This window comes from Nelumbo lutea, chromosome 5 (genome assembly GCF_056320005.1).
Source record: "Nelumbo lutea isolate HS-2025 chromosome 5, American lotus-T2T, whole genome shotgun sequence".
Classification (NCBI taxonomy): domain Eukaryota; kingdom Viridiplantae; phylum Streptophyta; class Magnoliopsida; order Proteales; family Nelumbonaceae; genus Nelumbo; species Nelumbo lutea.
In genome coordinates this window covers 15,990,132-16,134,310 of record NC_142688.1, presented here as the reverse complement: position 1 = coordinate 16,134,310, position 144,179 = coordinate 15,990,132, and the positions used below count along the sequence as shown (strand labels likewise).

Genomic DNA, 144,179 nt, shown 5'->3' with positions numbered 1-144,179 from the left:
AGATTATTCAATTACAATCTAAGCTGCCTATTAATGAGAGTGGTCAATTTCCCATTATCTAAATAAATTTTTATTATCTTTTGTATCTCAATGCTAATTTTTATTAATTTTTTAGAAAATATTTTTTATTAATTTTTATTGGTTTATTATTATTCGTGTATTATTTTAGCTAAAATTATAAAAAAAAAAATCATCTTATAACAATTCTGTAAACCACCTCTGTGTTTTGACCCTAACAAAGGCTTTCCCTGTAGTTTTGAGGAAAAAAAAGTGAAAATACCTCATTTCCCTTGGCTCTTTCGTAATAAACACATTAAAGTTACCCAAATACCCTTATCATTGTTAATGCATTATCATACATAATTTAAAGTTTTAACTTTATCCTCCACTAATCTATTTTGCTAGACAACTTTCAAAGAATAATGGCTGAAGTGAAGTAAATAAATGCACTACATCAACAATCAACATTTTTTATTTGGAATGCTAACTAAAGGAAGGTATTTGCACCTTTTCACAAAACAATATGAGAGGTTTTTGTTAAGGCCAAAACACTAGGGAGTTTCATAGGATTTTTAGAAAACCCAAAGAGGTTTTTATAAATTTTCTTATTTTTAAATGAAATTTAAATTGATTTTAAAATAATTAAACTATGTTTAAAACTAATATTTTTAATTAATTTTCAAATTAGTAAAAAATGAATTTATTTAAGTATATTAAGATTTTATTAAATTTAAATTCCTTATGAAATGTAATTAACTATATAAAGTTTTATTTTTAGTTTAATTATAAAATTAATTGTTTGATAATTTTGTATTAGTTTTAAATTAATTTTAAATTGATATTCATTTTTAATTTATCTTAATCCTTTTATTGGAAAAGCTACATGGAAAATGTTGCCAGAGAAAAGAGATTTAGACCGTCGTCGTTATAATCCTTTTTCAGTTATTCAATCCATAACGAAAGGGGGTTTAGACTGTTGTTGTTCTTGGAAAAGATGAATGATTATTGTCAATGGTCTCAAAAATATTAAAAAGGGTAATTTTGGTATTTTAAAAATTTAAGTCACACCTGTTGTCACGTGACACAGATAACTAATGGACTATAGTGGGTACTAAATTGACAATTTTCAGGAGTTCAGGTATTGTAATAGCACATTTTGAAGTTTAAATACTAAGGTGAGACTAACCCGGTACAAAGTAAAAGGTATTAAGCCCATCATAGCCCATAATATATTAATTAATTATACATAAAATAAAACCTATGCTGCCGGGAAGATATAATATCTGAAGGGTGAAGGGCTTTTATCAATCAAACCCCCTAAATGAATTTTGATATATACCACCTGATTGACTCATTTTTATGATACTAATTGATTGGTCATAAGGTTTTTTTTTTTTTTTGGTATCATAATCAATCTATTAAATAAATACTAATATATACATATTTTATGCTCATATTATATAAAACTTAATTAATGACATAGACCCAAAACCTAACCCAGATTTTCATAAAGATTTGAGGTTATCATATCAAGAATGTGATCGCCCATGTTAACAAGGAAAGAATATAGTGGAAGGCCACTCACAAGGACCAGTATTTGTAATCCTTTGGTAAGTTAAATACTTACCATCGTATGATTATTCCCCATGAGGGCTGAGACAGAGATTTAATTACCCAGGACTATATGCGGATCGATGGCCAACTAGCTATCTCATTCACATTCATCAAGTGGGAGTGGGACAAATTTGGATGGCACATTCTTCAAAGTTGTAGATAAGAATCAAAATGCAATTAGCTTCAATTTAGGGGTCATAAGTCACAGGCTTGATCCATCACCCCATTGAAAGATTGTCGTCTTCTAATACGGCATTGGGTTGGTTAATCTTGACCTGGTTTGGGGCTTGACCAAGCCTTTAGTTGGGTGTTATCCAACCTAACACACCATCGCCATCATTGTTAACTCAGACTGAGCCCAGACGCACCCAAACAAAATTCTTTTTTATGCAGTGAATTTAATTATTTAACCATGAAATTCTGAAGGATTAGACCATTGATTAGTGATGGTGTACACTGTTCATTTAAACTCGCCTGACTCAAATACACAACAACCTGTGCTTCTAGAATCTAGTGCTCTATTTGCACCTATTTAAACTCATCCGTCCTACGCTACGATGGGTATAGACTAAGTGTCTAGTAGTGGTCAGAGCACTCCAAACACTGCGGCCCAAATTTCACGTAATTCTGAGTTTCCGATGTGATTGTGGTGGTGGACACTGGACAGGCCAGGCCGTCCTTGGAAACCCACCCATAATCCCCGGTTAGTAGGATTCTCACTCATTTGTGCTCCTGTTCCTGTTGGGCGTAGGGTGGTGGATTGAACAGCCCATGAAGGCCCAAACCGAAAATATTTATTTATTTATTTTATTTATTTATTTTATTATTATTATTATTATTATTATTATTATTATTATTATTATTATTATTATTATTATTGTTGTTTTGAAGGGGTTGAGGGTTTCCACTCATTAGTTGTGACTTGTGGGGAGTGTGAATATGTCAAATTGTAAATATGATGCAGGCCCTGGACCACTACGGCGCCACGTAGTAGAAGTTTGATATCCAGTTTAATAACTTTAAATTTGTGGATTACTGATAATGTATGCGGGGTTGTTTTATAATAGACCAGAATATATTCATCCCACAGTAAAAATCACCAAATTTTATTTTATTTTACTTTTTTTATTGAGCAATACATCATCTAGACTCAGGGGTATTGGTACAACAGGCCAATAAATAAGTCCACTAATTTATACTACCTTACAAAATGGAAAAGATAAGAAAAATTTAAGCATCCAGTAAAATAAACAAAAAAAGCAACTGTGGGGATAATTAAATTCCAAAATGTTTGGACCTTAGAGACTCCAAACGGGTCAAGAACGGGCTCGGTCAGCCTTTAGATAAACCTGGATCTACCGGAAATCCTATAAATATTAAATTAAGATGGTGATCGCCTGGTCAGTCTAATTGCTGAAAAAAAATTATTAAAACAGACAAGAAAGAATGATAAAAGGGCTATCTTTATAGTTAATAAGTTAAACTCTATTAGAATTAAACTAGTAGAGTCTGTTTTTTAGAGCAATTGCCTAACTGGATTCAACACTTAAAAGCAAACCACTCATATTGGCATGTAGGTAAGCAATGATTTTGATACACGCAGCTCATCATGTATATGTTTGGCATCAATGCTGCACTTGCAGCACTGCTGACGTGTGGTTTGGGATATTGTTTTCTCTAAAAATGGTTACTGCTAGGTAGAATATTTTCTGGAGCAACAATAATCTTTTCTGTTTGGTATCATTGCTCATGAAACGTTTTCAGCACTGGTACCCATTATTCAGTGCCACATCACTGTCTTGTTAGTAACAACCAAGGTTCAAAACATCGATATGCCTGATGCACCGGTATGGGCGTATCAGGCGAACCTATAACTCCTTTTGGTGGTTCTTTTTTTTTTTCATCAATTGGTTCAGGGGAGCCGATTTAGGTCTTCGGCACATCCTGAACCTGTTAGACCACCGATACACCCACTGTAGGTGGGTATTGGTGGGGTGCCGAAACAATACGTATCGACAAATACGTGTCGATACTTTGAACCTTGATAATAACGAATTGAAGCTCCAGGAAACGCTAAATTTGGCATTGCTCCACCAAGCCATGGTTTCTTGATTTCCAAGGCATGGCTTGAAAACACCATTTTTTATGGAAAAACGGTTTCAAACAAATGCCCGCTTCCTGAAGCACCATTTTTCCCGATGTGATGTCATTGCTCCAGGAAAGGAAATGGCAACAATGCCAAATAGCCCCCATGTTGTTTGGAAGGAAAAGGTCGTTGGTTTTGATAGTGTACTTGTAGCTTTCTAAGATTATGCTCACACCCGCCTCACAATACTTGCAGTTGTACAATCAATAACTGAATTAAAAGTTGAGAGAATAACGGTTCAGCCCAAGGTCAGAATATTTAGGCCGAGAGTACAGTTGGAATGGGTGTCACTTCCAATTTGATGCTAATTCACATAGGAGTATTAATGTATAAAGTATGAGTTTTTAATATTTTGATTATTTATAATTTTACATGGAATTTAGAAATCTGCATTGACCTGTCTTTATTTTTCCTATTATTAACATGATCTGACACCGCACATCTAATGTATGATAGTTTTCGCTTTTATAGTGGATTTCAGTTTCACGATAAGATGTCGGTGTTGAAACACATTTTGTTAACAGTTGATCTCAACTCCGAACGGAATGCAACCCAATAAATAGATTTAAACTCTAAAACCAAATATGTAAGAGAATGAGACCAGAAGAATTGGGATCCGTTATTAGAGTTCAAATTGGAAACATCTCAATAACAGTATAAATGACGGTAGATGTTTTGGAGTGAGGACATGAGGTGCGCTTTGCGAGTGATTAATCAGCGTATCTCTTGCGCTCCTTTAGACTCGGGTAGAGTCGTAGAGAGAAGGTGAATTCTGGACCGAAGGGGCATCAAAAAGCTGGTGAACGTCTTATCTTGTTGTCCTTGGGAAAGGACGGTGACGCCTGACGGTGGAAAATAACTTTGTTGTCCTGTTCCTGTACACTAAAGTATAACTACTCAGGCAACGCCAAAACAAGAAAATATCTTATTGAACTTTTTGGTGTCAGTGAGGCAACCTCCCCCGTCTCCCTTCCAACTCCAATGATAGGCGACGGGATTTGCAGTTGCAGAAGAGATCTGATGCAACTAAAAATTCTGAACACAGTTGAAGGCACGAGCATGACATTCACATTCAGCCGCACCCGCACAGTGGGAGAATTTCCCATTGATAAATGATTAGACTCTCTCTCTCTCTCTCTGGTTTATGATGCAGTGATGATAGAGCATATATGGGACAGGACAGAGAGACATTAATTACGGGCGGTTTGTTAAGTCTTTTAAAAAGATTTTCTAGTAATTTTCACAGTAAAAGATGGATTAAGCTTTTACAAATAAAAATAATGCAAAAGTTCTGTTTGAAGCTTTTCAAAAAATTGTCTCTTTTGGGTTTTTGCATCTTCTCAGTATATTGGCAATTAAATATATCGCAATTCGCAAACCAAATAAAAAAAACCTAATTCTACAGTAGGGAAAGGGAGAGCCCCTGCTGTGACTCTCTGATGAAAGTCAAAAAACGGAATCTCATATTAAATCAGAAACTGATTTTTGCTTCTTTTTTTTTTAAATAGTAGTGGGTGAAAAGAGTATACAATTTTATATGGATAAATTGATATAGTTTTTACAGCGATTGTGGATGTAAAGCTTTGAAGCTGATGAAACTTTACAACGATTATTAACGTAAAACTCCACTTTATTCAAATACATTGCATCCAAATGCATTTTATATGATAATAATTACACCCTAATTTACATTTCATCAAATGACATTTGACATATGCAGCCTTAATACAACACATCATTACTCGTTACCCTCGCTTTTTTTGGGAAGTGGGCACGGAGAGACGGAATGAAAAGACATGCCAAACGAGGCCTACATTTACATTAGATTCACTAATCTCGACTCTCGAGCTCATCATTACACATTACCCTCGCTTTTTTTGGGAAGTGGGCACGGAGAGAGGACCCCACAAAGGTCTTCACTCTTGGCTAGGCGCTAGCTCTCGAGAAGAGAGTGGCATGGGATATCTCTATCATTAATTAAAAAGGAGATGCCTTTTCGGTTGAGTCACACTAAAATATGGATGCCGCTCCTTGGTCGTGTTTTCCCACCGGCCACCGGTATTCAGTCACACCTCACAACATGGCACACGTGATTGATCCATCGTGCTTACCACCGGCTGGTGGCTCTTCTCTTCACTCCACCTGCTCCTTCCATGCCATAAGTTAAAGATGGAAGAGCCAAATTCAAAGTTACAAGCTAATGCTCTCTGTTTTATATACCAGCAGAGGCAGACGGATTCCACTAGCTTCTTTCTTTTTCTCCATGCCACACTGACTTTCCCCCCTCCAACTTCATCCCATTGGAAACAACAGTCGTCGCCATTCCAATTTCCATTCATCTATCATCAGTTCATCACATCTTCATCTGCATGCTCAACTTGCCAACACCCAAAACAACCTCACATATCAATAGTTAATGAAAGGTACATCAATACATTTAGATTAATTATAAATTAACATCACAAACCAAAAAATTATTATGTACATTTCCTCCGCCAAAACCTAACCTAGTTTCCGTGCCAAACAAATTACAAAGAAAATAAACTAAGGCGACAAGGCCGTGCCTAGAGCAAGAGTTTTTTTTTAAACCCCCAAAAAAAAGAAACAGACTTTTAAAATAATTAAAACCATGTAGTTTTATATTCTAAGGCCGACCGTCAAACAGGCGGCCTGGTCGACGACGACTCGGCACCTTCCGGTTTCCCGCCGAGACAATCGAACGGCGTCTTCACCGACGTAAAGAATGCCTTCGGAGTGGTTGCTGCTTCTCCGTCCGCTCCTGCCTTAGCCGACCTAGTCGAGAATGTTCTCGTGAAGAATGGTGGCGTCATCGAGAACACCCACCGGTCCGATTTTGCCGAGCGGTCCATCCCTCCTACTAACTGACTGGTGGTATTGTTATTGTTGTAACTCTTCCCTCGGCTGCTCCCTTCTCCTCCGCTCCGATATCCCCTTCTCGTGCTCCCCTCTGTCGGAAACGCTACACAGCTCGTCGTGCGGTTCAACCTCCCTTTCATTATCTGCTTCCTCACCTCTTCCGGCAGCCGCAGAGTGAACCGGTCGCAGTTCTCTCCCGGTTGCACGAGCGAATGCCCAGTCGAATGCGACCGCGGGAATTTCCCCGTGTATCGTGGTCTTCTCGATGATTTCGCTCTTGGAGGCCGGTTCTGAATCGGGACTTGACATGGACTTATGACATCGGGCGCCGCCTGCTGCTCTGTGTTCTGTTCCTCGATTACGTGGAGAGAACCGCCTTGACTTTGATCTTCTCTGACCTCCGGTCTCGGGTTCTCCACATCCGACTCTCCGTTGGTATCATCAGGCACTTGTTCCAAGGCGGCGGCGTCTTCTCCCGATCCCGGCACGAGGTTAGCTCGGCAGACGGGGCAGGTGGTGTGAGAAGACAACCAAGCGTCGATACACTCGGGATGAAAGACGTGGTCGCACTTGGGGAGTAACCGAAGCGTCTCGTCGTCCTCGAACTCGTTCAAGCATACGGCGCATTCCAGTGCTCCCTTCCCTAATTGAAGCCCCTTGACGACGGAGTACATGAAGGTGGGGAAAGTCTCGATCACGGCGGGGTCAAGCCCCCGAGCAGCCCTTCGGGACCGTCCAACCATGTTCGCCGGCCGGATGCTGCCACCGTTGCGGTCTTCGGCACACTGGCGTATGTAAATAGAGAAGAAACCCATGAAAAAAAATGCGCTTATGAGAACGATAATGATGATGGCCATGGAGGGGTTAAAATTCCTGTACGCCTGTTGATCATTCTCACTGCTGGGCTGCGCAGATACCAATGGAACCGACAGCGAGAGTAGTAGAAGGAGAAAGTGGAGGTGAGAGATTCCATGGGCCGCTGATTGATTGGAAACAAGCAGGTGGAGGAACCGGCGGCGGCCGTGAGTGGTGGTGTCGTCTTTCTTCGTCATTAGCATATAATAATAAAAGTGATTACTCACAAGTGGAACTGCAACTGCTGCTCCTGCTCATACCCCAAATTCTCTTTTATATATATGCATCTTCTTTCTCCTTTTGCTTAAAAATGAAATAGAAGAAAAAAAAAAAAAAACGGCAATAGCTTTTGAGTATTTATGTCTTGGATATTCAGGCGCCGAAGAGGGGAAGACGGCCTGATTTATCAATTCTCAGGGCTATATAAAGCGTGGATCGGATCGAAATTCGGGAGATAACAGAAGAAAAAGGTTGATTGCCAGAAGCGTGGGGTTCAAGCAAGCAACGCTTGACTTCTCTCTGTCGCTACTCCTTCGCTCGCTGCTGCCCCTTTCCCTGTGTTTTCTCAGTTCTTAATATTCTCACATTGCTGCCAAGTGCCAAAGACAATTGTATTCGAGACTTTCCAGTGGCTCTCCATCTTCGCGTTTGGATGATGTCAGCATCCATTCGTTGTGGTTTTCTTTCACGGTCGCCGTCTAGAGGTGGCGGACTGATCGAATGTATTCCTGGTCTACCCCTACGAATCTCTTTTCTATATCGACGGTTGCTGATATGTTTTCAACGGTGCCAGCTATAACGTGGGTTTTCTACTGACTAGTCTCTCTAGTCTGCTTCTAGAATCTGATTCTTCTTGACAAATTAGCAACGTTAACCAAATTAAAACCCCTAAAAACTTAAAAAGGGCTGTTCCTACCATTTGAACCATACGTTCATAACCGGACTACAGAAAAATGTACAAGTCAGGATGACTGACCCAAATATCTATTCGGGTTAGCTGAACGTTTAGACTGTTTAGCGGACTGTCGAATTAATGATGAGGTTCTACTTAGTAATAAATTTATGGGCCCTAATGTGAAAGGCGCAGGCCTCTGGCGTGAAACTTTATCATTCGTTTCACAGCCCGTTGAATAGCTTAAATCTTTCTCCCCAAATATGAGGAGGTTGTGACTTGTGAGTTCTGGCCACGTAGAGGGCAATTAACCTACACCATCCATCAAGGGGACATCTGTTTATGTACGATTCCTTGGTCCATATCCTCATTATATTCACGTACTTAAAATGAAAAACAAATAAGGGCCCTTTTGATTCATAGGAATAGGGTCTGCATTTTGGAATGGATTCCAACTGTTTAAATTGGATGGAATCAAAATCTGTTCCCATTCCTGATGGAATGATATCCTACTACTATTTAAGGAAATGGCCTTTCTTTTGCAACTAAACACAGCCAAAATATCTAAAGAATTTGAGAGATTTTAAGAAAAAATGGAGAAAATTCAGGTTAGGGTTGAATTTGCTGGATTAGGAATTCAAAACCTTGCATTGGGTTGGGATTGTCCTCAATCCAACCTAACCTTGGCTGACCTGCACCCCTACACATAGAAAGCTCTTTCTCTCTTTCTCGATATACTTTTGCTATGTAGCCATGAGCCATGGCCTTCGGTCCATTGATATAACCCCACCACAACATCATTTCATCTAATTTAAGATGGCATTGTAGTATTGTAAATTTAAGATGGGGTTACAGTATGGAATACATCAAAAGGCTTTGATTTCACAATTTCATCTCCTATTTCCAGGGATGTATATTATTGACATCTCGACTACTGCTACTGCTGGGTCATCCACAAATTCTATCGGAGGAAGGGTACCGAACGTGGATTAACCACTTTCGCACCAGAGGTTGACATAGTATATATTCTCTACGGTGATCTGATCGTTAATGACATCGCCCCGACGGCTACGGCATCTTGAAGCTGCTAACTTTATTGGATAGCCAAGCGATGGGAGTGGGACCCTGTTTTAGAAGTGGTTGCGATTCTAATGCTCTATCATTTTACCGCCTACGTGTGTGGCTCTATCATTTTACCGGCAGACGAAAGAGTTGGTTCTACGTCTCATAAGTAATAAGTAGACAGAGACGTCATTTAATTGCCAAGTGGCTACATCTGCTTCCACCTATAATATGTAAGTAATTAACTCCATTGTGGGGCCCAAGCTTCTAGAAGTGGTTCGGCTAGGATCTAGATATTGATTGCAAAGTTTCCAAGTGGGATTATGTGGAATTTGCTGCCTTCAAAAACCTCTCCAAAATTAAAATTAGATTGCCGCTGCAGCCTGCCCGCCTTTTGTGAATACGTTTTATACCAACTCCCGAACCAAATAAAAAGCTCTATATAAATTCAGCACAACTACAGTCTACAGCAATAAATAAATCTTTATTATATAATGTGGATACTTGTTTCACCTTCACAACATAAAAGTTCATTATAATATTTTATAGTGTCAATGCTTAAAAAGGTAATTATTTAAATATTTAAATTTTAAATCGAATAATGAATTAAGATATTTAAGATATAGTAAAAATATCAAAATATAATATTATTATTACACACATGGCGTGTGCTTTACGCTAGTGGTGGATAATATCATTCTGAATTAATGGGGTTTCGTAGATTTTAATGATTCAAATGGTTCTGTCTAGGTGTAACCATGGGCTGTGTGGGTGACCCTTGAAGTATTGAGTCCTAATTTGAATTATCCCTGAATTCAAAATCTAAGGCCTAAAGTCCAAGATTTCAAGGCTTGGATAAAAATAATCACCCATAGTTCTAGTTATTGAAATCGGCATTAAAGGGGAGGGGAAATGTCTATTGGGTTTGGGGGGTATTCATGACAGTGGCGTTGCATCATTATTGTTGTGTTTTGGATTTATCAATATAATACAAATTTATGAAAAATATGTATTGCCAAAAGCATTAAAACTGTATTTCGTTGCAATGCAAATAAATTTGTACTGCTGTAAAACTATAACAGTGCAAATGATTTGAATGTATAAAGAATAAGCTACCTTAAAAAAAAAAAAAAAAAAAGAAAAAAGAAAAAACCTAGACTGACACTAAAATAGGGGGATGCAACCAGGTTGTAACAGAGACGATGATCGAGGGAACCCACTGAGTGAGACAGAAGCTTTTGCTTATTCGGTCTAGAGGTCAAGGTTTTTTTTGGGCTTTTAGATGGAAAGGAACACGTATGGACTATGGACATGGCTTGTTCTCGAAATTGACGCGTTGAGAATAGTCAACAGTCAACATCTTTAAGGGTTACTGTTATAATAACATCATAGCGAATTGGCACTATAATAGGTCATTGTAAAGAAAATATGAATGGTTTTCAATATCATCATTGAATTCATCCATGGCGTGGCTTATGAGGCAGGCCACCTATTAGCCAAAAGGACTATCCAATGTGATAACTGATATGAATTGGTATGATATTTGTTCAGTATTTGGCTCATCTAATTAATTTCAGTTGATTGCTCCTAAAGGAATTGGTATGATATTTGTTCAGTATCCCCCTCCTTTCTTTATCTTTTCCTTCAAACCAAACATGACCTAAAGGAATTGATTCCTGAAAAATTTTATATTTTCAAAAATTTCATTTAACCGTGGTTGTACATATGTTAAATCAGTTCTGCAATCTGCTCGCAGACTATAAAGTCTAATAATAGAAGATGACTGTACGCCCAAGCTTGAATAAGCATGGCCCACTCAAACAAAACCTCAATCCAGCTCATCAGGTGGGTTAAACTTAGATTGGGCCTGCATTAATAAATTTGGGCTTGGCCTCAGTCTGGATCATGCCTGAACCTGAGATTTGCACCCCTAATTGAGGGTAGCCAACATCTTGAGGATGTTATTATTTACTTATTTTAATTAACACTTAGGGTTGTTTACGGGTCGGGTTGGGTCGGTTTATTGTAGTTTTTCCAAACGATTCGACCTGGTTGGGTTACCTGACATAGAAACCGAAACCGATTCAGTGTTAAACAAAACCGACCTAGTCGGTTTGGGTTGGTTTCGGTTCTGAGTTAATCCCTGTGATAAAATCTTGCTAATTTTAAAAACACTTATAAATTGAACATCATTTCAGCCATCTCTTGTGATAAAATTTAAATGAAAAGTTAATCACAAAAGTTGTTCATTAATCACTATTCACTAATCCAAAATTTCTTGCAACCATTCAAAAACTAGGTGACCTAATGGGCTTTGGAACTTCATGTTTGAACTAGGAATTAAGTCGGTTCAGTTCGGATCGGTTTCGGTTTTTACAACCGAAACCGACCCGTACTGATAAAAATCCGACCGACTCAAGTTAAATCGGTCCGGATTGATCGGTTTGGTCGGGTTGGGCCTTCTTATGAACAGCCCTATTAACACCGTAGTCAATTAGCACTGTAATAGTTGACTGTAAAAAAATAGATGAAACACTTGAATATCATCATCACTAAATTCATCATTTGCGTGGCTAATGGCCTAATGACGCAGATGGACCAGCTGTCATCTTGAAAAGGCTTTAGCTGTTATCAATGCAATATATGAGTTGGTATAACACAGTTGCTGAGTGTTTTTATGTACAAGGACCTTCCTAAAAGAAACAGAAAATAAATACATTTTACAAAAAGAAACATTATCTTTATTTTTTGTAATCTCAACCGAATCAATTGAGACTTGAGAGGCAGTAAAACTATATTCCGAACCAATCAACTTATATTATAGTGGCAGTTACCAATCAAATTAATTAAGCAAAATTTAAGAGTCAAATTGTTCTCCAATCTCCAGATTTGTGATTGAGACCGTATCATGACGTGGTAACTAACAATGGTTTATCTGTTATCCCGTTGCCACTTTCATATTAACGATAATGGACGTTGTGGGAAAAGAATCTTTAGAATAGAATAGAATCACAGATTAAGGCTGTAGACATTGTGTACAAATCACTATCTTCAATACTGATAACTAGGATTAGTTAATTAATTAATAATTAGCTGCGTTTATATATATATATATATATATATAGTTTTCTTAAGAACATGATCGAGTAGATGAAGCATGCACCATAACATTGATCTTGAAGCAATTAATTTGTCCTTATTCCCTTTTATATTTCACCACATATCTTGGCCATATATGTACAACTTCATCCTTTGTTCTTTCTAACTTTGTATATGAAAGTAAAGAATTAATTGAAGACTAAAGAAGCCGGCCTATAGAGATATTAGTTAGACTTATATTAAAATCAAACTTTAACCAAATCTAATAATAGAGCTCAAACCTGAACTATTTAATTTGAATTCGATTCAATTATAGCCCTAATCTTAATTGCTTGGCGTTGTTTCATGGAAGATGAATATATAGTCTCAGATCGATGCAGGCTTTCATTTGTCAGCAAATTGCCACTAATTAATATATCCGAATAGGAAGCGCAAAATCGAAAAATTAATTAATCGGGCCACAGCCTAAAATTAAGAGGAAGATCCTCTAGCGACTTAGACTATTGCAGCTGCAGCCATGCACTTTCTGGAACCAACAATATATAGCAGAAAATTTTCTACTGAGTCTAGCAGTGCATGGTCCAACTGCAACTGCGCATAATATTTTACTTTAATTATATAGTAGATGAGGAGACAAAAGCTTTGCAGTTTCTACATTATTCAGCAATACAACCAACTATATATGCCTATGGCTTCAATTTTTTATGCTGACAACAATTAAAATAGTTCACATATTTTCCCATAATATTATAAATATTGTACCAATCACATCAGCCTAATTCATTTTCGGGCCACAAAATATTGGGACAATGATGGTTCAGCCCATTAAGTAAAGTTGGGGTGGGTGCCAGTTTGGAATTGATACCAATTTACGGGCGGGCATTGATATATAGAGCGGGGTTTTCAACATTTTGAATGTTTATAACTCTGCAGTGGAAATAAAAAATCTGCATTGAGCCTTTCCATACTTCTTCGTAAAAGATTCCAAGTCTTGAGAGGATCATGTCTTCCATCAAATTTAAAAGTGGAATGGTTTTAGCCCTGGGTTCCAATGGGTGGTGTAATTGATTTTTAGCCTTATTTTTTAAAAGAGTACAAATACAAATGTATAGAGTTCTATTTTATATATTTATATTGAACATATTTGTATTTGTATTCTTTTTAGGAGGCATTCTTCTTTTTTTGGATTTTGAGAGGGGGGAGGGGGTGGGGAATTAGTCAATGGGATTTTGATTCCCATTGACTAAGAAATCTATATTCATTTTTCAGATTTTTGTGGGGATCAAGAAAATTTTATTTTTCTGGGCAATTGATACCTATCTCCTAGGAGGGTAAATAACTTTTCCATCTAGGAGAAAGTTGTCAACACTTGAATGGGACAAAAATGTCTCTTTTAATAATGATTTTTTATGGTAAAACGGTCATTATCTTATTTACATAAAAAATAAAAAATATAAATAAATACACTTGTTCAAATTAAATATTTCTCAAAAAACACTTACCCAAATAAATAAATTACTGAAAAGTAAATGACGCTTGGAACTGTTCAGATTGGAAAAAGTATAAATATAAATATAAATATATATATATATATATATATATATAATAAATACAAAATGTAAAATTTTCCACTCTTACGTATTTGTATTTTTAATCCTTCCAAACTGATCCGTGAGAAAACATTATGACATATTAAATGAGTAACCTGTTTATGAGAAATGAATGAGAGAGTTATAATTAACAGGTCCTTACTTCTAACAATTTATGATATATTAAATGAGTAATGTGAATCAGATGAATTTTTTGTGTAGTAGTGCCAGTACTGCCCGCATTGATTGCCCTATATCCAATGATAGCTCTTAGCTTGTTAGTTGTTACATTACATGTAGCAAATTAGGGCTACGGAGGAATTATGTTGTCAGACGGGACCGGACAGTTCAACTGTGGATCAGGTGATGCAGTGACGTATTTGAGTCTGACTGACCGATAGTTTTCACGGTCAAAATAAGTTAAATAATAACCCCATTTCTTGATTTCCCTTCCCGTATCCAAGAGGTGGACCGAGCCAAATATCCAGTTATTAGTTATCTATGTTTGGTTCGTTAATATATTATGAGTCTCGAGCTCGAATTTGATTTGAGTTCATCTTGGTTTGAGCTTGACTATATGCTCTAAACGTTTTATAAAAGTTAAAAATTAGGTTCGTAAATCTCACGATCTGAGTTTAATTTGATCCAATTAATAAAAGAGCTTGTATATTAAATTCAGGCTCAGCTCGAAATTTAGGTTTTAGAGCAATCGAATCAAGTTTTTTACGAACTAGTGAATCAAGCTTTTCGTAAGTCAAACTCGATTAATTCGTAAAAAACTTGGTTTGTGGTCACCTTAATCCTGAATGAGTTAATAAAGATACTTCATTTAGAATATTAAACCAAAACCAGTTGGCACAAGATTCCCTTATCTTCAACTTTAGATAGGGCCCGATGCATGCATGGAAATGGGAATTATAAAAAAATCCCAACCACTGCCATAAAGTGGCCCTCACCTTCTATGATATCAGGTGTAAAAATGGATGACATGGAATTCAAATTTCACTTTTATAATTGAACATGAATATTAACCATTGGATTTAAATTCATCATGTATGAAACCTAAAAGCCAAGATACAAGTTATAGAAACAGATGCCGTAACGCTATAATACATAAATTTATTGAGGTGGTAGTGATCGTTAGCCGCAGAGGGCTTTGCAAAGCCTGGTCAACGGCCTACAACGGGCAGTTGGCTTTCCGGGCATTGAGAATAACTTCTCAGTTCCACGGTTGCACCTTTACACAGCGAAACTAGCATTACCGTGCATTTTAGTACAACCTTACTTGTTTTTGCTACTATCCACCAAACAGACTCTGAAAGACAACCAGACGAGGAGAGAAAAAGAAGGAACTTACTGTAACTGAAGTTGGTGAGGCAGCCACAAGGGACGTAATCGTAGATGACGAGTTTCTCCTCGGAACCCCAGTAGAACCCTCGTATGCGCACCAGATTGGGATGGCACAATTTAGCTATAAGCTTGACCTGATTCTCGAAATCTCTGTATCTCTCTATACCACTCTCACCGATCCTTCGCACCGCCAGCGTGACATTCCCCGGGATTTGCAGGATTTGTCATGTGAGATTATTGAACGAGAGGTCAAGCGTGACATTCCCCGGGATTTGCTATCCAAATTCCGGTGGAATCCTTCCGACGAGCCTATTGTACGAGAGGTTCAAGTAACGGAGGCTGACTCCACCAAAATCTGGCGGCAACGACCCGTTAAGGGGAGAATGGCAAAAAGGGAGAGGTTTCGCATGAAGCACCGCCGCTGTTGAGAGTTGCAGCAGTGGTGGTAGAAAACAAGGGCGATGGAAGGGGTCAATGACAAAAGAAGAAGAAGAAGTAGAGGAAGAAGAAGAAGAAGAAAATAAGGAGAAGAAGAACAGAAAAGAACAAGAAGCCGAAGAAGATGAGAGAAGAGGAAGAGATCGGATTTAGAGGGGTGTCGCCGCTGCCTCTGCTTTTGGGTTCGAACCAAGAAGAAGATGAACAATGTTAGGAAAGGGTAAAATTAGTATTTTGAAAAAAAAAAAAATCATCTCTTTAACATTTTCCGCCTCGGTCATTAACAAAAGAAAATATTTATTAGTTTTATAAAAAATAAAGGAAAGATTTTTGTTAAAATAAAATTATATAAGAGATTTTTATATTATGAGAAAACCAACTTCAGGGGAGGTTTTTGTATTTTACCCCAACATTAATTCAATTCATGTTGCGATATAATTGGGATTCGGAGACACTATAGCATATAGGGCTTCTAGAAATCCGACATCGCCTTGAATGGGGGACTTCACCTAATTAAGTTCATTCCACGAAGTGAATGTTCAAAGTACATGGCGATTATGGTAGTCTTGTTATTGGATCAGAATTGACTTTTAATTTTGGTTAAAGTAGAGACTTGCTTGGAAGTTGTTTGAATTTGAATTTGAATTTGGAATTTAACTTGGAACTTGGAAGGAGGAAATCCCCCAAGGCCACTACGCCACTACTACAGGATCAGTCAGCGAATGATTTAACGAGTATGCGTACGTGAGAACGAATGAACGACCACCACCACCACATTCGTTCTTTTTCTTCTTCAAAGCCACCAGAGCCAAACTACATTTTGGTCGTCATCAGAAATGAAATTACTCCACCACCAATTTGGATTATTCTACATGTTTTTCAAGTCAATAATACCTTGATGGCTTGAATAACCCCCCACCATCCCGACTCTGGGAGGCTTTCAAAAGATTAAACGTCGTTTCCTCAGTTTACCACGCCGTATTTGATTTGGATTTTGAATTATAGCCTTTTATTTTTCCCCTTGGCAATTAATTGAAAGGCTTCTGATCGACTTCTCACATGACATGCGATGCCACTTGCGAAGAAGGTTTTGACCTAGAAATCCTCTCCACCCTAAAGGTAGACTGAGCTATAAAAACCCCTTCATCATAAGGTTAGGCTTCCGCTGCATCTTTAACAAAACATGAGAGGATAACAAGGCCCAGAAAGAGCCCAGCCCATGTGCACTTTTGCCGTCCTCTACAACTAGAGCATTAACGTGGGTTTGTGGCTCGTTGGTTCGTTAGCTGGTTCGTTTCAGTATTGATGCCAAATCGATTTCCATAACTACTGATATATAAAAAAACAACTTCTGAAGATAATTAAAGCTTTCAATATCTATTTATTTATCTATTTATATATATATATATATATATTTACTAAATTAATGTTATATCCTGTCAGATGGCCTCTTTGTGTTCCATTAACTCAAGGGAAAACTCTAGAGAAGGTGCAAGGTTCTCTCTAAAAATCTATGGAACTGTCATCTAGCATGGCAATCTTCTCATTTTTTTTTTTTCAAATATATAGGAATAGATCATAACAGAATAGGAAACAAGGTCAATCACGTATTAAATTCATGTCTATCCAGTCACATCTAAAACCGGTGGAGTGATAAATGGCTCTTCTGACATAGCATTGTGGTTTTAGGGAAATCGAAAATGATAACCTGCTAAACAAGGAGATCGCCCAGCACGTTAGACAGATCACCAGCTGAACTCAAGCTATATCGGCACAAGCAAATCACCTCTTACGCCGACCCGACCTAATGTTTTGTCAGGCCATTCACAGTTCGGCCTGCCGAGATAGTGCCTCATCAATAATCATCTGACTGTTTTGACATACTACATGTCATTAAATCATTGAAATAATCATCGGTGAAATTAGTGAAGAGATTTAATTTTAACACTTCATTAAAATTTTAACATATTTAATTTTAGGTTTACAATGGTGAATTTGAGCCTGATTCGTTAATTTTGACACATCGTTGAATGACGCTTTTGTATTTTCTGGGGTGAAGAGCCTTTTCGTCCCTAGTAGTACTCTCTGATATCTCTAGTGCTAGCCGCCTTAAATGAGTATATGTAAGTAACGAACAAGATCAGAACAACCATCACCTTGGACAAAATTGAGCCAATGTAGATTGCACCCGTAGCTGACCTCAAAGATACCTCAAATTCATGGGTGGCCAAGTATAGGAGAGAGAAGGTTTTGTTGAGTCGCTTTGCTTTGAGAGACATCTACTTCACATTCAATGCAATCTCTGGGCAATATATTAGTTTTGGCCCAATTAACCTGATTCCAGCAAAGTGCAAAGACAGGATCTTAGAAGAGATGGTATAGAGAAGAACTTATTGAGGAGAAGATACGAAGGTGTTTTTCAGTCAGACCTTCACTATGGGAAGCGTTTTCTATTTCCCTCATTTTACTTTGTTTCAATTGTTGTTTTATCAAGTTTGGAAATATAAATCAAAGCCTACATTTTGATTTTTCTTTTTCGTTACAAGCATTTTAGAATGAAATGGAGAACCAGCTTCTCTCATACATTTGAGATAATAATTTTCTTTCTTATAGATGATTCCATGCTTGGTTCATGTTGAAATGGCCCAAACAGAAAGTGGTAACACTGCTTGGATTTCATGTAACTTGATTCCCCATCGATCGGGTGAAGAAGACGAATTAAAATCGCTCGTTATAGGGTACCCATTTACTATGTCCACCTTTTTTTTAACTATACCCATTCTTACAAAGTTACCTTATCCGTTTCTTTTCTTTTTTTTTTTTTTTTTAGGGCAAAATTATATTTCATTCAACTATGTCATTTTATGAATATTAGTGGTTACAGTACCAAGCAAGAAAGCACAGAAACATTGTATGACAATTGTTGCTACCAAATGTGGAGTCGAGGGTAGATGAGGGACTTAATCTTGTTCTTAAGCTCGTATCAGTCCTCAATACCGTAGCCGGTGCCATAGTGATACTTGTACTACTTCTTGGGGTCCCTCATTGGGTTCCTCTTCAACTTACCTGGTCATTTCATGAATTCCTCATTCCCTACTTGCATCAATATGTGCACTCGGGATAAGTTTAGTGGCGTGTACTTATTAAAGAAAAGGGCCAGCGACTTCTTCTCTCCACCTTTGTTGGTGGGACTATCATCATGGCCATCCCTTTCCTTCCTCTTCTTGTCATTGGGCCCTCAGTTGGCCTCGGCTTCTAATTCTTGGAGGTGTTTGTTGGCTTCTACCTCTTCGATAGTGATGTACTTCTGAATCTTCTTCAAGAACTCAGCTTTAGTCTTGGGTGGAGTCTTGGAAAAGGACTAACTGAGGGGTCCGGTTCCTTGATCTTGAGTTCTTCCTGGTTGAACCTCATCATATATACCCGAAGGCTCTCCTCGTGCTTCTGTTTGATAGATATCAGGGAGATGATGATTTTTTGACACCGTCAACTGCTTATAAAGTGACATAGGAAGAGGTCTGCCCCAAGAGGCAATAGAGTGTGGAGGTAGTGTAGAAAACCATTGGTGCACTGCTCCCTTGAATGTGGCTTCGAAGGCTTGGCACATGAGGGCACCAAAGTATCTATGTAGGATCATGAGGGCCTGAAAGCTTTCCAAGTGATCCTCGGGGTCTATACTCTTGCCATAGGTCTCCAATGATAGGGCCTTGAAATTTGGTGGGAGGGGCTTGGAGAGGATGGAATCTACGAACGCCTCCATTCGGCTAGATGAGGCAACAAAACTAGTAGAGGCGTCACCTCGGCCCTCCTTTACTTGCCGAAGTTGATCTTAAATGGCGCCAATCTGCACTTGAATATCTTTGAGGTGCTGGTTGATGTATGGCATCGTTGCTTCGGCCTGGTCTTGGTTCTTCTTATGTAGGATGGGTCGGCCCTGTTCTTGGTTCTTCTTATGTAGGATGGGTCGGCCCTATTCCTGAAGTGTTCGGATGCCGACACGTCCTGAGCCTTGTATGCACAGCGATCATTAAGGAGGTCACAAAGGTCAGAAATTGGTGGGGGAGAGGCATGGTGCCGGCCTCCCGCCCTTGAAGTGGGACTATAGAGGCTCAAGCTCCCGCCGTTGTCCCGGTTGGTTGTCGCACGATGGTGTTGATGGCCGAGGTTCTCGTGCTCGACGTGGGACCCCACAGGGTCAGCCCCTTAACTGGGGAGTCGAGGATTCTTGGAATGGGGTTTGCCAGTCCATCGTTAGATCGACTAATACTGTCTGACTCCGAGGGGTCAACTCTCTCTGGGCCGCCCAAGTGTTGGCTTAGCGGGGTACTTGCAAATTGCCTGTTGTGTTGTCCATGGCTTTTGACGGGGCGGCACCCTGTGGTTGGCTTCCTATCGGATGCCCTATGTTGTCGAATCACTGGGCTAGGTTGTCCAGCCTATTTAGGACTAGCTCGAACTATTCAATCATGACCAAGTTCCAGACGTAAGGGACGAGGTCTTGCTTGTCAACCATTTTAGGGACACTAGTTGATTAAATTATGTTTTTTTCTTAAGGGGAAGTTTTGAAAACATTCCCACTGACGGTGCCAATTGTTGCTACCAAATGTGGAGTCGAGGGCAACAACATAATTTCTAGCACATGAGGTCGACTGGTCCAACTTGTTGAGAGAAAGAAAGAAGATGTTAGAGGCCCTGGGAGTTATCCTAGGGGTGAAGACTCCGATGGTCAAGTTAGCAAAGGGCTGCGTGGGGTCGGACCAAGCAAGAGAGGAGACTTAGACCTTGAGTTCCAGAGAGTGTTTACCTTAATGTGGGAGCCCATTTTTATAGTTGGAGTTGCTTGTGAGGAGGAGTAATTGGGAGCAAGTGGTGACGGTTGGCAGTGGTTGGTGATGGGTGGTTAGGATGCACCTAGTCGATGCCACGTGTCAGGATCCATAGGATTGCCAAGATGCATCCGGCCAGTGCCATGTGTCAAGATCTATATGTTGGCTAGATACCCCTACATCAACAACAAAAAAGTGGTAACAGTACGAAGCAAGAAAGCACAGATACAAATCCCTAGAAAGAACAAAATATTCACAGTGGATAAAGGAGAAAAGGAAGAAACTTTTGCAATAGACATTAGATGAGGTAGAAGCACCAACAAAAGAAATAAATGAGCACATCTCCAACCACCAAAATAAAGGGATAAAGACAGTAGCGATTCACCATGACTTTAACCATTCGAAACCATAACCGCCAGAACTGGAACTAACTAGAACTTAATAGTCTAGAACCATAACCGCTGGAATTGTTATTGCCGAAACTAGAACTTTAACCACCCGAAAATTTTAACCACTAGGATTGTTATTACTGGAAGTGGAACCAATTGGAACTTTAACCACCTAGAACTAAAATTGCCAGAACCGATATCGCCGAAACGAGAACCAATGGGAATGTTAACCACTCAAAAATCTAATCGCTAAAACTATTATCGTCAAAACTGTAACAACCCAGAACTGTAAGTGTCGGTGAATAAAAGAGGGAAACAGTCACTGGCAGTGAAATCCAAAGTAGCGATTAAGGCCACCACCCAACACTCTGCCTCCTATATTGAATCCTTGCATAAAAGAACAAAAGAAAAAAAAAAAAAAACAAGCAAATAAAGGAGAACAAAAGAGAGTTGAGGATTGGACCAAGTTAATCAAGAGAAGAGAGAAGAGTGAGGAAAAGGAAGAAAGGAAGAAGAAAACAGAGAAGAAAGGGGGAGAGTAGGAAGAAAAGAAAGGAGATAGGGGTAACTCCCCGAGGGGAACCACCCCAAAAGCAACCAAAGTCAGAAGAGGAATGACAAAAAGTGAATGAGGAGAAGAAACCCGAAGAAAACCCCAAAATGAAGACTCTCTCAGAGAAGAGCGAGAGGAAACCTCTAGAAACACAAAGAGGGATTGCTTCTATATGTGCAGATGCATATATAATATATGTTTGTTACCCTACCCGTTTTGGTGAAATGTGTTGTGCACTTATTAAATGGGTACTCATTTTAAGATTTACACCTTAAATGGGTTTTTGGTACCCAATTAATTTATTATGTTGCTTAATAAAACTTATAATTATTATAATTTATTTAAATTTATTAAATATTTATTAAACGGTAATTTAATTTATTACTGTACCTATTTATGATACCTTAAATGGGTATACAATACCCATTAAATCTTAATTTACTTTGTTAGGTTGCTTAAAATTTAAAATGCTTTTTTTTTTTTTTTGTTGGTGAATTATATTTATTAGTTAACCAAGTAATGAATAGTAACTTTCATATGGGTGCCCCTCATATTACTTTATAGTTTTGTTAAATAGGAATGCTAATAGATTCTATTAATTAAAGGATGGTAAGTATAAAAAACATTATTTTTTATTTTTCTTAATTAACAGGAATTCAATAATTTTTTAGTTTTGTTAATCATAAGAAATAGTAACTTTGTTACTAACATCAATTCAACAATTTTGATAATTATAAAAAATTTAGTAATATTTCTAATTAACGGTAATTCACAACCGTTGATAGACACTATTTATCAATACCCTCTCAAGCCTATATATTTTTGAAACTCCAAAAAAATAGTTCAAAGCCCATTTCTTGCTTTCTCTCTTCCCCAACAGTCTTTATCATATATAGCAAAAAAGCATTATTTCTTATACGTGCAACCTTCATGAATGATACATTAAAAGCACTTTGTTACAAGCTCTTGACAAGAGGGAAAAAGGAGAAAAAGAAGAAAGGAGGGAGAGTGGCCAAACTATGATAATTTGGTTACTCTGTTGAGTTTGGTTGACAAATAGGAAGAAGAGGAGGAAATAATATGATCTTTTTGTATCCATTCGAATGGATAATATTTGTTCCAAATGAATATTTGGCGCACATGAGATATGTTGAGACAGTTGTTGGGAGCAGATTTGGTTTCATGCATCTCGAGATGAGTAGAGAGCCTAACACAAAAATGGAATTGTTTGAATGTTGAGATTAAGGAAATCTCTAAGCAGATAAGTGTCCGCATATTGCCTATTAACAACTTTCGCTATAACGGTGTCCGTATTGTCTCTCCCTGAAGAAAGTAAAGGTAGGGCTGGAAGAAAATTAGTATAAGAGAGAGAATGGAGGAATAAAATATATATGTTAAGTTCTAAGTCCACTAATAGAAGTGGGAGAGATGAGATAGGAGAGGTAGGAATTGAATGAATTGAGTAAAAACTTGGATATAGAGCGAAAGAGGGGGAAGGATCAGGAAATTGCTGATTTGGTCCGAAGTCCACTAATTGGGTGGGTTTGTTTACAAATGATCAAATTGAAATTAACCTAATTTGGTCGGATTGAAAAATTGCTGAATCAAAATCAATTAAAAATATTAGATGCAAAAAATTATTAAAAACAATATATAAAATATAATTAATTATTAATTATTTAAAAATTAAATTATAAAATAATTATCTACTTTTATATATTTCTGATATTTAACTTTCATTTAATAAAATCTGCATCGCACGGGTCCCTGCTAATTAAAAATTAAAAGTTTAAAACTAAACATAGGTGAGAGGTCAATAGTGAGAATTGGTTGAATTGTTGAAGCCTTGAAGGACGTTACCTATCTTATATTTTAGGAGTCCAGATCACCTGCCCACGAGAACTCTGCCCACACCTACCCACAATATACTATCCCCTGTGAATTGGGAACATCTCCCCCTTGTATAATACTATACAGAGGATGAGATATTCTTCATGTGTGGCTCCGATAAACCTGGGCAGGAGATCCAGACTCATATTTTAGATTGGGTGTTGGGTGGCTGAGTACTAAGTGCACACGTAAACCACATCGCAAACATTTGTAGAGATAAGATGGACAGTTGAATTTGGATCGCTGAGAATGAAACAGAGTGCATTGAGAGCGAGGACTTGAGAGGAAGCTGATGAGGCAGTAGGGAGTAGGGACCATCCAAACACTTGGATCCGTCTGTTTCGATTAGTCCAACTAGTAGTTGGATATTCTTCTCTGTATGCATACTAACATATCATTTGGTCGTCTTCCTAGCTAGCTAGCTAGTTCCTACAACAGCGCCATATATCTGCTATGCATGGCTATTGCCTATTGGGAATTTGGGATAGACATGCATGGGTTATGTAATTGAAAATTGTCTGCCCGGCTTTACAGCAAGATCAATAGCGCGCAGCTTCTCTAGTCCTTCCCCGTAAACACTTAGTACTAATCAAAACTTAATTTGAGGCACAAACAAACTTTGTCCATCTCTCCCGCACCCTGTCTCACGATACACCTACTAAAAGTAAAGTACCAGATTTTTTATTTTTTTTTTGTCTTGTTCTGCCGTTTTAGAGACATCTCTACCTCTCTCTAATTGGTTTAGGCTGTCATTTCCCGAAAAATCCCAAGTTTAGTTAACTAGTGCCTCTCACTCTCCGTTTTAATGTGGTAGCGATCGAGCTGATGCTGTCCATCTAATTAAACAAGTACTGGCAAGGGGCAATACCAAGTAAATGGGACAGTGAACTATAAGGAGGAATAATAAAAGTTGTGACACTGGATTCAAATCCTGGTCTTTGCTAATATATGAAAGATACATATACATCGTGCAAATAAAAGAAATACAAATTTTAAATGTATTTCCCTAAAACGGGCCCATCTTGCAAAGTCATTAAGCATATATTTCCCCAAAACACATGCTATTCATCTTGTGAACCAACCAATTCTTTGTGGAACAATGTCTTCAACAACTGAAACTATCCTCAAGGGAACACTTGTCAAATGTGTTCCCATAACCCCTAAAAAGAGCATTTGGACCAGCCCACCACCTAACTCATTATATATGTTTCTTCATTTACATCTTTAGAAACAATCACAGAAAGAGAAATTACCAAAAAAAAAAAAGCTTCTCTGCACTCCTTGTCAACTCAATGCATCAGCAAAGCTGCTTGTTGATATCTGCACTTGGACAAAATCCATTCTTACTTGCGTAGCTAAATGCTTCACCTCCCTTATTATGAATCTGTCATGACATGTGCTTTAGCTATCAATTTGAAACCAGTCTACTACCATTCTGAGATTGCCTTCCATCTCAATATCCTTATAGTTGAATGAATGCTTCGTGTATGTGTGTGAATTTTATTCTCTTTCTTTTCAGCTTCTATAGCCAATATATTTTTGTGAAGAAAAAACATGTAGAAGAAAGTTACTTTTCCAATAAATGGAAAATATATGTAAAGAACATATTGGCAAGCATACCTCATATTGAGCCTAGTAAGATTCAACAACTTTTTTGTAGTTCTCCACTGCACTAGGAGGAACTGTATGGAAAACGTTTTCCTACAAAGAGAAAAGCTCAATTTATAATGGCCCACATGCAGCCACCATATAATAGCAGACAGGCAGAAGGAAGAAAATGTAGAATACACATAAATAGAGAGAATCCAATTGATGGAGCGCGATCCGGCCGGTCTTAGCTGTCCATGACCTTGCTTCTGAACGGGGTAGCGGGGAACCTAAAACGGAAGAGATGGGGAAACTTCAGGGGGAATTCGGTGTAGAGGCTCCGAAGCTCAAGTTAGAATCCTTCAAAAGCAAGGTAATACCAGATAGCGCAAAGTTTGCATACCTTGTTTGTTGGGGGGCAAGGGGCTCTTATAATCACTTCGTGCACTCGCCCTGAGGCCCTTGTCAGGTCAGGTATGATTACCCTTGTGCTTGTCAATTCGACCGTCGTCCTTTCTGCTGGGACAGAACCGTCACTGCCTAACCGTCTTTCTAACTGGAGATGGCGGTGTCAGTGGCGGTGGCAGGTGGCCGTTTAGAGTGCGGCCGCCAAACGTCAGATCCCAAGTCAGTCAGGCGCGGCGCCCTCGGGCACGGACTTCCTTAGTGTCAGGCATGGTACGACTTGTTTGGTTTGGTGCCTAGAAGGTGATGCGAAGTGCTGAGTGAGGCGAAGTCTTGAGCTCGGAGGTATCTATAGGGCATGCTAGTTCAACGAGGTGTATCCCGAACTGTTACAAGGTGGCCAGTTCGGCGAGGTATATCCCGAGCTGTTACAAGGTGGATCAGTTCGGCGAAGTGTATCCCGAGCTGTTACAAGGTGGATCAGTTCGGCGAAGTGTATCCCGAGCTGTTACAAAGTGGGTCAGTTCGGCGAAGTGTATCCCGAGCTATTACAAAGTTGGCCAGTTCGGCAAAGTGTATACCGAGCTATTACAAAGTGGGTCAGTTCGGCGAAGTGTATCCCAAGCTGTTGCTTCTACCACATGTTAGGTCGGGCCAAATCTTCCTTCATCACTAATAACAACCACTATAGGATTCAATATATAATAAAAAAAAATGTTAAAAGACCTTGTCCCATACTTATGAAAACTGATGTTCCTATGACATTTCCTCAGTATGCAAATCAGATATCCTATCAGGAGTCACTGGTGCTTCAGCTTGAACGAATGGTTAAGGGAACTATTATATTTCAAAAATCTTACTGCATATCCCTAAACTAGAAGTTGGAGATAATCCTACTTCAAGTCTTGAATCTCTCTTTGATGCTATCTTGCCAATTCAGAGAAGAACGAAGAGCAGAAGAAACTCTATCCAGTGATGTTCCCATGCTCATGAGAGTCCATGCTTTCATGACCTTGTCCCATACACCATGAACCACAATAACCATATTGCCAATAACAGAACAGCTAACAGACGAACAGAAAACCCTGACCATGCACTAAACACAAAGCCATCTCCACCAAAGAACGAAGCCACTACACAACCTCCATGAACAGAGGAAACTGCCATCAGAGAAAAACACAAACAACACGTTCCAAGCAACGAAAAAAAAACAGAACCCATAACAAAGAAACAACTAAAAACTCTGAGAAGAGCAAAGAGGAGAATGAGTATGCATTCCAAAGAGAAGGAAACCACCAAAAAATAGAGCTTAGAATTGAGAATAACAAACAAAATTTAGAAGAAAACCCTAATCAATAGTTTTCATTAAAATAAAAAATTAAAATTTTAAAAAATAAAACATATACAACCTCTCTTTGCTAACACCAAGCCTTATTTTATTTTGTCTATGGAGTGAGCAAAATATCATAAACCATCCCCTTCTGAGCAATTTGTACTATTACAAAATGTGGACAATCATCTCTGAGCAAAATCTCATAAAACCACAAACATGGATGCCAAAATTGAGGAATCTAGTCTGCTACAAGCCCAAACTGCAATGGGTGTTTCAATGCTAACCGCTGCAAAGTGTGACCACGTGGGAAACAGGAATGCGTGGAAAACAAAGAAAAGGAGGATACGTGTTGCACATGCGGTGGCCGGATAATGCAATAGAAAGACTTCATACGTATAAAGTGTAACCACGTGGGAATCTACAGTAAGATTCCGTTTTGCATAGGGTCGCCCCTTTCGCCCCTTTCGCTTTAATATATATATATATATATATATATATATAAGATTTGCCTAATAGGGCATTAATTCTTCAGAGCTTGTACAAGTGGGAGTGGGAGATATATCTTCTTTCAGTGATCTAAGGCTGCATGTCTTTGGTTTGATACAACTGTGATCTAAGTTTGTACGTACAAGTGGGAGTGGGAGACAGAAACTTCTTTATGTTCCATGGGCCGGGGGTAGCCCAACCCGTTCCCAGAGCCTCCACAAACTGGACCGGCCAGAGACCATAATTAATTACAAATTGAGCGGTTGAGCCAGCTATGGTATTGGCACCTTCAAGAAAGAAACTTAACGTTGATGAGAAGTTAAAATGAATTTCAAACTTATTGTTTGTTAACAAAACAAATCCCAACCAATGGGACCAGTGTCATACATGAAGGAGAGGCTATCTCATATAAGGGTGTCAATTTGGATGGACCAATAAGACATATTGGATTGGATCGATCTATCTGGTCCAAACTATTTATTAGATTGGACTGGACTTTATCTATCTGTAATAAATTTATATATATTGGATTTAGTTGGATTAAGCCAATATCTAGTCCATTGATATAAGATAAGAATTTAGATATCAATTAATGAATCAGGTTTGGATTAAAATCAATCTAAATTAAAATGAATTTGAATAGATTGAACAGCCCAGACATTGAATTGGACTACTGGTCTAAAATATTTATTGAATTGGATTGGACATGATCCATTTATATCTAGTAAACTCACATTGGACTAGATCGGTTTGGACCAAATCCAATCCAATTGACACCCTTAGTTTCATATAAACCAAAGTAACAGTACTGTGGCCATTAGCTCTAGTGGACGGGCCAGAGACTGATCATTGAGCTACAGCTAACGTTAATCGAAATTTAATTACTAGTTATGTTACCCTACCATGCTTGATTAACCAAGATGCCTAGTTTCTATATGTACTGGTCAGAAGAACTTGGAAAATATTTCAACTTAATACTAACCAACCGGCTAGCTAATTAAACAAAAACCATTTAAATAAACCATTCCAAATGTGATCAAACCAAAGCCAGAGAGGGTCTAGCTCCCTATTATACGTAGCCATTGATCGCACACATAAACTCTGAAAATAGCTTAGCTAATTAAGGAAGGGGAATAGCATTAAAAACAAAAGAAAACTCATTGAAGACCATCAGAGACGGCCTCACTGCTACCACTGAGAAGAATAGAATATCCGCAATTGCGACCTAGCATTAAAGAAAAAACTCAAAGTATGACTACTGCAGTACTGTGCCCAGCACAAATAGAGAAATACTAAAACTAGCTAAGACCGCGGCGCACCATGGCATAAGCTGTCCCTATCCCCCACCCGCACTCTCATCCCACAATAACTTGTCTCACCATGGCATGAGCTGAAACCCAAAACAAGGGCTTCCTTTCCCTTCCCCACATATAAAAGGTACCCAAAAGTGCAGATTAGTTTTATATTAAAACTATGTGCAGTGGATAACTGAATCATCAACGAAGTATTGTTCTTTCTTTCATATGATAAATTGGTTTGGGGCTCAAAATGGCCCCACACATGCATGTTCCTCTTCCTATGCATACGTATGATCTATTAATTAATTAATTTGAGTTCCGATCTAAAACCCTTATCATGTAGCCAAAATTAAACCTTAATTTTGAGACAGCTCTAATATTAATATATAAAATGAAACTTTCAATGTCCAGTTTACTTATCAAGAATACTGATAAAAATATGCATGCATGGGGCATGGTTATTGATGCAGACCGAAGAATTGCACAAGTCATGCATGCATCCATCAGAACAGGTCCCACCTACTTGGTGGATGGCTCTGATTGGCTCATAAAAAAGAAATTGGGATACCCGAATTTGATTAATTCTATATATTCATTTTACATCTGGGAGTGGATCATACCAAAACGTAGACCCTAATTTCCTCATTTCTTAATTTTTTATTATTATTTAGTAGGACCTGTATTTAATTACTCCATCTTTTTCTTAGCGTAAGGGAATTTAATATAAAATTAAGTAACATCTCTACTAGCATGTAATAAATTATTCCCCCAAGAAAAAAGAAAAGTAAACTGACACACACTATATATAGTGGGAGAAGCCAGACCATAAAAGAGAAAAGAAATCGCGGCCTAGCTCGTTTATGTTATATTGATAGCTAAATCCTTCATCTATTTTATTTATTCCTGCAAAGACTACACTATATAGTTTTTCTTCATTTTGCCTCCATGTCCATCCAACGATTTCCAGCTGTGTAAGTGTTTCTCTGTCCAAGTTCCAAAATTTCTGGTGGAAATTCTTCCATCCTGGAAAGGCTAAGAGATTCTTTTCTTTTCATGGTTGCTGAAACAGTTGTGACATTAATTCTTCTAGTGCCCTGCATGTAAACTCCCGCCACCCAGCAGAAGAAAAAGAAAAGAAAACAGATTGGGGAACAATGATTAGAAGGGTATTAGTACTTTGGTATACATTCTTTGACTGTACGGTTTTTGGATTCAAACCGAATCTTTCATTCTTTCTCAGGTGTAAACCACCATCTTTCTTCTAGCTATTATACTCTTAGCATGCATAGCATATATTATAGAGTGTAAAAATCCATTCCGACATCATTTGATTAATTATTTTTATATATTTTGACCGTAAGGACAAATTCTCCTTCTCCATAAGAAAATTCATTCTTTTGTGAGTGCGCCCAGGACTGCAAAACAATACCCCTTAACAAGGGACTGTTTCAGAATTCAGATATTCTCTCCTCCATCGGGTTTCTCACTCATCAATCATTTCTGATCCAGGAAAGAGCAAAACCCCTTCAGTCCTGTGGGTTTTTGAGCTAGCATGAAGCATGCGCTAGTTGACTGTAACTGTATACCTATTTGGTTTCTCTTTCTAGGAGCATTAACCACTCCAAAAGACTTAGACTTACTTGTCTTTTCAATATTTATTTGAAATTGCCTATTAAATAAACAAATGTAATGTCTGTATATAGAGCTTTAATAAAAAAAAAATTAACGAATAGAAATAGTCGTTAAGAATTTATAATATGACTGGACTCTCACCATCTATATAATACCTTAATCCGTCACCAGTTTCCACACCAGAAGCCACCTTTCCCTCTAAAGAACAAGCGCCAGCAACAGACTGATCCCTACAACTGCACCATGTCGCATCGAACAAGCGATGGTGGTGGTGTCACCAACATTGTCAACGGTGTCATCGTGGTCAACTGTGAGAAACAAGTTAGATCATGGAGGCTTCTTCGCTCCTTTCTGGAGCTCCTCATCCCCAGCTGCAACTGCACCACTTACCTAGAACAACAGAGAGAAGAGGACGTCGAAGCAAGACAAGGGAAGTATATGACCAACAACTACTATAATTCACGAAGAAACTGCAATTCCACCATCATCAAAACCACCGTTACGGGTACAATCTATGGGCACCGCCGTGGGAAAGTTAGCTTTTGCGTCCAAGCAAACCCAGAGACCGCTCCCATCATCCTCCTGGAGCTTGCTGTTTCCACTGCCCTCCTTGCAAAAGAAATGGAGAGTGGGCTTGTCCGAATCACACTTGAGTGCAACCTCAACTCTGGGACGAGTAACCTTCGCTCTTCAGCTCTTTTGTCAGTCCCACTGTGGACCATGTACTGCAATGGGAGAAAGGTGGGCTTTGCAGTCAGGCGCCGACCTACGCAGGCTGATATGGACATTCTGTGGCAATTGCGGTCTGTGCTCGTGGGCACCGGCATTATTAGTGGGAAGGAAGAACTCGATGGTGACAATGAGCTTATTTATCTACGAGCCAAATTTAACCGTGTTACTGGATCATCCAACTCCGAATCCTTCCATTTCATCAACCCTGATCTGGACATTGATCAAGACCTCAGTATTTTCTTCCTCCGCACTCAATGACTTCCGAGGTGCCTGTTACCTTTTTGAGTCCATACCATCTGTTCAAAAAGAAAAAATAAATGGTTGTGCGTTAGGGATGTATAATAACAAATAATAACGCCCCATGTCAACCATAAAATGTATATGACCTACGTACAACAATTCAATCTTTCACTCCCCTAACACAGCCAACAAAGTTCAACTAATCCATAAAAATGGATTTAGTTCTATTTTACATGGAAGTCAAGGAATGTATATTTTCAAGAAAATGTTGAGTCCCCATTTCTTTTTTAGGAAGTTACTTATGTTGGTAAGTATTTTCCCAGGAAACGCCTATCTGGGTAAGTGTATTTATCCACATTCTTTTATTTCCTATAAATAAGATAATGACCGTTTTAGCCATAAAAATACATTATTAAGGGAAAACTCATTTTTTTGGATTTTGAGAAAGGGAAAGTTGGTCAATAGGATTTTGGTTTCCATTGACCAAAAAATCCATGTTCTTTTTTTTAGATTTATGTAGGGATTAGGGAAATTTTATTTTCTTGAGACAAAAATACTTCTTTCATTAATGGAATTTTAGGGCTAAAACAGTCGGTCTTGTTTACCTGGGAAATAAAAGAACATAGGCAAATGCACTTATTCAGGTAACACTTACCTGGACTAGTAACTGCAAAGCGAATGGAGCCTAAAAAGGACAATTTTGTCCTGTCCAATTGTTGGCAACTTTCCCCCAAGTTGGAAACTTACCCACTTAGGCCTCACTCATTTGTAAGTGAATATGTATGGGAAAGTTGGTCAAACTTTTTCCCATTGGCCAACTATTCCATTTTTTTTCATTAAGCAATGAGCCCCATAGAAAAGTTACCTTTACTTTCCTGGGTAAACTCACTCATCTCCTAGGTGGATAAGTAACTTTTCTAGCTGGGAGAAATTTTTACAAAGTTATTTACATATAAATCTTGAAAATCAAAAGAACATGGGTAAGTGCATTTGCCCAAGTAAATGTTACCTAAGTAAATGTTGGGTTAGTGCACTTACCCAGGTAAATGTTACCTAGGTAAATGTTGGGTTAGTGCACTTACCCAGGTAAGCTGCACTCTTACAAACGAATAAGGCCTTAGCGTTAACTTTCCCCCCAAGTGGGTAAGTGATACCTAGGGACCTAGATCCCCTAATAAATCTAGAAAAAAACTACGTGTATCTTGGTTAATGGGAACCAAGATCCCATTGACCAACTTTCCCCCTCTCAAAATCCAAAAAACCGAACCTGGTGGGAGTGTCTTGAGCCACTCTATATTGCTCATAATAATAAATAAGGTAAATTATGAACTACCACATATACTCAGGGGGTAGTGACATTTATTACATTTAGTCCTCCAAACTTTGTTTTGCAAAAAAAAAAAAAACCTCATTGAACTTATGGATTTCAGTACTTTTGCTAATGTGATTATAAAATTTCTACTCAAGATTTGATGAACTGAGAAAAAAGCTATCAAAATGATGAAATGGGCATGCTAGAGCACAAAATCTCTTTTGGATAGGGTTATTGTGCTTCCAAACCCTTGCCAATTAAGAAATAAAGTTCATCATGAGTGTTTGAAGGCACTAGGGTTGCAACTTAGGTGGAGCCCTGGGCCTGGGTCCAAAATTTCAGGATATATATATATATATATGTGTGTGTGTGTGTGTGTGTGTGTGTGTGTGTGTGTAAATACATATTTGCATGTATAAATGCATATATGCATATTTTTTAATAAATTGTACATATATGCATACATGCACGCATATACAAACATGTATATCAGTTTTTAATGTTGGCTAATTGACCCACTTAAGCCCAGCACTGGCCTGAGACCAACCAGACTGCATCAAATTTTAGTGTAGGCAAGAGTTGGATTGAATAACTCTGACTTGACCTCAGATTCAAGCTGAACCAGAGCTTTAGGGCCCAATTCTTAGGGTTGGGCCTGGGTTGAGCTAAAATCCAGCTCAGCCCGCCTGACTTGCACCCGTATAAGGCACAATAACTCAGCCCAAAAGAGGTATTATGCTTATCATGTTCATTTTTTCATCATTCATTTTGATAGCTTTTGCTCTAATCCATCGAAACTCAAATATGCAATTTGTAATTTTTTCTTTATAACTTACCAAATATATAAATGAATAATATCTATTTCTATTTATGTAGTAGGGGCGTAAATGAGCCCAGCCACGAGCTATTTAGGCTTGGCTCACAATAATCGAGTTCAAGTTGGGCTTGACTCAAGTTGAATAATTGGTCGAGCCGAGTTTGAGTTTTGCAATACCTGGCTCAAGTGGCTCGTGACTCGATTTAAGCCAAGCTCAAATAACTTGTGAGTATCAACTTGAATCGAGTTTGAGCCTAATACATAAAACTTGATTGAGCTTAAGTCAAGTTTTGAATTTGAATCAAGCTCAAGCTCTATCAATTGATACTCATTACACCCTTAATGTATATCACTACTCAGATACCAAAACCCAATTAGGGGAATATCTTGTTTTCTTGTATTATGCAGTTTCTTCTCCGACCTAATCCTTTCAGCCCAGATTTGACTTCAAAGTATTCCTTATATATATCCTTTGTAAACTTTAGAAATAAGTTTGGGATGATATAAATCTATAACTACCGACAAAATCGATGTTAAGTTTCTAATTAATTCTTGTTAGGGAAAATCTATGCTGCAAGAATGATATGATACCCGAAGGACTTTAAGCAATCAAAACCCTCGAGTGAGTTTTGATAAAAATCACCAGCAGATTGGTCATCACTTTTATGATACTGATGGATTGGTTATAAGTTTTTCTTGTATGATGTCTTTCTAGTATCATAATGAAACCCTTATTGTTGTAATATGCTTTTTTGAAAAATTAATTCAATTAACAATCATGATATTCTATCTTATCCAACTTGGCAACAAGATACAAATTTAATCATCATTTTCGGAAGAGGTCACAAAAATTAGAATATCACCATCACAACAGTTTACAGTCTTATGCCAAAATGGCAATTACGTGGACTTGGCTACTTGCATTTCCTTGACCGATATTGTTAAAAGAGATCAGAAAATGCAAATTCATTCTCAAGGAAACAAAGCATGACAAGCCATATGGAGTTTATTTTATTTCAGTTTTAGCCAAGATGGCTGTTGTGTATCTGTTCTTTTTGGGAGGGAGATTGATTTAAAGTTATATTTGGTTTGAAGGAAAAGGTAAGAAGGAAGGGAAAGGTAGGGAACCCTATATAAGGTTTGTAAAAGTTTCCCTACTTTTCTCTTCCTTTTCCTATTTTTTCCTTCAAACCAAACACAGCCTAAAGGTTATATTATCCAAAGAGATGTATTCTATTCCTGATGTTGAATGAAACACGCATGCCTCAGGCAAATTTTTCTAAATAATTAAGTAGAATGAGCAGAACTCTCCTGATGATCCAAACATTTCATTTTTTTTTTTTTAATTCAATTATTTGTCTGAGATAGATATATTTGCACAAGTTGCAACTAAACACCTTCCATAGTCCATAGCATTAAGGTCCCATATTCCCAGTATATTTGATTTAACGCTGTTCACCAGTCTCCATAGCATTGCCAACCTCCTAATTAATTAATTAGGAGGAATTAATTAGTTGATGAAGAACGGAGACGCATTAATAGGACAAAACAAATTGGCATTTGTTTCTCTGGAAACCATTATTTCTACAAGTACATTAATATCTGGAGCTAGGAACCATATTATCCTTTTTCTATTATAACTGTAAAACAAGCCAAGCCGAGCTGGGCCAGGGGTTGAGGCCCGCAGGTATCAATCCCCTGGCCAGTACGGCCCATGGCCCATTCAAACCTGACATGACCCACACTAAACCATCATCTATATACTGACCAAAGCATTGCAATTCACATAATTATTGAAATACTAATTTGACATTCAATCATTCTAGATAAAAAAAAGGGATGTAAATCCAAGGCCTAAAATGCAATAATAAAGAGCTAGGGTTGTTCATCACTTCCTCTTTCTTTCTGATTTTATGTTTCTTCTTTTCGGATGGTGGGGGTGGGGTTGTATTGTGTTTCACATTTTTTTTGTTGGTTAAAGGTTGACGGCACTAACGGCTTTTCGCAAATTGAAAATTTACATAAAATTTACATAAAATATCTGTACTAATGCTATTCAATTCAAAAGAGTTGAGATGAAGCAAAATGAGGTGTTAATACGTTATTTAATTGATTATTATTAGTGTCCCTTGTATCTGTTTATTTGCTGCGGTACAAAGTGTGAGCCGGGAATCAATACATTACACCCGACAAGAAAGACAGCCAAGCTGCTTTTTGTTGGTGCACTCTAGCTCCCTTTTGAATGGATGAGCTGTGGTTGATTCCTCTTGTCTTCTGCCTCCAAAATACGATACACAACAGTTATAAAACACTCGGTTCGGTTCTGTACTCTAATTTTATATACAAGGCTAAATTATCTAAATTATGGATAGGTATCTTGTATTTTGGGGGTAGTGACAAATAAATACCTTAAACTCTCAATGAAACTCTTACATGGAGAGCCAATAACGGATTCAAAATTTTCGATGATAACATTTTTTGGTGATGATTTTATTTTATAGAATGATCTCAAAAATATACGAAATAAATATTTTTGACATTATATAATATTTAACTAATGAAATACTAACCCAAGTGTCTATTTTTAACATTTTAGGATACTCAAATATTAAAATTGAAAGTCAAAGGTACCTATCTGTCACAATCCCAAAATACAGGCTACCTATATATAATTTATCTAACACATTCTATCAGCAGTCATCTTGTCCATCTCATCTTGAGATTTACAAGATGCAAATCACATAACATTAGATAGTTGCAAAATAATGTGGGAATTTAAATTTGGGCAATACCGGTTGTCTTAATTTAGTCGTCTGCTGCTGCTGCTTCTTGTTTTTGTTCTTCTTGTTTTTAATTGTCAGTCACCACATTAAACCCATATCCTATACATCCTCCTCGATTGATTTACAGGACACCCCTGAATGAGTTCCAAAAAAGTAATATCCATGGTAACATATGTGCATTTGGTGGCTGGATCATAACATCGGTATCCTTTCTGATGTAATGCATATCCCAAAAATAAACACCTATTTGCACATGGATCAAGTTTTGTGCGTTGATTTTTATGTAGATGTACAAATTCCAAACAACAAAAAATTCGAGGTGGAATCATCAACCTAGATGGCAGAGAGACATGTGACGAAAGAGCTTGTAATGGTATCTTAAAATTTAAAACTCGTGATGGCATTCAGTTAAGGAGGTGCACAGCAGTAGCAACAACATCAACCCAATGTCGGTTAGGTTTCGAGTATGTGTCGATTCTTTCTCTCAACAATGCCATTTTGCTGAGGAGTCTATGGACATGAAGTAATCCATGAATCCGGAAATAATCTCGAAACCGTTGATTCATATATTCCCCACCATTATCAAACCTGAGAACCTGAATTTTAGCGGAGAATTGAGTCTTAATCTTCATATGAAAAGATTGAAATACAGTCAACACTTCATCTTTATGTTTTAGCAGATACAACCATGTCATGCGAGTACAGTCATCACCAAAATTACAAACCAACGAAAACCAGATACCGTAGTTACCGAGGATGTTCCCCACACATCAGAGTGAATTAAAGCAAATGGAACTTTACTTTTATTCATACTTAAATGATAGATAGTTCTATGACTCTTGGCTAAAATGCAAGTGTTACATTGAAAATCACAATGCTGCATATTTGAAAATAAATTCGAAAATAAATGTTTCATGTAACCAAATGATAAATGTCCCAACCGGCGATGCCAAATCCAAATCTATTGTTCTTTGGTGTTACTTTGATGATGTGCATGATGTGCTTGACCCATACTAAGATCATCCATGTAGTAGAGCCCCCCTCCCCTAGTACCACACCCAATTATCTCATTGGTGAGAATATCCTGAAGAAGACAAAAGGTAGGATAGATGAATACAACACAATTTAGATCAGTAGAAATTTGGCTAACAGATAGTAATTTATGGGAGAGAGAGGGAACAAGTAAAGTGTTATTTAAAGATATTGCAGGTGACAAGGTCACAGTGTCTGCTCCTGTGACTGGAGATATAACCCCATTGGCGTTAGCAATTGTAGTTCGTCTTAGTGGTGAAGATTTTGAAAAATTAGTAGCATCATAGGTCATGTGGTCGGTAGCCCCTAAGTCAAGTATCCAAGCATTGCTATCAACAGCTTATGGGGAAGATTGTTACCTGAATTTGAGAGGAGTACATCTCCTTGTGATAATTCAACAGGTGGTGTGAATGAGAGTTGGGGCTCTGCTGTAACCTGAATTTGAGAGGAGTACATCTCCTTGTGATAATTCAACAGGTGGTGTGAATGAGAGTTGGGGCTCTGCTGTAACCATTGCAACCTTACCAACAGTTTCAGCCTTGTCTTGACGTTTTCGAGCTTGGAGTTCATGCCACCAGTCGGGATAGCCATGTAGTTTGAAGCAATTCTCCCGGGTATGCTTTGAATTACCACAATGAGAACACTTAGTTCCATCAGAAGATGTTCGTGATTTAGAGGACATACCAGAATTTTCGTTGCTCAAAAAGAGAGAGCCTTTTGATAATGAAGTAGATTGTCCAGTTTTAACACTTTTGGAGGCCAAAACAACCCTTGGAGTTTCAGTATATGTTACCGGTGATCATGACCTTTTGCTGAATAGGAAAAGGATGCATTTGTAGTATGCTTGTTCAACAGTAGGAAAAGGATGCATTTGTAGTACATCTGCTCGAATTGTGTCAAGTCTGTCATTAAGGCCATCCAAAAAAATATACACTCTCTCTTCTTGAAGAAGATTATTAGAACGTTGAATATCAGCAGCACACTCCATTGGATTTGGACGACAAAAATCAATTTCAGGCCACAAACCTTTGAGATCATTATAATATTTTTCAAGAGATCCTCCAGATTGTCGCAAGCGGGTCACACGACGTCGGAGATCGTATACTTGCGAGGTATCACTGCCATCAAAGTAAGTAGTAGCAATAGAATCCCACACCATCTTTGCTATAGGAAATCGAATAAAGTTACTAATCAAGGATACGTCCATGGAGTTAATCAACCAGCCCTTGACAATAGCGTTGTCTGTGCACCATTTCCGAAAGGTTGGGTCAGTCTGAGGAGGTTGGGGAAGATCGCCATTAATATATCCCAATTTGTCTTTGCCTGAGATATACATCTCAACGACTTGGGACCAAAGAACATAGTTGGTGCCGTCCAACTTAATGCCAATTTGAGCAATGGGAGTCTCTGTAGTCGGGGTCTATCTGTTCAGGATTTCAGCCATTTTGGTAGTTAATTCGGTGAGGGTAGGGTTGGATTGTTGTTCCCCAGAAGGATCTAAGGTTTCTAAATCTGACATGGTTGGCAAAAAAAAAGGTAGATGGGTTTGTCAAGGATCGATAGGCTTTGATACTATGACAACTTATGTAGAAGAAATATATTATTTTTTCTTGTCAAGGATCGATAGGCCTCTATTTGTGATATAGGCCCTATTCTACTTTTGGCTATACACAAACTATGGCTATGATAAGAATTGACCCTTGAATCAAGGGATTTACATCAATCAAGAGATTTACATCCTATAATTTCTCTAGGTTGACATCTCACGCCAATATTTACATGAATCAAAATGCACTTTACATATTTGTATTTACGCTCTATTTGTGAGAGATCCGATCGGATCGGGTTCAAGATTTGTATTTATCAGATTAGATTTAGATGTATCTTTATAATCCGTTTGAGTAAATTTTACATAATGTAGGAATATAAACGCTAATTACAAACAAAAAATGCAAACCTAAACTTAGTAAACTAAATAAAAAATTCGTATCCAATTCAGATTTCCACTACAAACAAATAGCTAGAGCCAAATTGCTGTTACAAATTACAATACATGCAGCTAAAACATATCACGTCTCTGAAACCTACTGGTCTTGTCAGAAAAATGGTATTTGGAATAAATAAGATCAATTAAGTTCAAAGGTGGAAGGTTTGCAAGCACTCGTACACGTAATGAGGGCTTGGTTAGACTAGTTGGTATGAATAGTATCCCTCCTTTGTCAATGTTACCAAAGATACGAAGATATATGGATGTCTAAATTGGTTCAAACAACACAATGGTTCGTTATTAAGAGAGAAGATGAAGAAGAAAAATCAGTAATAAAGAGTCTACACTCTACAGGCTTGACACTAGAGAAATGAGATAATAATAATAATAATAATAATATGATGACAACAAACTATCAAGGGCAGCGTTGAATGGCCGATAGTCCCTGTTCCAGTACAGTGTGGCTCAATCTCACCCTAACCAAAGTTGAAAGTTGAAAGTTCAAACCAAACATCCCCATCAAGGCCTTGACAATTCCAACAGCATACGTAGCACGTTTTCCTCCTCTACCTGTTAAGTAGATAACGCCTTACCGCAAGCAACACATCGTCGTTCTGTGCCCTTGTTTATCAATTTCCACAGACTTCATTGTTGTTGTGGGGTAGATAAATAAATTATCACAATCAAGTGGCCCACAATCCCACCCAATAATACAAATAAGGATAAATCTCTTTAATTCATTGTTTAGATATTGTTTTACGCTATCCTTGAGTTTTTTAATAATTGATATACCGTTAAATATTAAAAAAATGAAATATCGAATTTATTCTCTATTATTCATCAAAATTTCAAAATAAAACCCAATTAACTGTATAAACCGGTTCATTAGCAAATTCCATGTTAAATCCCGTGTAGATGCCACCGTTGCTGTTCTTCAACACCGTCCGTTCTTTACAAAAATTTGTATAGACCTCGGCTCTCACCTTTGGAGAGTGAGCCTCATACTGGGCTGGTGAGGCTGTCATGCATGACCCCCGAAAAACTAGAAATAAGCTCTCTAGAATCTCCACAGATAAATACATAAAGAATTCAAAAGCGAAAACCAGTAAAGAGATTTGGATTAGAGTTCTCGCTGTTTTCTTCTAATGTCACCCATTTGGCCAAGCTCTCACGCTTCTCTTGGAAGCATTTCTCATGCTCTCCATTTCAAACAGATTTTGTTGCAGCCCCATAAAATGTTACGGAGGAGAAACAGAGGAAGAAAACCAGGATCACATAGATATGGATTCACAGACTAAGAATTCTCTTTGAAACAGAGTACGAAACGGTTTCTTCTTCACCTTCGCTTTCACTTTCCTTCTCAAACTTAATGGGTAAAGGTGGCTGCCGTTGCCGTTTCCGGCAACGGCAGCAACCCCTCTGCTCGTTTTTCCATACATCTATCATGAAAACTGGTATGACGGTTTTTGGTCATGTATCATTTTTTTTTTTTGTTAACTATCTCGTCATCTCGTCTGCTCCCAGGTGGCCGATGACTCCGAGACTGAAGTGGAGCTCCCTAGTGTAGTGCAACCCGGCTGCTCCCTACAAGAGATGATCTACTCATCTTTGTAGACAGTGGGACTGAGGAACCCATCCTCCCTGCAGGAGATGATCGGCTCATCTTTGTAAATGGCGGGAACTGGTTGTCTGCAAGAACTGAATCAGAGAACCCGGGGTGGCCTATCCGACGGGGACACTCCGATGGCTAAGTCAACACTTAATAGTGAGCTGAAAATGATATTAGAGAACGAGAGAGCTAGAGTGCAAAGATCACCCTTCATTTCCATCCAATCACCCATTCGCCCCTGGGGGGTGAGGCCTTTATATATTGGAGTCATCGTGAATTTGGTGGAGCAGTTCCTGGATTCCCACTATGATGGGACCTGTTTTCGTGTTAGGTGGGGATGATGCCACCAACCGGTAATGTTGCCCATTCCCGCCTGAATCGGGGAGTGGGTGAGCTAATATAGCCGTTACAAGTCACAATCCCGTAAAATGCGGGGTACGGTGGTGAGCTCCTCGGGGTTGTCATGCGGTGGTCGAGTTGATTGGGAAGCGAGCTGCTCGTAGGGTGCCAGGCTGCTTGGTGGCAAGCTGCTTGGTGACGAGCTGTCTAGTTGTCACGAGGTGCCATTTGTCATAATGTTGTTGGAGGGCCAAATCCACCCTCATCATTTGCCCCCCACTCCCGAGTTGAAAGTAACTTGGCGAAGGGAGTAAATTTATCCTTTTGACCCATAATTCAATGAGCTCGTAAGCGCTGATTCAGTTTCTTAAGCTCTAGGAGCTACTTGGAAGCGAGCTGCTCGTAAGGTGCTGAGGTCTCTGCCAGTTCGGTACTGTAGCCCTTAGTCTCTGGGGGCAATTTACAGTCCACTCTTGTTGATTTTGTCTATGCCGAAGAGGTGATTGTGTCTTAAGTGCCCATGCCAAGGAGGCGACTGGGACTAGCTCACCCATGCTGGGTCTTAAGTGTCCATGCCAAGGAGGCGACTGGGACTTGCTCACCCATGCCGAAGAGGCGACTGGGTCTTAAGTGTCCATAGCAAGGAGGCGACTAGGACTTGTCACCCATGCCGAAGAGTCGATTGAGTCTTAAGTGCCCAAGCCAAGGAGGCGACTAGGACTAGCTCGCCGATGCCGAAGAGGCAACTGGGCCTTAAGTGCCCATATCGAGGAGGCGACTGGGACTAGCTTGCCCATGCCGAAGAGGCGACTGGGTTTTAGCTCACCCATGCCGAAGATGCGACTGAATCATAAGTGCCCATGCCGAGGAGGCAACTGGGACTAGCTCACCCATGCTGAAGAGGAGATTGGATCTTAAGTGCCCATGCCGAGGAGGCGACCGGGACAAGCTCGCCCATGCCGAAGAGGCGATTGGGGCTTAGGTGTCCATGCCAAGGAGGTGACTGGGACTTAGTTCACCCATGCCGAAGAGGCGACTAGGTCCTAGGTGCCCATGCCGAAGAGGCGACTAGGACTTAGCTCGCCCATGGCGAAGAGGCGACTGGGTTTTAGGTGATGAGGAAGTCTTTTATCAATTCGTCGGTTCACGCCTGGGCCAGGCCGCCAGGTCGGCGCCCGCGCCAGGTCGACACATTTGCCAGGCTGCCAGGCCGCACGCCGGCCACGCCAGGCCGCTGGGTGGGTGCCTTAGAGCTATGATTGTGCTGCATTAGCCTCGTAATGCCGGTCACCCACTCCTACTAGAAGCTATTAGGAGCTCAACCTTCGGGGGTGGCACTACTAACTTTAGGTCGCCAACTCACATGGGAGCCTTGGAAGGCTCAACCAGCAAGGGCGTCCATGTAGTCTGTTGGCCGCCAACTCCCGTGGAAGCCATGGAGAGTTCATCTTTGTAGAGGGGACATCGCGAAGAGGACTGATGAGGTTTTATCCGAATTGAAAGTAAAATTGGTAGAGCTGCTTAGTCTGTTAGCTCCCTACATAATCTTTGAGTTCATAAAAAATGGAAACTATAAAGCGAGAGCTTCAGTTTCTAAAAAATGAGGACTTAGCTTTCTAAGAGAAGAGAACTTAGATTTTTGTAGGATGAGAACTTAGCTTTTTGTAGCACTTCCCACAGATGGCACCAAATGATGTAACGTTTTCTGGTCATGTATCATTTTTTTTTGGCTAAGTAACTCTTCATCTCATTTGTTCCCAGGTGGTCGATGACTCTGAGGATGAAGTGGAGCTCCCTAGTGTAGTGCAACCCAGTTGCCCCCTACAAGAGATGATCTGCTTATCTTTGTAGACGGTGGGAACTGAGGAACCCATCCTCCCTACAGGAGATGATCGACTCATCTTTGTAGACGGCAGGAACTGGTTGCTTGCAAGAACTGAATCAGAGAACCCAGGGTGGCTTACCCGGCGGGGACACTCCGATGGCTAAGTCAAAACTTAATAGTGAGCTAAAAATGATATTAGAGAATGAGTGAGCTAGAGAGCAGAGATAACCTTTCATTTCCATCCATTCACCCCTGGGGGGCAAGGCCTTTATATACTGGAGTCCTCGTGGGTTTGGTGGAGCAGTTCTTGGATTCCCACTATGATGGGACCTGTTTTCGTGTTAGGAGGGGATAATGCAACCAACCGGTAAGGTTGCCCATTCCCGCCTGAATCGGGGAGTGGGTGAGCTAATATAGCCGTTACAAGTCACAATCCCGTAAAATGTGGAGTACGGTGGTGAGCTCCTTGAGGTTGTCATGCGATGGTCGAGCTGACTGGGAAGCGAGCTGCCCGTAAGGTGCTAGGCTGCCTAGTGGCGAGCTGCCTGGTATAGTGCTGAGCTGCTTGTAAGTGGCGAGCTACCTGTGGCGAGCTGTCTAGTTGTCACGAGGTGCTAGGTGTCATAATGTCATTGGAGGGCCAAATCCGCCCTCATCAAAAACCATTTGCTGGAGTGCGGTCCATGACCATGTTTCAAATCCATGAAGAATCTACAAGTTCTACTCGATAAGATACTAGAAAGAACAGATCGGTACACTCTTTGGTCTCTGGTCTCTGTTTAGCCTCGATGATGAACGAAAGGCTGAGAGCAAAGAACCTCTGTTCTCTCTCCCCTGTTTCGTCCATAGTCATATTCTCATTAAATAAGGAAAAAACGTATATATTCAAATCACAAATGTTCTTCCACTGCTGTGATTGATCGGCGTCAATAAAGCAAAGTTTTACGATGCATATCCTCGGGTGCTTCATGCATTCACGAATTCCGGTGTTGAATTTGTCGTCGGACTCGAAACATAATAAAAGCTTCATTTTCCTTGGGAGGCTCATCTTCCCACCAAACTTTTTCCGTTCGAAAGTTATAGCGGCTATGGTTGTCTGCAACAATAAAATCAAAATCACTACCACCACTACTGCAACTTCCAACAACAGCAATGAACTATAAGAATATTTTATGAATTTTAAAATAATTAATACTCACGTAATGTCATATGTGAATGGAGTAGAACAGAAAATTAACAGTAAAAGGGGATTTTGACAATTATTAAAAAAAATTAAGAGTAGATTAAGACAATATATAAACAATAAAGTTACAGTTCAATTTCGTGAATTGTAAGGATAATTTAAGCATTGTAACACTTGGTACTGTTCACGAAATTGATCCCAAAACTCACTACGAACAGTAAAGATATAATAATAATAATAATAATAATAATAATAATAATAATAATAATAATAATAACAACTCACAAGCGTTGTGCACAAACTGCGTAATATCATATGTATATTGACTTGAGCTGAGCCCAGCCCCGGCAGCAGGTTGCACCCTATATTCAAATAACTATTTTGCATTTCCAATGATTGCACCTAACCGTCACCTGACCTCTAAGGCTGGTAGTTGGGAAGAATGAGGAAAAACGACCAGAAACCCGTAGCGCTCTATCTTCTATCTGTCTCTCTCTTTCCATGGTCCATACTCCATAGACTCCATCTCTTCAGAAATGCAACTCTAGTAATGCCCTCATTAACTCGATTTCTCAATAACCCCCCAAGCCTTTCCACTCCCCGCTGCTTATCCTTCTGCAATACTACATGGGATCAAACAAATTTCCCGCCTTCTTTGGTTTGAATATCCACCTTTATCCCGCATCTCTAAATCCTGTTCGTGAAAACCTCATCCAGAAACATGATTCCGGCACCCCAAAACACCGTTCCATGTCTTCAGTTTTTGCTTCCTTGCGCAGCCTTTTGTCAGGGAGTATGTAATGCTTAATTCTTCTTTCTTCTATTTCTATCTTCATCCCTTCTTTTCTCTCAACTCTGAAGATGCTTAAGATGTGCAGAGAAACCTGATGGTGGGAAGCGGACGGAAGAGGAGGACAAAGTGTACAATTGGTTATATGCCTTGGCTCAGTCGGATAAGGACTTGGTCTTCGAATATGTTAAATCGACTGAAAGAGGTGGGTCTATCGTCTTGGATCTAACTTTTTGATATTCTGGGTTTTGGTGGATTGGTGAAGGGGATGCATTCACAGAGGAATTTTATTTCTTGTAAGCTTTTACTCGTCTCCAAACTGATATTAGAAAATAGAAACTAGAAACATACATTCCTTCAAATTAAGCCCAACCGGTATTCACTCAGGCTTCTTCCTCATGCCCATTTTCAGTAAACCTGCTGGTCACTTGTCAATTTTGAAAAGTAAGTCGATTAGCATGTTCACAGTTTCATCAAGAAAGGTTAACACTTGAGAGCAGAGTTGGAAAAACTTGGAAAAGAAAGTAACCATGAATTAAGTATATTGGCCTTATAGTGTTAAATCTCAGTCTAAGCTATCACTTCCCTTCTCCCCATAACTGGGTTCAGTTTGCACATTGCCTTTTTTATGGAACATATTACCTCTGTAGTTATAATTCAAACTCAAAATTGCTTGGCCTTGAGTTTTGCACCATTGAAGCTAAATCTAGGATGATGCACCCATTGCTATCTATTGCATCACTGTTTCCTTTGGAAGACAATCTGCCGTGTGATACATGCTTAATTTACAAAAAGTCGCAAATCTGTCGGTGTTTCTTTTTTCCTTACTGCAATTTTCTGTTACTCTGATTTACTCCTTGTGCAGGCTTGAGCTTCAAGGAAGCTGAGAGAAGACTAAGGGAAAATGGTCCAAATGTACCTGTCGATTATACCTTTTCAAGATGGTGGCAGCTCCTGTGGAACGCCTTCTTTCATCCTTTTAATATCATTTTGATTGTCTTATCATTTCTCTCATACGTGTCAAGCGATTATCCCAATGGATGTATCATGCTCATGTTGGTTTTCATCAGCGTAGCACTTCGATTTTTCCAGGTAATTGTTAAAATTTCCTATTAGAGAATTTCAATTTCCAACTTACATTCGGACCTACAATCCTATCAACCAGACCATGAATATCTAATCTTGGAATAAATCAGCCTGATGCATGTGATTATTCAATTCCTTGCTTGTTATGTTCTTCCAGACAGATGCATGCTACGCTTCCCTCTTTACCTAGCGTGTATTCTATTGTTTCTGGTTTTTTCTCCTACGTTTCAGGAGTTCAGCAGTTCAAAAGCAGCCATGAAGCTTTCGGAGTACTTGAGATGCCCTGTTAAAGTTCAGAGATGTGCCGGCAGAATTGTTCAGACCGAATTGATTGTACAAATTGATCAAAAAGATGTAGTTCCTGGTGACATCATCAATTTTGGACCAGGGGATCTCTTCCCTGGTGATGTGAGGCTACTAACGTCGAAAGATTTGGTTGTAAGGTAGGCTGGCTTCTGGAACACTTGTTGAATTTACAAATGAGGATTACTGAATTCTTTCACGCTATTCTTCCCCTTTTCTCCACAGCCAATCATAGAACGCATGACCACCATCCTGCTTCTTGAACAGTCAGTCTTCATTAACAGGGGAGTCAGGGACGATGGAGAAAGTAGCAGACATCAAAGAATATCCGACTACTCCACTGCTAGAGTTGAGAAATATTTGCTTCATGGCAAGTATACTTTAGTACATTTTCTTTAAAAATTCCTTACAATAGCCTTAACATGGAAAGTAGGTAATGGAAATTCCACCAAACCTCCAACTTTGGATCCATACGGTTACCAAAACCAATTATTTTCTCTTAATAAATAATAACTAAGCTCCTTCTCTTAAGGTTCAGTTTGGAAAGAGTACAAATACAAATATTTAGTGTAAAACCTTACATTTTGTATGTATTCCTACTGTACATATTTGTATTTGTACTCCTTCCAAACTGAGCCTAAGGTAGTTTGTGAGATGTCATCTCTCTTAGGTCCTGTTTGATTTGCAGGAATAGGGGTCTGGAACCGGATCCCATTCCCATTCCTGGTGAAATGGCATTCCCCCATTTTAGAGAATGGTCATTCCCTCTCCTTCCCTTGGGAATGAAATCCTATTCTAGTTTATTCTAATTCCCATTCTGGTTCCTGTCTGAACCAAAGACTGTTCCAATTTGGACTTTGAAGGATTATGATTACCATAAGTCATTTATAGACAATAGTCACTATTATTACTTGATTGAGTACTTTATGTTTCATATATTGCTTCAACTATCTGAGTTCTGATTCCATATTGCAGGGTACAAGTGTTGTATCTGGTTGTGGGACTGGTCTAGTTGTTTCCACTGGATCCAAAACTTACATGAGTACCATATTTTCAACCATTGGGAAAGGAAAACCAGAAAATGTCTTTGAGAAAGGTGTTCGGCGTGTATCATATGTGCTTATCTGCATTATGCTAGTCATAGTCACTATTATAATCCTCTCAGAATACTTCGCATCTCATGACTTAAGTGAGAGTATCATATTTGGGATCTCCGTTGCATGTGCACTAACTCCACAGATGCTTCCTCTTGTTGTAAATACAAGTCTTGCAAAAGGAGCACTTGCCATGGCCAGAGATAGATGCATTGTCAAAAGCTTAGCTGCAATTCAGAATATGGGAACAATGTAAGAAAAATACTCAGAATTACCAAAGACACATCTCTATTTGTATGATTTCTAATCAGTTGAGTTGGGCATGTTTCATTATTACAAGCAGTAGTTGCATTGAAGTAATGAGTCATTTCTTATTTATTTATTTTTTATTTTGAAAAAACGTTAACCAGATTTCATTAAAACAGCATGAAGTACATGAGCAGATGTACTGCACAGAAGAAAGAAAACCCAAACAGCTAAAGAGAAAAATTGCAAGGGGGGAAGCCTATTGCTGTACAGATTTTCTAGTCTTGCTCCTATTTTAGCTAAACCATCTGCAATATGATTCAACTCCCTCGGTATCCACAGCAAGCTTGCGTTTATATTTTCCAATGAGTCTCTTGCATCAGCCAGATAATGACTCAACCTCCAAGGGCCCCCCTCCTTGTCCTTCAGCCATTTGATAGTATTAGCAGAGTCTCCTACAATGGATAAGTTCTGAATGCCTAATCTTTTTATTATTCTAGTTCCAGTGAGAGCAGCCATAACTTCAGCCTTTGTTGAGTCCGCATAACCGATTGGGCCACTGAAAACCCAATAGATATTACCCAGATCATCCCTCAAAATACCCCCTTATCCCAGCTACACCAGGATTGCCTGCAGCACTTCCATCAAAGTTGAAAGTCATCTCTCCTTCATTATGATGTATCTATAGTCACTGGATTGGTTGAGGGTAGATTGGAAGAAACAAGATCATTTGGATATTTCTGTTAAGGTCATTGAGAGAGAATCCTTGGAACAGTTCGGAATTTTTTTTTGATGAATGAATGGTATTTTATTAAATAGAGATAGAAATAGTACAAGCATGAAGCACCCTAAGAGGAGACACTAGGTTTTACCTCCGTTCCAAACCCAACTCTTTTCAGATTGCAGTTACAAATTAGACAAAAACAGAGAATCCCTTGAAGCCCCTTGTTTAGCTAAAGAATCTGCCGAAGCATTTGCCGATCTACTAACTAACCCACTGAAAGCTAACTGACATGGTTCTCGTAAGCCATTTGACTTTTTTGATGATGTCCCTATATCCCCAAACAACAGTTTCTAGGTTCGACATCGATCCCACTATCACCTTAGAGTCTCCTTCAACTATCAAATTAGTCACTCCAAGTTGGTTGGAAATCTGTAGTCCTTGTACCACAGCTAATATATCAGCCCTTGTAGAGTCTCCATAACCCACTAGACCTGAGAATAAGGACAAAATGTCGCCATCCTTATTCCTCAAGATCCCTCCTATACCTGAAGGTCTTGGATTGCCTTGACTACTCCATTCAAAGTTAAACTTTACAACTCCTTCTAGAGGGGGTAACCAACTTGATTGTGTTCTATTTTTCTTGGATGATGTGGAAGCCACTGCTGCCCAACTCCTTCGAAGGTCATCACTAGGGTAATCCGCAAAGAGATCAGTAGTTTTTAGCCAAAGGATTGCCCTTGTTAGTATACAATCCTTTATTTCAGCAATGCTTCTCTCCTTCTCTTGGAAAACTCTGATATTTCTTTCCTCCCAAATGGTCCATAAGAGGGCAGCCCTAATACATTTCCACATTACTTTCCCTCTCTTTGTTGGCCAACCAAAAAAAGACGGATCAAAAAGCAGATTTACTTCAGGAGGCAGGTTCCACCTGTACCCAAACAACATAAAATCCCAATTCCAAATATTTACTGTAAAAGAGCAAGAAATCAGTAGGTGATAACAGTCCTCATTCTGCACTTTACATAAAATGAACCAATTGGGGGATAAGCATGAATAAGGTCTCTTTTTTTGTATATTGTCCACAGTATTAATTTTACCATAATACACTTCCCAACAAAAACCAACAATTTTAGGTGGAACTAGCCTTGACCAGACTTCTTTAATTGGGAACAACAAAGGGGAAGGAGTAGAGCAAAGGGACTTAAAGAAGAACAAGAGAAGGAGCCACTCGAGGTTAAAGACCAAATTCTTCTATCTGGTTTAGGAGGGTCCAAACAAACAAAATCAAGTAAAAGTAAGAGCTCAGAGGCAAAAACTGATTCCTCATCCCTCAACCCTCTACGGAACCCAAAATCCCAATTAAGAGACAATTGGAGAATGGGGGGAGAAAGAAACCTCGAAACAGGCTCCCTTTTATAGAGGGAAATAGAAAAACAGGGAGGGATAGAGGTCTTTTAATGGTTGGTTGCCCACCCAAACATCTTCCCCAAAAAGCACAGAATTACCATTGCAGACATCATACCTTACGAACTTGAGAAAATTTGGGAGGATGCCAAAAATCGCCTTCCATGGTGTAGTGAGTGTGGCCCATTGTGATACCCTGACATCCCAACTAGATTCAGAACAACCATGGATACTAGCCACCACCTCATGTCACAATTTCTCTCTTTCCAGAGGCCACCTCCATAACCACTTGCCCAAAAGAGCTTCATTCTTATTTACTAGGTTCCCTAACCCTAAGGCCCCTTGTTCCTTGCTTCGACTCACCACCTCCCATCTAATCAAATGATCATTTTTCTCTACACCTGATTCCCACAAAAAAATCCCTCATCAACTTTTCTATCTTCTTGGCTTCCCTAATAGGTATCCTAAAAATAGACAAAAAGTAGGTGGTTAAGTTTGCGAGTGTGGCCCTAATCAAAGTTATTCTACCTCCCCAGAGAGATATAGTTCTTTTTTCCAGGTCACTAGCATTTTTTCAAACTTCTCTACCACCGGGATCCAAAACCTACTTTTCTTTGGATTTGCACCTAAGGGAAGTCCTAGATAGGTCAAGGGCCAAGCAGAAATAGGGCATTTTAAGCAGGCATCAATAGACTCCAACTCGCTTCCCTCCACATTTAGCTCCACCACACAGCTCTTCTCAAGATTTATTTTCAGGTTTGAGACATTCTCAAAGAGGGTTATTAGATTTCTCAAATTCCTTGCCCTCAACAAATCACATCCCTCACAAAAAATTATGACATCATCTGCAAACTGAAGGTGGGTAACCGAAACTTGATTTCTTCCTAATCTCCATCCTCTTATAAATCCAACCATATTTGCTATTGAAAAAGTCTACTAAAAACATCAACAACCAATGTGAAAAGGAAAGGGGGCAATGGATCACCTTGTCTCAAGCCCCTACAGCTTGAAATTAGCAATCCAGAAACTACATTGAAAGGAGATATCTGAGATTAGTTCTTCAAGAGATCTGATTTTGTTGTCAAATACACACCTGTTTCTTTCCTCCCAAATTCCCCACAGTATTGCGTGTAAACACCATTTGCCAGTATACTTTACCTCTTCTGCTCAGGCCTGAACCATGCCACTGATGGAGAAACTCCTGAATATACTTTGGAAAGACCCAACTGTATCCAGTCAGGTTTAAGAAATGGCTCCAGATCTTTTGAGAGAAATTGCAATGAATAAGTAGATGATCAGCTGATTCACCTTCTCTTAGGCATAACGCACAGGCATGAGGAGAAATAAAGGATCTTCCCAAATTCTTTTCTGAAGGTCACAAGTATTTATTCTCTGTAGGCACGCTTCCCAAACAAAGAAGCAGACTCTTAATGGAATACGACTGCTCCAGATCTTCTTGAATGGGAAAGTGGAACTATGTTCACCTGCAATTATAACCTTGAACATAGATTTGGAAGAGAAATCACCATTTGGGTGGAGGGTCCACACTCGGGTGTCAATGGAATGAGGGGAAGTGTATACTTCTTTAATGGTATGAAAGAGGTCCAAGAGGTCTGAAATCTCTATGTCCCTTAGGGGTCTTCTAAGGTTCAGGTTCAAGTTGTTATCGGCAGGAATATTTGGGACACAAGAGGGGACTGCCGAAACCTCTCAATCTCAAGCAATCCAAGATACAATCCTAGTCAACTTTGTCATAGGCCTTTTCAAGGTCTAATATGACTAGTATCCCCGGCTTCCCAAGAGCCTTTCTATCTTCTACACATTCATTTGCAATTAAAATACTATTAATCAGATCTCCTAGAACTTCAAGTTTTCTTGCCAGAACTTTCGCCAAAATTTTGTAAACACACCCTACCAAACTTATTGGTCTAAAGTCCTTAACTTCGAAAATTCCCCCTTTCTTTGGAAATAAACACAGAAAGGTTGAGCTTAAGCCTTTGTTTACAATGGCAGAGGAGTAAAACTCCCTAAAAAACTTTAGCAGGTCTTCTTTAACAATTTCCCAACATGTTTGAAAGAAGAATAATGGGAATCCATCTGGGCCAGGTGCCTATCTCCATCCGTGCTGAAGATTGCCTCTTTGATTTCTATCACTTCAAAGCTTCCTTCCATGCAGGCTTTTTTATCTAATGACAGGGTCAATCCTTCCCATCTGCTCAATCTGAATCTGCACTGGCTTTCTAGGCTCTTAAAGAAGGAGAGGAAGGCTTCTGTGATTTCTTCAGGATTTTCCACTTCACTCTTATTTTGGAAATAAAGTTTTTCCTACGTTTTCCCGATGCATAAACGTGGAAAAACCTGGAATTGTTGTCTCCTTCTTTCAGCCATCTCACTCTTGATCTCTGCCTCCAATAAATTTCCTCTTTTCTGACTACCTTTTCCCAAGATTTCCTCAGCTCAGTTCTTCTTCTGCCTAAATCATCTAAAGTGCCATTTTTCTCTTTTACATCTAATTCATCCAATTCCGTGAGCATCTTCCTTTTCTCATCTTTAAGGCTCTATACTGTTCTTTTCCCTAAGATTTGGAGATGAAGCTGGAAAAATTTCTCAGGCTTCTTGTTAGAGCTCTACCATTGGAGTGTTCTTGGCTGAACCTTATTACATTGAAGTCTCCTGCTACACACCAAGGAATTCCTTCATCCTCATGTGAAGAGTCTAATTCCTCCCAGAATCTCTCTCTCTCTTAGGGGGAATTGGGACCATACACCCCTGTTAGAATCCAATTGAACCCTTCTTTTGTATTGATGAATAAGACTGAGACTGAGAAATCTCCTTTATCAATTTCCAACCCTAAGATCTCATCTTCCTTCCAAGCTATAATAATGCCTCCTGAAGAGCCTACTGCAAGAACAGATACCCATTTCCTTCCCCTTACCCCCCAAATAGCTTTTATAAGTTTCCTGTTTACTACCTCTTTCTTTGATTCCTACAAAATAATTATATCTGGGTTTTGTCTTTTTAGAGTTTCCTTCACTAGAGTCCTTTTAAGTTGGCCTCCCAATCCCCTGACGTTCCAGCTTAGGATTTTCATTGAGATTCTCTTGTGGAAATTCCCTTATTCAGTCTATTCTCCCCTGAGTTCCAATCCATTAAACCCCATTGCAGCCTTTCGAGTTCCCTTTTAGGTCTCTTTTTTTCCTCTTTTTTCCTGTGTTCCCTTGTTTTTGGAATGATCTTTCTCTCTTGGCCCCTGTTTTTCTCTAATTTGCCCCCTTCTTTAAATCCCTAGTGAACTAATTATTTTTGTTGTTTTTAGATCCTTTGAAGCCATTCTTCCAATGCTATTTGGCACAGTTGTTTTAGAAAGGTCAGAAACTTGAGGGTTAAGAGAACCTGAAGCAAACGGGGTGGGAAAGGTCCTGGGAGACAAAAGGCTGGCGTGGCGAGAGTTGGGAGGGTAGGCTGGTGATTCTCTTCCTTGTCTATGAACGAGGCTATCCGAGTCTAAGAATTTCCCATACTCTGGATTGATCAGTTGGGTTTGTTCTAGAATCTCCACACTTCCCAAATTTCCTTCCCTGCAAAAAGCTTCTGGGCCCTTTCTAAAGCTTTCTCTTGAGGATTTGCTTCACTTACTATTGCATACGGGCTGTCATCGTCCCCTAAATCGTCTTCTTCGTAGCCAGACGAGCCATCAGAACTGGTTGAAGGGGTTGGAGCTCTGAAAGCATTTCCTTTTTGCTGACCCGAGCTAGGGGGTCTCAGGCATTGGTTGCCTGGAGAAAGAGGGAGTCTCCTGGGGGCTCAAGAGGAAAAGGTCCATGTGCAAAGGAGAGTTACGAACCTCTAAGGGATGGCCCAAAACTTTAAACCTGCTGGGGTTCGGGTTTTGGAGCCTGGATCTTGGGTGGGGGGTTCTTCGAAACATTGGATGCCTTTTAGAGGGATGTCGAGACTCGTCAAAATCTGTCTTCTTTTTGAACACCTGCTCCTCTCTAGCCTTTAAGGGGAAAATTCCCACCTAAGTTTCTGCTCTGAGTCCTGCCACCGACTTAACTTCCTTCTTCGTCTCCAGAGAGAGGTAGAAGACACTGTCAAGGAGGGGTATTGATCTGGGAATAGCATGGATGCCCCGTTTCTTACTTCGATTTTGGCAAAGCTCAAGTTGGTGTGGTTCAACGATTCAGGATCTAAATCCTCCATGCCACCGCATAAATCTCCTATTAAAGAGAAAGTCTCCTTCGTCCAAAGGTGGAAAGGGAGACCTCTTATCCTTACCCAACCATTGAATCTCAGGGAATCTAGGGCTGCATTTACCATCGGCCACCACCTTTCTAAATTTACCCAATCGTCATAAACCGGAACTGAATCATGTTTCACCCTAGCCCGAACTAGCTCTTCTGAAGGGGCGAAACCAACTGCTTTTTTGTCTTCAAACGGGAAAAGGTCCAACAAGGCATCAGAGTGCAAGTTTGCAAACATGCCTAGTTCTACTTCTTTCCAGCTTAAGGGAGGAATGGGGCTTAGTGCAGACAAACGCAAATCTCCAGTTTCCGAAGGGTTCGTCATATGATGGACGACGGGGGGGAAGAGGTTCAGCGGGAGGTGGTACCAGGAGTCGGTCTATTGGTGCAAAAGTAGTTTAAGAACTATAAGAAAGTCCTCCAACCTCCAATGGCTGGTTCTTCAGGAATACAAATGCTTCTTGGCCTTTCTGATTTTTCCCAGCTACTTAGACGAATAAATCTACCCCAACTGTTTTCTTTGAGCTGTAAACAGAGGACTCTTCCTTTGGACACTCTCTTGCGGTCTGTAATGTGTCGTCCATGCTTTTCCACGATTTCTTGGATGAATGTCCTAGTCCATTGGAGATCCTCCTGTAGCAGAAGGATTCGTGACCAAGCTCCCCTTCCACTTTCTGTCACTACAACCTCGTCTTCTTGATTGCCACTTCTTCTTTCTAGTTCAAAGGTTTTTGAGCTGACTGCTATGAACCGCTTTGCCATCTCAGTTTTTTCTAGTTCTGATTCTCCTCTTATTCTTTCTGGGTTTGTCGTCGAGCCAGTCTCCGGTGTTAACAGTCGCTGGTGTTACATTTTCCCTTTCTTCTACACTCTTTACCTTTCTTCAATTTTCTTTTCTTCCTTGTCTCTGCATTACATAATACATACCACTATGACAAATGCCCCCATTTCTTAATTTCCTGCAACAACGCTATTGGATATTCATTTATATACTTGTGTTTTTTACTTGCTTTCCATGTTCCAGGGATATTCTATGCATTGATAAGACAGGAACCCTTACTATGGATCGTGCAATCATGGTTCACTATCTTGACTGCTGGTGCCTACCCAAGGAGAAGGTTCTGTGTTTTGCATTTCTTAACTCTTACTTTAAAACTGAGCTGAAGAATCCAGTGGATGATGCAATTTTAGCATATGCTTACACAAATGGACACAAGTTTGAGCCATCCAAGTGGAAAAAGATAGATGAGATCCCCTTCGATTTCATACGCAGAAGGGCATCTGTCATAATAGAAACAGATACAAAAGCAAATGACAGAAATGACCATGGTCCTAACAGGTTTATGGTAACGAAAGGAGCACTAGAAGAAGTGATAAAGATCTGTTCTTCAGTTCAGCTTATCGACAAAGGTGAAACATTGCCTCTCTCCCCAGAAGAGAATCAGAGAATCTTAAATATTGGGGAAGAACTAGGCAATGATGGTTTACGAGTTTTAGGAGTAGCAATTAGAAGGATAAGACAGGTACATTTCTATCTTCATCTTTTTATTTCTACATAGTAGACGCATATTTCTCAATATTTTAATTTTATATGTAGAAATGTCTCTAAGACAAATCAAAGCATGTTTCTAAATGTCTGATTAAGCATATGTTTCAGCTTCACCAACAGAAATAACTTAACTCCATGGAAAGGAATCTAAAAATAATGTATACATATATGACATAATACAATACTTTATGAATTTGCTCTATATAACTTTCTACTGAATGATCATTCTGTGAATTTGAATAATAGGTGGAACCTGCAACTGATTGACATTTAAGACCAACCAATATCCTCATAAAATTAGGATATTTAAAACTAAAAAAAGAACCTCTAAGAAAGATGTGGGAGAAGTCAGCTTATCCTGTTTGTTTCAAACGTTCAATAAGATCATGGGAAAACTATTAAGATGATATCAAAGTAAGGCTGGAATAAAGAGATGCCCCAATTAATGTACTCAAATGACATTTTGAGAAAGAGAGAGTGAGCATGCAATATGGATATAAACATAAAGTAGAGTATTTTTTTTTTCTTTTGATTGTTTGTAGAGGAAAAAAAATTTGTCAGTATCTTATAGCATTTTTTACTAAAAGAAAGCACAGAATTAAGTTCCTTTAAAAATAGTCTATTTTGGATAAGAAAGGGGTCCAAACAAATGGATTGGCATGATGAATAGGGGTGATCATTTGTAGCCTGGCCTGGCCCAAAAATATTTATATCTATAATATATATATATAAATTTAATATAAATTTTATACATACATTGCATGTCATATATTGTATGTATTTAATGTTTTACATTTAAAGCCTTGGGCCGGGAACCAGACCCAGACCAAAGTTGGGCTTATATTTCAGGCCCGAGCTGTAGCCCTTATCGTAGGTGCTAAGCCTGGCCCAGTCTGTGATCATCCATTGATGAACATATGATGCAGCAGTAACTATTGTAAGACTACACAAGTGAGAAACAAGAATTTCCAGTTACAAACGAGTACAAAAGAAGATTTTAGTGTTTGTTGTTTGATGATCAGTGTATGTTTTTTAATGACCACAGTAATTCTAATTGATGAGACTAGAGAAGTCACAAATGCAATGTTGGAACTATGGAGTAGTTTAGAATTAACAGGATATATTAAGATGAAACACATAAATTGCAATTTTAGTAAAAAAAAGGAATAGAATTTTGATTTATTCACATCTATTATCAGGAGATAAGGAGAGGAAGGAATGAAGACAATGTTTCAATAGAAATATGAGTTGCAGGATGAACTAGGGATGTGATTCTGGTTTACAGTGTAGCCAAGGCATGCTAAAACTAGAAGAAGAAAATTCCATATCAGACAGGACATGTCTTATAGGATAAAACGTTGCACAACTAATAAATATACAGCCACAGAATAAGTTTATCCAAGATGAGAATGTTGAGACAGATTGAGTGGCAATGATGTAATGGATAAACTAGAAAGTGCATTCATGGAAAGCCAAGAGTAACCCCAATAATGACAAGATGAAGTTGACTGAGGTGGCTTAGTAATTTGTATTAAAGAAGCATCAATTACCACTCCAGTGGAGTGATTTCGTGCAAGCTAAAAGCTGCTAAAGTAGAAGGGGAAGACAAGAAGGGTATTTAACAGTAGCAACAAATATTTGAGGACATGTGCTCTCCTAAAGGAAATGACCGAGACAAGTGGGATGGTGGAGTAAAGTCCATTTGCCCAGTCTCAAATAATTGGGGTAAGGTTTAGTTGATCCAAGTTTCATTGGATCTTCTATAGCTAAGACTCGCATGAGGCAATTGGATTGTAGTTGGTACCATGTCCTTTAGTTGAATGACTGGCAGATTAAGAACCACTGAAAGGACATCAAGAATCATCTATAACACATAAATAAAAACACAAAATTTTCACTTTGTGCTGGTTAAGGACCACCACATGTAAATCAGTAATCATCTATAATGCATACAAATAAATGCACAATTTTTCATATGATTGTTTTCTTTTCTCCAATCTGATGAAATTTTGAGATATGCGAAGGTTTACTAGCTTTAGATAGCACCTTAGCCTTGGGAAATTCCACATATGCTAAAATTCAATATATAACTTGTGCATAAAAAGGATTGATTTGGTTCTGGAATAAGAACTTGCATACTTGGTGACAAAAAAAAATATTCATATGGAAAAAATAAGCCATTGACAGCTTCCATGCACTAATAATGCCACTTTCTCCAATAACTCTTAGTTTAGCAATCCTATCACTGCATTTGGACCTTTCACCCAACTATGGATTCTTAAATTACTTGACAAAATAGGATTAATCATTCTCTTTGATAACAAATATCTACCATTTGATCAAGAAACATAAAATAAGATGCTATTTACTAGTGAAAATATCATCATCATCATCAAAGCCTTATCTATATGGGGTTGGATACTTGAACCCTGTTATGCCATTCTATTCTGTTGAATGTCATACCCATTGTTAAACTATGAACACTTGAATCATTTCTTATTACCTCAACCCACGTCCTTTTTGGTCTGTCCCTAGCCTTTCCAACCCCTTCAACTTGTAACTGATAATTTTTTCGTAAGGTACTGTAGGTGGTCTTCTATGCACATGATCAGACCAACTAACTTTACTTTCTCTCATTTTATCACATATTGGAGCTACTCCTAGGTTCCTTTGAATGACTTCATTACTAGTGAAAATATCCCAACATCAGATCTCTTCACCTCTTCTTTTTTGTGCTGTTAGGGAATTGCTTTCCATATTCCACATAGAGAGTTTGATGGTTCGGAGTTGTACTTGAATAAGATGAGAATGTTAGGTTTCTAGTGCTCATTGTTGTCAAGGCATCGCCTAGGCACCATTAGCTGGGCGCCTCACCCAGACGACTTGACTTATAGCAATTAGGCGCCTGTCCAGGTGACTAGGCACCTGCCAAGCGACAAAAATGAGAAGGCAGGCACCTTATTATAATATCATTTATATTGTTACATCTTATTAACATGTGTTAATACATTCTATTATATACTGCATATACCATTTGAGAAAGGATTAGCTGAACCACAATGGCTATTCAGTGCGCTGTGGAACCAATGATAACCCTCCATGCCAGTAATAAAATAAATGGGACCCACAACCATTTAATTTCTCACGATGGGCCCCATGTATTTTACCACTGGCATGGAGCATTACCATTGGTTCAACAGCCTGCTGAAAATCTATCATGTTCAGCTAATCCGTATCTTTATCATTTATACTTTGTTTTTTCTATACTTCCCCCCCCCCCCCCCCCTTGTTTTATCATATCAAGTTAATAGCCTTCTTTAGTTTCTAATTGATATGAAATTGCTCTATTAAATGCTTACTATAATGGTATTTGTTTTGAAAATAATGAAACTAATATTATTTAAAAAAATTATCTTTTAGATTGATGATTAACTGCATTTTGAGAGGAAATTTAATGATACTAATAAAAAGGATTGCTAATTTTCAATTAATATGCTTGCAAAATTCTTATCGCCTTAGAATTGCCTAGATGCCTTGACAACTATGCTAGTGCTACTCCTCTTTGAGGCCCATTTATTTCAAATTTTCTTTTACCATTTTCTAACTATTGACAATGCTTGATTTCATTAGTAGAAGCAAAACCCCTTATGTGTAAAAAGCAATGAAAGGTATCAAAGATGGCTGAATTAAAATATAAAGAAATAAATAAAATATCATGGGGAGAAAAGATCATTCAACCCCAATTACAAACAACATTAGCATGTCATAAAGTACCTCCCTCTTTTCCCATCAAGACAAATAACTAGGAACATAGAAACAGATTAAGCAAGACCCAGCTCTGAAATTTTTCTTCTCACATGTAAAAGAGAACAAAACCAGATTGATTGCTAGCTACTGTTCCACCAAAACAGCACCTTGATCATGCAAGATTTCTTGAAATCAAATCTTCTTCAATCCATGGTTTTGATACCATTCAATCTTAAGGCAGGGAAAACAATGAAACTAAAAACAACTTGAAGGAATTATAGAATAATAAAGAAATCTAATGTGGTTCAGATCGATAGCCTACATCCATAGGAAGAGAGGGGAAAATATGCACTATGAGATAGAAATATATCAGCCTACCTCTCTACAACCTCACAACCAATATATCCACTCTTCTCATTCCAATATCCATAGTTATACAATGGCTTATATGATCCAAGTCCTAAATTTTACCTAGAATTACAACAAAGCCCCTCTATCTCTCTCTTAGTTAAACAAAGATCATCATAAATTTAATAACACATTAACACTACATTAAAGCTCATTTTCTTCCAACAACCACCTCTCTAGCTAAGCTGGAAAGTCAAATTGGCAAACCAGAAATTCATTGGACGGAAAATAAATGGGAAGAGCATATAGATGTCTTACAGACACAAGATCATCTTGATACAAAGAAAAAATTATGATTAAAAATCCAACTTTTGTCCACTTAATTTCCTTTATGCCATTGCAATGATACATGTCAATTATGTGATCAATCCTTTCTGGGTAATAAACAAGCAATATGTGTGTAAAAGTATTCCATTGAAACAACTCAATTCATTGTTTGAAAAATCTGCTTCTAAATCTATGAATGTTAAGTAAATGTCTTCAACTTCTTACCGAAACAAGGACTTAATTGGTGCTTATTCATGTTATTAACTTACTTCAATATTTCAGGAATGTAATGGCTTCCATGTAATGAACAATGAGAAAGTTGAAGCAGACATGGTATTCCTTGGCCTTATAACATTTTTTGATCCACCAAAGGATTCAGCAAAGCAAGCTCTATGGCAGCTGGCTGAGAAGGGAGTAAAGGCAAAGGTATTGACTGGTGACTCGCTCTCCCTAGCAATTAAGGTCTGCAAAGAGGTTGGCATCAGAACCACCCATGTGATAACTGGACCTGATCTTGAGGTCCTTGACCAAGACACCTTCCATGACACAGTTAAAAGAGCAACAGTTTTGGCCCGCCTCACCCCAACACAGAAGCTCCGTGTAGTCCAGTCGTTGCAGACAGCTGGGAAACACATTGTCGGGTTCTTGGGAGATGGAATAAATGACTCCCTAGCATTAGATGCTGCAGATGTTGGAATATCAGTTGACTCAGCAGCATCTGTAGCAAAGGATTTTGCTGACATCATCCTACTAGAGAAAGACCTCAATGTCCTTGTTGCAGGTGTTGATCGGGGCCGAGTCACTTATGGGAACACCATGAAGTACATAAAAATGTCAGCAATCGCCAATGTAGGCAGTGTTATATCACTTCTTATTGCAACTGTCTTACTACCATTTGAGCCATTAGCACCCAGGCAGCTCCTTACACAGAACTTTTTATACAGTGTGGGTCAGATTGCAATCCCATGGGACAAGATGGAAGAAGAGTATGTGAAGCTCCCCCAAAGATGGTCACCTAAAGGTTTACCGATATTCATGTTGTGGAATGGACCTGTGTGCTCTGTTTGTGATGCTGCCAACCTTTTGTTCCTTTGTTTATATTATGATGCCTCTAGTTCCTCAAAAAGAAGTCTCTTTCACTCTGCTTGGTTTGTTGAGGGTCTCCTCATGCAGACTCTCATTATCCACTTGATCCGTACTGAAAAAATTCCATTCATCCAAGAAGTAGCATCATGGCCTGTGATCTGTTCCAGCATTGTGATTTCTGCTGTTGGGATTGCAATTCCATTCACCCCAATTGGAAAAGTCATGGGACTGACAAACCTGCCATTATCATTCTTTGGATTCCTGATCGTCCTTTTTCTTGGATATTTCTCCCTTGGCCAGGTGGTGAAGAAAGCTTACATTATAGTTTTCAAAGAATGGCTTTAGATGATTGACAACAAACTGATAACAGAAGAATATTTGCACTGGACAAAATCATGGAATCAAATCCCGAACTAGATCTTTCTTGTGTACATATATCAAGAATGAAAGTTAACATGACCCTCAAAACTCAGATGGTAGTTAACATTTTTCTGGATATTCTGCTCCTAGAGATTAGTTGAATAACTTACAATTTTCAAAATTATTTTTCCTATATGATGAGCTATTGGGAAGAAACAGAGCCACAGATAATCTCTTTTATTCTATGTTGATGAGGCAACTTATTTGTCACATGTCACAATTCACAATATGTGGCACAAATAAAAAGAAGCACATGCCATTGCGAGTAACTCAAAACTGTTTGATACTTTTTTCTTTGATGAAGCACCTGCATGAAATAATTTATATGTTCATACATGGCAAATAGACCTAATATAAGAAAGGCATGGTGATAAAATAAATGGAGTAAATAGATAAAGAAAATGAAATAATGGCACATAATGGTAAAATCTTGGGCTGACAAGCATGAGAATGAAGGATCAAGTCTGAGAGCAGCCAGTTTGTGCCAAAAAAAATGCCAAGGTTAGGTCAGTATCCAGTCTACCCCTCCCAAAACTCCAGAGGGCTGAGGCCATCACTGGATAATGGTTCTTAAATGGTTGATCACTAACAAAAGTATAAGGAAAGAAAAAGCATAGGACACCTAATAGGTGAGCTTCTTCTCCTTTCCTCTTTTCATCCTTGTTAGAGAACAGATACTACTAGGCTAGACACTTACACTTACCTAAATGGAGATAGTTATTCTTCATATTCCATTCAAAATCCCAATGCTTCCTGTCGTTCTTGAGGGTCCAATATGCCCATCCAAAGGAGGCTTTATTATAAACCTTTAACTGAGTCCTCCCAAAGTCTTGATAATCCAGCTGGGAACCACCTGTTACATTCCACTCGTTCACCCATTCCCCTGAATCCAATCCAGTTTACACATCATGACAACTATATTTCAAAACTTGAAGACAACCTACAAATTGGGGAAACTCATATGCTATCATATTAAAAGTGAGGCTTCTTTGAGAGGACTTAGATCTATATCTTGTCTTACCAATAAAGACAAGTGAACCATTTGCACTGTCTAGGGCCTGTAGTTGAGCTTGCCTGCTCTTGTATATGAACTGGGTGCAGCACTCATATTAACGAAAAAAGTGTCAAAGAGGTTGTAGTAGTGCAAATCCACCACGATTTTTGAAAAGCTAATATTGGTTTGATAAAGCTCAAATGGATCTGCATTGCCAATTCTCTGGCAAATTATTACATAAGCTGTGGATGAATACTTCCGTACAATTTGGTAACCCTTTGAATAGTACGAAACTAAGAGATCCAGTGGAACAGTAGAGGCAGACGGTTCATTCAAAAACTCAATGCCCAACAAGGCAGGATATTTGGCATACCTGCAAAGAAGTGAAACAAGTCACATAAGCCTGAGCTTTATAAAATAAGATACAATACGAGGTAGTAAATAAAGTAGATTAGCTTTTGAAGCAACAGAGAGCCGGTTCATTTAAAAAGACAACGTAGAGCTTTGCTTGGATGAGTATGGAACAACTAACACATTAATAGATTCTTTTCCTTTTTAATGGAACAAGCCCACAGTTTCCCTACAATCCAACTTTTCTCTGTGAACTTCTCTTTAAAAATTATTGTGAAAAATATATTATTTCCTTTTTAGGTTCTGATATGGGTCAAGTCATTACTCAGAAAATGATGAAAGATGTATACAAAAGTAGGAAGCTACAGACTATGAAAAAAAGTACAGGGACGTCCAAAACTGGTTTCATTAATGTGGAAATTCACGGAATAATGACTGCCACTGACACTGACAGTGATAGGTGGATGGATGTGAATGTGTGTGCATTCGTGTGTGTGAGAGAGAGAGAGAGAGAAAGAGAGAGAAAGAGAGAGAGAGAGGTAAATGAAGACAAACACAGAACCAGTGATATCAATGTGGAAGCAGCATTCAGATTTTATGACAGTACCAACATTTGGATAGAATTTCCACACTTCTCTACATATCTCAAGGTCTATGCTAGTGGGTCATCTACTAACTGGTACATACAAATGCAAGTTGGTATGCACATAGGGCACATTTTGAATTGAAACTAGATAAGAGTTCAGCTTTACTAAAATGATTCTGAGCATCCACAAACAAGTTATTCTTCTGTTTCCAATTAACATACACCATATAGAAGAGCATTTACATTGTGAATACAACCATCCTGTTTGGCGGGTTTTTAGGCTAGGAAACTTTTATGTGATCAAATTGATTGACCAATCCATGACAAAACCATCATAAATGGAGTACACAAAAAACTAATTTTCTTGCAATATGAAAGTGAATTTCACACAGGTTTTGTACAAGCCTGGAATACCTAGAAGCCAGAAAATCTGACATCCAGGCTTTGTGAGATGTATCCTGGAGATGTAGGCCAGTCTGTTGAGCCATCTTTACTGGAACTATGCTCCATCCCATTTTGGGACCCAGGAGCTGCATGAAGGTCAATTATGCACTTTATATTATAGACCCTGCATCACAGATTTGTGAATCTGGGTCAACCAATTCCCAAAAAATTGGAGCATGAATTCAAAGATTAAACTATACAAGAAAAGGTAAAAGAAAGACCTACTGTGCCCATGAGAATGCATTATCAAGAGCTGCCAAGGTTCCTCCAATAAAAGGGGCAGGTGGATTAGGATCCAGAGCAATCCACCAGCCAACAGGATTCCTCACAGTATTTATTCCATGTCTGGACAGAAATCTAAAATCTTCTGGTGTGACAAAACTGTTTCTATGCCTCTGCAGTCACAAAAACACATGAAAAAATGAAATGGCAGAAGAATCGGACTTTCTTATGTCAACCTAATACAATCTGACAGTCAGAAACAACCAGAAAAGATGGAAGAAGAACAAGAACAAGAAGATGTGGAAGAAGAAATGTGTTGATTAGACAAAATTTTAAGTTCTTCCCTTATTGGTTCAGATTTTGAAGTCTTTGAGGGTTCAATACAGCAGTTAGCAATGTTTGTGTTGATTAAACCCTAACAAATAAGAAAATCATAAAAGGAAATTAGTTTATAAACACAAAAAATGAATATTTTTGTTTAATAATGTCTATTTTATAATTATAATATAAAAAAATAACAATATAAAAGTATTTTATAAGACAGTATACAAAACTTCTTGGCAACTGGGCGAGGTGAGCCTCCAAGGGCGCCTTGTCGCCTAGGCATCACCTTGACAACGAAGGCACTATATTAACATAAATGACTAAATGAAAGGCTCAAGCCCCCTATACAAAATCACAATGGTTTTCGAAGAACAATATATACAACTATACACCATTTAGGGACAATGATAATGATGTTTTTCTGGTCATTACAGAAGCTGCAAAAATTCAACCAAAACCCCCCCAAATGCGGAGGTCCAAAGGCTGATTATTTTACCCATAACAGCTTAAGCACATTTTTCCTATAAGTATTCTCTTGCAATGGAAGAACAATAATATTGAAATAAGATTAACATTCAATTGTTAACCATTTTCTTTACTTGAAGATATGTGATAAAAAATGTCTGAGCCCAAAAACATTACCTATACATAACATTTATAACTAGATTTAAGTAGCAATGTCAGGAACGCTGCAATTTCAGAGAAAATGCATTTATATAGTTCAGATTTATCAGTCACGATTGGTACCAAAAAAAAAATAAATAAATAAAATAAGGGGATGTATGGTTACCTTGAGAACATCTTTGGCTTTTTCATGTCCATACCCATTAGCAAGCTGGTAATCTCCATGCAAGTTATTGGCTACAATGATCATTTCAAATGTGGCCATGTTATTACCCCATCCTGGCTCCCCTGGATAGTCAGCTGCAAGTTGATTTGCTAATGTAGCTTAAAAATTGAAGTATAAGGTGACACATTTATCATTTAAAAATTAAATAAAGTGGTGATTCAAAAGTTTTAGAAACCAAGGCACCTCTCTGGTGGCTTAGGTAAGGTCTAACAATTTCATGGTTGTAAAGCAATACACCTACAGGTGGTTGACTCATCCTTAAGTCCACCCAACAAATGAGATCTACAACAATAAGTTGACCCAATCTACAACAATAATAACTATCAGAAATAATCCGGAAGAAAGTCCAAAAGGTTCACCAACATCGTCAAAACCTCATTATTTGGGACTACTTTGTTAAACTTGTTCTGCCATCTGAAATGTTGGATAGTTGAACTCATTAAATTAGGATTTGGGTGCAGAGGCCTTGCAACCTAACCTTTATAAAGAAAAACTACCATCTTAGTGGGATCTACTTAGAGGGGTCCATATTGGGGGCGCCATGCAGATTCTGCCATGAAGGTGGGATGTGTGCATAAATCTAGCATTCCCAATTAGGGTTTGGCATCTTAGCAGGACTACAGGGCCCATGAATGACTGATAGACTCCAGCCACACCATCACACTGCATTTGCAACTGCCCCATGGCAGGACACCATGCAGATTCCACCATGAAGGTGGGATTTGTGCAACTGTTGATAAAGGTTATGCACGTAAATCTAGTACTTCCAATTAGAGTTTGGCATCTTATCAGGACTTCAGGACCCACAGATGACTGATGGATTCCAATCACACCACCACACTGCATGCGCCCCATGGCCATGTGCAATACTGTGTAATTTGAACAAGTTCTATGGAACCCCTATGAACTGTAAGTTTAAATGGCTATGCAAATCACACCTGGACATAGTTCCCACTTGAATGTCTAATGTGAACACTATTATTGTTGTCACTGTTCCTTTCAATGTAAAATGTTTCTCTTGCAGAAGTTACTGCAGATGTTGCCAATACAGAGTCGCCTTCACTATTACATGTTAGAAACTGACCACCAACAGATCGCAAATGAAATCCTGTGTCGGATACTCTCCATAACTGCAATAAAAGAAATTGTCAGGACAAATAATATAGGAAAGAAATAACTTCTAGATATCCACATCAATGTTGTCAGAATCAAACTGGACCAGGCAGTCAGACCATTAGAACTGGGACTAGCAGCCAAAACGGTTTCTATGTTGCCTGTTTATTAGAAATGTCAACATGATCAAATCTTTTTTTTTATTATTATTGAATTAAGCAGAAGTTCACTACACACAACAGGGGGTAGTGCATCCCCAAAAGTCAGCAAAACAGATAAGCAGCAGAGGAGGCAGAGAAGGTAAATTAAAAGCTAAGGAATCCGAAGAAGAAACTTGAGCCTCATGAGCCAGCCAATCTGCCGCCTGGTTTGCCTCTTGGAATACATGCCGGTATGTTAGACCTCTGTCAAACAATTCCCTCGCCCAAATGCAGCTTGAAATAATGCTTCTCAGATATACCATATATGCTTTAATATATATTATAACTTATAATACTTATTGTATTTAAGCTCATTTTTATGTAAAATAGTTTTAAGGAGTTAATCTGTTATTATTTCCCATTTTTCAATTTTTCTTTTTTGCATGATTGTATTTGAGCAAGTAGAATAGTCAAACCAGATGGTCACATCATTTGAACCAGTGACCCAGTGATCAAAACAGTTTTTTGTTTGATCCAAGTGCAACAACATTGATCCACATCAATACTTGGTTAAAATCGTTTTATGTTTCTATAAACAAATAGCAAAAGAAAATGCACTTTTTTTAGTCAATCAACAAAAGATACTTTCTAAGAAGAGAAGATTCATGTTCATGCTTCATGGACTAAAAAAGAAATGTTGCAAATACACTGTCAATTTTAAGTGTTAGAATTAACAGGACTGATACTAAGACTGGTTGCAAACCTATTTGGACTAAAAAAGGTTGGTAGAACCATCCAATTCTGGAATAGTGCATTGTGATATTCTTGTTTTTCCTCCCCCTCCCCGCGCCCCCCAGGCTTTCATGCCAAATCTTTAGTTCTTTAGTTTGCATTAGTTCCCTATTGTGAAGAAATGGCGCATTTATCATGTGTTAGGCTTCTAGCAGCACCATAAACCATTTAACTTCGCAATTATTTGGAATATATTAGATGTTCTCCTATTTAATTTAGACACGTTAGAGTTTCCATACTATTATGGAAAGCTTAAATATTCATATAATGCATACAACCAATTATGAAGGAGCATGCATGTTAGTCCAAAATGTTCTAAACCAACAAGATTAAACCACCAAAAGCTCACATAGAAAACCACAAACCTTTTGCAAACAACAAATTTTGAACTTCACTGCTGGTATCTTTAAAAGAAATATGCTTCCAGAAACTACAAACAGCGAATGGAACTGCAAATTTGAGGGCATGATTCAAACATCTCTGACATTTTTCAATATCCCAATATCTTCCCTCATTGATAATATTTCTCCATTTCCGAGGGGGAATGAAATATGATACTTGAAACCATAAAAGTAATCAGGGTTTTACCTCTCCCCTTTCATTGAAAAACAAGTGTGGCATCCTAAACCATCCAGTATCTTTCTGCCAAATCCTCTTCCCATTCCATCACTGCCAAACCTGAAGCTAATGCTTCTCTAGGAGAATCCTTTGGTTCTCAAATGTGCCTTCTAGAGTGAATTCCTTTGTTTGGGAATTGACTGGGGGAAAAAGCACTTCTGAATTTCTTTAGAGTGGATAAAGTCTTAATTATCCCCCCATGTGTACATTATCAGGAAGAAAAGACAGGCATTCATCTGCTCCTATATTGTTCAATGGCTAAAAGACTTCGATGTGTCTTCTTGAATCTTGTTTGTCAAGAATCGATGACATCATGCATTGTCATTGACATGGTTAAGAAGTGGAAGGGTCATTAATTAGGACCTAGAGAGAATATCTTTTGGAAGGTCATCATTCATGATAGGTGTATCATTAAAAATCAAAAGATGAAGACAGTTTAATAGTATAGCTATAATACCCCCAGGTTTTATGGATTAGATGTTGAGCAATCAAGGAACAAATCATCATCATCCAAGCCTTGTCCCAACTATATGAGATGAGATATAGTTATGAAACCTTAAATCATTTCTTACTACTTGAACCTATGTCAGCCCTAGCTCTTGTATCCCATTCAACATGAAACAGATCACTTCTTTCTACCGGTGCTGTAGATGGTCTTCTCTATACATGACCAAACCATCTTAGTCTACAGATCACTCCCGGGTTCCTTGAATGAGTTAATTTCTGATCCTGTCCTTTTAGTTTTGTCACTCATTCATCTCAACATTTGCATTTGTGTCACACTTGCTCTTTGGACGCTCAGATGATTGGATGGCATTTAGTGAAGGGTAAATTTATAACTTAGTTTATTCAAGGAAACTTGATAAGCTCCAAGAAGCATTAATAAATAAGGAAAGTAGTGAATGATGGAGCAAGTTGAAGGCTACAAAGGAACCAGGCAAGGGTTATAAGGTTATTGAACAAACCAGAACAAAGGAGTCAGCTGCTGCAAGTTGAATTCTTAAAAGATAAAAAAAAGGAAATAAATGAAGGATCCAGGTTGTTACATAAGATTTGTCAACTCATTCTTTAACAGAAGAAATTTGGACAAATAAGCTTCATGTCAATGCCATTTAAGCAGGATAAGACAGATTATTATGGGCAGCCCAGTAGCCCAGTGAATGAGGCTCTCGCCAATGCAGCAGGGTCTGGGGTGGGACAGATGTATGCAGCCTTACCCCTGCACATACAGAGAGGTTGTTTCCAAGATTTGAACCCTTGTCACCCAGGCCGCAACAGAGCAACCAAATCATTGTGCCAAGGCCCACCCTCATAAGACAGATTATTATGATAACAAAAAAAAAAGAGATGAATTTGACAAAGAGGAAAATGCCTATTATCCTTGCATGAACCAAGCAACAGTGAAATCATTCTGAGATTGAGACATTCGACCAACATTAGTAAAGCCTGTTCAATTGACCTTTAGATGAATTTATGTTTCATATATTAATATCAAAAAAATCTGCCAACCCCATATAGTAGGGATAAGGCTTGGATGATGATGATGATTATGATGACATTACTATCAAAAAATCTACTTTATAGACATAAAAATGAACAATGATATCTGCATGCACAACCATGAGGACAATATCTAAATCAACAAGTTTGACAAATATCCACTAATGGACATAACAAGAAACGCTAAGGATGGAATAGTAGCCTTAGTATTTAAGTATATGATTAATAAAAACGAAGTATTTAAGTATATCGCTAATATCATAGCATGATTTCCTAGGGTCAACACTGCAACTATATGGAATAGTAGCACTCTGATCACCAATGATGATTTTGCTCTGGCTCAAGACTACAGGTGGTATGGAGGGACTATGCTTCAAGAATAGTATTTGGCTTATCATGTTTGTGTACTCATAATGAATGATTTAGAATGTGAAAAACAAAAATAAAAGGACAAAGAAAAGGTTGCATAATTTGAACAACAATTAGTTATATTTTCTTGCCAAAATCTATGTTAGAATCCAACTTGAGACTGAAATGTTCTTCAGCAGCATTTACTGTTTTAGGATTAGTTTCTAATCATATAGTGTTTATTGTATTATGTACAATTAAACCTAAAGAAAGTGGCAACATATTTCTTTTGTATTGTTCTTACTATACGTATACTTCAAAGTTCAAATACATGACGAAAATCCAATACTTTATCCAGGCATTCCTTCCTTGTTTGAAGGTCTAAATTCTTGGCAAAGTTAGAAGAAGCAGAATATTGAATATGACATAAAAGTCAACACTAAGCCAAAATCATATCATTGCATGTGTCAAATTGAAATATGATTGTTCAATTAGTAAATACTTCTTTTACTTCTCAGGCCAAAATTACCCATGTCCAATGGTTCTAAACCCAAAACCACATGATTGACTTCATTTAACTTGTTTCAGCTGTATAAAAATATCAAACCAAGACTCATTTTTTTGGTGTAATGAGTTGGCTACAAGTTAACATGAGTAATATCCAAGTCTGACGTTATAATCCCAAAATGGATGCACTAACTTGCCTCTTTTTTTTCATTAACCTAGACCGGCATTTGGGCACATAGAATTGGCTTCAGGTGACAGCTTTCAACTTTTAGTAACCTTCTATCCCTCATTGGGATCAACATATCCAGTGCAGCATCCTCTTGGAAACATCTTTTCTTGTTTTCCCTAATAGAAGAGGTTTAGTAATGTATTAGTGGGTAAAGGCAGATGTAAACAGACTTTGGTACCACTAAACAGTCTCACCTACTTAGCATTCCGAGATCCTCAATTTTTCTAAGCGTGAGAAAAAATCACAGCCCCAGAAGGATCCATCTAAACCCGAATAATCATCACCTATTACCATACAGCTTTAATGCCAGACTAAATCCTCAATTTTTCCAATGTATCTTTATGCAAACAACCATCTTTCCAGTGTAAGTTTACATATCAGACTAACAAATTTAGTTCTCATCTGCATAAATTGCAAGTTGATATGCTTAGAACAGATGCATTTTTCACCTCCCTCAAATAGTGGTTTGGGCATTTGGAAAGCTTATATTGGCTTTTCGGATTTTTACCAAACACAGCTTACAGTGTTCCCATGTGGGATCCTGCTAGGGGGGTGAATGCTATGTGGGATCCTGCTCAGAATGATAGAAACCGCATCTTTAAAACCTTCTCAAATGGGCACTAAATCACATAATTTCTTAAGGATAAGAAAGCATGACATGGAATAAGTAGGCAGAAGTCCAATCTTTACTTTAAAAAAAGAGTTTCCTTCCCTACAGGCGAGAGGAAATGGTTCCAAATTTGGACTTTATGATCAATTTTGCCATGTTCATTGGGGCTTGAAAGACCTGGATAAATAGCAGGTTTTTAAACCCTTTTGAAGTGAGCCTTCTATGACCTAGAGTGCATGTTTGGACTAAAAAAAGCTTGATTTTGAGCAATTTGCTTGCGGTACAGAACCTTTTTCATAAGCCTTGATAGCATTCAACATGCAAATTCCTTAGGCTGCCTTTGGAAACGAGGCAAATGGAGTATAAATCCCGGTTCAGAATAAATTTACACTCTGGTTCACTTTTGCCCGTGTTTAGCAATATTACATTTATTCATTGACAAATGACTGGCCAATACATATTTACATTGATAATAAGATGTAAAAATTCATCAATAAAAAAGAAGTAAATTTGTATTCAAGTGGGATTTTGATAAAAGAAAAAAGCATATGCTTTATTGAAGTTCATGTTTGCATCCATTACAGTTAAAAGTCTATTTTGTAAGAAGGTAAATTTGTTAGTGCAAAATTAACCCAATTTTACAATTTATATGAACCGTTTTACAGTCTACATATTTGCATTCACACTTATTTACATCATTTCCAAACACATCATTAAAAGATATCTGCCTCGGAAAAAAATGTAACTGTCGTCCAGCACATCCCAGTTGTACTGGGAACATCTTCCCGTCACAAATACAAGAGATGTTCCCAATGCACACACAATTTGGCGGCAGCCAACACCAACACTTAGGTGATGGATAATTTCTTCTTCAGCTGAATTTGAGCCATACCCACCTATTGTAAAGAGTTGATTACAAGTTTTGGTAAACTAAAGTCAATTTCAAGAGTTAACTCATTCACGCTGGAGTGAGCGTGTTCTCAAATTTTGACATTATTGCTAAGAAGATGCCATTACTAAGATGGTATTTCATAAATTTAAAGTCTAATGTTTGAAAAATCACAAAGCTATTATTCGGGTTTGAAATCTCAAAACAAGTAGAAATGATCTCTTACATTTTAGAGGCTCTAAAAAGATACAATCGTTTGAATTTGAGCAATTTTCTAAAATCTGAAACTATGAAGTTTATACCCTTAGAAATACACTATTTGATAATATTATAACTAATATAAAGTATTAAATAAAACATCTTTATATTAGTAAACAAATATTATGATTTATTGAAATAAAAAAATTTTATTATTTATTTAATAATATTGTTTATTTTTTATTATTAACTAATAATATATAAAAATATTTTAATTATAAACAATAAAAAATATTGTTAAATAATAACTAAATAATATTGTGATTTAAGTTAAAATTATATTATTTATTATTTTATAATAATATTTATTTATTTTTATTAAATAATAATACTATTATTACCATTATTGTTGATAATAATAACAATATGTTATTTAATAGATGTTATTATTTATTCAAATAAAAAATAATGTTATTTATTAATTATTGAAAAATAATTATTTCATAATAATACTTATTATTATTATTATTATTAAATAGTAATTTTAATATTATGAAATAATATTTAACATTATTATTTAAGTACATATTTTTATTATAACCTATTATTATTAAATAGATGACAGTAATGCAGACATTAACGTCATTTCATCACATCTTAAATGTGTCTAATTTTGGTAAGACCATAAGACATGAGACTAGTAGGGGTGATCATGGGCTGGGCCAAGCCGGGCTTTGCACTTATGATAAGGGCTACAGCTTATGCCCAAGCCCGGCCTAGCCCAGAGTTTCGGGCCTGAAACATAACATGCATATAAACTTGTTTTATTCATTATATAATATAAAATATTACATATAATATAAATTATACATGTCATGTTATAATATTTATATATAAAATATATAATATAATGTAAAATAACATATATACATATGTATACATTATACACAAAATGTGTAAGTTTAAATATATGCGGGCCAGGTCGGGCTCGGGCCGGGCTTGAAGTATTAAGCCCAAGCCCGGCCCTAAAATTTGTGGGTCGGGCCTGGGTCAACCTGAACACTAAACTCAGGCCCAAGCCCAGAATTTCCAGGCCGGGCTTGTGCGGGCTAGGCTGAAATGATCACCCCTAGAGACTGGGTCTTAGCATTTTAGACATCTTTTCTCTTTTTAGATATTAAAAATAGACTTAATTCCAAATGTCCCTTACTTCTGAAAAGCAAGTTTTTTAGAGATTTTTGAAAAGTGTTATCAAATGCCACATTGCCACCTAAAAAACTGCATTTTCTTGCCAATCATATATATTTTTCTTGTCTATGTTGTACTATTAAAGGACTTTCCTGTTGTGAATGTGATAGCAGCCACACATGGAGAACCAACGTTTTAAAAAACGACCCGGAAATGGAACCATTTAGGCCACCAGTTTCCAAGTCGACGGTCTGATCATCCGATTCGAATGGATGGTCCATTTTGATAGCAAAATTAAAAAAATTAAAATTTAAAAAAATGTCAAAACCGTTGAATGGGTCGACGGATCGACCACCAGAGTCAACGGTTTGTTGATTTTTTCTACAATTTTTTACCAGATTCTGGATTTGAGTAAAACGGAACCAGTTGCCTGAACGATTTCCGGGCCAAATGATCCAACCATCTAGATCAATGACGATTTGAAAACGTTATGGGGGAACATCTCCTATACTTGCATGTTGTCATTCATGGAAGATGTTATCAATGCATTGCTGCAATGTACTACGTGAAGAGCAAAATCAGAATTCATGAATTCCACCATGTTTTTATTTAACCCCAAACTTTATTACAGGTGGAGGGGCGAGGACGCACAACCACCTTAAAATTTAGGGTAAAAGACTGAAACCTCCCTTCATATTTGTTATAAATACTAAAACTTCTTCTCACTTTTTAAAATGGACTAATACCTCCCCAGTCAAATAAGTTAGCCGTTATATTTAACGGAGGGATTTAAAATGTCTAATATAGCCCTACAAACTAAATTTTGGACAACTATAATGGTGCTAAATAAGGCAAGAGAACTGATTAGGTGAGACAACCGTGTAAGGACTTCATCCATGCGTTCCACCACTGAAGCGTGGGGTAGAAAATCCATGGAAAAAGCCAGTGGTTGTGCAAGTGAGGGAGGGAGAATCCCTTCTTTAGTATAATCTACATGCAAAATATTTCCACCAAAACTGCAAAACCGAGGACGAAAGATAGCCATGGTTGTAGAGGATTCGGTGGGCCACAATTAAGCATTTGTCACGATGACCTATCTGTTCTTTATTGTTTCTTTGGTGTAACAGGCATTTAGAGTAAGATTAATTGGTGGGTGGAGATGGTCTAATCACAAGGGCTGGTTCCTGGTGGTGTATTCAATCTTCAGAAAAGGAGAGAATTGGGCCAACAATCAATGAATAATGGAGGACGATACATCCTTGGAATTCATAAATTTGATGAACAGAAAAAGATGGAGCATCCCTCGTTGGCTGCTTATCTAACAATAATTGACGGTATCATTGGCAAGCAACCCATGAATTAACCACACCTCCCCTTTCATATGCATATATAAAGAACTCCGAAATTCACCAGAGTCGAGTCAAGCAAAGCATATCACTCTTTTTGTACATTACTAAGTAAAGAAAAAGAAATGCAGGCAATAAAGTAGCAAGCAGAAAGATATGCAGCAATAATGGCTATTTTATTTCAAAAACTTCATCAGAGTTCTACAATGTGAGATGAGACCCCCACTTGCACTCACACTCACACACACACAAGGTTAGTTGGGTCTGCGCTTACAGTCAAGCGGATTAAGGCCCCATTACTTTTTTGGAAACATATTTACCTGAGTAAGTACATTTATCTACGTTCTTTTTTTATTTAATTTATCTATGTAAATGGGATTCTTTGGACTGTGTTTGGTTGCAATTCAAATAAATTTATACTGATGCAAAGTCATGGCAGTGCAAATTATTTGAGTTTAAATTCTGACCTATTTTTGTTTCAAATTTTATCTTATTTTGTTTGATTGTAGTACAAATGAAATAAATTAAACATGAAGCAGAATAAAGTAAAATTCAAAACAAAATTAAACAAGAATTTACATTTTTTACATTTATACTAGTACCAATAAATTTGCACTGCAACCAAACACAGCCTTACTTTCCCATGTTCTTTTGCAACATCCACTTTTCCGGGTAAGTTGGTATTCTTTTCACCTCTTGCCAATTTTACCCGTGTTCAAACCCATGCTTTTTTGGCTTTTTGTCTCAATAATTCAACCTGTCCAAATTTGTCTACAATCCACTCTCAATAACACATGCCCAGAAAAATTCTTTTCTACATACAAAATGATGGATTATAAAACAATTAACAATGGTCGTTCGGTTGGCTAACAATTTATAATATAACAAAAACTCATGAATTGGACCAGAAAATGAGTTGGAGTCAAGAATAAGGCCGGACAGATTTTAAAGATGTCCCAACTGATCAGGCAATTGGCCTAAAAGCTGGTTATTTCTCAACTCTAACCGTTCCAATCCACTATTTAGAATGCACCCAAATGGACTTCCCAAAAACCCAAATAATCCTCCTTGAAGTTTGTTAGTTGCAAGATCTTTTTTTTTTTTTTCCAGGTTGTGGAGATTTCCCATGGTTGTTGGTATCTCCTCTTCAAGCTGATTTCGAAATAGAAAAAGGTCTGTAAGCAAACTCAGGTTACCAACAGCATTTGAAATGCTACCTTGTAAAAAACTGTTTTAGATCAAGGATTACAAGACTGGTGAAATAAAACAACCAGTCAGGTATGACATAACTGAATCTGTTGTTAGAAAGATCAACTACTCTAAGAGCAGTCATGCTCTGAAGAGCACTTGGAATTGGACCTTCAAAATTATTGTCATGTAAATCAAAAGAAAGATGGGTTTATCTTCCCACCCAACAATGATCTTCTATAAGCTGCAAATTGGCTGAGGCCAAGTTGATTTGGCTGTCCTAGGCCGAGTTTAATGGTGTGTCCAATTCTGCTGCCGCAATGGATTCCCTTCCATGCATAGTAGTCTTTTCTACATACAAAATGATAAATAATAAAGCAATTAATAATGGTCGTTCAATTGACTAAGAATTTATAGTGCAACAAATATTCAAGATATAAAGTTATAAATTAGAGTTTCAACAATGGCACCAAGATCCTCAGACTTTGAAGGTCCTATACCACTATCTAATACAAAAATCTCAAACTTGGACCAGTCACTACAAGAAAAGTCCATTCTCTTCATAGTGAACTAAACTAGACAATCATATATGTGCTAACAAGATAATTGCATGAAACTTGTAATAACACCTCCACCCAATGGTTTTTTGAAACAGCTTACTTGACAAACCTAACAAATTAGGCTATAAACATTGAGCATGCCAAGAGTTTTCTCAGACACTAATAGGGAGTTATTAAAGGTCCATTGTTTACTATTAACTAAATAAACTACAGTTTTGGGGCATTCAATTCCTGTTTTTGCTTGGACAAAATTAAGTTTTACAAATCCTGTAATCTTTGGACTTCAGTGAGGAGGATCACCAACTTAACTTTTTAGATTGTCATGAAAGGGGTCCAGTTTAGTGAACAATGCTAAGAACCAGCACATCCTAATGCCATCCTATGTTTAGATGGATGAATATTGCATTCCTTTAAGGCTTCAGTACTTTTCACTACCTAATTCAGCAATCAAAAAGTATTAGCATACCAAGTTTCTTAAAAACATCATAACTCAAACAAAATTTTCATACAGTAAATCCTACAAGAACATAATGCGCTTGAACCAAGTATCATGCATCTACTCACATAAGAATTGTAAATGTAAGCTCAATGGACATTTTACAAAATTAGTTGCTAATTGGCTGCAGGGATCGGCTGTGAAACTTTCAATAAATTGGGCAAATTAACTAGGAAAATGGAATGACACATAAGGAACAAATTATATCTAGGGAAACTAGTTGACTTTGCTAGTGTATTGTGTGCAGATGTTACATTTATCTATCAGTTCTTGAACTGTAATTTCCTTCTGGAATGACTTGGTGTCTACAACATACAAAATTGGATTGAGGATCTATTCTGGAAACAACTAGATCTAAACTACCCAGGCATGCCTGAAGCTATGGTATGTAGGAGTTAGGTAAAGATAGTTTTCGAAATGACATGGATATAAGAATGAATATGCATGGCAGCGGCAGAAATCGAGAGAATCAACGCAGCAAGATGACAGTGCAGGAGACAGAAGAGCAACAGAGTGGGAACAACGATTCTTGCCGGAGGAAAATCAACGACGGTGACTAGGTGGAGCAGCAGCGTGACTATGTGGAGCAGTAGTGGCAAGTGAGGATAAACAAGAACGCTGAAGTCGACGGAATAGAAGCTCTTGGACAGCATTGCAGAGGTGATTTTTGGGAGAAAATAGCAGAAGCTGAGAAACTATCAAACCAGTAAACCTTATGTTTGGGGGGTAATTTTAACATTTTTACTCATTTCCATTCACTCTCCGCTCGGAAAACCAAACTTACCCGAGTATGAGAAGGGTATCATTTAGCTGGATAAATATAAATATAATAGTAGGGGTCCAATGAAATTTGACTTTTTAATTGAAGTCCTTTTTCATAGTTTTAAAAGGCCTAAGAGGTGAAGCCTCAGGTATGCCCCGCTCATCAAAGGTTCTAATTCTGCCATTGCTTACAGCCTTCATTCTCAGCACAAAAGCTCATTTCAAGCTGTTCGAAGTATGCTTTTGGGGTGCATAGAACTAGAACTGCAGCCACAGTTTCCTACTACACAGCAAGACATTTTTCTCACAAGATTGAATGGGAACATCAAAAATCAAAAAGAAGATGTTAAACACTGTCCAAATAAATTGAAGGGTAGATTTGGGTTTTTATAGAAATCCACTCACACATAATGTCATATATAATCAGTTTTTGAAGAATTACTAACCGATGGGAGGTTTTTGTTTGATGACATCATCCCACAAGGGAAGTCTTAGGCCCCGTTTGGTTCACAGGAATGGGGTCTGGAATCGGAATCGAAATGGATTATTCTGGTTCCAATTGTTTGGTTTCCTATTGGAATGGCATTCCTCCATTTGAGGGAATGACCATTCCTTGCCATTCCTTTGGGAATAAAATCCCATTCCTGTTGATTCTAATTTTCATTTCTATTCTTATGTGAATCAAACAGATTATGGGAATTGACCATTTTAATTCGGATTTCAGAGGATTTTGATTCCACTTCCGATTCTAATTCCAACTGTGAATCAAATGGACCCTTAATCCGTTTTATAAAAAAGAGGGTAAGTTTTAGTATTTACAATAAAAAATAAAAAGGAAGGGAGGTTTAAGTCTTTTACTTTAAATTGTATTAACATTTTTTGAGTGGGGTAGAAAAGGAATTCAAACGACCGTGACCAAGGCATACAATTGTCATACATGTCGGTAAGCCATAATTAAAGGGAATATAAAAAAAACCAGTCCCATTTATACTTATGCATCAGGATTCAGGCAGGGCAGAGGGGGTGTGAGCTAATTATCTAAAAACTTCCACCTTCCCATTCCTTTTTCTCTTCAGAAAGAGATCCAAATCCAACCTCAATTGGTGTCTGAATCTTTATCGTGACCTGCTGCCATGGAGAACATGTTTGCACAGTCCAATTCAATGCAAATGTTTAACAAATCCATCTTCATATCCATTAAGCAACATACGTTTCAGAGAAGAGTGCTGACTGCTGAGTGAGAAGTATGGTTCATGGATAGGTCAAATGGGTTGGATAAGAAATTGCCAACCCCTATATTTAGGTTTGTTTGGATTTTTCTGCAAAGTAATACATGCATATATAAGTTTCCTCAATGTATTTGCCTTCCTAATTTTGTCAAGGGCGACCACTTTAAACATCGTCAAGGGAGAGATGGTGTCAGAAACTTAAACCTTCCAATAGATGAGGTCAATGGTTGCCCGATTACTTTAAATAACCTGTGAAGAAAAAACAAAATCCTCTCTCTATCTAATTTTCACAACACGCATTAGCATGACAAAGCTTGAATTTTAGTGTTTCTTTCTTTGAAATTGCGATGAATCACAGACGTACAAGTGCCTATTATTCATTCGATCTTGTCAATAATTCCTATAGATCAAGATCGACTTGAAAAAAACCCATAGGAATCGGAACATTTAAACCCATTTGGGAGCACTTCCCAAATAACATTGCTCTGTCAAAATAAAGGCTGCAATGAGGGAGGTCATGGCATACCTAGCTTCCAGCTCAGTTAAGTAAGAACTGGGCCTAAGTCCTTTAAAGCCCAAGGGACTTCTCCCAATTTCTACCTGCAGAAATTGGGTTTGGTTTTGTCTTAGATGGGTCAATTCATACTTCAGTTTAATTAAATCATGAGATATAAACAACCCCCTCCCCCTAACTATGGTATGGGTTATGGGCCTACTGGATTAGTTATTTAGGGTTTGCCCAAACCCGTACTCAATATTGGGCCCATATATTCTAATCACTACAGGAACGAAAGTGTCGAAATATAATCAGCAAACACACTCAGTTATGGACCTAGCTCAGTTTGTTTTGAGCCTAGGTCATTAAATGTGGCTGCCCACAAGCTTGCCACTAGTGACAAATAGCCCTCCTCTATTTTTATCTTCCTTCTGAATAATGAATTTCCCTTAAAAAAACACTCAGTGCGTCACAGATTTTTTTTTTTGATGATAACGTATCCATATTTATCGATTTCCCTTTATCTTTAAGAGCTTAGACTACATGGACTTACATCATCATTTTATGCACTCGGGATTTTTTATTCATTTTTTTTTATCCACTCTCTACCCGCTGTGAATTGCAGCCACACATCTGTATTATGAATTGAGAGATGTGCGATTGCAATTCGTGACGGATAGCGAGTGGATAGGAAAAGTGAATAGGAAATCTGAACTCTATTTTATAATCCATGAAAGGTAATGATCAGATCTAAGTCTTGACCTGTAAATCTCGTGCCCTGCATGTGTGATTGGAGGGACCAATAAAACATTGGATTGGACCAATCCAGATTTGATGGTCCATAGTATTTATTAGATTGGAGTGGACCTGATCCATCTGTAATGGATCTGTATTGGATTGAATTAGATTAAACCAATATCAGATCCACTGAGAAAAGATAAGAATACAGGTATTAATGAAACTAAATATTGGTGAGATAATAATTACATTGAAACTATATGTACTGCGAAGCCAGCTTAATTGTTTAATTTCAAGATTCATACAAATTTATTTTGTACAAGACCACTTTCGATCTCCTTGTTTTCTTCTACTAACCAACTAAAATGTTTAGCCTATTTAGTTATTTGCTTTTTAGTTTTTACAATCCAGTTTACACAAAATGGTTCGAAGTTTGGTTCCTTTCTTTTTCTCGGTGGCAAAGCGGGTCAAAGTTGTTCAGTTGTGAGTTGTCTAGCAGACAGCCGGTGAAGAGGGAAACTGAGGTCTAAGAATGTTCATTGGTTGACGACTATTAAATTTTGTGTAATTATCAAATTTTGCAAGTTCATGAAAAGAATATATATATATATATATATATATACACATACAAATTAATTTGGTTAATCCAACGATGGACCGAGCTCAATGGGGATCCGAATCCAATCATCTAGGTTCTGTTCTACGACTAGTGTATATATATATATATATATATACTAGTCAAAGCCATAGGCAGCTGGTAATGGTAGAGTCGCAGCCATAGGCAGCATGTACATGTATACAAACTCTGAGCTCTCAACTCTCAAGTCTACTACTAGAGGTCCGGGACTGAAGGTTGATTGCTTAAATCAATTCCCAATCCCAATGCTATTATTCGATGCTCCCTACTAGCTAATTACAATTAGTGTTTTTTTTTTGGTAAAAAAAAAAGGAAAAGCTAATTACCTAATTGATGAGGCCTTGGTTCATTTTTATCCTCTCTTAGGAGTTGGGAGTATGAGCTACACAGCGGGGCACTCTGGCAGCTCCACTCCACCCAACTGACCCAAGCCCCAGAAATCTAAACAATTTTTTTTTTTTTCCTCTTTTGAAAATTCTTGGGAACTTTGAGAATAACTTTCCCTCCAAGTTTCTGTTTCTCTAATATTTAATTTCTATTACACATTTACACCAATTAAACGCAACCTAAAGGTTTATTTCTTGGTATTTTTGAAGCACATTAAATACATATGGGGGTCTCCTTTTGCAGGAAAGCGTTGGATTTTGTCTCTTTCAGAAGAGAAATAAAGTGAGATTTGTTAGTCCCCACACCAACACCACATTTACACAAGGATAGAGGCATAGAGGGCCAGCTTTCTCTAGCTTTTAGAAATTTCAAACACTTGCTGGTACAGTAGTAGCAGGGCCTTATTGTCTTAAAAAGGGTCATACAATGCATCATGGTGGTGAGGATTTCTGGTGCCTTCTTTCACGTTCGTCACTCTGTGTTGCAGCTTGATGATTCATCCACCCTAACTAATCAAAAGTGACATCAATCCTCCTTTTTGTTGATGAGTCATTCGGTCTGCCACTTTCTCTCTCTTTTATTTATTTATGGAACAATGTCGCATTTCATTGCCACATTCCTACTTTTCTTTTGGGCCCACTTAAGGGCTCGAGACGCTGAACAAGGCAACCAAAGGTGGGCAGGTGCAGAGGGACTGAGGAGAGGAGGGACCGAGGGAGGGGCTGGCTCACCCTATACCTATACTATGTGTGTAGGTGTGTATTATATTTATAAGAGCTCTTAAGTCTTACCTACAATTTATGCGGGTTTTCCGTCCCCCAAAACTTCTCCCTTCTAGGTTCTAGGATCAAGATAAGAAAAGAAAAGCATTCCCTCTATATTACCATTACCAAACGCCCCCAAACCAATAAGCTGGTTTCTAATATCTATACAACAACATTTAGGTGGTGAAGCTCAAGCACCAGTTAGCAGCTGGCAATTTGCATCTCCGCTGAGGCAATTTTGGTAGTTGACGCAAAACGTGTAGGTAATTAGCATTCGACTGGATCCCTATATAACGAACAAATTTGAATTGAATTCAACTCTAGAACTATTTTGCTGTCACTTTGTGCAAAATCCTTTGTATTTTATTTTTTGAATGACCTTTGAAGCAGTGAAGCCAGGCCTGATCTCATTTTGTTTGTAAATGAGATCAAGAGGGTTTGTATCAACTATTTTGCTGGACTTCGAATACCATTTTTCCCTATAATGAACGCCATCAAGAGGCTTTCTATTGTGTATGTGCCTTTGAATTCTTAGCTGTGACCCTTTTCTTAACTCAACTTGCATTTGTGGAGAAAGATGAGAAAGCAGGGAATTTCCATTGAGGGAAAATAATAGCCCTTCAACTCAAGCATCATCAATCATTTATAGAAAAGAAGAAGGTTTGCTTGTTCTTCCAATCTCCTCTTGTGTACCAAATTGATGGAAATTTTGTTTCAGAATTGTAATTAGAGTGGGGGACCAGGAACTTTCTCCTTAATTTTATTGTCTAATTCATGTGCATTTTTTTTTTCAATTTACTCATTGAATTTTGTGGGTTAACAGCCTATACATGGGCAAACTAGAAAATAGCATAGGTTAATTATGTTTAACAAATTGTGAGGTTCATACCTCATAATGGTTATTACCTAACCCAATATACAATTTACAATTATATTATAGGTAACCAAGTCCCTCTCGCAAACTATGTGAAGAATGAGGGCAAAATTTTCTACAAATAAAATATAAGAAAGTTAGGATATGTGGCTGACAACACAAAGGCCATCATATCAGGTCCACCAGAACTCCCATATTTTTACAGGCTTAAGAAAGTGTTTATCATATAATATTTCCAGGGGTTTTCGGTAGCTTCCGATTCTTTTTTATGTCAATAGTGACTCCAAAATTCTTAGCTAGCTTTTTTATAGGATTCCTTGTACTGATAAATATAATAACTCTGCGATTGGAATAATCTGTTGTCATTTGTTTTCTTATTTGAAGGAAGGGAAAAAGAAACAGAGAGAAATAAAATAGCAATGCTGTGTACAGGTACAGGTGATCTATTAGAGCAAGTTTCTCAGAGTGAATTAATGCTGAAAAATACTTCGTTTTTGGTTAGCAATCCTGATACTTTATTGGAGCAAGTTTCTCAGAGTGACCAAACGAAGCTTATGTTCTATTGTCACAAAAATTGTAGAAAATCCAAGTCATCAAGTATTACCAAAAACTAAGCTGACAAAGAATTGTCTAAATTATTGGAACAGAGACACGGTTTATGTCAGGCATAATGTCAACCTCAGCTGGGCCATAAACAAACTGGATTAGAAATGGACGATATAGTCTTCTTCTCAGATCTGAAGTACCCAACATTAAGTTCATGATTAATTAAGATGAGTAGTCGTGATTCAGATCCAATTAAGACTAGTTAGAGACTCTTGACCTCGCAAGTCTATTTTAATAAAGACAAAGGGGGGGGAGAGACAGAGAGAAAAGAAATGAAGTACTTCAATGGGTCCAAATTAATTTCACACCAAGGCTGCTGAGTTTGTATTTTACTAGATGAAGTCACGAATTTTATGGTAATTAAGTTACATTGTTTATTTTTATGGCCCTACTTCCTTAGTCATTGTCATGCATGTAAATGTACAGCCAAACTATATACAGAGAACACTCTAAGATTCAAATAAATGGGTAAACAAGAGACAAGGAATAATTTTAAGCATGTTAGTGTACTGCAAGTATAAAGTATATATGCATGCAAAGGTATTTTTTTTTTTCTGAGCATATCGTCCAGAGGTGAGAGATCCCTTTCTGAGAGAACAGGTAGGTATATGTGCTTCAGGACTCCGCACGATCCGGTCTATCTTTATTAATGGCGAGTAGCGACCAGGGTATTACGGTTTTGCCTAACTAAAAAAAGACAAAAACTCCACTAATCCATGGATAAAAACCACCATCCTGTATTGATTTCTATCCTTACGAACACGGGTTTTTTGGGCTTTTCAGGATGATGATGTCCAACTGCCAAGACGTTGGTAGGGGCCAGGAGGCAGCAGGGAATATATGGGGCCATAACTTGCCAGCTGAGGAGAGGGCGTTGTGGCATGTGGAGGTGGAGCTAGGCTCGTTCCCTCGAGGTTTCTTATGGCAGTACCCAAAATCAAGAAACCCACGGGCCCAATTACCAAGTGTCCAGTATCCCATTTGGATTGGATAAAGAATTTGATAGTTGCTACATTACACGGTTCATCCAGCAAACCCGTCCCCACTTGCCCCACACAGACACGGGAATGGATTTGAAATTCGGAATATTTTGGCTTATTGGAGGTGAAGGTGAAGGTGAATCATCTCATATTCTCATCCTCCGAAGTCCGATCATATATATCCATAAACGTATTCAATCTACTACTACATCTTTCCTTTTGGCCTTTGGCTAAATTAATTTACGATTATGCAATGTATGATTTAATAAAAATGCAACAATGTTCTCTCTTTCACACACACACAAATTCTCTCTCATGTTGTCTGCTTCCTCTAAGATGCCATGCCATGTGAGTAGGGGTCTTATGCAAACAGCTGTTTTATTCTGCCGCGGTTTTCGTCGACCGTGCCCATACGCTGCAGCTGCAGCGGTGCGGGTGCCCACCAATTAGCTCAAGACCGACCCCTGCCCCCCTGCTGACTGGTGAGGTCTCCGACGTGTTCGGTCTTTTAGTTCCACGTGTTTGGTTGGGAATACAAGCTGGTGCCTGTCCAAACGAGCCCGAAAACCAACTTGTCAATTCACTAGCTAGTACACACACGTAAAAGGAAAGCAATGCCAATATTGCAAGGACCACACCACACTCTCCTCCAACTCCATCCACACTTGTATTTCAATAAAATTACTCAAATCCACTCCACTCAATTAATTCTCTTCAAACTCCACAAAATCCAAACCGTTGGATTATATATATATATATATATATATAATATTCCAATCTCGTGTTTGCTGCTTCATGAACTACAAAACCTTACTCTATATGCATATTCATCCAAATCCAACTAATCAATACATCAAATATAAAGATAAACAGACATACCTTGAGGAAGAAAATAGTGTGAAGAAGACGGAGTAACGCAGTAGTGAAGTGGGGCACCCATGAAGAGGCCATGACCCCAAACGATAAATGTGTAAAGTGTCTAGCAATTATTTGAAAGCATAATACGGGTTGTACCCCGCGTGGCCGTGTGTATAAACGTACTATGTAAAAATTTTGGACCTCAGCCCACGGCCTTTTTCTTTTGAAAGCCATATCCATTTTAACACGGTCGGCTAGCAACTGGACCCGACGAGACGAGCCAAAGGCTGTTAAAACTGGTGGTGCAGTGGTGCTGGGCCGCCCTCCTAAGACCTGATGAAAAACATAACAACAGTGCCCGTATACGTGGAATCGATGACGTTCATTGTATGGGCTGATGGTCCCAGTAGACACGTAGAACTGGTTAAGCCGCGTCCATCACTAGCTAGCGTAATACATGATATCTGACTGGCACTGTTATTGGTGCGTTCATTTGTGTTCACACAAAGGGCCGGTATCTCTACTTGTAACGTGTGGGCCTACGGAATCTCGGATCAGATCCAAATAGGTCTCGTTTTTGCTGGCTGTATATGGCGGGGCATACTGGGGGAGGAAGATTTGGAGGACAATTTGGGCAATTTGCAAACCCATGTCGTCCACTTGGCCCACAAAACTCTAATCATGCTGGTTTCTAGCTAGACTTGAGAATGTCTTGGACAGGGCCTTTCCATGGTGGGTACGGGGTACCCATCCATGGTCACGTGTCTCCTGTGACAAAGCACGTGATCTGCGTTTTGCAGTAATGCACAATTAAACTAGACTTGTGGTAATAAGATTAAAATAGGCCTTTTTTTACTAAATGATAACTAGCAACTTTTGGTTACTGATTTAGGGACCCCCCTGATGTCAAGTGGAAAAAACTAAAATCGCCACTAACTACTATATTTGCTCCAAGTCTAAGGTACCCTTGTTAGATTAATGGTGTCCACTTCATGCATGCACCTTGTCCAATGAATGAATATTATTTGAAAAAAAGGGTTCAATGCATTCTGCGATATACATATAGAGAGAGAGAGAGGGGGGCTTGAACTGTTTAAGAAACTATTGTTGGTTTGAAAAATCTTTTCCCATTGAATTTGCATACAGTAGATCAATCAACTTAAAGCTAATATTATCACATGTTAAAATTAAAGTAAAATATTATTGGTCAAATTAGTGAAAATATATAATTTAGTCATTGAAAAATAATTTAATTATAATGAGACATTGCTTGGTCTAGGGCTACAAATAATTGAACAAGATTTGATTTGAAACGGAATTTGACCCGCTTAGTTGATGGATCAAATTCAATTATACCCCAATCCAATCTGTTAATTATGAATATATATTATAATATATTCGAATTCGAATCACTCTTAAAAACCCAACGGTTTCTTATTAGATTTGGATCAGTTGAATTTCTTATCAAATCAGATCGGATATACCTTTTACTGAATCCGATCCCAAGCTTAGTGCTATATGAGTATATGGTAGAACTTTCTCTTCATAATTTTAATGAAGCAATTAAATAGAAAATCAGATAGTTATTTAAACAATAATTTTATTTTAAAATAAATAAAAAATAATAATAGTCTAATCAGTGACTTCACTGAGAGCATTACTTTTGTTTTAAAGAATTAAAATTAGCCGCCTTCTTAGCTGTGGTAATTGTGTATGTGCTCTCTTTAATTAGCATTGACAAATCAAACCCATATTAATGGAGCTTATCCAATAAATTGATAAAAAAAATTGTTTGAATTGGTAATGAGTTAAAATTGCTTGACCAGACAATACCCATAAAATATTGTAAGCTAATCGACTAGTTATCAATGATGAAGACTTAAGAAACCTGCTTTTGTACTACCTAACATTGAAACAAAAAATTAGAAATCTAAATAAAACAACACTAATTATCTAACTATAATATCTGCTTTAGGGTTTATGCATGATTATTTTTTGGGAGAGGGAGATAGAACTTTATTAATTCATTTAAGTTAGATGGTTAAAATCATCCGTACTGATTACTGAGTTTTTTCCCTTTCTTTCTACAGGTACTCTTGCAGGTAAGCCCATATAAAGAAAGGACCTGATCTTTTGAATTAGCTACAAGTGGGGAGTTATGAGGCTCCAAGATTATAGCTATAAACCCTATGATGTTATGCATTAATTTCCCTCTCAAACAATTCCTAGGTCTATACGAAAAGGCTTTATTTATCCACATGATATTAGGTTCACACCTAGCTCATGGAAGACCAATGATAAGCAGAACAACAGATGGAGTCCTTAGGTTCCAACTAATTAAGCTCCTACTTGGTACAATGACTCTACCTAGCTAGAAAGCCCTTTCCTATTCCTATGTATAATTGAGCTATTAAGGTAGTCTCCTTGATGTAAATTAAAAACATGGATCTCCATCTTTATCGTTCTTTGAGAAGTATGTATGACACTGAGTATAGTTATGACACAAGGGAAATGTATGTTGAACGGATCCAGACATGAGCTTGTTAGATACATGCATGGTCCCAAACAGCATTCTGAAACATTGTTCCTCCAATAATTTTATTCTTTGTGGGTTGGTGTAGGAATGTATATATATTAATGAATAATGAGAAACTATTCCATTATATATCCAGAATGCAGCAATAACAATAAATTCAGGGCATTGAATATATGTCCCCGGCGCCGTTTAAATATTTGTATTGTCCATATATAAGAATCACTTGACCAGTGAGCAGGGGTTCCTTTATACAAATCCAACTCATTTGATCCATCACTTAAGAGGGTTGTGGTGGTACAAGTCCAAAATGGGTTCACATGTCTGTCCGCACCAGTCTTATGCCGAGTTTGAGCTCTACTGCCCTTCGCCATCTGGCAAAAGGAGTGTAATTTTTCTGACCTTGTTGATAACCAAAATCAACTACTGTTGGAAAAGTGCCAAACAAAGTATGACGCTGATGACGCATGCCAAGAACACTACTATACATAAGAACATGGCTAGCTAACCATATATATATATATATATATATATATATATATATATATATATATATATATATATATATATATATATATATATATATATATATATAGGAGGGTCCAGAATGTATATGTATAGGGATAGCTTTAATTAATTCATTTAATTAACAAATAGAAATTAAACCTCCACCAGACTCTCTTCAATTCAAATCCCCCCACAGTGTTTACTGATAGGGTAAAACCGACCTCCGGTCTACTGACATGTGACGCGCAACCAACCTCTGGTTTACTAACATGTGACACGTATACAGAACTGCCAATCAATTTTTGAGCTGAACGATGAAGATTAGGAGTGGCCACAAGCCGAGTTCTTTATAAGTTATTTGAGCTTGGTTCGGTTTGGTTTTAATCAAGTTTCGATTCGAGTTCGAGCTCAATTTACAGGCTTATTTATTAATTGAGCCAATTTTGAGCCTAATAAAACTCGGCTTGTGAGGCTCATGAGCTGAGCTTAAATAGCTACATAATAATAATAATAATAATAATAATAATAATAAATAATATAGATATAATATTTTTATTTTTATATATAATAATAGCTAATTATTATAATTCTTAATGTTTAAATATCAAATAAAATTTATTATATATATATATATATATATATATATATATATATATATTTTTTTTTTTTTATAAAACATTTTTCTCAAGTCAAGCTTGAGTCGAGCCGAGCTAAGCTCGAGCTTACGAGCTTTTGATTTGAGTCGAGCTCGAGCTCAAGGTTCTAGCTTGAACTAAGCTCCAGCTCGATCCTCATACTGCCTTGGCAAGCTGAGCTCAAATAGCTAGCTATTAAGCTCCGCTCGGCTCGAAACCACCCGTAATGAAGACCTAGCTAAACTTCGGACCGAGGAGAACTACCTCAGGGTTGTGAGCCCATCTTAGTAGGTGACCTAAGAAACAAGCCACCTTGAGCTTCTGTGAAGTCTTGACAAACGAGTGACCACAACAATTATTGAATCAAGGTTCAAGGAAGCAACACCTACCGAGATGACCTATTATCAGATGCAAGCACAAAACCTTACTACATGTCTTAAAAAATGATCAATTGGCAATCCATGCAACAGATTAGACGTTACGTAAAATTGTCCATCAATCGACAGGACCCAGCCAAGCATACTACACCACACCAAACACCACATGGCCAAATCACCCAACAGGTGGCCCCAAATAAGCCCTAAGTGGCTCGGATGATTTCCAAGTGCTCCAAACTGAATCCCGGTCGACCAGGCTGGTCTACAAATGGCCTGACTAAACCACAAATGTTTCAGAACCAAGCTCCAGGTGTTCTAACCGGGTCCAAGATGCTCAAAACTAGATACCAAGTGAAACCTATATAAATGTAAATGTTAGAATAGCATTCAATTGGGCAGAATTTTTTCATTAATTCCCACTTAATCACCAGACAACTCGGTGCACTAACTTGATCATTGAAGTTACAAACTCGAAATATCACCCCGGGCTATCTGACTTTTTTTCCCTCCTTACAGCTACCTCCGAGCTGTTTCTCAGGCCTGGGGAGGTTTTTGATGGCATCATTTACCTTACTGGATTATCTCAATGGAATCTAGTCTTATCATGATATTAAGATTTTATATATAAGTATATTCAAAACATTAGAGTGTTAATTGGTTGCCTATACTGTATCCCGACATCTAAAGGAAGGTCTACGACCGGCTACATGCAATATGCATGATGTACCACGTTTATGTATGATTAATTATTTTGTCTTTTGTTTCCCCGACCTAACCTGGTAGGTAAGCTGCTGTCCATCTCCATGAAAGACTAGAGTTTTATGGTCTTCAAGGCAGCCGGCTACTGGTTGTCTCTACTATGCATAATGTCCCTAAAAGCTAAGAGACGAAAACGGATTTTATTATATTTTTATTTTCATAGATTCTAGAGAGATAGAGAGAGAGAACATCAAACCTTGAGCTTGAGAATGCAAGCTAGTTATTTTTGTTTGGATTGCTTTTCAGAAAGGTTTACTGCACCAAAACGAAGACTGTAATTTTGTAATGCCCTATTCTTTTATTCGTTAACTTGGAAGGACTAATTGCTTGATGAATGGTTAGGAGTTAGGAGTTAGGAGAGATTACAATAGTTAAAAGGAAAATGCTGCTTAATTGCTTGATGAATGGCCTCTATAAGGCAGACTAATTATTAGGGTCCGATTCATTGAAACACAAAAATGAAAGAAACTACTCGGGTATTCCCTTCTCTCTCAATTAGGCTTTTGGTCAATCACTTTAGATCTGTCGAGTTTCAAAGAGAGAAGGGGATTAATAAATTAAGGAGAGATTCTGAGACCCCACGGGATCGTGCGAGACGATTAATTAATTGCAAGTAAGAAAGCAAAATTATGATGATTGGATAAATTCAAAAATCAAAAAATTAATAATGAACTTAAAAAGTTTGTTTTCTGTATTTCAATATGATAGTATGGACCAATGCAATCTTCCCGAGTTAACTTAAGCACGAATCTCAACAATATGCCACGTGCCACATGACGAATTCACAATGGGGCATAATTGTCGGAATGGGATTACCACCGCATCACAATTCACAATTATTCACACCAAACACGTACTCCCTCGCCTTCCTTTTCTCTTGATATCTGTATTCGCTCTTTCTTACGTGTGCGAGAGAGAGAGAGGTCCAAAATCCAAATCAATTGTTTGGCAACTGATCCACTTATGAATGTGGAAAGACAATTGAATAGAAACAATGAGACGACTACGTGGGACCACCACTAGTCAGCAGCTGTCACTACCCAACAGTTGTGCAAATTCTTTCAAGGAAGGAAGGAGACTGGAGACGACAAATTAAAGCATCATCAAATACATGTCTTTCTCTCTGATCATATTTATTCATCAATCCATCTCATCTCTACTGAGACAACAAATCAAACCAAAATTGTTTGAATCTTTTCTGCACACTCATTTGTGTTGTGTTTACACTTTACACACGCGTATACATAGAAAATACAAGTGCTGAACTGCGGACTGCGGAGCAAACAACAGCAAGAATACAAGTACATCTTATAAATATATATATTAACGTACGTATGTGCCCATGTAATTGTGTATATTATATTATATATATATATATATTATATGATCCATTTGCATTAAGCATCGCTCAACTCAACTCAACAATTGGTACCCAAGTACAAATTAGTCAGGCCTTTGAGATTCTCTCGCCAGTAGCAAACCCACTACATTCCCTTCTCCCAAAAACGAACAATGAAAATAGAAAATTTAACTTAATCGGTTAGGTACCCGGAATATAAGGAGCGCAATCCACGGTTCCCTTAATCTTCACACATCAAATAACCCAACCCAACAGCTAATCCGGTTTAGCGCCTACTTAATCCATAGTTTTGCCAATACGGTGCATTTATATATAAATATATATTTCTGAACCCCTTGGTGTTAGTAATTAATCTATTTGTATGTGGTCAAAGAATGTCAAATATATTGGGGAAGGATCAGAGGGATTGAGGATTTTGTACAGCTCGAATTCTGGGCTGAGCAGTGGGAAGATGCGTTGTGGTGAGTGAGGATCGATTATATTTGTGGTACAAACTATAAACCGAGGTTTGCGCTTCAGCTGCACATGTTTAGACTGAAAAAGGTAGGGTTGGCCGGGTTGAAGCAATTAAGCTAGCTTACCAGTGGAGCAGAAAGAAGGAAAAAGATATTATGAATTTTTTTTTTTAGGGAATTCATGCATTTTTGTCTTAAAGTGATGAGCTGGTTGAGTGGTGATTAAATTTGGAAGTACCTCCATCATCTCATGCCATGGAGTGCAAGTTGATGGGAAATGAGACAAAGATCTAACGTAGACTTGAGGAGGAGGGGTTTAATTAATAATGACTCGATCGGTACATGTTCCCCGGCCAGACCCAACACCGACATGCACCTAGCTCCATTGATCCAGGGAGAGATGATCGAGTAGTCGTCCATTATTCTTCCCCCACTCTAATAGTCTCTACTACACCTCCCAACTGATAATGACAAAACAAGCCGGTTTTTCTTGCAAGAATGCGTTTGAACCTGGCACATTCTCCTTGGACATTCCTCAATGCTGAAAGCTATGATACATTGGACCGTGACGGATGATGGACCCATTTGCCCTTTCCTGTCTCCTCTCTTCCCCCATTATTAGGTTTCTCATCAAATCAACCCCATTAGTCTTTCACAATCCATCAGATTTGGGTCTGGATTCTTTTTGTTTCTCTTCCCCCTTTTATTTATTTGTTTCCTTTGCTTCTTCTTCTCACTATAATTCTGCTGCATCCATCGTCTCCTTCATTCCCACCTCAACCCCACAATTCAAATTCAAAGGATAAGCATTTCAATATAATTCATGCAACATGTATGTACTATCATTTTCTAATTATGATAAATGTTAAATACTTAAATGCTTGTATACATACATGATACACCCCAGATCAGATTTGGATATGGAATCGTGTCCATGATCCAGTATTAAACTATGAATGTTAATTTTAGGATTCGGGGACCCGCCAGCACGGAATCGGTGATTTGGTGCTAGCGTAACTTGTCATTTGTAACAGTTATTCTCACAATAACCAGTGATTTATTAATTACTAATAATATACGCACCAACGTACGGACGATTTCACACCAGCAAACCCTCCAACTCCAACCAGATTCTTCCTATCATTCTAACCATAAAATAAATTGACATATTCAAGTTGCGGTCTTCTTAAGGACTCTTTAATCGTCACCGAATCTCTTTAACAACCATATTCAATGCGATATGCCAGTTGGGTCTTAGTGTCTTACGTTGCTTAATCATTCCTTCCACATCAATTTATGGCGATATATATATATAATCCCGGCCCGTTGCCCCCTTGGCAAATCGCCCCTATATCTTAAACTATTATTTATTACTAATTAATTAGGGTGCTAACCCACCCCTCTTCGGCTCTTCCTGTAGTAGTAAGTAAAAGCTAAATACACAGCAGGGGAAGATCACATCTTGATCCATTCTTGACTCTTGTGTTGAGTGAACTCATAAAATAATAGTAAAAACAGTCACACGATAACTTATTTATTTGAGTAAAGCATCCATCAAACAGTACAGTTACAGTATTATTATGCATTCTATGACATCTGTCTATGTATATATGAACTTTTGGAAGGAGAAGAAAGGAGTGAGAGAGAAATTATAGTAGAAAGAAAAAGGATACCCACTATTACTAAATAAATAAATAAATAAAAATAAACAAAAAGAACGAGAGCCACGATTGTCGAATGTGTTGTTATATAATTACCCATTAAAATATATATATATATATATATATATTAAGAAAAGTGGAGGACGGTAATTAAGTAATATACAAAGCTTAAATAATAAAATAAATTAAGCGTGGGGTTAAAGAACAAAAGAGGACATAAATCTTGGGAAAGGGAGTTGGTCTTTATCGTAGATGATTGCAGGGTGGCTTTGTTTGTGTGGTCACATGGATTCCCTGCTGCACAAGTCCGACACCTGAGCGAAGCTGCTTTCTTCTGCTCATCTCTACGTAGTACGTACTCTTTTCCCCCTCTCGTCTCACCTCAGTCCTCCTCAGTCCTCAGCCCTCACCTCACTCCCCTCCCTATATTATCTGCTTTTCTCTCACAGACACAGTCTCTCTCGGGCTTTCCCCGATCTCTACCAGAATCTCTGCTTTGTCAGCCTTTTCATCTATCTTTCTCTCTCTCCCTTTCGATTTTTACGTCTGACCATCATTATTACCAAATCAAACACCCCCCCCCCTCGATAACCTTCTTTTTTATTTATTATGCCCTCAACCCTCAACTAATTACGATTATATTCTGTCTCACGTGCAACTCGCGCTGTAGCCTCTAAGGTTTAGAAGTTAGATTTGTTTGATTATCGCCTTTAAAAACCTCTCCCCACTTCTCCTTCGAGGAAAGACCGAAAGGCGAGAGTTTATTTGGTTGTTTTGCTTTGTAGTTGTGCTTCTGCGGGTTTTCTTGGTTTCGGTTGGGCTTCTAGAGAAAAAGAAAACAAAAAAAAAAGAGTTTCAGGTAGCTTCAGACCTTTTTTGCATTTGAAAGAAATTAACGACTGCTCTCTTCTGTCGAATATGTTTGTATCTGTGTGAGAAGGGAACTAATCACACATACAAGGAGTTTGTGAGCAGACAGAAAAGCAGAAGAGATAATGGCGTTGGAAGCTGTGGTGTTTCCACAGGACCTGTTTAGTTATGGCTGCAAGGATTTGTACTCCTTGGGGGGAGGAGTAGGAGGTTGGTGCTACGATATTACCCTAGAAGAAGACAACAACAAATGTGGTCTTCAGATGCCTGACAAGAATATGGAGCAGGGTCTCGCTGGAAATTGGGACTCTTCTCCTTCTTCAATGGTGCAAAATATGAAGGAATGGGACGCTAATTCTTCCCCGGAGGCTTGCACCGGTGATGGCGGCTTCTTTACCGGCGGAGGCTTTTCCCCTGTGGATGCTCAAGCAGCGACGTCGGGTCGTCGTAAGAGACGACGCACTAAGAGCTGCAAGAACAAAGAAGAGGTTGAGAATCAGAGGATGACCCACATTGCCGTCGAACGTAATCGTCGGAAGCAGATGAACGAGTATCTCGCCGTGCTCCGGTCTTTGATGCCGGCATCATACGTTCAAAGGGTCTGCCTTTCTCCCTACTTTTTTCGCCGCATTAAGAGATCCATTTCGTATACTTGATTTGTTTGCTTTATCGCTTAAATTCATATTTTCTTTTAATCATCTTTTTTATCTTCACGCATGCCAAGAATTACCATTACAAAAAGACATTATTAAGTCGCTCAGTTTAGAAAAAAAAAATTACATTAAAAATTCTCCATCAAACCCTAATAAATTAATCTCTTTGTTTTTGTTCCTGGGGTATTTGTTTTTGTATGTAAACAGGGCGACCAAGCATCAATCATAGGGGGAGCAATTAATTTCGTGAAGGAGCTCGAGCAACACCTCCAATCCCTGGAGGCCCAGAAACGAATAAAGCAGCAATCGGACGCGGGTTTCTCTTCTCCATTCGCTGATTTCTTCTCCTTCCCTCAATACTCTTCATCCTCTACTCATTGCAACAACCCAGCCGGGTCGGCATCTTCGGCGGCGGGGAGCAATGAATCTACGGCCGAGAACCGGTCCGCAATTGCCGATATCGAAGTGACGATGGTGGAGAGCCATGCCAACCTCAAAGTACTGTCCAAGAGGAGACCCAAGCAGCTGTTGAAGATGGTAGCCGGCTTCCAAACCCTGCGTCTAACAATCCTCCACCTTAATGTCACATCCGTCGATCAAATGGTCCTCTACTCATTCAGCGTTAAGGTTGGTTTGGTTGGCATAACAGTTACAACAGTTTTCCGGCATTAATTCAATCAATTCCATTTCCATCTCCTCTCCTCATCTTCCTCCTTTCCTGGTCTTCAATTTAATTGATGTTTTATTATATTGGAGACAGGTTGAGGACGAGTGTCAGCTTACCTCGGTGGATGAAATCGCCACAGCTGTTTATCAGATGCTAGGTAGGATTCAGGAAGAGTCTGAATTGAGCTGAAAGGGGCCGGGTGCAGTTGATTTCCCCAATAATGTAGTAATTCCAGAGGAGTCGTCTCCAAATATCCCAAATGTAATTCTCCTCAACCAACCCTTCCCCAGTCCCCATCTCATTGTATGGAGAAAGAGGTGGACTTGTTTCTTATTATATTTTAGGAATTAATTTCTTTAGTTTGTATTTGCCACGGCCCAATCCCAATGTGACCAATATATATTTCACCTAATTCCTGGGCGCTTGTCTCTACAGGTGTATGAACTCAACTCTGAACTACTTTGAGATTTAGGAGGTTTATGTTCATCAAAAAGTAAATGATATTGTGTACATGCCAAATAAGGAAATTTTGTATATATATATGAGCGATCTAGGCTATATGTGAATTGGGCAACATTAATTTGACTATACATATATACCAGATGCTCACTCTTTAAGCGCAAAAACCCATGCAGATCCCATCATCTTATAACCCTCGAAAACCTACCTACCTGGAGCCTGGAGGTGGATTCTTTGCTTCAACTGATTTAATTCCCATAATTTCCTCCATCGGCAATTGTTTGTAGATTTATCATTGATTGGAGTCTAAGTTTCCTTTTTGCTGGTATGTGATTTTTTTTGGGGCAGCGGGCCCATTGATCAAGAATCAAGACGTGGCCAGCTGATATTGCATGATCCAATTTTACGTGATACAGTTGGTTTTTTTTTTTTTTTGTTTTTGCGTAGAAGCTTTAAAAATTCTTAATTAAACAATCATGGAGAAATACATATTACAGATTAATTGTAACGGGGAGAAGGCCTACGACTGAGAAAGAAGGGAGACAAATGAATAACTCCATATCAAATCCAATTATGAGGAGTTGGCTGTCTGTTTGGCCAAACTTATTAAATAATGCATCAAATATACAAGACAAAGAAATTTGTTGCAGTTTCTAGATGCTGACGGCATACATGATGTTGTTTTCCAAAATTTAAACTAATTGCCACATCAGCAAAAAATATATTGATTTTTCTGACGTGGCAGTTTTTTTTTGTTTCAAAAAACAAAATCATAGACATTGGCAACACAATGTTAGCTTGGTGCTTTTGTTGTGGAATCAACGCTAATATAGATAGGTCAAATTTCTCAACCAAGCCGAATGGTGAATATCACCTTAATCTTTACTATATTCTAAAATGCAGTTATTCATGTCAAACTCCTCATATTGCTTCCCAATCTTTATAAAATTTTGTAAATTTTTTAATTTAAAAATAACAAAAATTAAATATAGAGGTCTTGAAGCTCACCCACAACCAATTCAATCAATAAATAGAATGTAATATGAACATTTTTTTAACACCAACCCATGCATCACTTGGGTCTCTTCTAGTTAATTATAAGGCCATATTGGCTTTTGAGGAAGTTATTTATTGAGGTAAGTGCATTTATCCATATATATATATATTGAAAAGCAAAATTTTGTCCCATCCAAGTATTTGTAATTCTCGATCCCCGCCCTCTTTAGGTGGGTAAAAAAAGTTATTTACCCAATTGGGATAACTCAAGGAAAATAAATTTTCCATGAACCCCACATAAATATGAAAAAGAACATACATGGGCATCTTAGTCAATAGGAACCAAAATTTCATTGACCAATTTACCCCCTCTTAAAAATAAAAATAAAAAAAAATGAACTAGCGGGCCCTAAAAGGTAAGAGGGCCAATCATTTACAGACCAACCACGTAATTAATCCTAAGCCTTTCAAATCTATGAGAAAACTAATTAATTAATTATTAAAGGAGATGCTTGTAAATACAAAATTTTGATAATTAAGTAGTACAGGTGGGGCGTTGTTATTTGCAGAGGAAGGTTTGGTGGCAATAACATTGGGTGGGGTTAGATATAAAAGGTCCTCTGGCAGCAAAATAAACTGTTTATAAGCATTTATAGGTTATGGGGTGGACAACATCAGTATCAATGTGTGACGGACTGTAGGTAGCCCATGCATGTTTGGACTCAACTTCTTGTCTCTTACTCCGCTCCAAATGATACCAAAGTCGGATCTAGCATTGATGTTGGAATGAAATGCATATTCAAGACAAAGTTTTGATTCATTCCCCTCGATAAACAAGTGAATACACATACTGCGCATGCACCTACACCTAGCGAATAAGAATTTGAACCACCTTTTGCAATGGAAACAAAAATCAATCCAGAATGCATGTGAAATCGTCCTTCTCTATGGACTTTATCATCAAATACAGGCGATGCTTATTTTTCTCATTGGTAGGTACTGCTCTTGGATTAAAGCAAAGTTGGAACTCGGGGAGCAAATGAATACGTACGATGTCTCATGTCTGTTAACAGCTTAATTTACGAGTTTTCTTTTATGCCTTTAATTCCATGTTTTGGGTGGATTTTAAATTTATATATATGATGTTAATTAGGAACTTGTTTTTCCACGGAATTTGGGCAACACACTAAAATCCTATTGTAATTTCACACTTGCTTCCAAATACACTACTGTCTTAGTTGGTGTTTTATAAAAGCATTTTCTTCTATTTTATTTTTGGTACAAACAGGAATCCTAACTAACTAAAGAGTGCTCTCCATTAATGTGGTCGTTTCAGTTTGCTTTCAAGGCCTTTCATGTCAAATTTTGGAAAACTCTTTGTTGGTTTTTGGAAGGAAGAAAACAAACTTTCAAAATGTGTATGAAAATAATTAAAATGCACTAATTACATGTGGCCATTTTCATGAGAAAATTACCTCAAGGAAACGTCTACATTGGCAAACACAAATATAAAGAAGACCTAACCTTCACAAATGAGCTGTTTTAATCTGATAGCTGAGTTTCTACACCTTAATATTAAGGTCTTTATTTACTCTTTGAAACACTTGTTCGATTTTAATATCATCCTTGACGAGACTAAAGCAGTAGTTACAAGAGCAGATCTAGCGCTTGAATATATGAAAAGGGTGCTGATTGGGGCATACGTTATACACTAGCTAATTTATATTATAGCTAGGCTGATTAATATAGCCTTAAAAAGTTCTTTCCGAAAAAAAACAACACCGGAATAAATTTTAACTTCATGTGATTATTTATAGTAGATTTTTTATGCTTTTGATAATTTATTAATAGATTTTTATTGAAAACACAACTTAATTCCCCATAGCCTATAAGAGAATGGAAAAGCAGCGAAATACAACAATATACCCCTAAACTAAATAAAAAAAAAAAAAAGCAATAATCTTAAATATATAATTAGAAAGTAGCACCCTCTGACCTCTCTATCTATATATTTGAAAAAAAAAAACTCATAGTCATAAGCCTTTATTAAATAATTAATGAATATGGATTGTTTTGTCTTTTCATGGAGTGTACGTGTAGTCTATGTAGAGCAAATCATTGGCGAAGAAGAATGGATAACAAAGAAAACTTGCAATCCTTTATGATGAGTAATAGCTTTCCATCACATATGTGATGACCCAATTGGTATCGTCCCATTCTCCCAAAAGTCACAATAATACAATATACGAGGACAACCAAGTCATCCCTAAAAATTTTCCTTTTACCAATTATTTTGAAGTCGGTTATTTTCAATAATTGATGTTGATGGAAAGGAAAAAGTAGGAAAAGGAAAAAAAAAAATCGTTGAAGAGAATAGACATACACATTAATAGTCGGAAAAAAAAAAAAGGAGTTTCAGAATTCAGAGCCTCTGTCAATGTTTTAACTTTTACTGATTGGAGCATCTAGCACACCAATATTCACTCTTTTAATTTTTACAACTTTATATCTGCTCCATTAGTACATTTGACCCTTCAATGGTTGTTATTGTATGAAAATCTCTTTTATTTTTTTCTTTCTCTTTTTTCTGAAATTTATCTTCAATTTTTTATACATCTAGAGAACAAGATAAAGATTAGTTTTATAATTTTAAAAAAAATAATAATTGCGCATTTGCACAGTATCCTTAGATGTATATTTCTCTTTTTCTTTTTAAAAGTCACGGATCGAGATAAGAAAGGCATTGTTGTCTAAAAACGTTAAAAAAAAAAAAAGTGGAGACTCACACGGTCTAATAAATAAATAAATAAATAAAATATATATATATATATATTAGGAGGTAGAGAGTAGAGAGTTGCTTATTGAGTAACAATCATATGTGGATTGAAAATGTAAAGGAATCTTTTTGTCTAGGTTGATTCAAAATGGAAGCCTTGGTTGTCATGATTGTGTAACATCCAAATTCAAAATCTTCCTTTTTGGAAAATAAATAAATAAATATATAAATAAAAAGGTCATGAAATGAAATGAAGGTTCCTCACTTTCTTCCCCCATTAAAAGGGGAGCCATGATAACATATTGTCAAGTGGGTACGTACCATCTTCTCAATGTAAAAATTAAAGCAATTGAGATTGTTGTTGTTAATCTTAAAGAGTGGATGCGCTCTACCACCTCCATCTTAGGTGTTAGGCAGCTAACAATTAATGAAGCAATGCAAGTGTTACCCGTGGGTAGGCTTTGTGGAAATTCCAACTTGTTTTATTTACTTTTGAATAACGGGTTTAATGATCCAACCATCCGGTTCAGGCCGAGTCTTAAAACACTGGCTCTAAAATCTAATTAACCTCTCACCTCACCACCATTAGGAATCAAGGATGACGATGGATATCTTAAGTATTATATCAATGTGGTTATAGTAGGTAGCTTCAATTTTTACCAAAAAAAAAAGGTAGCTTTTCCAATAATCCTGTTTGAGCCCTTGCTCCTCCAAAAGTAACAATACGATGAGAGGATGACAAATTAATGCACCTGTTAGCATGGTTTTCGACCCTCAGTTGACCCGGATGGCCGGATGGTCAGACTGTTTGGCTCATGAACCGTTCAGGCAACCAGTTCTGTTTTATCTCAAACTCTGTCCTTAGTCAAAAATTGTTGAATCAGTCAATGGTCTATTAACTCGGGTGGTAGAACTGTTGATCCATTCAATAATTTTTTGCCGTTTTCTATTTTTAATTATTTTTTTGTTAAAACAGACCATCCGTTCAAATCGAACAGTCAAACCTTCAACCCGGAAACCGGTGGCCAAAACGGTCCCATTTCCAAGTTGTTTTTTAAAACCATGCCTGCTAGTATCTACTGATTAAAATTTAAAAATACAAAGTATATCAAAAGAACAACTTAGGAGTGGAAAATCCCAACACTACTCCTCTATCTTATTAACATAAATATACTAATCTTAATTACATAGATTAGATGAAAATCACTAATAATTATACTGTTCTGTCCAATTAGACCACCCAGCCTGAAAAGGAACAGTCAAAAAGGTTGTTTTTTTATTTATTTTTAATGCCAACCCTCAACAGAGATGAATTGTTTTCCCTCGATAAGTTGACAAAATAAATAAACAAAACTATAATAAAATAGCCAAACAGGGCCCAATTTCTAATAATCATGTATATATTCAAATTTGAAAGAACTGAACACCAGCCCAGTTGCTCATAACGTCCAAAACTTTGGGCCCAAACCCTTCTAATAGGAGGCTGGGTGTGTCAGGTAACCTGTACCACCTTTTGATACTCCTAGACCCATAGGCTACAAATTGAAGTGTTGAACCAGTCATCCTGATCAAGACGTCGGACCTGTCTAGCTGAATCGACCTTTTTTACATTAATTCTGGCCCATCCAGGAGGAACGTAACTAGACTTACCAGTATTGATCCCCATTCAAGGTTCAAGAATCAGATGTACATGGAAATTTTATTTCATGCATCATCATTCATCAGCTTACTACTGTACTCCTAAAATGTCTGTTTTGTTTTTCACATTTGGATGGATGATGAACATAGGGGAATAACTAATAAGACACAAGCAAACACAGAGACCGAAAAACATTTTAATGTGGTCTTCACTCTTCAGCCTAGAGGATTCCTACAGTGGACTCAATTGACCTGTTTGATCCACGATTTGTTTTGTTTATACTGAAGATGGGATTGATTCGACCGAATGATTCGAATTGCTTCCCTCTCTCGTCGGTTCTCTTTATTAAAATGGAGAAGGTAATATGTTAAAGGTTTGGAGATTGGATTATATTGCGTCTGGTTCGTTAAAGTTGGATGGAAAAGTTAGCTTTGCAATTTTTGAATGTTCATTTAATTAACTATAATATAAAAGGATTTATTCTTGTTTTCATCCCACGAAACAACAAAAAAAGTAGAACTAAAGTCAAACAATAGTTTCTAATTGCATTTCTTATTCAGTAACTGAGTTTTATCAAATGATCACAGGAAGAATACAAAAACTAATAGAAGGTAGAATTGACTAAACTATATAAATTATATATACAAGGACGATTCTTTGATTCAAGTTCAAACTAACAACAAAAAGAGAAGACGAAGAGCAGATTTATTGGAAAAATAAGAATAAAATAAATAAACAACTCGATTTGGAAGTGAAACCCATCTCTTGCCTTACTTTTAAGAGGATTCCATCGTTCCATCTAATTAGATAGGGTCTCAATAATCAATGTTACTTGATTCATCATCCCATCTGAATGAAATCCTTATTCGGATTATTAAGATTATGGTTATTTCTTCTCCTTGGCCGTTGGTTTATTTTTACTAGAAAATCATGCATGTTATTGGCAATATGATATTTGCGATTTCTCATTCCTTCGTTTTTTTTTCTTTGAAAAAGGATATGATTATTGCTTTGTTAATGCTGCTATTGGTGCCAGAAATCATGCAGTATATGAAGTATACGAGGGAAATTAAATTAGTTTTTATTAATTAATTTAATGATTCAATTTAGTTATTTTTGTTTAGCTAAGTTAATATATTAATTAATTAAGTTATTTAAGATTAATTAAATTGCTATTAATTATCTCTCCTCTCAGTTAATTGATTTAATTAAGTTAAAAAAAATAATTAGTTAAGCTAAATTAATTTATTTAAGCTAGATTTGGAATTTAATTAAACTACATTGTCCACACCAAAGTGGCTGATAGGTCAAGAATTTGAGGTAACAAAATCCAAAAAATCATGGTTTTATAAAAAAAAGTCTTGAAAACTAACCTACTTTGGTCATCAGTGGTCACTAGACATGAGCACCACATTCCTCTTGCGATCTTTGAATATACCTAGAAGTAGGGGTGTCAATGGACCAGTTTTGGATTGGACCCTGTCCAAGCGAAAATCAATTTGGACAAATTGGATGGACCAACAAGACATATTGAATTAGACCAGTCTAGACTTAATGGTCCAAAGTATTTATTGGATTGGATTGGATCTGGTCCATCTGTAATGATTTTATATTGGATTGGGTTGGATTGAATCAATATCTAGTCCATTGATAGAATATAAGAATATAAGTGTGAATGGAACAGGTTTGAATTAGAATTAATCTAAATTAAAATAAATTTGAACAGAATAGACAATTCAGACATTAAAATGAATTGGTCCAAAATATTCATTGGATTGCATTAGACCTGGTCTATTTGTAATGGACTCACTTTGGAGTGGACCGGATTGAACCAAATCCAATCCAATTGATACCCCTACCTAGAAGAATTGTTTGTGCTTTAATGTCCTTCAACACCAGACCCAACAAAACAAACCAAATGGCCCTACACCACCTTTAACTCAAGCACCTTTTTCGCTATAGAGCATGAGCAATTATGGGTTAATCCATCTCGGGTCCATCACCTTCACTCAAATGAAACCTCAACACCAGCTTGTTTACAATGACAATTATTAATTAATTATAGATACGTATCCTTCAACTTTGATGCAAAGACCTCTACGATGGGAAATTAATTGATGATGGGTCATGAAATCCTGTTTATTTTGCATACAAATTGAGAAAGAAACTTACTTGCAGGCTGTTATTCCTGAAACTTTGAGTACTGATGCTTTCTTAATCTCTTTAGTGGCCAAATTAACTTGGTCCCCATGTAGTTGTGCAATCTCGACAATTGACCACTGCACTGATTGTTTCCCACAATGTCACTTGTGCCAAGCCAAAGATATCTTGGAATTTCTTGTAAAAATGGAAATCATGAAATTTTACATATCCAACTTCTCTTTCTTCTGATTATATTGCCCAACTTCAGTCTTCAGCCAAAGGCCATCAACATAGGAAAGTTGTTGAACCAAGTGAAACGCTATGTCACTTTCTAAATGGAAAAGCATTAGAGGAAAGTAAGCACTAGAGGTGTTGTTGGCCTTTTAAAGGTTATCTAATTGATATTTGTGTCCAAGAGATGAAGAAACAGAGATGTTCATGATCAGATTGCTTTGGTTTTGATTAATTGCCTAAAGTCCAAACCATCCCTTCTTGACATCATCCAAACATCCACTATATTGGCGGATTCATTTATCCAACCCCACAATATCCTCCTGTTCTTCGAGTCATTGAAAAATGTTTTTTAAGTTAAAAATTTCCATAATCGTATCTCAAGACAAAATCATTGTCAACAGAACCAGGGTTTGAAATGTAGTTATCCTTGGTCAACTGTGTAATACTTTGGTTTGGTATCATCCAAACTCACCTTAAGCATATGCTTAACACTCAGATTAATGACTGAAGTATTGAGACCCTTTTTTACTGTTAATAGAGGCTGGGAGCAGGTGCTGAGATTTGGTCCGGTGAATAAAAGCATAGCTCCTATAGAGAATCGCCATTCCTTGGCATGTTCTCTTGCAATAAGAGAAAAAAAAAAAAAATTGTAGGAACGTAAAAAAACATACCTAGTTCGACCATGAACTTACAGGCTACAGCCATGAATGTGAAAATGCTTGAACCCAGAGAAAAAGACTTGGACAGAAATTTTGTTTCTGCCAAATATTGAATGCAAAAGAAACCTCTCATTCCAAAATATTGAAAGCAAATAAAACCTAATTAGGAAAACGTAATGAAAAGAAATTAGTGAGCCGTTGGTTTTTCAAAACCACCAGTCGGTTTCAGTTTGTATGAGAAATAAACCGGCAACTCAGTTTGGTTTTGGTTTTTATACATGAAAACCGAACCAATCCTATATGCTTAATTAATTATTAATTAGTCCCTGCCCTATATGTTAAATGTTATATTTTATTTTTGTTTTGTTTGAACTTTGAAAAGAATTGATTATTTATGATAAAAACTAAAAAGTAAAACCAATACAAATATAATACAATGGTACAATATTTAATTCAGTTTTGTATAAATTTAAATATATATTGACAAAAAAAATTCAGTTTTGCATAAAAAACTAATCAATTTAAATATATATTTTGATTTTGCAAAAAAACTAAAAAGAAATAAATTTAAATATAAATAGATATTTTAGTTTAAAATATATATAAAAACCGACTAAACCGATAAACTAACCCAAACCGACCCTTCATGTTTGGGTCGATTTTGCTTCAGGGTCGATCGATTTCGGTTTAGTCAATAAGTAAACCAACTAGGTCGGGTCAGTTGAAGAAAATGACTCAAACCGACCCAACCCGACCCATGAACACCCTTAATGGGAAGAGGAAATGACAGAGAGAGAGAGAGAGAGAGAGAGATAGAGTTAAGGAGAGAATAGCATGGATTAGTTTCCAAATAAAATAGCAAGTCTTCTCTTGCCACATGGCTTATTGGAGGCCTGAGTGGGGTAAGGGGAGGAAAGAGAGAGAGAGAGAGAGAGAGAGAGAGAGAGAGAGAGTTAAGGAGAAAATAGCATGGATTAGTTTCCAAATAAAATAGCAAGACCTCTCTTGCCACGTGGCTTATTGGAGGCCTGAGTAGGGTAAGGGGAGGAAAGAGAGGAGAACACATCTCTGCCCCACAAGGGGCCGCCCCACAATGCCCCACAGCACATCCCTGCCGTGTATTAGGAACATCTACCGATGATGACATCATCCGTTCTAATACATCATCAGGAGATGTTCTCAATACAAGGCGGGGAAGTGCTGTGGGGGCGTTGTGGGGTGGCCCCTTGTGGGGTGGAGATGTGATTGCAAGAGAGAGAGCTGGGATTCTAAAAAAGGGTAAAGGATAAAGGAGAGATGTTTAAGAATAAATGAGAGGAGGAATAATAGGAGAGAGCTTCTGATGTGGAATAAATCGCTATATAATATAGTGATAGATATTTTCTTTTAGGTGTCAAACATATTTGCATTAGCAATTTATACTAAATGCATTTTTTTTTTCTATTTTTTGCTGTAGTTGGGCATCATCTCTAAGCTAAACCTTCTGGCCAAGGTACAGTATCGGGTGTAGTATCCTGTTGTATATTTAGGTAGGTTGTGCTTGTTTGTAGTGTAAACTCTGGACCAATGTAATATTGCACTCTAGGCAAAGAAATGGTTTCCTTCCTTACCTTGTTATTGGGCCGGCCCAATTCGATGTTGCAACTAACAGACCGGCCAAAGGTGACTTCGATCGAGTAGTATTTTGCATACAAAGAGTATGGATAGCTTGAGTGCTTGCTGGCTGGCCTGGGCAACTTTTAATCTATTAGATTCAAGATCTCCAATTCAAGCTACAACTTTTTGATCCTCTGGAGCTTGATTTGACTACCACACACAAAGTCACAAAGGCATTCCTATTTTGCTCGAGACCAATATATACTACGAACTTGTTCAGTTAAAATGAAAGAAAAAGAAACCAAAATATAAAGGTTATCACAGAAATTAAACATAGTTGGATTTGCTCCTCATAAAGGTGCTCAACACCATGGAGGTATGAGAAGAAAGCTTTTAAGACGAGTACAAAAATCACTATGGTTGTTGTAAAGAACTAGGGAATTATTTTATGAGTTGGAGGGATCAACTAGCAAAGAACTAGGGAATTTTAGAGGCTTGCATAACTTATCCACTCGAAGATGACAAAATGATCAGACATTTCTGCACACAGACTACTAATTGGAAATTTCTGTATCTCATGTCACTCCATATAACATCTAGAAAAGTAACAACTATTAAGTTCCAGATTGAATAGTTGACTACATAATGTCTCATAGAAATAGGACGAAATGAGTCGAAATTAAGCAAGGTAATATGGAATGGAACTTCCATATATGTTTGGACTGCTGCATATACACCAGGAAATAAAACGTGCCTTCATAAGATAAACTTGAATTCTGAAAAATTCTAATCAACAAATTTGGCTTGGTCAATCTTTCAGTGTCCAATGAGTAGTATACAAACCTCTTCATTCTCAACAAGTGCCGTTAAGTATTTTTTAAGATGAGTCCTGATTCGTATTTATAACTGGGAGTAGAATGTGGGTGCATGTGGGAGAGAGAGAGAGAAAGAGAGAGACAGAATGTGGAGAGACAGAGAAAGAAGGCTGGTATAGAATATGGGAATTTGGGAGGGCACCCATTGGGTACCTATCACCCAACCCACCCACCTAAACCCACATGGGTTGTCAACCCATTTACAACTTGCCAAGTACATGCATGTGTAAGTTTGGATGGGTTATGTGTTGGGTCAGAAATTGTTATACCTAATTATAATTGTTGTTTAATAATAGTTGAATTGGCACCAGCAATCATATGATTGCTTTATAGAATGTCAACCCTCAAGTTTCATCTTCAGACCCTAGACTAAGAGCTAACTAGAGATATTAAGTCAAGGCCAGACATAGATCCAGAGCAAACTAGACAAGCTCCATTTTGGTAACAAATCTCAGTTCTAATCTTGGAACATAGGAAGATAAGGCTGCATTTGGCATTCCTTATTTTAAGGACTTATCTCCTTTTTGCAGTTAAAAGGCCCCATAAACACTGAGTTTTTAACTGCAAAAAGGCAATAAGTCCTCTAAATAAGGAATGCCAAATGAAGCCTAAAACTAATATTCACAATGGTTCTAAACAAGATACTTTTGGCAACAAATATTTCGTTCCTTCTAAACTGACAGTTCAAGGCGTCATACAACATAGTTTACTAAAAGAACGGTAATAAATTACACACAATTTGACTATTTTGTATAGCAGATAGCCAGATACAGAGAGAGTCTTCGGAAGAGTTGTGTTAAGTCAATGACAACTATCAGCAAGAAAAATCATCCTATGCTCTATTCCTCTAAGGTTACAAAGACCAGGGTAGTATTTTGCAATTTCTATATTAGTGCTCTGTATGTTCAACTAGAAGATATCTTCTTCAATTAGGCTTGTGGCAGATTGTAACAGTATTTGTGGAGACAGTGTTCAAGTCTGTGATCCAATCCATTTTTAACATGGTGTACCATAATAATAATGTTGTGTTATTCAGATCCACCCTATACCCAGTAAAAATTAGTCATTTGGTATATGTGCTTCTAAACAAACAAACTCTTCTACAATCAAGTAAAGATTGAGAAAGGGCAAATTATTTTTAGTGTACACAACTGTTGGTTGGGATGATAGCTGAATGGTTTCAACTTCTTGACTAAGATATTCATCATTACTAAGCTGAATTTAAATTTGAATAGTTCATCCATAGAACTACCAAACATTGATATATTCAAATACTTCAGCATCTTCTTCAAGAAAATGGATTGTTGATTGAAGTGGAGATAAGATGATATATACCATTTTCTTCCTGCAGTTGCAGATGGCTGTCAATTGACAAAAGTATTGGAGATAAGATGACGCTTCCCCCTTCAGAATTGTTGACAACTTTCATGGATGAAGAATATAAATTCCATGCTGTATACTTTTTTGGATTAAACTGTTCCCCCAAAAATTGCTGAATTTTATGATATTTTGAGAAAACAACCATCTAGAACTTAGCTTGTTTCATCAACTTGGTTAATTATTGCAATTTCAACTGCAATGAAGATGCTCTGAAAGCACCTCCATGCGCACCACCATTTGCATATCAAGGATCAGGCAATGATGGCATTCTTGAAGGTTCTCTCTCCCACCTCTCCAAGCATGCTAGACACATCTGAAGAGAATGATCGTTCAGTGCAGAAAAAAAAAAAATCTTAATTTTGCCTGATACCCCCTTGGTACAATATGTTAATGATTAATAATATGGCTGCAAGATGTTACTTGTATAAATGGAGGACTTGAGATTGATGGCATTCTCCGAGGTGCTCTGCAGATGGGGAGAAAGAGAGAGAGAGAGAGAGAGAGATCTTTGGACTTTCCTTGTTGTTACCCTGCCCCATACCTGGCTCTAACAAAATGTACATGACATAATTATCAGGCACTGACTCCAACGACATTAAATTCGGTAGACCATATCTCAAGTTTTATTAATGTTTAAGCTCTCTGTACCAAATTGTACAGAAGATTTACAGCAATAAATCTTACCTCCTTATAAAATCTACTTAATCTATTTCATGAGTTTCCTGGAGGTTGAGCATGCTGCATCCCTTTCAAGCAGGATAGTCATTAATATCCTATGGAAATTAAAAAAAATGTTAAAAAAAAACAGGAGACAGTAAATGGATAGGATCAAAATGTTTAGGTTCGTTTGGTTCATTTTGGTGCTTTTTGAGCAAACTTTGATTTGGTTAACATTGGTTCTTTTTGAGCAAACTTAAGGAGCTTGAAGATGATTGCAATATTTGCTCTTCACCGACTGTTGTGGACGCGTTCATTGGGAAGAAGTACCACCGCCGGCAGCAGCAGTGATGAGGTGTCCTCATCAGATTATCTAGCTAGTCACAGTTCATCTTATCTATCTTATCTGTTTCTTACCTTATCTATCCAATAAGGAATGGTAGAAGATTAGTAGGCGTCTGATTTATCTTAGGGAGTCTTATCCTTCTTAAGTTAGGAGTGTTATCTGTAAGCAGTCGAATTCAACAAGGAGTCTTCCTACAAGGACTCTACCTCTTGAAATCCCCTATTTAAGGAGCTGAGATTATGGAATAAGGCATCCAATTCAGTCAAGAAAGAAAGTAAGGGAGAGTTAGGGTGATCTCTTGAACAAATCACCCCCTTTAGGTCACCACGATAGGGTCTGCACGAAAAGGGAGGGGCAAGGGGAAACTAGAGGTTCTCCTCGTGGACCGACCCGTGACGAGACCCTATTCCCGGGCCCATAACATTTTGGTATCAGAGCCAAACGTCATGGGCGATCTAGAGCAGCTGACGTCCAGGGTCCACGAATTGGAGCACCGGCTCGTGGAGAACAACGCAGAGGTACGTGAAGTCAAGGACAATGTCCGAGAGCTACGACGCTTGCTGGAGTCGTATTTCTCTAACAAGGAGAAGAGCCCCGAAGGAACTGCAACCAGATTTGGCGGAATTGTCCGGAGAACAACAGATCGTCGCCCCGGCAGCCGCTGTTGTCCCCAAGTACAGTAGGCTGGAGTTCCCTTCGTACAACGGCAGTGGAGATCCGCTGGGATGGCTATACCGTTGTGAACAATTCTTTCGCAATCAGCGTACGGAAGACAAAGATAAGGTCAGTCTGGCTACATTCCATCTAACGGAAGAAGCACAACTTTGGTTCTACCGAGTGGAGCAGGAGGAACCTGGGCTCAGCTGGGGTCAATTTAAGTCCTACTGCCTCCTCAGATTCGGGCCCCCATTGACAAGCAACCCGCTAGGTGAATTGATCAACCTCAAGCAGACAGGCACCGTGGCTGAATACCAGCGCCAATTTCAGACCCTCCTTGCCAGAGCAGCCTTGGTACGACCGGATCAGCAGGTGGACATGTTCACCGCCGGATTAGCTGAACCCCTGAGGGTGGATGTGGAGATGCAACATCCTCCCAACCTGGTCACCGCCATGAACCTAGCTCACGCCTTTGAACGTAAGCTACAGCTCAGCCACAGGACCTTCAGTATGGGTCGACCAACAACATCATGGACACCCCCGAAGTCAACCGAGGTGGCCCCTTCTTCGGCAACCAGCAGGGAACAAAAACTTCACCCAAGTATCATTCCCAGGTCAACATCAAGCACAGGAAGCAGCATGACGGTACCCCCCATCAAACATTTATCCAGAGCCAAGATGGTAGATCGCCGGGCAAGGGGGCAATGCTTCAACTGCGATGAGCTATATTCGGCGAGGCACAAATGCAAGAGGTTATTCTGCCTTCTGGCGGACGAACAGGAGGAAGACGAGGATGAACCCGCAGCATTAGAACCCGAGATCTCCCTCCATGCAATCACCGGGATAAAGACCTCTCAAACTATGCAATTGTGGGCGCAGGTGGCAGGGAAACCAGTATGTATCCTCATAGATTCGGGAAGCACACACAATTTTGTAAGTGAGCAAGCTGCCCTTCAGCTGAAACTACCCATGGAAATCAGACCGCAACTGTAGGTAGCCATCGCAAACGGAAAGAGGGTTCACAGCCCCGGAATTTGTAAAAACATCCAAATACAGGTCGAATTCGAACCCTTCTCTGTTGATTTATTTGTGCTACCCTTGGATGAATTTGATATAGTACTTGGAGTTAAATGGTTGATCACCCTAGGCCCTATCCTATGGGATTTCAGCGCCCTAACCATGTCATTCCGCCTGAATGGAAAACAAGTTACTTGGCAGGGAACCAAAGTAAAGGCAAAAAAACTACAGGTACATACACTTCAAGGCGAAACTATGCACACAACAGATATGGAAAGACTCCTCACCGACTTCTCAGATATATTCCAAGAACCCAAGGAACTTCCACCCGCCCGAGCTTGCGACCATCGGATCCCTCTAATAACAGGTTCAGAGCCGGTCGTCGTCCGGCCGTATCGCTACCCACATTTGCAGAATGACGAGATAGAAAAGCAGTGTACGGACATGATGAAACAAGGAATCATCCGTCTTATCCGCTCCCCCTTCTCCTCGCCGGTTTTATTGGTGCCAAAGCGAGACGGTACTTGGAGATTTTGTGTGGACTACGGAGAGCTCAATAACAGAACCGTCAAGGATAAATTCCCTATCCCCGTGGTGGACGAGCTGTTGGATGAACTCCATGGAGCCCAGTACTTCTCGAAACTGGACCTCAGATCGGGATATTTTCAGGTCCGGGTGGCCCCTGAGGGTTTGGAGAAAACAGCCTTCCGAACGCATCATGGTCACTTTGAATTTCTAGTTATGCCGTTCGGTCTCACCAACGCCCCATCCACATTCCAGTCTCTAATGAACGAGGTATTTCAGTCCCACCTTCGCAGATTCATCTTAGTGTTCTTTGACGACATCCTCATCTATAGTAAATCATGGATAGAACACATGCATCATCTACAAACTGTTTTTGAACTTCTGTGCCAACACAAGCTCTTCCTGAAGCGGTCCAAATGTTCTTTTGGGGAGCGCCAGGTTCTTTATCTGGGACATATAATCAGTGGGCAAGGTGTCACGGTGGATGGACATATAATCCAAGAATGGCCCAAACCTCAATCCACCAAGCCACTCCGTGGATTCCTAGGACTGACAGGATACTACCGCAAGTTTGTACAAAATTATGGACTATTGGCTGCTCCATTAACCAATATGCTAAAGAAGAATGCCTTCTAGTGGGATGACGCAGTCGACGCCGCCTTTGCAAACTTAAGGGATGCCCTCTCCTCCACACCAGTTCTGCAGTTGCCGATTTTTTACCTAGAATTTACGATCTAATGTGATGCATATGGTGCAGGTATTGGAGCCATATTGCAGCAACAAGGACACCCAATTGCCTTCTTTAGCCGCAAACTGGCGGACCGACATCTAAAATTACCCGCCTACGAGCACGAATTGATTGGGTTAGCTAAAGCAGTGCAACACTGGAGGCCATATTTGTGGGAAAGGTCCTTCGTCATCAAGACTGACCACTACAGCCTCGAGTATCTGTTGGAGCAGTGGCTTACCACTCCGCCTCAACAACATTGGGCTAGCAAACTGCTCGGGTTTGAGTTCCGAGTAGATTACAAGGCGGGATCCCTAAATCGAGTCGCAGATGCCTTGTCCAGACGTGATGAAGATGCTATGCTCCTTTGTGCGGTTTCACGGCCCCGAGTCACCCTGTTAGAAGGCATTAGGAGCACGCTGCCCCAATCACCAGAATGGAGGGACCTTGTTCAGAAAATACAGTCCGGAATAACTAACTCGAATTGGTCCGTTCACGACGGGTTGGTGCTATACAAAGGACGGATATACCACCCAACCGACTCTTCTTTAATTCCCTCTGTTATCTCCAGTATACATAACTCCACCCATGAAGGCATTCAAAAGACATTGCATCGCGTCCAAGCCGATTTCCATTGGCCAGGCATGAAGACTTCTATTCGGAACTTAATCCAGAACTGCTCCACGTGCCAACGGCACAAATGGGAAAACCCGCACCCGGCGGGCCTTCTCTAGCCCCTTTCACTTCCAACATAAATTTGGGCTGATATCTCTATGGATTTCATTGAGGGCCTACCCAAGGTTGGCGGGAAATCTGTTCTATTCGTGGTGGTGAATCGCTTTTCTAAGTATGCCCATTTCATCCCCCTGTCCCATCCGTATAGTGCAGTTTCAGTTGCCCACATTTTCTTTACGCATATTTTCCGCTTACATGGGCTACTAGAATCCATCGTCAGCGACAGGGACCCAGTTTTTACTAGCGCCTTCTGGAATGAATTGTTTCGGTTCCATGGTACGACCCTAGCTTTTTCTTCTGCCTACCACCCTCAGACAGATGGTCAAACAGAGGTCGTGAACCGAACGATCGAGATGTATCTCCGTTGTTTTGTGGGAGACCAACCACGTCGGTGGGTTGATTGGCTTCCCTTGGCATGACACCCTTCCGGGTCGTCTATAGCCGAGACCCTCCTCGCTTGTTATCCTATGAGCCCGGTTCGACGCGGTTGGATGAGATTGATCATTCCCTGCAAGAACGCGATGCCCTCCTAGCTGAAGTGTCTCTCCGCTTGCAACAAGCACAATCACGCATGAAGAACGCCTATGACCAGCACAATCAAGAATTAACACTTGAACCAGGACAGTTTGTGTAGTTGAAGCTCCAGCCCTATCGGCAACGCTCCTTGAGTCACAGGGCTCCCCCTAAATTAGCTCCTAAATTTTATGGACCCTTCAAGGTTTTGTGGCGGATCGGCAACTGCCAGAGCACAGCAAACTCCATGATATTGTCCACGTATCCCTGCTCAAGCCATTTACGGGCACTCCTCCTGACCAAGTACCCCCACTACCACCCTTGAAGGACGGCAGACCCATTACCCAACCTCGAGCTCTTGTTCGATCCAGAGTCAATCGGGGTGTTCTCAAAGTCCTGGTGGAATGGGATAATTTACCATCGGCCGAGGCCACCTGGATCCCTTTGACTGACCTCCAAGACACATATCCAGATCTCGAGCTTGAGGACAAGCTCGTCGCCCAGAAGGGGTGTAATGTTGTGGACGCATTCGTTGGGAAGAAGTACCACTGCCGGCAACAGGAGTGATGAGGTGTCCTCATCAGATTATCTAGCTAGTCACAGTTCATCTTATCTATCTTATCTTATCTTATCGGTTTCTTACCTTATCTATTCCAATAAGGATTAGTAGAAGATTAGTAGGAGTCTGATTTATCTTAGGGAGTCTTATCCTTCTTAAATTAGGAGTCTTATCTGTAAGCAGTCGAATTCAACAAGGAGTCTTCCTACAAGGAGGACTCTACCTCTTGTAATCTCCTATTTAAGGAGCTGCGATTATGGAATAAGGCATCCAATTCAGTCAAGAAAGAAAGTAAGGGAGAGTTAGGGTGATCTCTTGAACAAATCACCCCCTTTAGGTCGCCACGATAGGGTCTGCACGAAAAGGGAGGGGCAAGGGGAAACTAGAGGTTCTCCCCGTGGACCGACCCGTGACGAGATCCTATTCCAGGGCCCATAACACCGACCACTAGTTATTTGAACAATAAAAATAAAACGGGAATGGAAGGATTTTAAAGAGAAGTGTTAAAGCTAACTTACCTAAAAATCCTTCTTTGGAGGCATCATGCCCTTTATTAAAAGAAACATTTTGATAAACAATTGTGTAGGAATTGACCACAGGGAAGGAAATGTGTAGACAAGAAAAAATTATCTATTAATGTCTGCTTATATTTGAAATCTTGCAATGCTGTTTTGCTCAAACCAGAGACTGTTGACTAAAGCAGAGGGCTAACCATGCAACAGCTTCACTGTATGAAAAGAACCAGAGATATAAAAAGAATCATCATCATCTATGCCTAATCCCAACTATATGGGGTCGGCTACATGAATCCTGTTTCATCAATCCATTCTATTTAAAGTCATAATACACTGTTAAATTATTAGAAGATATATAAAAAGAATAGACTAGCAAAATCAGCATGCAAATCATTGAAAGAAAATGACGCATGAGAGATGCTACTAACATGTAACAATAATTGAACTATTGAAGCAACAAGGTAAACATGTTAAACCCTTTAGATGGCACCTCAGTATGAAATAGTAGTAGCAAACTTGGTCTCCACATATCAAACTAGGTAAAGTATAAATAACCAAGGGTAGAAGCAAATATGACTACACAGAGAAAGAGAAGTGTAAAATGTTATCCTCATCCATCCATTCTGATAAAGGAAACAAATAGATAATCAACTACTTAATACTGCCCACTATCCTTGGAAATAGATAAAGAAAGAGGCTAATAGAATTGGAGATCACCAGAACCCAAACAGGCTTGCCTGTCTGGAAAGAAACATTTTGGACAAAATCATATAGAAACAAAAAAGATATTTTTTCCTCAAAATTTCCACAATCTCCTGCATATAACATAATTGTATCACAGGAAACTACATCTTAACATCTCTTGTAGGATATAGAAATAAAAGACATATTTGCATGGGTCTGCGAATATCTCAGTTCTCATTATGAACTTGAAATGGCAGGCTGAACACAAAAATTCTTCTCCCTAGCCATATTTCATTCTTGGGCTCTGTTTTTACACTTGTATATAGATCGCCAACAGATTACTTTATTATGTATGGATAGAAACAGGGGACTCCAACCTTGATGAGAGTGGTTAAAGATATCCCTGTTTCACAATATAGCCCGAACCAGAAGAGAGAAAAAACTCACAGAGGAAGGATTGAATTCCGGCTCCGGCTATATTTGGAAAACAAGAACTTGCCACCGCTTGAGAATGATCTTTTCATGGAAATAGGCCCCTTCTGCAGAGATTGTTTTGCAGAAGAACTGCCGATTAGCTTCACAATGCTCATATTTTGACTGCCATGCTTTGTAACAATAGCCGAATTGGATTTGTTAGATGAGCTCGCTTCCGATTGTAATGGAAGAAAGTTAGCTATAGAAAGACTGATCATTGCAGCCTGAGATGAATCCATGGAAACTGACCGTCTCACTGGCTGCATCTTATCTTCCCCTTCCCGATGACTTCGGCCCAATTCACTGGAAATACGAAACCCAGAGTTCGGAAGGGATGAAGGCACAACCTCCTGTTCCTCCTTTTCAAGCATAATATCCCTCCTTTCCTCATCCTCGACTGGGACTTGACGTTCTTCACTTTCAGCTCCAACACTCATAGTTTCGCAAATCACACCTTCTGTTGGTTGATTGCTTCCAAATCCGCCGTCAGTCTCAGAATTCTCTACCCGAATTTCGACCACGGCAGCGGAGTTGTTCGAATTAGGCGCCGACGACGCAGTCAGAGGAGGCCCGGCGGTGTTAGAGACGATAGGTGCACGACACAAGGGGCAATTTTTATGGGATCTAAGCCAAGTATCAATACAGGGGAGGTGAAAGGCGTGGCTACACTTGGGTAGGAGACGCAGAGTCTCGTCATCTTCGAACTCATTGAGGCAAACCGAACACTCGGTGCCTTCGATGAGGCCATCTCCCCTCTTGTACTTACAGACGGAGATGGAATTGATAACGGATTCCTGGAGACCGACAGTGGTAATATACCAGATGGGATTGTCCAAGATGGGGCCATGATTTTCATCAATAAAATCTTCATGGGTATTGTCCGATTCAGGTGGTGGTGGTGGTGGTGGTCTCCTTGACCGGGTGTTCCAGCTTAAACAATATTTGACAATAATGGCATAGTAGCTAACGAGAAGGAAAGTACTGGCAAGGATGGCGACCAGGATGATAACAGGCGGTGAGATATGCGAGATAGAAGGAGGTGGTGGAGAATCGAAAGGTGAATAAGGAAGGCAGTCAGAACAGTTCTCCGCACAGATCACTGAACAATGATACATGAACTTACACACATGAAAACAAAAACTGTATTCTGTTTCATTTGAATCTGAACTAAACAACCGTCTATGATGAAACGCCATTAGACATAGAGAAGAAGAGGGAGGAAAAGGTTACCTGGAGTTGGAAGAAGAGAGAACAGCAAGTGGCTTGCTTCTTCTCTGCATCTATTTGTTAGTTTGGTCTCCTTTTTTTTTTTCATGTCATATCATCTCATATGGCTAGCTTTCAACACATTGACTAAGGCTAACGAAGGTAGAGAAGAATGGCATACAGACTTTCAGTTTGTATAAGCTCTGTGGAGATTAGATTTACAGAATATTGATGACTGATCGTTTATCAAAGCCGTTGATATCATAAAAAGCCCAGTTCTGGATAGATCTGTCGAGTAGACAGACCCGACTATTTTAAAACCATGGTCCACCCCAACTACAACTACTTCTCTCCTAGGGATAGTTCTGGGTATTTTCTCTTGACTAGTTGGCACTCAGTGGCCTTGCCCGCATCTTCCTACGTGGAAGAAGATGTGGGCAAATAGAGGGGTGTTGAATTGTTGAAATGGCGATCTCCAAACCTCCAATCGAACCAATCCAGTGTGGCACTGGATTCTTCTAAAGCTGTTTTCGATCATGAAGAAAATATAAATAATATAAAATTGAAAGAAATGAGCTACAGACAAATCGAAAGAAAGGAGCTACCAATCCAGTGTGGCACTGGATTCTTCTAAAGCTGTTTTCGGTCAACCTTTGCCATGTACGTCTCTTTTTATGGGTCCTATGATTTAAGAGGAATCCAAGAATTACACATAGAAAAGTCCCTTTCTTTTATTATTTTTTTTTTTTGGTATTTGGTCCAATACAAAATAAGAGGGACAGAGAAAATTGAGGGTTCAGTTCAGTTTGAAAAGAGTATAAATGTATGTAAAATAAGAGGTTTTGTATTCTATATATTTATATTTATACTGTTCCCAAACTTAACAAAATCTGTGATTTTCACTCGGTATCATAGCAAAATGCTCATTCTAATGGGTAACGAAGATTCCTTCGTTGAAGTGGCAACTGGCAAGTTGAGTGGTACCCACTACCCACCGGCTTCTGATTGAACCCATCTGTACCCTCTTCACCCCATAAACTTGCCTCAAGAAAATGTTGAATTTGGATTTCAGCCTCACAAAATCCATTTTTACACGTCAGCCCTTGCAATGTTGCATTGGAATTAATTTTTATATTTGTATTTTTTATTCATGAAGAGATATTTTCAATCCACGGCTTAATGACCATAAATATGTATTTTGAAGGATGAAATCCAAATTCAAAAAATTATTATGCACTTTTATATTTTCTTTAAGGCTGAGAAAAGATAGGAAAGGGAAGGAAAAAGTAGGTATAATTAGTTTAAATTAACAAAAAAATTCATTGAAAAACCCAAAACATTTGAGCCATTATTTTAATTAAATAACTAATAAAATAGATAAACCTTTTCATTTTCTTCGCATCAAGTCGAAGTATCTTCTCAATTAAAATATCTCCTATTATGAATAATACACGTTCCTGTCAACTAAGCCTAATTCTAATTGTTTTGTTTCAAAGCCGAGACGTCGGACAGATGATCCACCAAGAGGTATTGGGTTCTCTTTCATGATAACCCCTAAAATGAGAACCGGAATACCAATAGACGTCTATGGTTCCAATGTTTTAAAAACAGCCTGAAATTAGAATCATTTTGACTACTGGTTTTGGAGTAAGCGGTTTGATTGTTTGATTTGAACGGGCAGTCCATTTCAAATCAAAGAATAGGGAAAGTTTCAAAGTAATTTGGCTCAAGTGACAATTTCGTTTTCGAATTTTAAAATGCAACAATTTAGCATTTGAATTTTTAAAATGTGATAATCCCGTTAACCAGTCCGTTAATCAATCGTTAAGTGACATTTGAAAAGTCAAAAATGATTTTTGAATGCCATATAATTTTCCTCATCAACCACCCAAACATCGACAAAAAAATTGAACAATTTCAAATTCTAGCCTCTCCTATTCAAAAAAGTTGATGACTGTTGAGAATAATCTAGAATTTGGAACTACTCATTTTATTATCAATGTTTCGATGGTTGATAACTATAATTAGATGGCAGTTTAGGGTACTTTGATTTTTCAAACGTCACTTAACGGCTAAGTAACGGACTGGTTAACAGCAGGTACTGGATTGTCATATTTTAAAAGTTCGAATACTAGATTGTCACATTTTGAAAGTTTGGAAACTGGATTGTTGTATTTTAAAGTTTGATGACCAAATTCTCACTCTAACCAAATTACAAAGTACTGATCTGAAACTTTCTCTAAAAAATAAACATAGTGATTATAAAAAATGACAAAAACGTTGTTCAGATCGAACCAATTGATAGCTTGACCCTCCCAGGCAAATGAATCATTGATCAAGCCACTGGATTTTGGCCAAAAAAAACATGATAAAACGTAACTGAATGCTTGAACAGTTTCCACGCCAAATAGTCTGACCGTCTAGATCAAAGACGGTTCGAAAACACTGTCATAATTGACGCTGGACCCCCTTCTATGCGTAGAGGAGTTAGGAGCATTGTATGGTTACCTTTAAAGAAACATCTATATGAGTTTCTCTATGGACTAAAGTCATAGCGTGCAGGAAAAAAAAATCTCAGTTTTTGCAACTTGCATTCCCACTTGTTATACAAATACAAATGGACGAGGCTTGACTCTATACCCTCCAAGGAGTAATTAGATAATGAGATCCGTTGGCTTTTTATATTCAGAGTAAGTTGTTTTGTGAAGGCTTTAAAAAAAAAGTTTAAAAAGTCCCAACTGAGAACACAGATTTTAATTTTTACAATTTGTTGATAACTGAAAATTTTAAGCAAGCTTTGCACTCTTGATGGGTATGCGGGTATGGCTAAGGGTTGTTCATGGTCCGTTTTGGTCTAATTTGGAATAGGTCTCAGATCAAATCATCAAACCAAACCATTTTACTCTAGAAACCAGTCATGAGCTTAATCTAATTAGAAAGTTCAAATAGAAGGTCAACCAAAGGGTCATGTATGCAAGTTCCTACTGTAATGGTTGGGTTTAAGGTTCAAAATATTGATATGCCCGATATCCTGTTAGAGGCATATTGGGCTGTATCGATAATGTCTTTTTTTTTTTAATTTGATTTAGAAGGATCGGTTTAAGGTTCATCCATCTCTTAAACCGGTCAAAACCTCAATACACCTTTTATAGGGACATACAAAAAACTCCCAATATGATATATATCAACTAATACAAACTGATACATATTGATACTTTAAACCTTGGTTAGATGAAAGATCCCTGCACCTTTTTTTTTTTTTTACTTGAAGGGCTATACAACCGGGGCTAAGTAGGTAATTCATCCTCCAATCCAATTGCAGTCGGGATTCAATCCCAAGTCTTCCCCTTACAACCAGCCGGTGCCTCCACTTCAAGATTTAAGGGATATTTCATTTTGGACACGTCCACCCCGTTCATAATGACAAAAAAAATGACACCTTTGAGTTTTCTTGTGCAAATTAATGTTAGAAGTCTTGCTTGGTTGGGAATTTTCAATTTTCACTATCACCCCCATCTTAAAAATTACTTTTTTTGGTTCTCTGCTTCCCCTCCCACTTTAATTCCCTCCGTCTCGAAGTTCATGTTTCTGCCCGGGCCAGATAAAAGTAGCCTGATTATTTCTCTCGCTAGATTGTCCATCGCAAAATGTTCGTTCTTCGACGGCAATGCAACAACTGTTCAAAGCAGCGAAATTAATTAGTCACACACAATACACCCCACCAGCATTTAATGGCATGATCATGACAATTTGATTCCTCACATTCACATCATTTTGAATAGGGTCAAATATAAAAATCTCCCCTCTAGTTTCAAAATATCTTGTATTTATCTGAACTCGAGCCGAACTCTTCACGACTTATTCGAGCTCGGTTCGGTTTCAATTGAGTTTTGAATAGAAATCAAGCCTAATTTACGGGATTTGATTAATAAATGAGTTAAACTCGAATCTAATATAACTTGATATATATATATATATATAATAAAATTATTATAATTACTAAATTTTTAAATATCAAATAAAAAATATTTTTATACATACTTTTTTATTTTTATAAAACATTTTCCTCAAATCGAATTTGAATCAAACCAAGTTCGAGCTTATGAATTTTTTTACTCGAGCCAGCTCAAACTTGAGCTCGAGCTCGAGCCTTGTAGTATCTTGGCGAGCCAAGCTCAAGCTTCGTACTATTCGGCTCGGCTCAGCTCAAATCTATCCCTAGTTATCTCCTTTCCATCATTGTCTCACCTCATTATTAAGAAAAAAGCATTATTTTCTTCATAATAAAGACTTTAAAATTATAAAATTGTCCTTGCTACTTGTTAAGAAATCTTTCATATGATCAAAATGCCAGATTTTCCTTCTAAACTTCATTCAATCATAATGAATTTATAAAATTAAATCATTTTATTCTTTAATCTGACCTAGGGATTTTTTAATTAAATTTTTTTTTTGTATTATTATACTAAATCTCTATCTAAATTATAGACATAATGTTAAAATGGGTACTTTCAAAACAATTAATGCATTAGACCAACGTTTTCTGGCAGGAATAATGATGAAAGCGAGGTAATTGCAGAATTTTTCAAAACTACGGGGGAAGATTTTATTAAAATGAAACTTCACGAGAGGTCTTTATGATTGTCAGAAACATCAGGGGAGGATTACGGTGTCTTCAGATTTGTGTTCTCATTCAAAGCCCAACAGCACAAGAAATGAGATACAAATTTGATGTGTCACGACCTCTTTCTTGTCTTATATTCAGGTCCAATGGTTGCAAGCGTCCAAAGTGAGTCAGTTCCTTGGGGTTATAGTGGTTTATGGTGTCAAGAGAGGATAGTCTTGTAGCTTGATTGGGATTCTTCCAATTAACAATTTGTTTTCTCTATGCTTTTCCGCTTTCTTATCATGATTCATAAACTACTACTCATTTCATCAAATGAATCTGAGTTGAAATTATTGAATGGGTCCCCTGCAATTAAAGCTTGACTTATTTTTACGAATTCTATATTATATATGAATGATGATAAATTTGATTTCGTATATTAACTTGGATCTATTTAATTCATGATATATTTTTTATTATATTTATGTTTGAGATTCTTCTCTAAGGCATGTGTAGGTATATAGTGATCGTTCAGACTATCAGAATACAGAGGATATCGAATTGGTGTCCCATGGACTTTTGTGATGAGTTTATAACTGATCAACTACCTGTGATAAGTTTATAATCCATTAAACAACTGTGATAAATGTATAATTCATCGCACGATTGAGACAAATTCATACTCAAGACGAGTCACGATGAACTTTAGGTGTGTGGTTTTGCAATGAACTTCAAATGCATGCAATTTTGCGATGAACTTCGGACGCGCGCGGAATTGCGATGAATTTGAGACCATTAAAAAATCGCAGGATCATTGCAGACCGGGAACAAATATCTATTACACGTGCGTCTTTAATTATGTGTGTGATAAGGCGCTACACAAGGTTCAAAGTATCGGCCAGTATCGGCAAATACGTATCGTTCTGGGACCCTTCCGATACGCCCCTACAATAGGTGTATTGGAGGTCTGACCGATTTAGGGGGTACAGGAGACCTAAACTGGCTCCCTAGAACCAGTTCCGAAAAAAATAATAAAAAAAGGCTCCAAAATGTGTATCAATTCGCCCGATACACCCCTATCGATTTATCTATGTTTTGAACCTTGGCACCATGTGGGTCTAATAAAAGTGTGCCTACTAAATGATGAAGTCACCAGTACCACATTGGTTAAATTGATCACTAAAAACACATACGGTTATGAGAATCCTTAGATGAAAGAAAAGTTAATCCTTGAGAGATCTCATAAGGGTGAGGTCGCTCGGCACGTCAGGCAGGCCGCTAAGTGAAGTCGGGTAAGATCGACGGAAGCATGTCGCCTCTTACACTGACCTAAGGTCTTGCCTAGTTGTTAACAGTTCGACCTACCAGAGTAGTGCCAAGGTCGTCAAAGTGGTTGTGAAATATCTGAAATACTTCTGGGATCTGTTTACGTAATGCCGATATGTTACTCTTATTCTACAATGCCATATATCATGATATTATTGGAAGACCAAATTACTTCATCACTACGTATCAACAACAATTCTTACCACAGAAGCTTTACAAATAATATTCCCTTGGTGGAATTATAATCCTCCGTTTTGCGCAACATCTGTTATCTTTAGACATGATAGAAGCACTTTCGTAAAAAAATTGAATAGTTTAATTTCAATGTTTTCAAAAGAGAAATAGCGCGGATGTCATGTTTGGGTGTATTACAAGTTTCATGTGTCTTTAACTATCACTGGTTTTGTCATATATGCCAATTGCCAAACTATCAAAGCGACTGTAAATTTAGAACATTCATCCCTTACGTTAACTTAAACCAATGGAAACTTTAGTCCTGAGACATAATATGAAGCCATAGCCCATAGGGATCGCACGATTGCATGAATTCTAAGAGCTTTCAATTACCAAAAAGAAAAAAATTTAAGAAAAAAAAAAAGAATTCTAAGAGCTTTCCTTTATTTTCTGTTCCCATCATGGAGAAAAAACTTCAAATACTACTCTTTTTCCTTATTACAGTAAGCAATCATTCATTAAAAGCTTATGCTTTCGCTTTGGATATAAGCATCTTATATAGTTGCAATTAATGCTTAGTTTGGAAGGAGTATAAATACAAATATGTAGAGTGTAAAGCCTCTTATTTTGTATTTTTTTGTATATATTTGTATTTCTATTCCTTCCAAACTGAGCCTAAGGCTCTAGCTATTTGGATATAAGCTTTTGCTTTTGAGCTTTCAGCTGTGATACAAAACACACGTTTGCATAAAAAAAAAAAAAAAAAAAGAAAAACATGTTTTTCATGTTTTTGTTAAAAAAAATTATTTTTGAACTAGATGGTTCTAATTTGTTTTTGGAATTCACGACAAGAAAAAACAATTCATGTTGATGAATACCTCCTTAATTTCCTAACTCAGCTAAGTGAACAGGGTCCATGCCCAAGAAGTAATCTTCGCTTGGTTTGATTCCTATTCTGGTTTGGCCTTGCTAAGCATAAGGCTGTCAATAGACCAGATATTGGTTCAACCCAATGCAGTCCAATGTGAGTCAATTACAGATGGATCACATCCAATCCAACCTGATGAATAATTTGGATCATTATGGACTGGTCCAATTCAATCTTTGGACCGTCTAATTTGTTCAAATTAGTTTTAATTTAAATTGAATGTAACACACAAATATGGTTTAGTGACACCTGTACTCTTATTTTTTGTTAATGAATTAGATATTGGTTCAATTGAACCTACTTCAATATAAATCCATACACCAAATTAATCCAATCCAATCCAATAAAAATATACTTTGAACCATTAAATTTAAACTGATCCAATTCCATATATATTATTGGTCCATTCAGTCCGTGTAAATTGATTTTAATTCGGATGGATCAAAAATCCAAATCCGGTCCATTGACACTGCTAGCTAAACCCACGATATCATCCATATTATCAAGTAAAGCTTGTTTGTTTTCTTTTTCCATTACGTGCATCACTGCATCAGCTTGGTGATTTGTCCATGGATCTTGTTCCTGAATCTTGACAAGGTTCGGTCCGACAAATCCGTTTTCTTTTTTTACTTTTCATCGATCATCACGCATAGTTGCATGCCCAGTTTCCACTTTCCAAAGGTAGCTTAATCCAAAAGTCTCCAGTTCATGCTAATTACCCGCTAAAAGACCGGATTTCCTACACGACTCATTAACCACTTACGATGTGACAGGTGTCTAGGACGACAGGACATAAAACTCAGTTACATTACTCTCCTCTAACATGAACGGATTCTTACACATGTATAATGAATGGAACACCTGTCACATAGGGATTAGTTAACATACGAATTTGTAGAAACCGTTACGGGTTTTTCATCTACCCGAATACGAGACCGGGCCTCATTCAAATGAGAAGAATATAGAAAAGAAGTGCTTATAATTTGAAACAGGTAAAACCTTTGGGATTGGGAGATGGCGTAAATGCGTCTTCCCTTGGCGTGCTGGAAAGATTTTGAATGTTTGTTTATAGAGATGAGAGCGCCACGTCTGGAACACTGGAACACGTAATTTCACCAGTAGACGCTTCAACCATCCGTCCGTCTTGAGAGCAAGAACATCTAGGGCTACCAACCTAACCCTGTTTCTCTTTCTCATTTGGAAACCAGAGGAGCTTCATATAAGCTAGAGACCGAGGAAGGAGGACAAGTATATATTTTTGATGCTTCGCTTAGCTGAATCTGAATATTTTCCATTGCCAAATTTTGTACAAGATGTCTATGAGAAGACCAATCCCTTCTTACAACTTGCGCAGCTTCCTTCGGCTAATTACTCGCTATAGATCTCAGATCGGAGCCTTCTCTTCCGACCACCTTCCAGATATCTCGACGCGCAATCATTTACATGGTGCTCCCATCAATCATGGATTGAAGTTTCTTTCTGTCAGTCATAGTCGACTCCATACTAGTCCAGACACAAAAATGTAATTACCCTTCTCCACTTCTCATGCGACCCAAATACGGGATGGGGATTGGGGATGGTCACTCAGCGATGGCCACCGAACCACCAGTAATGCTGATCTCTTAAATAATCGCCCTTGGAATACTAATCATAATTATATAGGAAAAAAAAAAAAAACTTCCTTCGTCCCTTGTCAGTCCGCTGGTATAATTTCTTCAAGTTTGATAGTAATGCCTTTCTTTAGTTCTAATTTTTTATTTGGATTTCTTAACACTTCTTTAGGCTGGTGAAGGATAACGTCGACGATGTCAAACCGCCGGTGCCACCTCCTTCTTCTAGAACCAGTTTTTCATCTTGGTAATGTATATATATATTGCTAATTACATAATTAATCATAAGTCTGTTAATAATTGTATTGGTTTGCTTAGCGACACACATGATATTAATTTCACGCAGGGCAAAGTGGGTCTTGGGTTCGATATTATCTCTATTTCTACCATTCTGGAAACACAAATGGGAGAATTTGCTAAGATTGGAAGGTACGCATAATGAAAAGGAGTCGACTTCTAAGAAATATTTCCTGGTTAATTAGTGTCTGTTTCTGGCCGCATTATATTGTTCAGTTACGTTAAAGCTGCTTTAGTTTTGGGTTTTTTAAAGATGAGGTGGAAATAGTTGCCGAGAGGGTTGAAAACGTCGCGTGGGCTGTAGAAAAGGTTGCCAGTGTGGCGGAGAAAGTTTCTGCAGAGGTGGCTGATATAATCCCCCACGATGGAAAGCTTAAGGAAGCAGCTTTGTTGGTAGAACGTGTGTCCAAGGAAGCAGCTAAGGATGCTCAATTAGCGCAGGACATCGTTCACCAGGTATCCTAGCCAACTGCACTTATCTTAACCTATGCTTTCTGAGTAGAAATTATCAAATTAAGTAAGAACGACACAAACGTCAAATATTTTTAAGTAGGGGTGCAAATGATTTCATCCGAGATGCGATCTTATTTGGTCGAATTTGTATAATCTCTTGGATCTTCGGATCGAATAATAGGATCTGATCAGAAATTGGATTGGATTCCGATCATCCCTGTCGGATCAGAGAAGATCTTATTTGATATTTATTATATATTTATAAATACATATATATATATATATATATGTTATTTTTTTTATAAATATATTTTTATAAAATTATTATATTTTTTATTTTTTATAAAAAAAATATGTACAATATATGATGAAAATAATTAAAAATATTTGTATTTTTTGTTTTTATTTTATTTAAGTTAGTATATTTTATTTTTCTTTGAATAGTTTATTAAATTAAAAAAAAAACAAATCGGATCAAATCAGTCAAATCTGATCAAATCTCCGAATCGTATCAGATCTGATCAAATCTTCGGGTTGGATCAGATTCAAATATACACTGATTCGAATCATATCCATTTGTATTTGTATTTTTAAGCCTAATTCGTACTCTAGAAAAGAAGGAATGAACATAAAACTTATCATGCACTTTTTCCCATGGTCGTTATCGTGCACTTAAACTCTTGATAAACAAGTCGCCGCTGATAGAAATGGCACATTTAACGACCAAACAGAAAAGAAAGAAATTTGTATTTCAAATTTCTCTTTGTTTATTTGCTCTCATCCGTAGCCCTTTAATCGCACAAGTAGATAAGAGAGGGCAAGGACTCATTGAAAAGCTTCTTGCTTGTGTGTGTTGTTGTCACTGAAAAAGATCCGTAGATATCATATTATAAATCTGTTAATATTTCATAGGGTTAAGAAGCATGTATAATAAATACATTTGTAATATATGCATGCAATACATGTATATATACTTATATAATCAGTCGGGTCTTAATAGGGTTTGTACCCTACTAATTATCGGGACCCAATACAGACCAAAACCCCATAATTGGATTGAATCCATTTGGGCCTTTAACAGGACGGATTTTTGACAGCCCTAAAAGCTAGCGGGCGAAAGAGGATTTGGTTCGGTTACTCACTTACTCCCGGTCCCTCCCACCCATGACTCTTCTTATCCATTTTGATCCAAACTAATACAAGTGGACCGGGGGCCTTGAGCCTTGACAATGGATAGGCCTTAGTGTCACTTTTTATTTGGTACCTCGTACAGATACATGATTTAGTATCTGATTCATCGGTCCTTCAAATGGACGAGGCCGGATCTGCTCCTCACACAAACATCCGACCATGTATTATCAACATTTTCCGTATTTTTAAATTATTATTTATGAGAGATGTTCTTAATACACGGTGGATGTGCATGTGAGAAACAGATCGGATTCCCAAATATACTACCATATTAAGTTATTAACATTGATCACACTGATGATTTAAAGATGGTGAGCATATATGGTCAAAAGCTTCTGATGTTTTATTTCTTCATTCAAATGTAGGCCGACGAATTGAAGCAGGAGTTGGATACTATCATTGAGCCCTTTGTCCATAAGGGAGGAGCCAAGGGCGTAGACGAAGATGGTGGACATAAGTAGTAGTTGATCATGGCATCTTACTTTTTAATTATTATTATATTTCTTCTTCTCTCTGTTGGCAGCTGATAGCCTCATACACAACAATACAAACATGTAGTTTCCCTCGTTTGATTAAAAAGTTAAAATCGTTTGCTCAGTTTTGATTTTTAAAACCAAGTTTTATTTGAGTATTTTCTCGCCACCAAAGCTGAATGGATCATGCCCCTCGCCTCAAGATAATGCATCCCAGTTATTCCTCCATTTAGGCTCCCCACACCCCACTGAGTTCACCTCATACATGCCCCCACAGCCACATGTACATACGGCGTGCATTAGAAACATCTTTCCATCATAAATACGATAGATATTCTTAATGCATAGTTGGATGTGCATGTGAGGCACCATCTGTTGGATGCATTTGGTGGGGAGTCCATCTAAACCCGTATCCAACTGAGTATTGAGGATCTTGCAAAGTACAAACTAATGAAAAAGGAGTACATCCACTAGTAGTCAGTCTATGCCCTACAGTTACTTGGTACTCTTTTCTTTTTGGTAGAAGATCGCATCAGCCAGCCAAAGTGAGGCGTGCCCCCACATGCACATCTCAGTGTGCAATGACAACATTTCTAGTGCTTGCCATTCGTAGATGTTTCCACTTTCCAATACAAAGGTTGGGATGGAGTTTACATCCTGTGAACCCACCGGTTCAGGGGAGGTGTGCATCTGCAAATGAAAAACAAATACGTCATTTTTATTCTATTAATGAGGATTTAATAAACCGGCGACCAGCGACCGATGGCACTTTCATTCTTCTTCTTATTCTCTTCCTCCTCCTCTCCATCTTCTTATTTTCCCCTTTTCTTCTCTCATTTCTGTTGACAACAATCCTCTAAAGTCTGAATGGTGTCCCAGAAGTACTCCAATACATGCTGTTGTGGCAAAGCTATTGTCGGCAGATTTCTATTGGTCTACATTTTTGCCATTTACTCTGTTCTTTTCTGCCACCCTACTCTGTTCTTCTTTAGAAGTTGCTGGATTGCCTGGTGCATGAGCTTGACTTCAGTGTTCGCATGGACACTCTCATTTTCCTTCATTTCCATGACCATGGATGGAACCAAACTCAAGAGAAAAGGGGAAGAAGAATAAGGAGAAGAGTAGGAAGAGAAATGAACGGTCGTCTTCGTCTCTACTTCGTTTTCATGATTACTTCACTGACCTTTGATCTCAGAAATTTCCATCGCAGTCGACACCATAACTCTGAATCTGTCACTCAAAGACGACCAAACCCTTGTATCAACCGATGGACCCGGGTGTTCAAAATACAGATATGTGGGCATATGCATGGTATAAGAAAATCCCGATTAAAACAATAGTATGGGTCGCAAACAGGAACAGCCCGATTCCAAATTCATCGAGAGTTGTATCAATTAGCACAGACGGGAATCTCGTTCTTCTCAACCAACAGGCGTGCGCTTTTTGGACAACGAATGTAACATCCAAAGCACACATTATCATTTTATCCTTTTGTGGGGGTGGTTCAACCAGATTTCTTTCAGCTAACGGCTGAAGACATGTTCTATTTTTATTGACGGGTTTAAGGGTTCATAGGATGATGCGAACTCGTTGGGATGTGCTGTGGGGCACCACCTCCTGTGGAGCGCTGATGTGGCTGATGTGAACTTGAAACTTGGTATTCAAATGACACCAGTTCTCTGCAAAGTGCCAACCTGCTTATTGTAATAGATTTTTCTTACACGTGCTGTGGATGAAGAGGATCTCTGTGCTACTCTTATATTACCTAACCCAGAAACGTCATAATAAAAAAATAAAAACTAAAAAGTATATTACGTTTAAAACAGCAAATATCAATGTTTTGAACCTTGGCAGTAAATGGTCCATTATGCATACCATCATATCATTTCAATCTACTTTCTCTCATTTTATTATCTATTAGGATTACTTGTAAGCTCCTTCCTATAATTTAGTTTTATTACTTTATTTTTTTTATATTTTTATTTGCAAGAATTATATACTCAATAGTATAACACTTTGGAATAAAAATAGAGTACTTTCGCATTACATAAAACATTCTTAAGCTATCTCTACAAAATTTCAAGAAGGTGAATTGTGAACATCCATTAACAGAGATGTACCTTTACTTCAAAGTTAAAATAAAAATGAAAATACCTATTTTCAAATTAAAAAATACGTTTTATAATTAATAGGGCTGCAATCGGATTGACCTTTAACAGAATAGTTTGCACCCAAATTTGATTAGGCTTAATTTGAATTCGATTCTAATAAAGTTCCAACTTCAAAATAAACTCAATTAGTTATTTAAACTAGAACTCCATCAATAAAAAGTCCAGTTCCAAAAATTCAATTAACACATATGATGGGATGATGTATTTTTGTTGGATGGCATCACGGAATAAGGGAGGTCTTAATCCATTTCAAAAAGTGAGGAGTACTGTTAGTGCTTCACATAAACTTCCAGAGTTTCAGGGAAGTTCAAAGTCTTTTACCCGGTCCAATATTGTGTGAAAAGGTAAGAGCCTGTTTGGCATTTTTTTTTTTTTGAGAAGATCTTCTAGTAGTTCTGACATTCAATAGACACACTGAGCTTTTGATACGAGATCTGGGCAGTCCAAAAACCGTTTGGCTGATGCACGCCTTTCCATGTGTCGTTTCGAGTCTTTTCGTATGAGATTAAAACATGAAAAATGCGGGAAGCTTCATTTGAAGCATCGCAAAATCAGCCCAAAATGGACTTTGCATGCCTTTTCAGCATCGTGTCTTTTGGAGGCTAGATCTTTCGTTTATAAAATAGGAATAGACCAAATTTTGGTCCTCCTGACTTAAACAACTGAAAAATCAGATATAAAAATATGCCAAACGGCACCTAAATTTTCAAAAGAAAAGGGAGAAACCTCATACTTCACTTAACGGGAACTGAGGTCATATAGTGGAAGCCAACACAAAGGGGTTTATGTGGCTCACAGTTCATGTCATATTGTAGGTAGGTAATGAATACTATTTCCACAAACTAGCATTAACCCTAATTTTATTAATCAAACCGTAGGAAAATTCTTCCAGAATCCTGACTAGTCAATTAATTTTAAATTTTTTAAAATCAACAAAGAAATAACGCGGCGGCTGAGAATAGTGTTAAAATTTTGACTTTTCCAAACGTGTTATTGATAGGCTCTTTCGTTCAGCCATGTACGAAAGGGGCCATCTCTGTTCCGTAACACTTTGAAAATTGCTTTTTTTTTTTTTGGCACTAGAAAAATGAATATTGTTCAGGCCTCTCGGGTCCCCTTATATATACCATGACCATGAGCGATCCTCTACACCCATCGTTTCCTACAGCTGTCTACCTCTCCGTAAAGAAACTTGAATCTGATTCAGAGAATTGGGCGAATCTCACAGAGCTTGAGGAGGCTTATTGCAGTGGCAGTGTTGTTCAGAATTTCAGGTCGGCCCTGTAGACTATGTATGCGACAACTACAATCATGTCTCGCGACCTGAGTAGCCTCCGTTTAGGCACTCCTCGCCGTGGATCTTGGGATGCTGTTCCCAGTCCCAATCGTCTTCTGGGAAGCTCAGCAACCAAAGGTAGTCATCAAAGTTTCCTGCTAAATCGGGGCTTGCCGTCACTCCGCATCAGAAGCAGAGAACTTAGTAAAACCACTACGAAGATGTAATCCTTTTTGAAATTAACCATCCTCTTTGCTTTTGCTTTTGCTTTTTCTCAGTCGGGCTGCAGAGTCAATCAGCCGACGTGGGTTTCAGTAAGAAACCCCTAGCGACCATTACATTGCATGAGCTGGTTGCTAAATGACCATTGGTTGCTGTATGTTCAGATGCTCAAATTGTGATCATTTGGGCGGCGGGCTCACAGTTTTGAGTATATATATCAGCTAGAAGCTGAAACTAATTAAAATAGTTTGGCCTTGATATTCTTGCAATTGATCGTTTTGCTTCAGATAATGGAGAATTTCTTCAGGCTTTATTAATTGTTAACAGTTGATGGTGCCAATCCATGTAGGGATGTGACTGTATACAACAGTAACAATGGTCAACCGAGCGGATCCCCTTCGAACTCTTGGTAATTATAATCTGCTACTATAATGATCATTTTGCGTTGATAAAGAGACGAGGATATATGTTCTGGCCGGATCCCATTTCGCTAACAACAGGTTAAACTACTATACTGTTAAAATCTTTCAGGAGAAGCTGGATTTTTGGAATTCTGGTAACGATAGTTCTACCCTTCTTGAAGAACAAATGGGCACCATTGCTTACTCTGAAAAGTAAGGACTGAGAAACCATTATTCTCTGAGACATCTTCAAATAAGGAACACGCTTTAGAGTTTAATTAGCACATGTAGATATCATTGCAGTTTCAATTCTGGTTTCTCAAAAACTAATTAAATCGAATTTGGTTTTGATATTTTAGAGGAGGTGGACACGGTGGTAGACACCATTGAAAATGTGGTGACTGTGGTAGAAAAAGTGGCGGAGGAAGTGGAGAAAGTAGCCGATGAAGTTGCCGATAAGCTTCCGGAGGGCGGAAAGCTCAAGGAAGCTGTTTGTGCCGTTGAACACATAGCTAAGGAAGCAGCTAAGGATGCACAAATGGCCGGAGATTTCATAGACAAGGTACTCACTCAATTTCCCAAATCAAAGCAAACCTCTTTCACGCGCTACAATTTGGTTTTCGTGAAATTAAAGAAACTTTCAATTTTGCCACCCAACCCACCATATCCATAAAAATAAAAAATAAAAAGAAAAAAAAAAGAAAGAAAAAACCGATTGACCACCCCATGTTCGTCGTTGCAGCAAGTCCAAAACTCTTTTCCAACCATGAATTATTTTCTGACCAACGCTTCTGAGCACTTGTGTGGTTGTGTTTCCAATTCTTTTTTTTTTTTTTTTTTGGCTCAAGTTGCGTTGGTTGGATTTACATTAATTATATATCTACATAGTTTATCCACCACCACCACCACTAGGTCCTCTATGAAAATTTTATTGTTTGTTGCATTTATTTTTGGTTATTATTTAGTCTCCAACTTGGGAACATGGTAAGAAACACAGGTATACCCGTACATGGTTTGAGTTTGACCACAACTCGGTCAAGGTAGGATGCCAAGCAACTTGAAAATGTCTAGGATGCCAAAGTGATTTTCCTGGTAGAATAGTGGACTGATTTGGGCACATCTTATTTTATTTAGAAACTGGGCACATCACTAATGAAAGGACAAACAAACCCATTTGCTAATTGCTATGTAGGGTCTTAGCGAAAAAAAAAAAAAAAGGAGGTTTTCTTTTTTCTTTCTTCTTATCCCGATTTCCCGCCACTAGGAGGAAAGTTGAAAATATGGAATGCTTCATTATCTTGTCAAAGTAATACACGTACCCAAATGTTTGTGCTTTGTCTTATTTCGCTAAAAAGTGAGATGACGTGGCGGATAACCATTACTACGAAAAAACGTTTACTTGTATTACAGAGGAGACAGTCTAGTTCACGGCAAATGATAGTGGTGCAACTTGGGGGTTGCGATCGGTTTTGTCAAAATTTGAATGGACTCGGCCCAAGCCCAAAGCAGTATAAAATGTTAATTTGGGTCAACCCAAATTGCACCTCTATCTAACCCGATTAAAAATGAGAACAAAGTGAGTAATCCTTTAAGATACAGTTGCACGGATCACTAGCGCGAATGGATTGGGTTGGGCTGTAAGTAAATTCCCTTTTTTCTGTGGCAGATCCAGAGTGGTATTAGTGGTTTATATATGTTCAATTTTAGCTGTATAATATTATCAGCTAAAAATGCCCTACCTTTTCTTTGAAACCAAATACAGCCTAAAAGTTATATATACATATATTATGATAAGGCATTAAGGCCAAGTATCTTTGTTTCTGAAAACCATTGTAATTTTAGAGGAGGGAGGCCTTAACATCCACCGTAAATCGAAAAGAGCACAAGACCTGATTGTGGGAGCTTTATGGAGGGCGAGGAACCTGATTTTGTTCATGATCAAGTCTTCTTCACTGTTATTGGGGTGTATATTAATGTTTGGCATGGAAATAATAATGCAGGTAGAGGAGGTGGAGAAAGATGTGGAAGCACTCATCGAACCGGTCCAGGCTCTTGCAAGCATGGCCGCCAACGAAGACGGTGAAGAGAAAGCATCCACTGAACCGGTCCGGACTCTTGCAAGCGTGGCCACTAAGGAAGACGATGAATCAACCAAATAGAAAATGTACGCAAGTTACTACTATGCCATATCGATCCGCTTTTTAAGAGAGCGTCGCGCCACTCCGTGGTTGTAACTTTTCAACGAATAATGTTATATTTAATTCATTGTTTTTTTCCCCTCGTTTTTTTTTTTTTTTTTTTGATAAAATGAATTTTTTCCTTCTATTTCATTGCATCTTCTCTCTCAGTTACTAAAAGACTCTTGTTATGCATTTTTCTCTCTCTCAATTGACTTGACAATTTCATTCCAACGTTCAGCGGTTTGGAAAATGCTGACTTCTTCAACAAAACAATTTTCGGAAGAAACATATATAAAGCAGTGGCTTGGAGCCATGAATCTTCTTTTGGGGAGGCCAAGTTAATCATGAAAATGAAATAGGGAGGAAAAGAGGTAGAGAAAGGTTTGAGTTGATTATTTTGTTTTCTTAATAGATAAAATAGATAAAATAATTAAACATATCCAAATTCAGCTTCAGCCATTAAAGAACTCACAACCTCAAAAACTTATTCAAATATGAATATTCAATGTAAAAACATATGTTGCCAATTTTTATAAGCTGCACTTTTCCCAAACAGAGCCTAAAAGAAGACAAAGGGATAGTGGTAATCATGAAAAGCCAAAAAATCAAACTGAATCGAAAATTCTAGTTAATCGAATCGATCAATTTGGTATTTTTGAAAAATTGAAGGTACCAATTTGGTTTTGATTAACCTGTATAAAAAACCAGTGGTTAACCAAACCGACCGGTGTACATTATATATAAATAATATCTATATATTATAAATGAATATATATGCGTTATATATAATTATATATATTTATAATATATAATATAATATTTTATATGTACCTCTAATTATTTATTATATATTTATACTTTATTTATAATATATATTATAAAAAAATCAAAAAACCGATGAACCAAACCAATCAACTAATAAACCGATTGACTTCGATTCAATTTTGATTACCAATTTTTTAAAAATCGATACAACCAACTCAATTTAGAAAATAGGCCCATGATTCGATTAATTAAACCGTAAACATTCATACAAAAGGGATATAAAACAACCACCATCAAAGCTAACCAAAAGTTGATGGAGAAAACATTATAAAAAATGATGAAATCTACTAAAAATTAAAAAATGAAGGAAGCATAACCATAAAAAGCGACCAACCACGGTGAAATCAGCCAGGGTCATTGCATAACAGTCCAAATTCAATCACTGATCTACCCAATCAGTTAATTTGTTTTTGTTTGCATACAACTAGCAAAAAAAAAAAAAAAAGGTATTTTATTTATACATACAATAAAAAGATAAAAAAGAGAACATCAAAGATTCGCTCATTGCCATAAGAAACTATTTCTCCTCATAGAGAAAAAAACTCAACCAAAGCTTTACAGCCACCCTTCTTGTGGTTCTTGACTTCTGAGTTTAATTAGTGTCTTTAGCCAGGCAATGCTAGAATATTGGTGAACGTGGCTTAGAAGACAATCAATCGCGACCACCTTCATATATGTTTAAAGGAAAATATTTTTTTTAACTGCAAGTTTAAGGGAAAATAAAATTGCTTTAATTTTTAAGTAGTCACAACTTGGTTCTCCTAGGCGTGCAAATGAATCATATGATCCGATCTGATGTTATTTGATTGAATTCAGATCACCGCTGGTCGGATCTTTGGATCGGATTCGGATCATCACCTATCCAATCCGAGAATACTCAATCCGATGTGTTATATATTTTTAAATATATATATATGTTATTTATTTATTTATAAATATATTATTTATATTTTATTTTTATAAATTTATTATATTATTTATTTTTTTATAATATATATATATATATGTATGATACAAATAATTAAAAAATCCTCGTATTTTTTGTTTTCTCTTTATTTAAATTGGTGAATTTTATTTGTTTCTTTTAATAATTTATTAATTTTTAAACAAAACAAGTCAGATCAAATCAGATCTAATAGAATTCAAATTCATATAAAGTCCTATCAGATCCTAACATATCTTTGGATTGGATAGGATCCGACATGAACAGTGTCAGATCGGATTCGAATATATACCCTGATTTGAATTCGATCAGATCCATTTGCATCCCTAGGTTCTGTTTGGGATTGGTTATTGGAGAAATAAGTTCTTATCCATAGGTCTTCATCTTAACAAATGCTTTTAAGAGTGCTAGGTGAAAAATCTCTCCTTTCAAATGGGGTAGTATAAGTAATTTAAAAACTATGGGCCAGAAAGACATGTAGTTGAAAAAAAAAAGGTAAAATACAAAAACATCCCCTAAATTTTTTGACAATTATAAAAACCTTCCTTCTAGTTTAATTTTAACAAATACCTCCCTTAAACTTTTGAAAATTTTGACAAAAACCTCCCTTTGGTCACTTTCTTAGACGGAAAATGCTGATGCACCAATTTCTTCTAAATACCTATTCTACCATTCTACCCTTTTATAAATTATTTTACAAACAAAATTACTAAAATATCCCTATTTTTTTACTTGACAAAAATATCCTTTTAATGATCATCTTCTAATGCTTTTGTCGAATTAAAACATGGTTATTCAATGTGTACTGAATTAAAACAAATTTATTTTCTGAAAAAGCACTTAATTTGGATTGTTTTTTCCAAATGCATATAACTACTTATTGGTGTAGTCTCAGCTTAAAACATGTGCTTCTTCCAACAGGCGCTTAAAAATAAAGGGTTTCTAGCAGATAAGGGCAACTTTTTTTGCCCTGAATATCAATAAAAGATAATACTTTTATAAAATAATCAAAATAAGGTAACTTTTTTTTGAAAAATATGAAGGAAGGGCAATGACACTGTTCATCGTCCTCCTTTGCCTCTGCCTCTATATTCATATTAGAATACACTTGATTTGAAGCCTCGATGAATCCATTTTATGTTTTGCACAAATAAGAGAAGGAAGAGGAACAATATGTACTGACATGGCGAATCCATTGTTCCTTTCATTCCTCTTCCTTCTCTTATCCACCCATCTTAGTGAGCAAGTCTGGCGGCCTCTGTAAAAGCTGCTACCACGCCCCCAGGATGAGTGCTCACATTAGAATTATTCCGGAGCTCCACACCAGCCACCCTTTCAGCATCCCCATGCGTTGCTAGTTTATCATGCACTAGCTTCGTCATCACATCCTAGCCAATTAACAAAGGAAATGCTGACGTTAACAATTGGGGAATAGGAATGATGACAGAACACTCTGGGCATCCTGGCTTGTATCACAGCTGCACTGGCTTGTCACTCTGATTGTCATCACATCCTGGTTTGTATCGCACTAGCTTCGTCGTCGCATCCTGGCTTGTCACCAGTTTATCACGCACTAGCTCAGCACCTGGCAGGGTGTACTGTCCAACCACCTATTAAAAACAATCATAGAGGCAGAGGAAAAGGAAGATGATGAACAATGTCATTGCCCTTCCTTAATATTTTTCAAAAAAAATTACCTTATTTTAATTATTTTATAAAAATATTACCTTTTATGGATATTCAGGGCAAAAATTTGCCTTTATAAACTCAAAAATAATGTCTACCAAACGGAATAACGGAGGCTTAACTCCATCTTACTTCATATAAAACCCTCTCCTGTGACGAACTGACCATTAGCACGCTATCCATTAAACGTACCATAGAAACCCATATACCATCAAATCTTTCGAAAAATAAAATAAAATAAAATAAAATAAAAAACAAACAAACAATTGGATTGCTATGAATCGAAACATAACATCAATGCCAGATTGGCTGCAAGAAACAAAAACAAGAAAGTTGTCATCCAAAAGACCAAGAGGTTATAGATGCCATCCCTAAAAATAATGTTGAGAATATAAATAAAACACCATTAATTTGTTTAACAATTGAAACATAATATATAAATTTAGAATAAGAGAGCGAGAGATTCCCAGTGGGGCTGTTCATAACAAGACCTAAACTGACCAAACTGACCAACCCGGTCCGATCCAACCTGAGTTGGTTGGTTTTTCTTCAGTATCGATCGGTTTCGGGTTACAAAAAAATATAAACCGATCCGAACCGACTTAGATATTATATATATATATATATATATATATATATATCTGATGTATTTCAATTTTACTATATATATTTCAGTTTTAATATATATTTGTGGAAATATATATATTTCAGCTTTATTTCAGAAATATACATATTATATATGAAATTTCTGATATATAAAATATTAGTTTTAATCCATCAAATCATTTTTAATTTTCAAGCATCCAGTCTTTGCTTTGTTAGACTTGAATCCTTTACCGTTCACACTGAGAGAATCATTCACAAAACCAATCCAAATCGATCCAAACCGATTCAAACCAACCAGGTCAGTTTTACTTAGTATTGAGTCGATTTCAATTTCATTTCTAAGTAAACCAACCAGATCGAATCGACTAAAAAATGCCAATACTATGAGTGCTACTTCTTCCCTATCTACCATAGAGCTTATGGCAAAATATCTCTAATAAAGGGCATTCTTCAACACAAAAAGAATGCTCATAATGAGGGATGCTTCAGTTTGGACCACCCTAATAATGTTAAAAGCGAACCTTTTTTTTTTCTTTTAATTAGAGTTGAAGTAAAATGTCGCTTTATAATTTGTGCAGCTGGACGTCATGACATTAATCCATCAACAATTTTAACAGTATGACCACCAGCGAATTTAATGGTAGCTAAGCTTTCTCAAAAAGAGAAAAAAAAAAAGTTGAACTTATCTTTAAAGCCAGTATAGTGAGAGTTCGATCGGTTTAGAAGCCATTTTGGTCATGCATTTGGAATTTGGAAACATCTCCCTTATACATTCATAGCGAGATGTAATGCGTGGCTGCAATGGCCTGTTCGTATGTTGTTGTGACCATGTATTGAGACTAGATCCGGACTTATTTAGCGTCTGGTTGGCATTGATGCTATTTCTCCAGAAAACGGTGATATATTAGTTTTACATTAGAAAAAACGGCCTCAGGAAATGTCTGTTTGTTTGGAACTGTTTTTCCATAAAAAACGATGCTTTAAGTCACGCCTGAAAAATAAAAAATGTATAGTTTGGAGTAATGCTGAATTTGGCGTTTTCTCTTTTTGCGGTCCATTGTTGTCAAAGAAGACGTGATGCGATAGCAAAGTGGACTTCCTATAATGGGTATCAATACTGAAAACAAGTATGGAGCATTAGTACCAAACAAAAATGTTATTGTTTCTCCGGCATTAGTACCAAACATATACATAATAAAGCATATATCGGCAATTTTGACATGACCATAAAAAATGCATTTGTAAATTGTTAATCTGACTGATGTTTGTACCGGCGTTTTTTCAAAGATATTCAGATGAACAAAACATTTCCCGAAATGATTGCCCACGAAAACCTAGTATTTTTGGAATCCCGATCTTGTCCTGTACATGGTCCCAACAGTCATATATCGGGAATATCTCAACAATTTTTATTGGGTTTCTTCCCTTACTTGCTCCATTGGGCGGTCTTTTTTTTTTTTTTTCTTTTTGCTTGATGAATTTTGGGGTGGGAGCGAGTTTTGAGATTCTACAATTCTAGGTGCGGATAGGGTAGTATTAGGCTAAATCTCACCCTCCTCCATTTGCATATTGTTGGAAATCAATATACTTTATATATTGAGTGTTAAATTTATTAATATTTTGAATTTTATATGAATGATAATTGATATTTTATGTGTTTTTTTATTTGTCTTAATCAAATAACTAGAAAATTTATTGTTTATTTGTGTTATTTTACTTATTCATTGCTTATATATAATAAGACAGAGAAAATCAGATGTGGGTTATAAACACAATCCACCCCTACCCTTGAATAGAAGGAGTGTATGGTCGAAGCGGATTTTATATTTTCACGTATAGGGAGGAGATTTGAATTCTCAAAACCCAACCTACTATTGGCTTTGAGGAGGATACAAGTTAAAAAATTTTAAAAAAGGGTTGGTCTAAAATTTACATAACCTTCCCCAAACCCGCCCCATTGCCATCCCTAATCGACATCAGCAAACTAATGTATACTTGAAATAGATGTTGGACCAGATCCGAATTTGATTTTGGATCCACTTCCCACAATGAATACATGACATAGAGATTAGCCCCAACTATGGTTGTACACGTGAGAATAATTGTCCGAGGGAGAGTAGTCATACAAGTTTAGACAGCTGTGGCCATTTGATTGGGTTAGGCAGGGAGAAAAGAGGGAGAAGATAATTAGTAGAATATTCAAACTCAATATTGTCCTTGTCAGCCATCGATTCCTTTTATCACAAACCAGATATCTCTCTCTATATATATATACAACAAGAGGCAGGTTTTGTAGCGAGTGCTTAGTCTGAAAGTCATCCACCATGTCTGCACCTCTAAATTCAATCTTTAATCATGGATTCGTCTTATTAGCTGAGAAGCAAAGCTTGCAGTTGTCCAGAGCTAGTTGGACAGTCAACACCAGACGCATTACAAAGATATAATCTTCACTACTCATTCCTTTCCCCTTCCGAACCCAGACTGAGGCCACTCGCTCCTCTCATGGAGCACTAATAAACCACTCACTTCTTTTCATTTATTATATATTCGAGCATCTTGTGTTTGTCATTAGGATCAGTTGTGTCAAACAGATTGCAGTTTAAAGTCGTTGATGCAGTCGATAAATTAAATCCTATTTATGAGAATAGGGAGTGGAGTCTTAACTAATCCTGGTTGTATATATGTATTTGTATAGGGAGATGATGATGATGATGCGGGCCTCCAACAATGATCAACCACAATCTCCAGTACTACTCCCACCTAAACCTCCTTTTCCTGCTTGGTAAGAGAGAGACTACTGAAAATTTAAGTACTTCCACCTAATGACCTAAACCTCCCCTCTAGCTTACGTTTTGTATCTCTTAAAGGGTATGTTCGATTTTGCGATCCACATTATCCATACTTGTACCGGCTTGGAAGGACAAATGGGAATAACTAATCAGAATAGAAGGTAATTAACGATATATACAAACATGTTCCTCTCTGAATATAATTCGATCACTTTACTTTTTTTCTATTTTGCAATATTAAATTTTTTTTCTTTCTTTCCTGTCAATCGGGATTGCTGATATCTCGATCAGGTGAGTTCAAAACGGCCGTGGATGCAGTGGGGAAAGTTGCACAAGAAGCAGAAGAGATTATTGAGTCGGTGGAGGGTGAGCTTCTTGAAGGTGGACCGCTGAAGAAAGTAGTATCAGCTGTTGGAAATGCAACTAAAGAAATAGTCAAGGACACCCAGATCACAAATGACCTCATCAACAAGGTATTACTTTGGCTGTAGCCATCCCCCCCCCCCCCCCTCTCTCTCTCTCTCTAAATGGACTGTTCTTCCTTCTCTGCTTTCATTTTCTTCTGCTTTTGCGTAGTCTGGAGGTTCTCCAAAGTACTTTTAATCAATGATGTTGACGGTGTTGAGCATTATCAAACTGTATCAACCTTTTCATATTCGATATATATTGACATTAGTTAAATAATTCTTGACTTTATTACAGATAAGCATGGATGACTTTACGGGGCCGGTTTAATACTGGCTACATACGCTTAAAGATGAATAGATTTTTATCTAGCCTGGACCCATTACCTATTCTATAATCACAAACTTCATACTTTTGTTAAACCAATTACATGTCATATTCGGTATCATGTCTCTCTAAATTGGAATCCACCAAATGGGCCTGAATAGGTTTTATCTCTACACGTACTTCAGACAAAAGTTCATTGGGCTTTTAGCTCAGATGAGCACAGGTCCATTCATATTTTGTGCTGAAATTTAATTAATTAATAATGGATGTGGTGAGAATCAAACACTAGACCACTTATTTGAATAAGCTTCCATACCTATGGGTGCAAGTCAAGTGCCCGATTTTAAGATTCTACACTGCATTAGATGTAAGTTTCCAAGTCAGGCCCCTTCATATTCTAACAAAGCCCAACCCAAGACAACCTCAGTTGCACCTTTACTGATATCATGTCAAAGAACCATTCAACTAACGCCATGTTTGGGAGTGCTTAAGTTAATTGTATTTGGAACGTTTAGCAGTCATTTTCTCTAATAAGCATTTAAATAAGCATTTGTGATTATTTTGTTCTTAATTTTCTTTCAAATTTTCAAAATATACCCTTATGAAAGCAATTTTACTAAATTGCTTTTATAAAAACACTTTTGTGAAAGTACTTTTATGAAAAAAAATTTATAAAAACACTTATAAAATCACTTTTGTAAAAGCACTTTTATGAAAGTACTTTTATAAAAGTTTTTTTATGAAAATACTTTTGAAAAAGTACTTTTACGAAAGCACTTTTATAAAATTCAACTAAATATAATTTTATAAGTGGTATTTTAAATTTTAATTAGAGATAATTTTGGATGAAAAAAATTGAATAAATGCTTATTGTATAAGCACTTAAAAACTGAAATTTTTTACTTAAAAAATAAACCCTTATTTTTAAAATAAGCACTTATTTCGGATTTATTTCCCAAATACCAATAAGGGATTAACAGCCCAAATAAATACTTATTTGTAAAGATGGCTTAAATGGTTATCTAACACACACCCACCCCCCACCCCCTAAGAAATTGTTATGTACACGTTACGGAAAAATCCCGTTCCCAAATTTCCTAGTTGTTAACAGAAACTATGTTTCAAACAATCCAAGTTGACACGTTATTTAAATTAGAATTTGAAAATTAAAAAAAAAATGGCATCTTGACATAAGAGATAAGAGATATGATGCATGTATGATATTGAAAAGCAGGTGAAAAACAAAAAAAAAAAAAAACCAAGATTAAGTATGATGTATGCGCCGACCATATATTATATATGAATTTCCATCAACAAGTAGAAATTACCAAATATGTATAATACCATAGATTATGGGCGTCCATTGATTGTAATATTTTATCTTATAATTGATCGCCATCTTTATTCAAATAAAGAAGATTGGTACTTGTAGCCTTTGGTTGAAATGTCCAACCTTAACTAGCAATGTTATCAGTACTTGATATTAGAAAGAGAGATCTAAACTTTAGATGGATTAATGAAGTTTATTTAATTAGTAGAAATTGAAATTAGTGGTTTTCAAATTTTCTGTGAAAAATGCAGGTAGAAAAAGTGGAGAAAGATGTAAAAGATATTATCTAGCCAGTGGTGGATGAACTAAAGGAGCTGGACAATAATGAGCCAGGAGGCATGAATGAGGAACAGCAAACAGGGTGAAACAAAAGGATCTGTAATTAAGGTTTTTTTTTTTTTTTTTTTTTTTTTGTTTTCAGGAAAGCACTGAGTGGCTAATCCTATGCACGAATCAAATACGTTTCTCCTGGAAAGTAGAAAGAAATAAATAAGGGATGAAGAAAAGGACTTCCTTGAATTTATCATTTACCTCAGAAAATAATGTATTTAGGGTCAGTAGGAATACGAATATAAATTTGTAGAGCGCAAAATCTAATATTTTGTATTATTTTGTATACATTTATAGTGTATATTTGTATTTGTACTATTTCCAAAACCTCAAGAGTACAAATACAAATATATAGAGTACAAAACCTTATATTTTATATTATTTTGTATACATTTGCATTGTACATATTT

At 37.8% G+C, this 144,179-nt stretch overlaps 8 protein-coding genes, 3 long non-coding RNA genes and 1 pseudogene across 13 annotated transcripts; 6 read left to right on the top strand and 6 right to left on the bottom strand.

Moving 5' to 3' along the window:
• Nucleotides 1-6,138: 6,138 nt before the first annotated feature.
• On the bottom strand, nt 6,139-8,380 carry LOC148850599 (E3 ubiquitin-protein ligase ATL6-like). Its single transcript, XM_088945299.1, has one exon. The coding sequence runs from the start codon at nt 7,693-7,695 to the stop codon at nt 6,418-6,420; it is 1,278 nt and encodes a 425-aa protein (XP_088801425.1). The 5' UTR covers nt 7,696-8,380; the 3' UTR covers nt 6,139-6,417.
• Nucleotides 8,381-30,564: 22,184 nt separating this feature from the next.
• Nucleotides 30,565-31,311, top strand: LOC148850598 (protein MIZU-KUSSEI 1-like). Its single transcript, XM_088945643.1, has one exon. The coding sequence runs from the start codon at nt 30,565-30,567 to the stop codon at nt 31,309-31,311; it is 747 nt and encodes a 248-aa protein (XP_088801769.1).
• Nucleotides 31,312-38,036: 6,725 nt separating this feature from the next.
• On the bottom strand, nt 38,037-38,573 carry LOC148850597 (uncharacterized). Its single transcript, XM_088945642.1, has one exon. It carries the CDS (start codon nt 38,571-38,573, stop codon nt 38,037-38,039), a length of 537 nt encoding a protein of 178 aa, XP_088801768.1.
• Nucleotides 38,574-44,483: 5,910 nt separating this feature from the next.
• LOC148850595 (uncharacterized) lies at nt 44,484-61,681 on the top strand. Its single transcript, XM_088947385.1, has 8 exons — nt 44,484-44,973; nt 45,059-45,175; nt 45,836-46,062; nt 46,288-46,499; nt 46,627-46,729; nt 47,335-47,705; nt 55,096-55,594; nt 60,325-61,681. The coding sequence occupies exons 1-8, from the start codon at nt 44,808-44,810 to the stop codon at nt 61,471-61,473; spliced, it is 2,844 nt and encodes a 947-aa protein (XP_088803511.1). The 5' UTR covers nt 44,484-44,807; the 3' UTR covers nt 61,474-61,681.
• LOC148850596 (uncharacterized) lies at nt 47,244-53,667 on the bottom strand. Its single transcript, XR_016099777.1, has 2 exons — nt 53,464-53,667; nt 47,244-47,680 (listed from the first exon to the last, which is right to left on the bottom strand). It is a non-coding gene; the product is annotated as an uncharacterized LOC148850596 (long non-coding RNA).
• An 88-nt stretch (nt 61,682-61,769) lies between the features above and the next one.
• On the bottom strand, nt 61,770-66,895 carry LOC148850594 (putative glucan 1,3-beta-glucosidase A; annotated as a pseudogene).
• A 9,080-nt stretch (nt 66,896-75,975) lies between these two features.
• On the bottom strand, nt 75,976-77,711 carry LOC148850593 (uncharacterized). The gene is made up of 2 exons (XR_016099633.1): nt 77,575-77,711; nt 75,976-76,336 (listed from the first exon to the last, which is right to left on the bottom strand). It is a non-coding gene; the product is annotated as an uncharacterized LOC148850593 (long non-coding RNA).
• A 16,193-nt stretch (nt 77,712-93,904) lies between these two features.
• Nucleotides 93,905-96,347, top strand: LOC148850592 (transcription factor bHLH94-like). Of its 2 annotated transcripts, XR_016099876.1 has the most exons (4): nt 93,937-95,128; nt 95,390-95,809; nt 95,943-96,110; nt 96,285-96,347. XR_016099876.1 is itself a non-coding variant. In XM_088947624.1 (3 exons), exons 1-3 carry the CDS (start codon nt 94,655-94,657, stop codon nt 96,036-96,038), a joined length of 990 nt encoding a protein of 329 aa, XP_088803750.1. In that variant the 5' UTR covers nt 93,905-94,654; the 3' UTR covers nt 96,039-96,347. The 2 variants fall into 2 exon arrangements, 1 of the variants encoding a protein (XP_088803750.1); XM_088947624.1 differs by having other exon boundaries at nt 93,905-95,128; nt 95,943-96,347.
• Nucleotides 96,348-115,627: 19,280 nt separating this feature from the next.
• On the bottom strand, nt 115,628-117,435 carry LOC148850591 (RING-H2 finger protein ATL52-like). Its single transcript, XM_088942985.1, has one exon. It carries the CDS (start codon nt 117,208-117,210, stop codon nt 115,984-115,986), a length of 1,227 nt encoding a protein of 408 aa, XP_088799111.1. The 5' UTR covers nt 117,211-117,435; the 3' UTR covers nt 115,628-115,983.
• A 7,763-nt stretch (nt 117,436-125,198) lies between these two features.
• LOC148850590 (uncharacterized) lies at nt 125,199-128,402 on the top strand. Of its 2 annotated transcripts, XM_088947453.1 has the most exons (6): nt 125,264-125,502; nt 125,609-125,776; nt 126,037-126,111; nt 126,211-126,293; nt 126,415-126,617; nt 128,171-128,402. In XM_088947453.1, coding segments are annotated over exons 2-6 (459 nt in total). In that variant the 5' UTR covers nt 125,264-125,502; nt 125,609-125,774; the 3' UTR covers nt 128,267-128,402. The 2 variants fall into 2 exon arrangements, with proteins under 2 accessions (XP_088803578.1, XP_088803579.1); XM_088947452.1 differs by having other exon boundaries at nt 125,199-125,776.
• A 3,200-nt stretch (nt 128,403-131,602) lies between these two features.
• On the top strand, nt 131,603-134,625 carry LOC148850589 (uncharacterized). Its single transcript, XM_088943330.1, has 5 exons — nt 131,603-131,948; nt 132,297-132,356; nt 132,479-132,561; nt 132,708-132,910; nt 134,349-134,625. Exons 1-5 carry the CDS (start codon nt 131,740-131,742, stop codon nt 134,505-134,507), a joined length of 714 nt encoding a protein of 237 aa, XP_088799456.1. The 5' UTR covers nt 131,603-131,739; the 3' UTR covers nt 134,508-134,625.
• Nucleotides 134,626-140,887: 6,262 nt separating this feature from the next.
• Nucleotides 140,888-143,820, top strand: LOC148850588 (uncharacterized). The gene is made up of 4 exons (XR_016098901.1): nt 140,888-141,370; nt 141,456-141,538; nt 141,669-141,850; nt 143,691-143,820. It is a non-coding gene; the product is annotated as an uncharacterized LOC148850588 (long non-coding RNA).
• Nucleotides 143,821-144,179: the final 359 nt, after the last annotated feature.

Excerpts from the sequence above, each read along its gene's own strand:
- LOC148850592 (XM_088947624.1), top strand. The coding sequence starts at position 94,655 with ATGGCGTTGGAAGCTGTGGTGTTTCCACAGGACCTGTTTAGTTATGGC. Across the intron at positions 95,129-95,389 it reads CGGCATCATACGTTCAAAGG|GGCGACCAAGCATCAATCAT; the intron begins GTCTGCCTTTCT and ends GTATGTAAACAG. Across the intron at positions 95,810-95,942 it reads TCTACTCATTCAGCGTTAAG|GTTGAGGACGAGTGTCAGCT; the intron begins GTTGGTTTGGTT and ends TATTGGAGACAG.
- LOC148850598 (XM_088945643.1), top strand. The coding sequence starts at position 30,565 with ATGTCGCATCGAACAAGCGATGGTGGTGGTGTCACCAACATTGTCAAC.
- LOC148850597 (XM_088945642.1), bottom strand. The coding sequence starts at position 38,573 with ATGTATATCTCAGGCAAAGACAAATTGGGATATATTAATGGCGATCTT.
- LOC148850589 (XM_088943330.1), top strand. The coding sequence starts at position 131,740 with ATGTATGCGACAACTACAATCATGTCTCGCGACCTGAGTAGCCTCCGT. Across the intron at positions 131,949-132,296 it reads AGTAAAACCACTACGAAGAT|GGATGTGACTGTATACAACA; the intron begins GTAATCCTTTTT and ends CAATCCATGTAG. Across the intron at positions 132,911-134,348 it reads CCGGAGATTTCATAGACAAG|GTAGAGGAGGTGGAGAAAGA; the intron begins GTACTCACTCAA and ends ATAATAATGCAG.
- LOC148850591 (XM_088942985.1), bottom strand. The coding sequence starts at position 117,210 with ATGGCGTTTCATCATAGACGGTTGTTTAGTTCAGATTCAAATGAAACA.
- LOC148850595 (XM_088947385.1), top strand. The coding sequence starts at position 44,808 with ATGGGATCAAACAAATTTCCCGCCTTCTTTGGTTTGAATATCCACCTT. Across the intron at positions 45,176-45,835 it reads TGTTAAATCGACTGAAAGAG|GCTTGAGCTTCAAGGAAGCT; the intron begins GTGGGTCTATCG and ends CTCCTTGTGCAG. Across the intron at positions 46,730-47,334 it reads TGAGAAATATTTGCTTCATG|GGTACAAGTGTTGTATCTGG; the intron begins GCAAGTATACTT and ends TCCATATTGCAG.
- LOC148850599 (XM_088945299.1), bottom strand. The coding sequence starts at position 7,695 with ATGCTAATGACGAAGAAAGACGACACCACCACTCACGGCCGCCGCCGG.
- LOC148850590 (XM_088947452.1), top strand. The coding sequence starts at position 125,568 with ATGTCTATGAGAAGACCAATCCCTTCTTACAACTTGCGCAGCTTCCTT. Across the intron at positions 125,777-126,036 it reads ACTAGTCCAGACACAAAAAT|GCTGGTGAAGGATAACGTCG; the intron begins GTAATTACCCTT and ends ACACTTCTTTAG. Across the intron at positions 126,618-128,170 it reads CGCAGGACATCGTTCACCAG|GCCGACGAATTGAAGCAGGA; the intron begins GTATCCTAGCCA and ends ATTCAAATGTAG.